At 41.4% G+C, this 144,179-nt stretch overlaps 3 protein-coding genes and 1 long non-coding RNA gene across 20 annotated transcripts; 2 read left to right on the plus strand and 2 right to left on the minus strand.

Annotated features, from left to right (window-relative positions):
- Positions 1–563: 563 nt before the first annotated feature.
- On the minus strand, positions 564–57,410 carry snap91a (synaptosome associated protein 91a). 13 transcript variants are annotated; one of them, XM_037784945.1, is made up of 29 exons: positions 56,562–57,406; positions 34,529–34,671; positions 30,446–30,521; positions 28,459–28,561; positions 27,893–27,986; positions 27,340–27,451; positions 25,812–25,918; positions 25,683–25,724; positions 20,909–20,970; positions 20,480–20,488; positions 19,811–19,823; positions 19,331–19,530; positions 19,106–19,200; positions 17,197–17,211; positions 16,745–16,960; positions 14,179–14,235; positions 11,971–12,255; positions 10,415–10,498; positions 10,050–10,118; positions 9,569–9,730; positions 7,859–7,930; positions 5,770–6,000; positions 3,662–3,844; positions 3,544–3,562; positions 2,841–2,931; positions 2,623–2,703; positions 2,340–2,471; positions 1,589–1,677; positions 564–762 (listed from the first exon to the last, which is right to left on the minus strand). In XM_037784945.1, exons 1-28 carry the CDS (start codon positions 56,689–56,691, stop codon positions 1,597–1,599), a joined length of 2,964 nt encoding a protein of 987 aa, XP_037640873.1. In that variant the 5' UTR covers positions 56,692–57,406; the 3' UTR covers positions 564–762; positions 1,589–1,596. The 13 variants fall into 13 exon arrangements, with proteins under 13 accessions (XP_037640873.1, XP_037640872.1, XP_037640871.1 ...); XM_037784944.1 differs by having other exon boundaries at positions 9,569–9,712; positions 14,179–14,256; XM_037784943.1 differs by having other exon boundaries at positions 3,662–3,829; positions 14,179–14,256.
- On the plus strand, positions 12,282–14,479 carry LOC119497099. Its single transcript, XR_005208870.1, has 2 exons — positions 12,282–13,537; positions 14,182–14,479. It is a non-coding gene; the product is annotated as an uncharacterized LOC119497099 (long non-coding RNA).
- Positions 57,411–59,582: 2,172 nt separating the features above from the next.
- On the minus strand, positions 59,583–93,429 carry dop1a (DOP1 leucine zipper like protein A). Of its 4 annotated transcripts, none has more exons than XM_037784778.1 (38): positions 93,013–93,426; positions 90,983–91,178; positions 90,190–90,371; positions 89,926–90,096; positions 87,849–88,038; positions 86,580–86,678; positions 86,032–86,131; positions 84,733–84,842; positions 82,429–82,543; positions 82,168–82,288; positions 81,535–81,654; positions 81,071–81,188; positions 79,889–79,918; positions 78,546–78,812; positions 75,463–75,970; positions 74,959–75,242; positions 74,035–74,187; positions 73,821–73,921; positions 73,465–73,730; positions 71,210–73,325; positions 70,836–70,947; positions 70,435–70,617; positions 68,658–68,783; positions 68,220–68,354; positions 67,778–67,833; positions 67,526–67,630; positions 67,243–67,309; positions 66,941–67,085; positions 66,102–66,181; positions 64,851–64,960; positions 64,509–64,658; positions 63,615–63,676; positions 63,086–63,238; positions 61,940–62,076; positions 61,740–61,795; positions 61,485–61,649; positions 61,063–61,192; positions 59,583–60,198 (listed from the first exon to the last, which is right to left on the minus strand). In XM_037784778.1, exons 2-38 carry the CDS (start codon positions 91,118–91,120, stop codon positions 59,890–59,892), a joined length of 7,470 nt encoding a protein of 2,489 aa, XP_037640706.1. In that variant the 5' UTR covers positions 91,121–91,178; positions 93,013–93,426; the 3' UTR covers positions 59,583–59,889. The 4 variants fall into 4 exon arrangements, 3 of the variants coding, with proteins under 3 accessions (XP_037640706.1, XP_037640708.1, XP_037640709.1); XM_037784780.1 differs by having other exon boundaries at positions 59,890–60,198; positions 84,733–84,815; XM_037784781.1 differs by lacking the exon at positions 79,889–79,918 and having other exon boundaries at positions 59,890–60,198.
- A 783-nt stretch (positions 93,430–94,212) lies between these two features.
- On the plus strand, positions 94,213–118,433 carry ube3d (ubiquitin protein ligase E3D). Of its 2 annotated transcripts, none has more exons than XR_005208928.1 (10): positions 94,213–94,517; positions 98,191–98,402; positions 98,904–98,994; positions 100,878–101,103; positions 101,710–101,782; positions 101,870–101,948; positions 102,394–102,502; positions 104,681–104,847; positions 104,941–105,418; positions 108,179–108,300. XR_005208928.1 is itself a non-coding variant. In XM_037785595.1 (10 exons), exons 1-10 carry the CDS (start codon positions 94,423–94,425, stop codon positions 116,945–116,947), a joined length of 1,212 nt encoding a protein of 403 aa, XP_037641523.1. In that variant the 5' UTR covers positions 94,213–94,422; the 3' UTR covers positions 116,948–118,433. The 2 variants fall into 2 exon arrangements, 1 of the variants encoding a protein (XP_037641523.1); XM_037785595.1 differs by lacking the exon at positions 104,941–105,418 and adding an exon at positions 116,927–118,433 and having other exon boundaries at positions 108,179–108,317.
- The last annotated feature ends 25,746 nt before the right edge of the window (positions 118,434–144,179 follow it).

The raw sequence follows: 144,179 nt of genomic DNA on the forward strand, positions 1-144,179 counted from the left end.
AGAAAGAAACAACAAGGATCACTTGCTGGTCTGGTATGATTCAGAAGCCCATGGAAGTTCTTAATATACAGTATATTAATCATATCGCGGTGTTCATATTTGTTTCCAAATACTTTCAAAAGATGACGGGAAATAGAAGGATACTCACACGACTTCTTACGACTTCATGTCAGATTCACATTTATATTTCTCTTCAACAGACATACAGAGTAGAGACGTAATCCTCGCCAGAGAAATCTATGTACATCAACGAGGACCTTTCTGTAAACAACACACAACATGTTTCTCTGAAAAATGTACCGGGGCTTCGTTTACCACTCTCATCCAATCGGAGTGGGACAAAGAAGAGCTCCTCCCCCTTTGCAAGGAGGCGGGGGACACATATGGCGTTGTGGGCGGGACTTAGGACACTAAAGCACATCCATCATTCAACACTAGAGAGAAAATCTAAACACATACGCCTTCACGCTCTTTCACTTACTGTTGTGGACTTTTTTTGTCAGGGTTTTGAGTGATTTTGTTTAGACAAAAGATTAGTACATCTACATAAGCACACGCTTGTATTTTTTTTCTTCTCATATATATTTATATATATAATCCACTATGGGTCACTTTCACAGTTTGTGCTACGACATCACGCAGGAGAAGGGCGGGGTGTTGATGGGCGGAGATAAGAGGCTCTTATAGTAGTTGAACATCCTGAGATGTTGACAGACACCAGGTAAAAGGTGAGAAGGGCCCTGCTCCAGAAGAAGAAAGCAGCTGGAAGACAGGAAATAGAGAATATTTCAACATAAGAGTCATGTAAGCTGACAGACAGTAAAGTCATTTTTGGTCTGGTTTTCCATGAATACCGATGCTGTTTTTTGTGTTTTCAAGCACTCCATGCACACGCAGTATGGTCCATTAAATAGCACTGATGAGCAGCTAATGATCCATTAAAATCTAAATATCTCTAAGACTATCCATTATAAATATTCCACTTAAATGCAAAGTGTGTAATAAAGTGCACTCCGTAAAAATCATTTAACTTATTTTTTTGTGTAATTGAAAAGGAAGCCAGTTGGAACAGCTGGATCCAACCAAGATTTTATTTTAAAGAGGACATTCAGAAGTAAGGAGCTCATCCCTCATGTTATTCGAAAGGGGAGCACAGATGGTATAAAATTCCTAACTAGAAAAAGTTGGAAACATGGACGGACAGCTTCATCTTTGGTAGCAGAGAAGGCATGATGGAGTGACAGGTATTAAAAGAGGTTACCAATGTCTTCCAACACTAAAAAAACACCTACATTTCCTCCACAGAGGCATTATTATATTAAGAAATATTGAATAATTTAAATAAATAAGTCAATTCTCAACTCTGCAAACAAATCCTTAGGATTCGGAAACAAGTCTATATCTTAAATTGAAATATTGTAAATAAAGCCATTTGAACCTTCTGTCCACTAAATCTATTATATTTCAGCTCCCTCGTAGCAGCTAGTGATGTAACAACCATCACAAAGTGAATCTCTCAAAGTCTTCCAGGAGTAATTACATACTGTACCATGTATATATACTGTTATGTACTGTTCTGAGCTCTCACCTGGGGCGTTATAAGAAGTCTTTGAGGTCAAGTTCTGCCAAAGGGTCCTTGGGCTTCTTGGGGCTCTGGCTTGCAGGTCCTGGAGAAATCTGAGAAAATAGGAAAAACAATTGATGCATCTTTTTCAGAATAACAAAATTAAAGTTAGAGTGAAGATACTGGTATCATACAAAACTAGAAAAACCTAAGAAATCCATTGGTACCAACCATGTCATACTAGCTTGTCAGGAAGGAGGTTAAATAACGCTCCAAACCTACGCTAAATTTTGGCGAGGAAAAACTGCCATGGTCATTTTCCAAGGGGTCCCTTGACCTCTGACCTCCAGATATATGAATGAAAATGGGTTCTATGGGTACCCAGGAGTCTCCCCTCTACAGACATGCCCACTTTATGATAATCACATGCAGTTTGTGGCAAATCATAGTCAAGTCAGCACACTGACACACTGACAGCTGGTGTTGCCTGTTGGGCTGCAGTTTGCCATGTTGTGATTTGAGCATATTTTTTATGCTAAATGTGTAAATGACAATATCTGTCATTGTTTTGTATTGTTAATTGATTTCCAATAATAAATATATACATACATTTGCAGAAAGCAGCATGTTTGCCCACTCCCATGTTGATAACAGTATTAAATACTTAATATTAAATCTCCCTTTAATGTACATTTTGAACAGATGAAAAATGTGCGATTTAAATGTGATTAACTATGGACAATCATTGACGGCTTTCCTATGTGTGGTTTGTTACCGGTGCTCCTGGTGCAGCGGCTCCGGGTGCAGCTCCAGCCACCCCAGTGTAGGCAGGTCTCATCATGGGCTGTCCCATCATAGGCTGCCCCATCATGGGCATCATGGGGGCTCCAGGCCCTCCTGCAGGAGGCTGGTAACAGAGATACACAGCAGACTGAGACTTTTAAGGGCTGTACAGATGAATTATAATCTGCCTTCAAAATGATCTGGATGGTATATAATTGTAAGCCGTGCAAAGGTTTACCCTTGCCTGAATTTTCTATGCATGAAATAGAGCTCACCATGCCAAAGCCAGGCTGTTTGCTCATTGGTGGCACCATGGCTGCTACCGGTGCCCCAGGAGCTCCAGGGGCGGCACCAGACTAGAGAGATTGGAAGAAGAGGGTACATCAGCAAAACCACAGCTCGTGTGATTTCTAAAATTTAAACGGTTGCAGTAGTGAACATAACATTTTTTTTCCTTTAGTCATGTTCCAGTGTGATCTCATGCTGTTCTTACCATGGGGGCTCCTGGTGTAGCCCAGCTTGTGGGAGCTACATGTGGCATCCAGTTGGCACCTCCTGTCAGCTTCTTCTCAGTCTGTGGGTCCCTGAAGGAGATCAAACACAGGATACACCTCAGGCTCCACTCTGCTACTGTATGTGTCCCATTATACTGCTAATGCTTGGTGTAATGACCGCAGAACATCTGTTGTAGGTTAACAGGACACCAGTTTCCCAGACTCACTTATCATTCAATTTTCAACTCCAATTCCTGGACTTTTACTGACATTTGCAAAAATAAGACTTTAACTAAATACTAAAGAAATCAAACTACTGCTGTAACATTCATCACAGAGTATTCTTCTCAAGTTCCCATCCTAGGCTGAAAAAACATCCAGATTGCTGAGAAAAACTTGGCTATGATTAAACGAAACTGACCCCAATGAGCTCAAAAACAACATCCAGGTTAGATGCAAACTAAAAGTAAACAGCTCATATGATGAAATCTGGTGCAACAAACCTGAAAATGAATAAAAAAATGGAAGGCATGATGTTCTTGAGACCTTGATCAGCCTTGAGAGTGTTGCACCCCTTCATATCATAAGATTAAATAATGAAATGACTTTGAAGACTTTCTTTTATTTTTAAAAAGACTTTTCACAATCCACAAACATTACAGCTGAACTATGCATACATCGAATTTACATCTATTAACTTACTTTTTCTTTACTCCGAGATCTGAATGAAGAAAGAAGAAAGAAAGAAGTTTAATTTCTATTTAAATATTTATAAGAAACAGAAATGATGGAGCTCCAGACAAGAAAAGCTGCAGTCTACCTCCAATCAGGTTGGCCAGTGACGTGTCCAGGTCCCCTCCGACAGTTTTGGTAGTGGAAGCGGCTGAAATGCCTCCCGCTGCGACGGGAGTTCCCATGCTTCCTGCTGTGCTTCCAGCAGTGCTTCCCCCGGTGCTCTGAGGCGTTATGGCGGGCATCAGCAAGTCGCCTAATCCATCAAACACTTGTGGAGAGGGTGGGAATGACGGGACATCAGAGAAAACAACGAGGATTACAAACCTGCAAATCCTTAATCTAGCTACAACACGGGCAGAGGGCAGAGGGCAGATGTGAGGCCAGGCAGTACAGTGACGGGGGACAATCCAGCTGTGACAGTAGTCAGCGGTGCATCACATGCACAACAATGTAGGACTGTAGGCTACTGTAGATTATTTGAGAATTCAAAGGGACATCATTACAGCAACTGCACTCACTTGGCAAGTTGCTCAGCCAGTTTACATAGTCCCATCTCAGGGACTTAAACATCGGCTGATTTTGGAATGAAGCGTTGGTTTTGAACCAGGTGTCATCAAGACCAAAGAGTTTACAGGTTTTCATTCCAACGAACCTCTACAGATCTACAGAAGGATTGTATTGTTAAAAGCTGGTTGATTCACTGAGGCCGAGGCCCCAAACCTTGTCTGACGTTCCCCCACAGACCTGTCAGATGAACTCACGTAACCCTTCATCAACACTACCTGTCATCTTCCAAATAGGTTCTTTTGAATTGATTTTAAACTGGATGTTATTTAAGACGATTAATAATATAAAACAACAGGGTTTTAATAGTGTTTTGTGTGAATACAGTACAACTGAACTGTCAGTGTTTAGGTTGGATTGGTCAAGTTTGTATTTAGTAGTACTACTACTACTGGGATTTATCCATTTTATTCATACAGTATACCCTTTTAGCTAAATATTTACATGGTTTGATACTTTAAGCTAACAATTTCAACCAGATACATTTAGCTAAATATTTCAACTATTTATCCATTAATTTTAGTAATATTTCTATGTACCATCTGGGTACCAACTGCAAGTACAAGTACCCCTGGTGTGATAATAGTAAATCTATTTTAATAATTTTAGAGGATTCACCGGGCCTAATTAACAAGCTTCCTCCACTAAAAGTTCTTGCCAAACTCTAACTACAGACATCAGCAGGACTTTCAGCCTCTAACTAACACTTACAGTAAAGCTTTCATGCTCTATAAACTCATTTAAAGTAAATCTTTTGTGTTTCTGACCTCTGAAGTAACCAAAGACATGTGTTTTCACTACAATGTGTTTAACGGGCCACTTCTGCAGACTCTGGCCTTGATGAAATGTGGTTACTTTAAGAGCCACTGCTCTAAAAGACCAAGGACAAATAATCAACAATACATTAAAGTCTTGTCTCATGCAGGAGACAATCAGGGGTCATATTGCAACATGCAAAGACGCAGAAGGGAGGACTTGTCCAAACTGCACATGCTGCGATTCACTGCCGGGTGGAACTCACCAATTACAGATTAGAAGAAGCAAGCAATGACCCAGCAGAGAGGAAGGGGTGTGGATAGGGATGAAGAGGGAAATTAAATGAAGCAGAAGATTAAAAAGGCGTGTAACAGAAAGAAAGAAAGAAAGAAAGAAAGAAAGAAAGAAAGAAAGAAAGGAAGAAAGAAAGAAAGAAAAAAAGAAAGTTTGAAGAGAGGGGGTGGGGTGAGCAGGAGGTGGAGAAAGCACAGCATTTGTGAAAGTGTATTAAAGTACAAGAGAAAAGATTGAGAGAAATAATAAAGAAGAATCATTGCGAGAGAGGCAGCAGTGCTGAGGAGTTAAGCAGAAACAACCATCGGACGTAAAGGAGGAAAGTGACTGCAGCTCATGTCAATGTGTCATTCATGCAGTACTCAAGCTCTCAGCAGGAAGAGATAACTAGGTCATGTTTAAGGTAGCTCAGATTTAATGAACCAGAGCAGATTAAAGTGTATCAAGCGGATGACCTGTGCAAATATGAATTAAATACTCTTTGGAATTCTCTAATATTTCAGAAGGCACGACAATGAGACAGATTACTAAAATGAAACACATAAAGGAAAAGCAATCTTTTACAAAATATCCACTTACTTGAAGCATCAAAGCCACCAGAGGGCGCCGGCGTGATGGTTACAGGATCTAGTACAGCTGGTACTATTGGTGCTGCAGCATGTACAGTCGGTGGCGGAGAGGTAAGGGAGCCCAGAGCGTCAAAGCCCGAGTCCAGGAGGTCGTTCTGCACCGGAGCCACGGCCGGAGCCGGAGCCAAGGCTGGAGCTAGAGCCAGGGCTGCAGTGGGAGCCAGGGTGGGGGACATCAGGCCTGAGAGAGGGGGGGGGAGGGGTTGAGATAGCAGACAGGATTGTAACTGTGATATCACATGTAGTACTGTTGTCTGACTCACCCTAATTCCACGAGGAACACACATTTAATATTATTACCGTCACAAACACATGGCACACGAGACATCTCTAAAGCAAAATTAAATTTGGGTTATCCCTTTGGGGAAAGTCGATCAGTGCAGCAGCGACTGGTATCAGTACACTGTACAGAGAATTACACTATAATACAGCACATTACTCAACCTGTTACAACACTAGATCTTATTAAAAACAATGAGCAGGACTCTGTAAAGTATATTAAGACAAGAACATGGATGAAAAATCTATGTGACATGCCAAATGTTCAATGGAATATTCAATATCAGAGATACAAAATAATGAAACAAATCAAGACAACGGTACAATAACAAATGAGAAAAATATTAGAATATAAAGAGCATGCATCCCTATCAGTGATGGAAAGTAACTCAAATACTTTACTTCAATTGGTTCTTTAATTGAGTATGTCCATTGTGTGCTACTTTACACTTCTACTCCACTATATTAAATTACTTATGAAGATGTTGTACTTTTGTCAACATTGTTAAAGGCTTGTGACCTCTTATGCGAAAGCAGTAGTAGTAGTTGGGTATCTTTGGCACATTTCAGATGTCTTTGAGTTGTTAGCAGTTCCACCAAAGAATGATTTCCCCTCCAAACTTCTTGGATGATTTCATTTAAATAATATTATGAGGGTCAAAAGGGTCAAATTATCCAATATTTCACAAAGAAAGTGAAAAAATAATGAAACTTTCTGTAGCAGGACTTTGTCTTTCTGTCTTTTCCACCTCATTAGCCATCCCATGACACCTCAGATTTATCTTGTGAGCCTATATAAAGCTCCATCTCCACCAGATGCAACAATAAAATACTGCTTATGCATTGATGCATCAGTCTTAACAACCTAATACTGTCATATATATTGATATATCAGTCACACACATTTTCATTTTTCTGATAGTACTTTACCTTATCTTAAGTAGGATTTTGAATGCAGGACTTTAACTTGTAATGTACTTTGAGATTAGTGTTATGGTACTTTTACATAGGTAAAGGATCTGAATACTTTCACCACCACAGATACAGATACAGTACTCAGTTCGCAAAGTGTTCATTGTTTCTTTTACAGTAACAAGTACACAGACAGAGACATACAAGTATGCAAAGTGTGCTGAGTGCACGTTACACACAATAGCGTACTGTCCAATACATTCAGATTTTCAACGTAGAGTACAACTGCAAGGTGATACTGAAGCTTCAAAGAGTGACTCATCATGACTAACGAGTTAGCTGCACATTCACATTTTGCATACTGAAAGTTTATTCACAAATGCCACCATGAAAGCAGGATGTCTGTCTGCATGCATGAAAATGTCGTATTCTTTAACGTACAAAGATGAAAACAAAAAGACAAGAGCAAAGACACTTGCGTGATACTCTTATTCATGAACTATTGGCCGCAGAACAGTGACAGAAATGAGATGGGCGAGGCATTGGCTATGACATCACTAGGAGGTCGTGGTGGAGAGACATTTTGCAGACATTTCCAAATGATCCACTTTGGAACTGCTGTGTTATCACATTGAACCAGTCCTGCCAAGTCTGCGTCATTATTAAGTTGACAAATGCATCTCCATCATTACCTCCCGCATAATTTCTTAATCAGCGTAAAACATTCCTGTCAGTCGTTTGCCAAAAAGAAAACTTTTTGCAAGACTGAGGCCAACTTATCAAAATTTGCCGTTCCCTTCAGCCTTTCTAATCCAACCATAACTCCATAAGAATACTTAAAGACTCACCTCCCAGCAGATCGTCTCCAGGCCCTCCGGGAGCAGAGCTCTGAGTCTCCTCCACAGGACTGCTGAAGGTGTCTGCAGGGCCGTTCAGTTATCCACAATGCAGCATGGAGGGCAGAAAGGGGTGAGAGGTCAGCCCTGGACCACACACTGGGACACAATGGGGGGGTAGGAGACAGGATTATCTTCGTAACGCAAAACTAGAACTGAAATAAAAAATGAAAAGTGAACAAAACGTCTAATGAAATGAAGTAAATAAGAAATGTTAGTGTGGATAGAGAGAGATTTACGGTCATGATGGGACCCTTTTCTGCCATGTTGAAGTCATATTGTATGTTCAGTTCTATTTTCACAACATAGTATAATAACTTGAGTGGGATTTGGTATAAAAGGTGCAGGAGTGATACACAGAAACAAAACCAGAGTCTCCAGCCATGCTAGCAGCTCCGTGAGGCTGTAAATGAGGCTGTAAATGAGGCTGTAAATGAGGGTGTAAATGCTTTCTAACACACTCACAATATCAATGCTAGCATGCTGGTGTTTAGCAGGTATGATGTTTACCATGTTCACCATCTTAATTTTAGTGTGCTAACATGCTAACATTTGCTAACCTCAACCTCCAAAAATGAATTTTCATAAAGAAAAATGAGACTGATTAAGAATCAGTGCATCTACTGCAGTGTGTTTTTACTGACCACTGCTGATTGCTGTGCCATGCACGTACTGTAAGGTGTGAGGTACTGGTGCTGAGGAGAATCTCCCTCATGGCCGCGAAAAGTCGATTTGCTAAGGGTGCTTATTATTATTCATTCATCATATATCATTACTGTGGCGTTACACCCCACTCTCCTGGTCAACATCCTTTGTTTAAATTAATGAGAGCAGCGCAAGCTTTCCAGACGGTGTGCTATAGTATTTCCTATAATAATCACATCATAAAGATATTCTGAATCCTACATAAAGATCATAATGCAAAAGGTGCAGCAGAAGAAAATCACAATATTTCTATTAATTCCCACTGTTTTTAAAAAAAAGGTTAGATGCCTGGTCTAGAAGTTTCCTCTGGATATCTTTAGCAAATTTCACTGTGATCCCATGGTTGTCAAGATATTTCACTAAAAACCAAAGATGCAGACCTCATGATGGATTCAAGGATTCATCCCCTGGGAACCATGAATGTCTGTACTGTAGAGTTTGCGCCACTTCATCCAGTAGATGTTGAGATATTACGGTGGTGGACCGACTGACCGTCAGACAGACCGGCATTGCAGTACTGAGAGCTGTGCCATGCTAAAATCCTCACAAAAGATTAATACCTCTTTTTTTTAAACTCAATATCCTAAATTTTCAGCACGACATAAAGTTGACTTGAAAATTAAAACTACATTTCGTAGAAAAAAAAATCCCCTAGACAGAGACGCACACAAACACACAGTCTAATAATTATTAAGGAATGTAACTGGTGGCTACTGTCTGTTCTATATACTGTATATATGATCTGTCTGCAGTTTAATCCAGAAGCTGCTGAATTTACAATAGTTATGCACAAACACCTCGAGTGTATCACTGGTAAAAACATTCACTCAACAACTTCCTGTAACAACTGAGGATGATAGAAAATACCCAGAAGAGAAAAGTAAAATTATAAAATGTTCAACAATTTACATGCAGCACATGTTGTTGTGAAGAGATGTGTGTTCTGAGGTACAGTACCGAGCAGGTCAATGACAGGTGCTGGCTCAGCTTTGGGTGGAGAGGAGGCTTCTGGGGCGGGAGCTGCAGCAGCAGGAGCAGCAGCGACCGGAGCAGCAGCAGCAGCAGGAGCAACAACCGGAGCAGCAGCAGCAGCAGCAGGAGCTGGAGATGCAAATGAGTCTGAGACAGAAGCAGTGAGGGATTAAATTACTCTCAAATCTAGACGACGACATTCGTCGGTGACAGCTTCATTTCTAAGGGGAGAGAATGCTTTGCTCATGCACCACTATGCCTGTTCTAGCACACATGCAGAGAAGAAGCACGCATCCCTGCATCTTAACTGTGTATCCACATCCTTGAAGCGTGCACCAGAACCGATGTGCATGTGCATGCAGACACACGCAAAAGCACTTCATGGTAAATTGAGGCTGGCTGCACTCTTCACGAAAACAAGGACGGGAAAACAGTGATGCAGTCAAGATAAAGCAGCTTAACTCACCGATCACGATGTCTCCAACCGGAGCCGGCTCGGGCAAAGGAGAGGGCCCGCGTGAGACAGCAGGAAGGTCTAATTTACCAGCGCAAGCGAGAGGCAGAATACGAGAAAGAAGAAAAACAACGGAAGTCCGAGAGCAAAGAAAAGTGTTAGCGTGGCAGGTAGAAAGACAGCGTAGATAGAAAGCAGCCACAAGGACAATCCAAGACGAGTGGATTACATGCACAGATCTCATAGCACTATGGGGGACAAACCAAGACGTGTGTGGAGGGGAAAATAAAACAGTTGACAGAGGAGGAGTGGACGCATGGAAACCAGAAGAGATGAAGAGGTTCCACACACAGAGAAATGGATATCAGCTCCTGTACCTGCACCAAAAAGGTCTACGCTAGGAGTGGTAGCAGCTTTGGATTCTGTGGTAGGGCTTTGCTCAGGCATAGAATCAAACATATCTAAGAACAAGGACACACAATCAAATGTACATTCAGATTTCAAGTCCAGTGCATACATGAATGATGAGTTAAGAAGAGAGATGAGGGAAAGCAGAGAGAGAGCAGCAGATTAATAAACGGGGTAAGTTGCAGTGTATCAGTTCAGTGCAATGCAAAAGGAAAACAGTGCAAAAGTTAAAAGGGTATATCGCCAAATTTCAGCATGAAGACTATTTGCAGAGCGCTCGTTTTTTCCAATCTCCAACGTATTTAGTTATCAAGGCTAATGGGCCTTTCACACAGATCACAGTTTGAGCCTCAAGTTCAACCAGTTTGAACTTTGGGCGCAGGTGCACGCTTTGCTCGGCGCAGCAAAAAGCCATTGTTGTGCCGTTCAAGCCATTAGAAATAATGGGTTTCAGACCGCAGCGGTGCCGTTGCTGCATTCTGTGTGAAAGGCCCATTAGAGTCTACAGCCATGCTAGCGGCTCCGTGAGGCTGCACTTCTAGGCACAGCGGTGATTTGAGCTAAATGTTAACCATAGCATGCTAACATTCTCACAATGATTGAGCTAAAATGCTGATGCTAACAAAGTACTGATGGGAATGTCTTAAGTGTTGGAAGTATTTGGTCCAAAAACAAAGTTTGAGATACTTCAGTCTAGACCAAAGTGTTGGACTGACTGATATTGCTATCTCTTAGGCCATGCAACTAGCGTGGCTAGAAACTTCACAAGTTGTGCATAGTTATTTTTCGGCTCATGGGAATAGCATATATCAATCCCTCTATTATCTATGCACACATATTCTGTGCAGGGTCACAGTGGGCTGGATCCCATCCCAGCTCACACTGGTCAGCTTTAAATGGACGATTTGGAGTCACTAATCCACCTAACCTGCATGTCGTCTGGACTGTGACATGTACGAATTGAAATTGAGCAATATTCCCTTTTAACTAAAGTGCATAAGCTACAATAAAGCATTCTCAGCTGTCAGTATCTAAAACATTGGTCACAAACAGGAGAAGAAAACTGTTTTCTTCGCTCTGAGTTCAGTTTGTTAGTATTAGGTTAATAATCAAAACAAGTTGAGCAACCTCTGTTCATAAAAAGAGATAAACGTCAATTTTTGTTCTTAGAGATTAAATTAACACTGATATTTTGGTCCCCAACAATGAATAATTAATGGATTCACTTTTAAAATGGCATACACAGTTTACCTCGTTGTGTATTTTATTTTATATCTTTCAGTTTTACAGAGGAGGTCAAGATGCTTGATTAACTTGATTAAATGATCTGTATCTACAGGAAAGGCATCATGGAAAATAGAAAAACAAATCTGAAATGTAGGGACTGGGCAGGATCATTGCCACTACTGTCGTCATCATCACTAGCAAGAGCAACATCATTACCAAAACCTATATCATCATCATCACCATCATCATAATGCAGGGCAATGCAGTGAGAGGCATAATGAGAGCGAGAGGACTTTACCACCAAAGATATCTAGAGTCGGAGCGGCTGCAGACTCTGTGGTGGTGGTGTCGGTGGTGGTTGTGGTGGTGGTGGTAGTGGTGGTGGTGGAAGAAGGGGTGGGGGCAGCGGGGGCAGCGATGGGGGCGACGATGGGGGCGACGATGGGGGCGACGATGGTCGGCGCCTCACTAGAGGTGGGAGGGTTGGCGGTGGCGGCGGCGGCCCCCGTGTCGGTGGGCATCATAGCGAACAGGTCCAGCCCTGGAGCCATGTCCCCACTCCCCTCCGTCGTAGCGAAGGGGTCTTCAGGGAGGAGCAGCAGGGGGGTGGTGGTGTTGATGGGTTAGGGGGGGGGGTTATGATTAGAGAAGAAGGGAAGGGGGATGGTGGGTGGATGAGGAAGGGGAAGGGGGGAGGATTGAGGGTTTGTTAAAGCAACAAACACTGTAAAAAGCATATTTGTGAGGCAAGATGCCTCTGAAGCTCCAAATCAGGGTTAGATACAAAGAAAGTAAACCAGGCACACGATCACAAGCTACAACAGACAGGATGAAACAATTCTTCACTAATAACAACGGACTGGACAACTTCTGGTTGACTGGCTGATTAGTTTTTTTAACTTACGAGAACACCCAAATCATCCATGTGTCCCTGGTACATTGTTGGCTATGTGATAATAATACCAACATGTTGGCTTACAAGATGTTTAGTGATACTGGGCCGCTAAGATTGTATAAAAATGACAAAACTATCACATGCTTTTAAGAGTGAGGACGTTGCACCTAATAAAAGTGATCGAAGGTGCTGGATGCAAGATTGGTCGGCCCCGCTATGTCAACAAATCACAGAGAAGCTCTGATTATGACACACACAGAGGGAGAGTGACTTCTTTCTCTGCTCAGGTAGACATTACTCCTCTATATCTTTACATAGAAAATCTGCTGTTTACTGCTATATTAATGCTCTGAATATCATATAGTGCATGTTTAAAGAAACTGCTTTCTATTCAACTGCTCACAGACTGAGACCTACAGTGACTCGTCTTTCTCTGTGAGAAGCGTACTCGTCATTATTCCTTCATTCATGCTATTAAAAATAGCTAAAGTAATTAAACAAATTTTACCAAAGAGTTTGACTATGTAGCAAATCTCTTTACACTTCAAGTGAATAATAGAAAACAAGACTGTGAGGCTGTTCTTAGGCACAGCAGTGCTTTGAGCTAAATGCTAACATGATCACATTTACTATGCTAACATGCTGATGTTTAAATTCACCATCTTAATTTAGCCTGTTAGCATGCTAACATGGCTAATTATCACAAAATACAGCTGAGGCTGATGGGACTGTCATTAGTTTTGCAAGTGTTTGATCACAAATCAAAGTATTGTTCAAATTCATATTTTGACCTGATGGCGGCTCTACATGAAAAGTCAGGGACTCACCTAAGTCAGTGAGATTCATCCTCTGGTAACCATGGTAACCATGGATGTATGTACAAATATGTTTGCCAGAGATAACATGAAGCACTGGAGCTGTAGGGGACACATGGATAATTTCCTACGTGTATATTCTCATCACTGAAAAGGTAAGTTGACCAATAGGACAAGTTTTTCTGGTGTGTCCTTTCTACACCGATTAATACAGGAGGTCAAGTGTGGGCGCAGAATAGAGTTAATGGCGAAGCATGTTTCTGTTGCTGCTGTGGTTAGTATGCACAAACTAGGTGTACCGTAAAGGATTACATGTCATATATTTTAAAAAGTGAGGAAAACATTATATGGACATTTCATGAATTGCTCCAGTCGTTGTCCTGCTATATATATAAAGTCAAAGAGAGACACTAAATGGAGTTATTATAAAAAGAAAAGAAAAAAGGCTTGACAATGATTAATATAATCATCATCAGGTAATATCGGGGGTATCAAATCATATAGTGTTCATTCTTGAGCGACAGTGTAGTTAATAGCTGCTCTGTGCTTTTTACTGCAGTATTCACTGGGTGAATATTAGGAAGGAGAAGAGTAGTCAAGATGAGGGAGGAGAGGGTTCATGACTGGGGCATTAGAGCAGGATTTGGGCTGAGACAGTAGGCCCTGAGGGCACATGTTTGTTCTACTGTCTCCTATGGAAGCAGAAGCAGCTTTGATATAATAAAAGCAATAGCTTTCACATCCACACACACACAAATCCACACACACTTGCACAAAAAGCTGTTTTGTCACCCACCAGATCCACCAAACGCGTCAGCAGCGGGGCCCGCGGCCGCGGCAGCAGGACCGTCTCCTGGGGAAGGTGCAAACGCATCTAGGGTATTGCAGACGAAAACAGCCGGAACGCAAAACGCAAAAAACATAACACCCGACAGACAACATGGATGTAAAGGACAAAAGATGAGTAAACAGATGGAATGGACAGGACACAAAAATGAGAGGTCAGCATCAGGGAAAAAAAAGCAGAGAATACAAGAAATATGCAGCCCGGTTTACTGCAGTGAATGATCTGATCGTAGCATCAGTCACGTGTGGAGTTTCGAAGGGCTGCATAATGCTGCATTCAGTGAGTGCACCACCTGTGCAGGTCTGTGAAATGAGGCAAGTTGTCACAAGTTACTTGTACTTTGTGACAAGAGGGAAGATGTCAAGTTCAGGGATGGACGAGGCAAAGTCTCTCTTTGACTAAGAAACTCAATTTCAGCAGAAACTTCTCGTTGAGGTTATTACTGTTTCATAAAGCCAAAATATAATGAAATAAAATCCAGCTACTCATCATCTTGACATATTTATGAAACTGTTAGTAAGCCATTAAGGGGAAAACCATTAAGGGTGATGAACAAAAAAAAGCAAAAAGCAACAAATCCCCCAAATATCAGTCATAATAGCAGATTAATTACATTGCACTGGGTTTATTGAGGCGCACATGATTATGACAAAACACGTCAATGTCAAAACTCATTAGTGTTTTTTTGCAATTGTGCAGTCTTAAATAAACCAAGAGAAATGCAAGTAATCCACCATACTGGCTCATATTTTTTTGGAGGAGGTGCCACAAATGATAAACGGTTTGCTCTGTGCTCAACGCAACACAGAGCGTGTACATGGTTGCAACAAAGCAGGATGATAAAACATTAGAAAACGGTGAACCATTACGTTTGAGTCACAGCAATAACCATCTGATTTTCTGAAAAATAAATAGGCTACCTAGCTATCTTTGAAAAGCCCAGAGTTTCATTCAAAAATGCTTACCGCTGTTCTGATATTTCCAGAATCCTCCAAGACTTTACTAACCACATGAAAAAGTATTCCACTGCCTAATAAAAAAGGTGCACCTCTTTTGGTGCAGTATAGCCTAAGATGTTTCTTTCAAATATGTTATATTTTCATTAAGGCTGTCAAAGTTAACGTGATAATAATGTGTTAACGCAAATTAATTTTAACGCCACTAATTTCTTTAACACATTTTCGCAACTTGCGATTTTTAGGTTGCAGCGGGCTCAGTTTTAAAGCTAGAGTGAAGATACTGTTATCATATGAAACTAGAAAACCTGATGAATCTATTGGCACCAACCATGTCATAGCTTGTTGCGAAGGAGGCCAAATAACGCTCCAAACTTATGCAATTATGGCGAGGAAAAACTGACCCATTTTCAAAGGGGTCCCTTGACCTCTGACCTCCAGATATGTGAATGAAAATGGGTTCTATGGGTACCCACGAGTCTCCCTTTTACAGACATGCCCACTTTATGATAATCACATGCAGTTTGGGGGCAAGTCATAGTCAAGTCAGCACACTGACACACTGACAGCTGTTGTTGCCTGTTGGGCTGCAGTTTGACATGTTATGATTTGAGCATATTTTTTATGCTAAATGCAGTACCTGTAAGGGTTTCTGGACAATATTTGTCATTAATTTGTGTTGTAAAATTGATTTCCAACAATAAATATATACATACATTTGCATAAAGCAAGCATACTCCCCATGTTGATTAGTAGAGTATTAAATACTTGACAAATCACCCTTTAAGGTACATTTTGAACTGATAAAAATTTTTTTCGATTAATTACGATTAATTGATTGACAGCCCTAATTTTCCTTCAATATAAAGTGTTATATTTTATCTTGTGTTTTGCAAAAAGAGCAAGGACATATGTCACGTATTGTATGGCTACGTGGAAATGTTGTTGCAACTTGGGAAACACATTAAAAATCTTTTTTATCGTGCAGCAGACAAAATTCAGAAGAGTCTTTAAGGTTTCTGAAAATACCTTCAGAAAGTAGTATATGTTGTTAAACAGCCGTCTGAGTTTTTCAAAGATTGTAATTGTTCTTTTTGAAAATTGGACATTTAGCTCTGTGGCGCAAATATAATAGTAATACATGTGAGGCACAAACTGGAGCTATGGTGTCATCTGCTTACTGAAATGTCATAATGTGAAAATAATGTGTTACATTCTTGTTTCTAGCAGGTTTTTCAGGTTTTCTACTATTCTTTCATGTTGCATTAGAAAATGCAAGATTATCCTCAATCTAATAATTGTATATATCTAAAGAACTTGTAATCTGATGGGACAAAAGCCTGCAGACTTTTTGTGGTTTTATGATGCAGCAATATATTAGTGGTTGCAATGCAAGGTTTAGGGAGTGATAATCTAATCCCAATCCTCTATATGACAACTTTATACAAAAGGAAACCTGTCAGTAAACTACTAAATGATGAAGGGGCTCCTTATAGACAAGCAGGCAGGCTGCCTTGCTGTGTATCCTCGTCTACATTCTATCCTCGGACCAGACTGACCTCCGAAAAGGTCCATGTCTGCGGCTGAGGCAGGAGCTTTGACGGGCAGCGAGGCGGGCATTGGAGCGGCTGCAGCAACAGTGGTGGTAGCAGTAGCGGCAGCAGCTTTGGGCGCGGGAGCTGCAGGGGCGGCAGCCGCTGCTGCATCATCAGCGGCATCAGACTCTCCCTCCGCTAGGAGAGCTTCAGAGGCTTCATCAGTGGCAGCCGGAGTTGCTATGTAGATAAACCCCATAATCCAAATGCCACGACCCAGTCACAACCCCCCAAAAGAGAGGAACAGGAGAACAGAGAAGATGGGGAGAAAGAGGGCAGTGTCAAAGAGACTGAAAAGTGAAAAAAGTCAGGCTTTGGAGGCGCTAAAGCTGAAAGTAGCTGGACACAAAGACATTGAGAAGTTCAAGTAGAAAGCCAAGTGGAGAAAAGGCAGGAGCTGTCAACAGAGTACTCACCCTCAGCCAAGAGATCTGCACAATAGACAGAGAGAGAGAGACACACAGGTGAGAGAAAATTAATGACTTTTGGAGATGATCTGATGAAATTCAGAAATCTTTAATTTGCAAGCTGCCAACATTAAAGAGAACAAGCCAGAAAAGAAGCAGACATGGGCTGATGGTAAAGCCCAATAGAGCTAAAAGCTCCTTAATGTAATTTAAAGTACAGTTGGACTGAGGCCATCTTCAGTGGAGATGTAGGGATAAACAGAGGGCATGCCAGAGAGCGACAGCAGCTCTATAATGGAAATGTTCTGAAATTTAAACCACAATGTGCAATAAAAAGCATCAACGATGTTACCACTTCTTTATTCTACCATACGGAGTCATTCAGGACCACAGTTAGTTTGTTTCAGCTCATTTACTACAAGTTGTACTTGATATTACTGCCATTTTCCAAAGCATACAATAGGTTTTTAAATTGATTTCCTTCTCCCTGCCTCTTCTAAGCAGCAATTGGGTTCCATTAATTTTATTGTGATGTTAAAATCACTCTGCAGGGACCTGAACTCACTGTATGCTTTGGAAAATGGTCCTAATGTAAAGTAAAAAGGTTTGTAGTTAATGGGATGAAACAACAATTTGCATTTCATGGGATTTAAGTCTATTAAATATGCTCCGTTATTTACTGATATTTTAATACATGCAAGTTTAGGCCAATCAATATCTATTTTCGGCTTCAAAACAAATGATAAACTGTATGTTAATCAGCTCTGACAGAAGTTGCAATCATTAGCATGTCCGGCTAACTAGCTTAGTACCTACTGTAGCGTTACTTCTGAAGCCAAGCAGCATATTATTAGCTTAATACATTATTATGTAGGGTGACACGTTACGCTAGAAAATATAATTCCCGTTCACAATTACCACATCTACCGTGTAGTAATGTTATTTCCTCACTGTGTGGTCCTGGATGTTAAAAGCATTTTCTCTTGTAACGTTAAAAGTGAAAGTTTGAAATTACAAACAAGTATGTAAAAGAAACATCACAAAGTCATCTGAAGACAGTGTTTTCAACCAACTCGTGGAGTTGACGTTAGCTTAATTAGCTACATAGAGCTGATTGAATCAGCTAGCAACAGTCGTCAGTTCAGAGGCAAAATCGCCGGTTGACGGCTAGAAATGAGAAGCTATCTTTTGTGTGAAATCAAAGACCCATTGTTTAAAAAATTACTAAGAATTTCAAGGGGTAACTCTACCACTGCTATCATTATAAACTGCATTATGTGCATAGCAACAGTAACTAAGGGGAGAGGGGCTTTGAGAACAATCCGTTACTGACATAGATTGTATATAGGAAGTGGACGAAGTCACCATGACGTTACCAATTGGGTTTGTGGACTGCCATTTTGAAGCCTCGAGTTCAGCCGAAAAAAGCGCTGAATAAGACATTTACAGGCGACCAAAAAGGTTATAATAAACTTAAATTAACTTAAAACACACTGTGGAAGGGTTAAAGTTCTAAGACGAAAACGCGGACAACTCCCAGACCGGACAACACCGTGGTAGCAACCTGTCAATCACAAGGTAGCCACGCCCCGAAAGCATCCCCTGCTTTATGGTCTGTGTGACTCTAAATGGGACCATCATTTACTTAATGAACATCATGCCGTATTGAAGAAGACTTGAAACTAGCAATTGTGGCCATAAACTCATGTTTACAATGTTTACTGAGGAAAACAAATCGAGTGAGAAGTAGGCTCATTTTCTCATAGACTTCTATATAACCAGACTTCTTTTTGCAACCAGAGGAGTCGCCCCCTGCTGGCTGTTAGAAAGAATGCAGGTTTAAGGCACTTCAGCATTGGCTTCACTTGTCAGACCCGGAGGTAGCCCACTGGTTAGTGACGGAGCACAAAGTTCTCACCTCCCCATCCAGTCATGGAGGAAATCGCTGCAGTGCCCTTTGCTGATGAGGAGGCCATCGGGTCCAGATCCAACAAGAACCCGTCATCAAGAGCACTAAACACAAAGAGAGAGAGAGAGAGAGAGAGAGAAAGATGGCGTGTTGACAGAGGGAATCCATTTCTAATGTAATATTGATGCTCGGGTATTGACGCAGCTCTTTGTAATATTGTTGAGTGACTCTTACTTGCTGGCAGCGGCGGGGGCCGGTGCGGTGGGGGTGATAGTGGGCGGAGGAGGTTTGGCAGGTGGCCCGGGGCGAGCAGGGGGCCCACCAGGAGTGGGAGGCGCACGCCTGGCCGGAGCAACAGCAGGAGCAGGAGCAGGAGCAGGAGCAGCAGCAGCAGCAGCAGCAGCAGCCGGCGAGCTGTTGTTGGCTGTCGCATCCTGCCGCAGAGAAAAGACCCTGTTAACATGGTGCCCAACTCGGTTATGTAAGCTGATGTGATTCAACAGCTTTTTAACACATGACTTCACAATGAATCACTACCTGTCTGTAGCACACACTGTTAAGGGTGAAGTAAAAAGTTGATTTACAGTTTTTACTTTTTCATATGCTGCTCTGTAAAGATCTCAATAACTGTGCTTTGACATTGAAAAGTGCTACATATAATAAAGACTCATGATTATTAGCACTACATTATGATTATCATGAAACATAGCTTACCTTAGTGGGCGACCTGCGAAAACAACGATAGCACATGAGTTTGAGAGTTCAATGATGGACATGCAGAAACATAATGGCTGTTACTGAGATGGGAGGCAAAGTGACAGCTTAAGCATCACTTTGGTGGGTTTTTTTCAGGTGGGCGGCATTTCAAAGCAATTCCATTTAGTACACATCTGCAATTAATGGACCCACGCTGCACTGCTGAGTAATATCGTCTTGGCCTTTTCTCCGCTTCAACAAAGCTTTGCTTTTCAACATTACAGACGGAGAGTATAAGAGCTGAATGTATCTGAATGGCATGCCGTCTAAAGCTTTGTTAAAGTCAGAGACAATTGTGCAGCGAGATCATAACAAAGATGTTAGTAATGAGCTAAAAGGCAAGACTTGTTGTCATTGTACTGTATGTCAATGACAACAATGACGCAAATTATGATCACAGATCAGATATGAACATAATGTAAAATAAAAAGTGTGTTTTCTATAGAAGTGCATCTTGAACCAAATTATAATACACAACAAAATAAATGTGAGTTGCTTTTTCAGATGTCATTTCTATAGAATCACTGAAAACTGTAACCTAAACAGTACAAAAAAAAAGTCTATTTATCAAAACATATGATGGTAAAATAATATTGAATCTTTTTCGCATTGACAGAGAATACTTACTTATCCTCTCTGAGTCGAGTAAAGACAGAGGAAATAACATGTTAGAGAAGCAGCAGGGAATTGAAGCTAATCGTGCAACTCTCCTACACAGTTCTGACAAAATCCATTAACATGAATTAATTAATTTGATTGGTTCTGGAGATTCAACTCCCCCATCTCTGTTTAAAATGCTCTATAAAACAAGTGTCATACATCATCAACAAGCCACACAGAAAGAGCTTAATCACTACAATAGCACCAAACAAACCCAGGTGCATGCTGGACTGCCGAGCTATCCTGAGCCCAAATCACTACAGACGTGGCTTTCAGCACGGAAACGAGTATTAAACTGTATAATTACAGGATTATTGAAGTTTTTCGGCTCTGGTGTTGCTGCTGGTATAAACGATTAAAAAAGGAAACAGCTCGCAGATATATTGAACTACTCACGGCTTCTTCCCCTCCAGTGTGTTGAGGTGGGTCTCCAGGGACTCCAGAAGACTTTCTGGGGCCTGTAGAGTAAAAAAAGAGCTTTAAGTGGGTGATAAAACAGGGACTTATGCTGCTGTCAACACATTAGTAATGTTAGGTATCATCAGGGAGGGCTGAGAATATACTGATTATACTTCACAACAGAACACAGTGGACCACGCAGTTAGATAGAAACGCTGAAGAACTGTGTAACATTTGAGCTGAGTGACGATGCCTCCACTTGGAATCAGAGTTTTTAAAAGTTTGCATATTAACCACATGTAAGCTATGCTGCACCTTCACCAAACAGACATCTCATGTGATGTCTGCTCAGGTTGATTTACCTCAGAATTACCTAGCATCTTGGAAGATGACAGATGTCACCCAAATGATGTAGGTGTCGTTATTTTGCCTGGCTGGCTTCATACTGTCGGCACGCAGGGTGCTTAATATACTGAGATTATGTGTTCTTCTCCTGGTGCACTGATAATCATCTTCCTTGTGCAGTTTTTCAGAATAATCTAATCAACATCGACTTTGACAGCACAGACTCACAGAGCACTTCGCTCTATTCTCCGATTCATTCATCCCTGAACTTCAGTCCATCACTGGGTTCAGGGCTAGACGTTTTGCTATTTTCGGTGTGCATGCTACCCCTTGGTGAAGGTGACTTTAACTTCTATCCAGATGGGACTCAAATCTACACGCCAAAGGTAGAGTAACAACGCTTGCTTGCAAATTCCAAAACTTGATGCACGACTGTCACAGTAAAAAACTGATGCTTTCCAAAATGCTAGTTTAATTTGGGCTTTAAATTTCCAAAGTTGAAAACCCTGAAATGTCTTTCAACTTGTATTCTTCACTACCTGTGAACATTTATCTTGTTGAGCTGTTTGGTTCATGTCACTACATGTCTCGTCTTTACAAATTCGTAAAGGCTCCTGTGATGAACGGCAACATAAATAAACCTTCAGAAGTCCAGACCAGGGCTGCTGGGTACCAACCAAATATGTCCGTAGTATTAACTATGTTTACATGCACATTATTTACATATTTATATATCCCACTATTATTCAGAATATGACAATATTGTGAATTTAATACGGGCCATGTAAACAGCATATTGTGTTTGAGTATTCTGAATTAGGCCTTATTCCGAATGGAGTATTTTCCGATTAAGACATGTGGGATATGCTGATATTATTCAGGTTTTAGGAGCATTCTTTAGACATGTATACAGCGCATTAAGAATATACATCAAACCAACTAGCCAACAGCTGCAGGGATGCATGCCCAAAAGAAAAGAAGGAGAAACACACCTAATTCTAAACATTATAAAAGACTTGGATATCAACAGGTTTTTGGATATGCACAAACGCCGACCTTTTCAAAAAGGTGGTTGAAGGAATGAAAAAGGGAGGCTGTGTTCACATGTTCGAACAAGTCTGCCACCGGTTATGTTAATCAGAGTGCGCACGGCGGCATGTAAACAGGAATATTAGTGGAATATTCATTTCCATTAGCCATGTAAAGAACTTAGTAGGAATATTGTCTTTCTTGGAATAAGGGCAAAAACTGAGCATTTTCTGCATGTAAACATAATCATTGAGTTTCCAAAAGTCAAGTGAACTATATACAATAAAACAGCAACAGAAAAGAAAACAGAAAAAAGGTGTAATCTCAATGCTAATAGAGAGAACAATGTTCCAGCCAGCCACAATGCAAAGCTGCATGCTCAACCACCAGGCTAAATGAGACATTATCACCTCCCGACATGCAGTAAAAAAAGGATATCCAGTCGGCCTATTAAGAGAGGTCAAAGCTAATTCAGCCAACAAAATAAGTCACTAATTCACTTTCCTTAATTCCCTGCTCCATTTCCTGGATCTATCCTTTTAAAGCTGTCTAGCCTCTTATCCCTAAAGACCAACAAGGCAGAGAGGATGATCATTTTTTTGTCTTGGCATTGAGAGGTACTGGTAGACCATTTATCATTCAGACACTTTAAAGTGTCTGTCCTCACAACCAAGAACAAATAAGGCTGTTCTGCAGACAAAGGACAGATATAACAGCTCTATTACTGAAGACACATATAGGAGAAGTTCTGCCAGTATAAAAGTTGCTGAATCATCTCGGCGTGGGCGTAACAGCAACAGGCCTTCAGGCAGATGTTTGGAATATGATCTGATATGACGGACTCCGCCATCATTTGCAGAGTGTGTCCTAAATCCATTCACTGCTCTAAAAAATAGCACACAAGTGTACATGACATAACACTTTTACAAAGTCAGTCGGACGGTAATACTATTCTGTCTTGTTTGTGCTGATGTAATTCCTCCCGGGAGGGATAAGTGCAGAAATTGTTGGCTGAGAGACTGAGATTAATCCACTATAGTTTGAGGGATCGGGGAGATTGATAGAGTTTGCTCTCCTGGACACATTAATCAAACTTTAGCTCCTATACAGTGTCTCATTTTTAAATACGGGCCTCTAACATATGTAGGTTGGGCTGTGAAGATTAATGATGTTATCCTGCTAATTTATGACAGATTACTACTTGAAACACTGGTGCACAATGGCTGAAAAGGGTGGCATCATTCAAATAGGTTCACTGACCTATATTAATTATTTATGTTTCATTTTATCAGGCTAGCACAGAGACATTTTGCTGCTGTTAATCCCAAACACCACAAACATTGCTCAGCTTCATGCTAAAATCCAACCAGCATTCACACGCCTTTCTAGCGAAAGAGATATAAGGGAGACATTTTCCTATTAACAGTGTCAGAAACCGCTGCAGGACTGTGAGAAGAAGAAACATCAAGGGTATTTTTAGCTAAATATGTTATAAGACGAAAATTCAAACAGACATCCATCACTAAAGAGGCAGATATTACTAAATGTCTAGACACAGGCAGAGCATCAGAATTTAATGTGGCTGCAGCAAGACATTAAAATGTAATAAGACTTTTCAAGAAAAAACTCTTTTGCAATCTTTCTGATCACTTACAACTGAAACTGAATGCAACAAGTGTAAATGCCATCTGTGGGAGTTGTAGTATCTGTTGTGTGTATGCTATCAAGAATTTTGTTGAAGGAGGGACTGAGGTAGAAGAACAAATGATAGCTTGAGGGGTTATGTCTAGATGGTAACGCGCAATATTACAAAATCTGGCAAAAACTTGTGAGATTCGCTGCCCAATGACCTATCCTAACCTTAACTACTCAAGGTCAACGCCTTACCTTACCCATTCAAGGTCAATGCCTAACCTTAACAATCTCATGAGAGTCTACCAACTCGGGGGTTACCTTCTAGACACAATCTAGCTTGAGGGAAAGTGGATATATCGCTAGCAAATTCATATTATATTACATATGTATTACATTACACTTGATCAGCAGTAAAATCGCTCTGCGCTGGCTGTGCCATTGTTTTGGTATGGGGAGAGCGGTGCCGCCCGACTACACAGAAGGGCTACCCTTGGCGTGGCGCACCGCTCGAAATTGCCACAGACAATTTAAAGTTCAAATTATTTCAACTTTGAAAGAGAGGTATCAATCTTCTCAGCTAACTCTTGGCAAAAAAGCAAATATGCATATTTACCAAAATGTCAAACCATATCTATATTTGGGACACAAATCCAGTCTACAGGCGGTTAGCTTTGATTCAAACTAATCTTGCAACTTTCCAAGAACGTCTCCAAGGCATTTATAAAATACATTGACATGAATTAATGAATTTGGTCAGTTCTTGAGATCCAACACCCCGTCTCTAGTTCAAATACTCTACAATACAAGTGCCATACATTACAGTATGTTCGTTCTGTACCATTAGCTCATTGTGGCCTATCAAATCTGAGTTTAATCACACAGCCTTACAGCATGCTTTTCATGCAAGTCATCCATACTGCCATGTCTCAAAGGATACCTTTCAATAGACTAGAGTTTCCACAACAGACCACAGTGTAAACTGGGATCAATTCAGGAACCAACAAGAGAAATATGGTTTCTCATCCTGGGATACACTTATTCAGCGATTCAAATAGGAATCAATAAGGCAAAAACAATCTTTAAGTGACTCTATAGCTGTTATGGAAACTCTTAAACACAATATCAGGATAACTTCTGTGCCTTTATACCTACAAAGTAAACTATGTTTAGCTCAGAGTTTTAGCAGCGATAAAACAGCCGCCTTGTCAGCAGCTTTGCTCAGCACATCAAAGCTTATCCAATCGGTTCCTCCGGTCACATCATCCCACTTCATCAGAGCGCCTGATGTCTGTCTGCTGCTGGATCTGCATTCGCTGCGCAGTATGCTTCAATACAGTGCACTCAAACAGAGTTCAAATGTTGGCCTTCCCTAAGCTGCTTGCTCTACAAAGCTAGCTGTGTGCTCACTACTCACACTCTCAGCCTGAATGATCAATCTGCATCTCTGGAAGTGAAAAGAGAAGGATTGCACACAGTGGGGCCATCAATCACCAAACAACCACAGCTCATTGGCTGCATGGAGGATGGAAGTGTAGCGGGATATGTCTCCTTTTTTACAGCATAGTGTGGCTGTCTGTGAATGTCTCATTATCATCAAAGAGGAGCAAGAATGGTGGAAACTTAGACATTCACACGACGTGCAGTACAGTTAGAAAACAACACTGACATGCTCTGTTAGTATGTAGCATAAAAAAACTAAAGGGATCCAGTCATAAAAATTGAAGATAAATAAAGGTAAGGAATAAAGGTTAGTCAATCTTACCTGAGTGAGTTCAGGTATGTCATTCTTGTCTATTCCCACTTGCTGTAAAAGAAGACAGTGACATTTCAATCCAACAGTTACCAAGCAGCACAACATTTAGCTGTTTTTCAGTGATATAATGCAGGCTACCTCAGCAATTTTGAAGAATTCTGAAACCCGAGTCATTCGTGTCAGGAATCTTTTGTAGATCTCCAGCCCGTCTTTACACTGGCTCCTCTTCATCTGGAAAAACTTTTCTGGATAACAGAGATTGTGAAATATGAGTCTTTATCCCCATTAAGTTAAAGACCAAATCTGGTGCTATTCTATGTTTTTCTTCTTTTAAACAAATCCCATGAAAAGACCAAAACCAACAATGAATTCCTTCTAACACATTTAACATTGTCTGTGTAACCAAAGCCTGATATATCTTATTCCTCTGTGCCATAGAGCTCCTTTGTTGTCCAAAAACTATTAAAAACACATAAGTGAGCCAAACCATTACACTGGGTGACGTGTCCCTTCAATACCATGAACCTAAGAACTGCAGTTTATTTAGAGTTGATTCCACGTACAGTGTTTTGCTGCTGTAAATACTCACTAGAGCACCAGGTCTGCAGCTAAAGAGAGTCCCCAACAAATGCAGCATTTACTCCTGTTTGAATAACTTTTGCTAGAAAGTACAGCGCTTAGCTTAGCCTTTATTTAAAAATAGATCAATGTATTTGTGACCCATTTTTAAAGGTTTCTTTTGCCAGTACTGTAAAAAATAAATAGCAGGAGTGCTACAGACAGGGTAGGGAAGTTGAAAAGTATTGAGAGTAGGGCTGTCAAAGTTAACACGCAAATTTGTGTTAATGCCACTAATTTAACACATTAACACAACTTGCAATTTTAAGGTTATAGTGGGCTCAGTTTTAAAGCTAGAGTGACGATCTGGCATTATATGAAACTACAAAACCTAATGAATCCATTAGTACCAACCAGGTCATACTAGCTTGTCGTCAAGGAGGTTAAATAACGCTCCAAACTTACACTAAATTTTGGTGAGGAAAAACTGGCATGGCCATTTTCAAAGGGGTCCCTTGACCTCTGACCTCCAGATATGTGAATGAAAATGGGTTCTATGGGTACCCACGAGTCTCCCCTTTACAGACACGCCCACTTTATGATAATCACATGCAGTTTTGGGGCAAGTCATAGTCAAGTCAGCACACTGACACACTGACAGCTGTTGTTGCCTGTTGGGCTGCAGTTTGCCATGTTATGATTTGAGCATATCTTTTATGCTAAATGCAGTACCTGTGAGGGTTTCTGGACAATATCTGTCATTGTTTTCTGTTGTTAATTGATTTCCAATAATAAATATATAGGTACATTTGCATAAAGCAGCATATTTGCCCACTCCCATGCTGAGAAGAGTATTCATTCTTGACAAATCTCCTTTAAGGTGCATTTCTAACAGATAAAAAAAGTGTGTGATAAATCGTGATTGACTATGGTCCATCATGCGATCAATCGTGCTTAAATATCTGAATCAATTGACAGCCCTAATTGAGAGACGTACTAATACATCGATAGTTTCATTTTTTTCGTGGCCATCCTTTAAGGGTACTTAACTTTTGTTCATTAATTATCTAATGACCCCAGTGATAAAGCGAAAGGAGTGATTCTTTACCTAGCAGGTTAATGATGCCGTCATTGTAGCAGGCGTATAACTTGATGAGATCTCTGAAGAGCAGGAGGAAGCAGGCATTTATCACCCCATTGTTCAGTTCCTGTGCATGCACCTACGGACAGAAATAAAAGCCAGGAGGGAACAGGGGGGTTAGGATTTTGAAAGAAAAAAAACAAAAAACAACAGCATTTCACCAAAGGCGGATAATGATATAGGTTAATATACTGTTGTAATGTATAAGTACAGTTAGTCTCCGTGGTATATATATTTTTCTAACCCTTCTATTTAAGGAAATTTGATATTACACAGTGAGGAATAATAAAGTTGAAATCTACACCATTGATTTACATGTTTTGTTTCAACTATAGAAGACATAATGAAATTCAACTCCCTGAGAATGGCCCTGCATGTGACAGGCGCTGTAATTGACGTGTCTTTATAGATACGCTTTGTTAAATCCAGTTGGCAGCTTTTTTCTCGACTCTGATTATCCCTCAGCAGATTCAGTAACCTTGTAAAGTGACTTTGTTCCCTGATGGCGAGTGTCACTCACTTCAAAATCCAGCAGTGCGTCGATCTGGCTCTGCAGGGTGGGCATCCCTTTCAGCAGCTTCTCTACTGACATGGTCCTCATCACTCCCTCGGCTCTGAGACAGAAGGAGAGAGAAAATGTGAGAATTAAGCAGCAGCTCTCAGACAAGAAGACTCAGATGCTGTCTGTTTGTCAACACCCAGATACCTGTCTGTACCTGCCACATGTGTCTGATCTCTATTCTGTTATATTTTTCAGTGCCAGGTTATGTAGCCAGGGGGACCTTGTGTCTGCCAGCTAAACAGAGCCGTCCACTCTATAAGCATGAGTAATAACCCACTCTGTATTCATCTCTGCACTCAGTACACGCAGTATAAAGCCGTGCACTTGGCCCAACGCCGGGCTGGAGTCCATCGACACGCACAAACGGGACCCCAGTGGGATGTCGTGTGTTATTCTGATGGATATGGAGGGCAGGTAAGAGGGGGGCATGTTCTGGTCTCGGGCTAAACTAACAAAGTTAAAAACCAATAACAATGCTGAAATAGTCATGCATGGCAGCGTCGTGAGAAATGAGAAACGGTTACCCTTTCTTCACTCGGCCAAAGTCGAAAGCCATCTGTCTGTAGGCGAAGGCCTTCTCGTTGAGATAGCGGCTGTAGCGCCTGATGAACGTAGACATGTCATAGCCTGAGGAAGAAACACTCATACGTAAACACATGCACAGTCTCCAGTGTCAACTCAGTTCAGGGTATTAGTGGGCTCTTAAAAGGCTTATAAAAAATACCCCCAAAAAACGACGTAAAGTCAAGATGGGCTATAACAAAGATTCAAAATGTCTTAAATGCAACTGTAAAGAGTCTTTGCACCTTACCTGTGATAAATATATGGGTGATAAAATGTGATTAGTGGATTAATCTCAGTCTTTAAAAGAAGAGGTCAACATTTTGGGAAATCTGCTTAGTTATTTTCTTACTGAGAGTTACATGAGAAGATTGACACCACTCCCTACACTCCCTTCTCTGTACGCCAAGTATGGATCTAAAGCTAGGAGCAGATTAGTTTAGCATAAAGACTATAAGCAGGGGGAAACAGTTAACTTGGCTCTGTCAAAATGTAAAAAAATGAATCTACTAGCATCTCTAAAACTTACTAATGAACATGTTATATCGTTTGCTTAGCCGTACCAGAACCACAACACCAACCAACAGTGTTCCGTACACTTTTTGCCCTTCAGCGCCACGCCAGGGAGCACTCCTCTGTTGTTAAGAACCAGACAATCATGTTTGTGTGTTCATTCTCCGTGGGGAATATCCATTAGACAGTTTACACTTTGATTGATGTCTTTTGGACCAAAAGTTTTGGTCCGTCTGTGTACGAATCATTAAGCTTAACGGTGTTCCATACAGAGCGCATAAGATGATTTCAACGGCGATTAATGAAGATTTTTTCTCGATTGATGTAATAAACGTTTTCTTTATTGACCGTTTATTAAATAACACTGCTGTAACATCAATATTGTACGCAGCATTACCTGCAAAAAGCGTCTGTGTTGACAGACTTGCTGCTGCAGGGCCTGTTAAAAATGCCCATTTCAAAGCATTTATTCAACAAAGGGTAATATATTTAACAACTTGTGATAGCATAATAATCATTTCACACAGACTACATTACTGGGAGAAGCATAAATTAAGTTGAAATGTAAAATTTCGCTGCTTCATCTCCCCTTTCAAACTGAAGTCAAGACTGGAGCTTCCCCTCTGGGTTGCTGTGGGCGCACTGAGCAAACTTCCTGAAATCTCACAGGAACAAATGGCGTGGAGGTGTCTTGCTTGGTCGGGAATGAAAGAGGGGGAACAGAAGATGACACACATCAATTTTATGCACGACTTGGAAGTATTTATTCAGCTATCGGCTAAAAAATGTCATCTGTACGGAGCATCGTTAATGTACTGCTTCCAGTCTTCATGCTAAACTAAGCTAATCGCCTGGCTGTGGGTTAATATTTAACAGACAGATATGAGAGTGGTATCAGTCTTTAACTCTCTTGTCTGTTTGCTAAATATGAAGCCAGAGCCAGCAAGGCTCTGTTGAAAGGCAAAAACATCTAAAGCTTTCTTAGCACTCTAAACCCATGCTTCGATTACTGAAGTGTTAAATTTAATCCTGACTATGTGCTCTTTAAAATGTCTTAAAAAAGGACAGTTCGGCTCTCTAAACTCTGCAGATACTCCAGTCACACTAGATAGAAGATTAAATGTCCATGACACCAGCGTGTGAACTGGTGTTTATCACCATGGAGATGGGTTTAATTGAGGGATTAGAGGAGCTGGAACTGAGGGATGGATAGAGGAATGATTAGGTTGGTTGTAACATTCAAGCGTATTCTGCTGTTGCACGAACTGTAGCTGCTTAAAAACATGTGTTAAATGTCTTCAATGTAAGTGTTAGAGGGAGAGTGGAACACACAAATAAAAGGGTGAATGAACTGGCAACGGAAAGGTCAGAATAAAGGCATGAAAATGATGGAGGGCTGGTTGAGTCAAAGATAGGAAGGAAAGAAACAGCACTCACCATGGGAGCCAGTTTTGTCCAGGAAGTTGCTGAGGTTGAACAAGGTGTTTCTAGATGCCAGGAACTGCACAAATCTCTGCAGGAGAGAACACACATACACACACACAGGCTTTAGTTCTCTGCCAGGTCCTAAATGACAAATAGTGAAATGGCTCCAATTTTAGCCAAGGCTAAAATAGCTTAAAGGGATAGTTCAGGTGTTTTGAAGAGGGGTTGTATGAGGTACTTCTCCACAGCAGGTGTATTACTTACAGTAGATGGCGGTCAGCACGCCACCAGTTTGCACAAATGGACATGAGTACTGACATGGTAGCAAAGTAATGTAGTGCTGTGGATGGGGGACAGCAGAAAACGTATTTTAGCCACCTAAAAGAAAGGCTCACCTAAAAAAATGGATATCCATTTACGCTATATTTAGAATATTTTCTGACAGCAAACTGAACTGAAAGTGAAACCTATCTACACTGTTTTTGTCATCTGAGCCTGAGATAAGTTTCACTTTCAGTTCGGTTCCCTGTCAGAAAGGAGAAGGAAAGGGCTGTCTGATGGCAAGATGAAGCAGTGAAAATATTCTAAATATAATGTACACATAAACTGATATGGATTTTTCTAGTTGAGCCTTTCTTTTAGGTTGCTAAAACATGTTTTTCTGCCATCCCCGTCCACAGTTTTGTATTGCTTTGCTCAAGTGTCGGTACTCCTGCCGACCGTCATCTACTGTAAGTAATACACCTACTATGGATAAGTACCTCACACAACCCCACTTCAAAACACCTGAACTATCCCTTAAAATTGCATGGATAATACATATCAACAAATTAATGAAAAAAAAAGTTTTTCATTAATTGAAAACTAACCATAGATTACACCTCACAGTTATGAATGAACACATTATATTATACCAGCAGTCATGGCTTGTTTTATATTTCCATGATCCTTTTCAAACAGATGGCTCAATCTTAAATATAAGAAAGGAAGGTTTGTTTGATGTTCACAGCTACTGTATCTCGAAGGGGGCTGTTCAGCGCTTTCAGCACTCACAAACCTGTGAAACGGCCTGCAGCAGAAAGTGGAATTAATAAAATAGGTGTGATTCTATACTGGTCTTTTTCCCTTTAGTGATTAGAGAGAAATACAGCATTAAAGGAGCAACGCTGCAGCCGTCGTGAGTGGGAGGGTGTGAATATGAATTAGACACACGGAGGGGACCAGGGAATAGGCTTTCTCTTCTGCAGCCCTGCAAGAACAAGCTTACTACAGTCAGTGACACACATGGACACACGTGGACACACGTGGACACACGTGGACACACACACACACACACACACACACACGCACACACACACACACACACACACACACACACACACACACACACACACACTGCTGATTCTTATTCAGTGGCTGCATTTACACAAAACGGAGCGTACTAACATGAGGGAAGGTTAACAATGAAAAAGACTCCCTGGGGGAATAGTGAGCTACACATTACCTCCCCTCCTCCTCCCGTTTTAGTCTCATTTTCATTCTCTCTCTGTTCAGTCAGCGCTCACTCTATCATCATCAGAGACACTATAACAGCAAAGCTCTGGCTAAAAACAAACAGGGCTCAGGAGACAGACACATAATGTGGACATATATTGCCTTGTCAAAACATAATTTCATGGCTCACACACATTTATGACACCGTCCCTTTGAGGATTTGTGTCCATATCGCACATTATTCACACACAAACTGAGCTTATTTGTGAAATGTGTGTGTGTGTGCACATTAGGGCTGGGATGATACACCTATCTACCGATTTGACACCATCACGATACTTGGGTACTGATTCTACAAGTATTGCGATTCGATATTACAATTTATTGTGATTTTTGTTAACTTTTTTAACACTAGACCATGGGAAAATGTTGAATCATACACTTCTAGGGACATTTTCTTTGGAAAATATCTAAATTGATACGGTAAAAATGTTTGATTTTCAGCATGTACGTAGTCAGAGATGTCCTGAAGTCAAATATATCAGTCATTGTCAGGCATTATCAAAGAATAAAGACATTTCCCTCACAAATTAGTGGTATTTTCTTTTTAATTTATAAGGGACATGTAATGTTTTATACTTCTGGTGAATATAATCCAATCAATCTTATTTCCATTGATGTATTTTGTATATACAGTTCCCTTTGTTAACACCTTATTTTGAAAAACGTAGTCACATGTGTATACTTCCGCTAACTTCGCCAATTCTGTCTCTAGCTCTACCGTCAGCTCCGTTCTCTTTATCCATCCATGGTCAGCTCCATTTGACTGTATCTAAAGGGACTCTATGTAAGAATCAGAATTTGCTTGTTAACAGCGACACCTGTGGCTGTTAAGTCAACGAAAGTCAGCGTCCTGTTGCTCGCGCTCACACTTGTGCTCGCTCTACATAGACATGAACGAGCATTGATCAAAACAGTGAGGCGACACACGTCAGCTAAAACCACAATATCACATTTCACCTGCTTGGCAGTAATGTAGCTGACCAGACGAAGGTCTCTCCATACATCAATGCTGATACTGTGTTTCCTGCTTCTGTGTAGTTTCTGTTGGAATAGCGTAGCCACACGCGAGCGTGCATAGGAAACACGGACCCACAATGATTTATAAGAGTGTAAGTGTAAGAAGTTACAAACAGTCCCTCTAACATAAATGTCAGTATATGGGTGCTCTACAGTTGTAGCGTCGGCCCATTTGACCATGGAGATGATAGTGACGGCCGGCTCGACCGCACGTTACCGCGAAACGATAACGTTTCCTGTCCATGACAGAGTTAGCATGCAGCTTTAGCCTTGATGTCTAGCTCTGCTTTTCCTGCAATGTGTGAAACCCAAAGTGTTTCCATACTTTACTGGATGTGTAGTGTTTACCCCGCTGGATTTAACGTGAGGGTGCAGGTCGTATCTACTTTCTTGTTGCGGCCGGCTGTGGTTTGTTTTGGTTGACGGATACAGTCCAGATATGACGTTATGTTTCTCAGACTACAGCAACAAAAGGGGTAACTTCCTTGTACCTCCGCATAGACTCAAATGAAGCAAATATATCGATTCTGGTGTTAAAAAAATCTATTTCAAAATCGTAAAAAAAAAAAAAATCGTGATACATGGGTGAATCGATTTCTTTTCCCACCCCTAGTGTTTAAGGCACCACAATTTCCCCTTTCCCCCTGACACCTGCTGTATCGACTACAGAGGTTAACGCTATTATCTTCACATCACTAAATCTCTTCTGCTTTTACACCCAATGCATGCTGGGACGGCAACCCCCCACTCCATGATTTTGAATAGGGAAAAGTGTAGAAGGTAAATGAATGACTAAAATGAGCCGATGGCTTGATCTCACAGTATTTCTCTTTGTCTTCTCCTCTCCATCAACTACAGGATGTTCTCTCTCTCTTTTGAATGCTTCCTCCTTCTTTCTCTGGCATTTCTGTATCAACCTCTCTCTCTCTTTCTCTCTCTCTTTCTCTCTCTCTCTCGTGTCATCTGCAATTCAGTGGCAGCTTGGGCTCTTTGATGGGCAATAAAACAGCATCTGTTTATCTCTCTGAGTTATCCCTTGTTGCCCATTCATAGTGTCGTCCTTTTCTTCAGCTGTCAGGACATAAATTGGGTCAAAGGGTCAGGACCAGGATGCAGAAGGCCGGTCCCTTTGCTAATTCCATGACTGCTGTTGAGGCCAAAATTTACAACTATGAAGCACGTCAAAATTTAAACCCTGTGGTGAAGCAATGCCAGTTGCTCATAGAATCCAGTTTCCCCTTTTAATACACATTAAAGTAGCTTTAAACCGGCATTAATTGATATTTGGTTGCTTGAGGGCAGCGCGACAAGCTGTAAACACAACATTGACATATAACGTCACCAATGTGACAATGTGTAATGTCCATTGACCACCATGGTCAGTGGATCAGCTAGAAGTAAAGTCCCATGCTCAAGAGGAATACTTACTCACTTCCCCTGACTGCAATTTTATGAGACATTAAAACCAGCAATCAACATAAGTATGTACTCAGGGTGTGTGTGTGTAAACAGTAGCCTCACCTCGTTGCCAGACACCATGAGGTGCTGCGTGGTGATCAGGGCTTTGAAAACCACCACCCAGCTGGCGTTGCCGGCCCTCTCCATCAGCGTGTCGGCCATCTGGGGGATGTTCACATTGGTCTCCTGGGTGGCCTGGATCAGGACTGAGAAGCATCAAGGAGAGGAGGAACAGGAGGTCAGATGGTGGATATAATTAGCAGGGGAGAGATTCAGCACAGGTACAGTGTGTGCTGGAAGCCTTTTATTCAAGTAATGACAACAGATGGGTGAGATATGATGAACAGGAGTGTGCTAGAGTCGATGCGGTGGTACTGGGTCTTTGCTGCATTTCACAGCCGCACTCTCTCGCATCCTAATCTCCACTTTAATTCATCATATGCATCTCCCTGAGCAGCGTTTCCTCAAATATGCAAAACATGTGCAAATGGAATGAGATATTTCCACTTGTTATTCAGTGTTAATACCAATTCATTGGGCGCTGGCTTGAGTCAAAAGTACATTTAACTAAAACTGGAGGTTATGTGTCGGTCTTAGAATAGCTAATTTGACCTCAGACACCAATTTAGTGAGTAGAATACTTATTGCAAGCACGAGGAGCTAGTTTTTGTCAACAGATTTGCCTCTCGAGGCTGCCATTTTCCATCTTATTGAAAAGTATTTAGATAAGTGCTTCACATTATGCCACCATTGCCTGGTGTGAGTCACACATAGCTACTGCTTTGTTCCTTTCTGCAGTCAGTCATTAATAGGAGCGCAGGCAGAGAGAGAGTGGAATATTCCACAGCAGAGAGATACTGTAGAGAGGAACCCGAAGAGAAGAAGGGATCGCAGTGAGACTATCAGCCCTACGGATCAGAATCAGACAGAGAGACGGTGCTAAAGGAACATGGACGATATAGTGGTGCAGAGATAAGACCTGATGCAATACAGATTATTGATTGTATAAATCCATGTTGTTAATTCTACGATGATGAATGAAAAATGATCACTTTCCTAAAGTAGGGCTGTCAATCGATTCAAACATTTAATCACGATTAATGACATGATTGTCCATAGTTAATCGCAAATTAATCGCACATTTTTTATCTGTTCAAAATTCACCTTAGAGGGAGATTATTGTAAATCAATTAACAACACAAAACAATGACAAATATTGTCCAGAAACCCTCACAGGTACTGCATTTAGCATAAAAAATATGCCCCAATAATAACATGGCAAACTGCAGCCCAACAGGCAACAACAGCTGTCAGTGTGTCAGTGTGTTGATTTGACTATGACTTGCCCCAAACTGCATGTGATTATCATAAAGTGGGCATGTCTGTAAAGGGGAGACTCGTGGGTACCCATAGAACCCATTTTCATTCACATATCTGGAGGTCAGAGGTCAAGGGAACCCTTTGAAAATGACCATGTCAGTTTTTCCTCGCCAAAATTTAGCATAAGTTTGGAGCGTTATTTAACCACCTTAGCGACATTCATATGATATCAGTATCTACACTATATTTAAAACTGATCCCGCTACAACCTAAAAATCGCAAGTTGCGTTAATGCGTTTAAGAAATTAGTGGCGTTAAAATGAAAAGCGTTATTATCGCATTTACTTTGAAAATAAAGGTAATATTGCTTATGCAACAATCTGTACGGCTAAAGTCATGTATTCCAGATTGTCATAATATAAGCGTCCTGTTAAATAATATTTTTTAAAAGTTACTTAAGCACTCTGCTATGTATTTCACTTTATGGGGAAAATACACTGACAAACACATCAGTGGCCGAAGTACAGTAGAGTATGATCATTCTAAGTCACAACATTTTATTAAAAGCTGCACTAATCAATATTTTTTTAATATGTGTAATGTAAACGGGTCACGACCCTACAGAAAATCTCATCAGCGTCATTTCCAAATCACATAATGCAGGCTGTTTTCAGTGAAAAAAAACTCTGATAAACCCACCAAACAACAGACGGACAAAGTTAGCGACTAGCTGGTGAACACAGTGGAGCATTTAGCAGCCAAAGAGACAGATATTTCCCTCAGGAGCTGGTGGAAACAGCTAAAAAAGGAGAGTAAATATTGTTCTTACATTTGTTGGGAGGCCAGAAACACGACTCTGAATCCGTGCTAATGCTGCTCCATATCTGCTGGATGTGTTTTTTTAACATATTAGGTGATAGGTTATTAGGTAATAATACATTTTATACAGCTTGTTCTGCAGCCCACAACTGGCAGAATATGTATGTGAATTAATGCTGCTTTCATTTTAAAATGTTCAGGTTATATTATGAAAACAGCTAATTTCCATTACTAAAACCACCTTTAAACTAACTATGTTATTGTTTATGCTTATTAAGCACTGATGAGAACAATGTGGCCACTGTGATACATATAACCATATAGCACTTAGTAATTTAACAGGTAAGTTAACCAAGAGGACAATCTACCAAAAGCTTACTAATAACTAATAAATGAGATCAATCTGTAGTTGTGTTTCCTTCCCTCTGTTTATCAGCTTCTGTCAGAAAACAGTAAAGCCTGAAGAGAAGAATATCTATTCACAGCTGTCCTCCATGGCAAACCTCGGGGCATGTCTTCAGAGACAGTATGAGGAATGAGATAAGCAGGTGTGTAGTGATGGACAGAAAGGGACAGGAAACATGACCGCCGTCATTTTAACAGCCTTGATTCAGCAGAGCAGAGCAGACGCAGAGCAACTTCTATTAAGTCCTGTGATTCATTACTAGTGTCATATTATCCATCCTGCATATTTACTGCCAGCAGAGCTGAGAGGTGTCTATTCGATCTTCTTCCCCGGCTTAATATAGACTAAATGGCTGTACACCTCGCACCTAGTATACCTCACACATGGAGGGAGCAGTCTGTCACTACCTAGAATGACATGCAGTAATGAGCAATGGGAAGTTTGTGAAGTAAACACTTTTACTTTAAATTTGAATTAGAATAAAATTGAAAACATGTTTCTAACGACTATTATAAAAGACAATTGACAGCTTTTTATAGTGTTGATATATAAACATGCTAAAACTGTAATGACACGTCAAAAGAAAAAATGACAATTTGCAGTTTTACAGGAGGTTGTGTTGGGTCCATACTATTTCTTGGCCCAGGACGGGAGCAGTGACTTCCTGAAGTCAAAAAGCAAAGACTCTGTTCAGACCTGGTATTAACATGCGTCCTGAGTGAGCCGAACACAAGTGGACACCTTTAAGTACGTCTGTTCACAGAATGCGTCTCCACATGCGTCTCCGGTGACCACTTGTGATCCGATCTCATTTCCCCGCCCCATATACAAATAAACACGTAGTAAACACACGGCTAATACAGCAGCCGTTGTGACGTAATATTACATGAATGTCAGTAGTAATATCCTACATATTTGTGAATTTGGGTACATTTTATAAACATAAAAATATAAGGTTATTGTTTTGCCAGGCAACAGCAGCATACAAAGCTTCAGAGAGCCAGGGATGAGAGAGAGTGAGTGAGCGAGCGAGCGGGTGGGTGGAACAAAAACACAGACACATCACTGAAAGTAAGATAATAATGCACTTTGCGTGCCTAGTCTGATGGTCTGTACATATGTAGCCTATAGATGACATATATTTTAATAAAATACAGTTGTATCGATAGAATACAGTAGAGCACAGAAGCCGGTTTCATGCTGCGAGCAGACAAGCGCTCACGTCTGCCTGTCTATTCACCTGAGGAGCGCAGAGACCCGCGGATCCCAGCGCAACCCAGCGGGACGTCAGTTGAGTAGGCGGTCCTTAATGTGGCCAGGACGCATTTGCGTACACACTGCTAAAAGAATATGGCCATATGTGGCCCAGACCACCTCTGAATGTGGTACTTAGAGCTGTTCTACTTGTGATCTGATCACTCAGGACGCATGTTAGGTCTGAACAGGGCCTGAATGGCTTGTTGAATCACATGTTTTCTGATCCAGGCAGCTCACAAAAACCTGACTGGCTTGTCTTATTTCACAGTTTGTGGGTTGGTAGGCACTCCAGATAAACAAATGTATGTGTACAAGCACTGAAAAAGTGAATTTTCATTCTATGTCCCCTTTAAAATCATGCCAAATACAGTAGCTGCAAAGACAAACAGATACTGACAGAGAGGGATATGACGAATTAAGCAGTGGTCATTTAGATGCTTCAAATTGCCAATAAATTATTATTTTCTGTTATATAATGCATGCTTCTATTTCCATGAATAAATCAAGTCCAATAGCCCACAGTAGCTTGAAACGGACTGCATGAATAGTCATGCAAAAATGCATTCAAGGTCACTTTGCTTTGACAGTCATGCTACAAGTCTGCCCGCTTTTTTGCTTCCTCCATCATGCTTTCATCATGCGGTAATAATTGCTGTGCATGTCCTCAGTAGTAAGGCAGCGCACACATACACACACACACACACGCATAAAGTGAGAGGGATAATCCCTACAGGGCGGATGAGTCAGCAGCCTGCATCATCCTACGCTTTTCATCTCTCCGTCTCAGTCTGTCGGTCTGTCTGTCTGTCTGTCTCACTCTCTGCCCGTCTCTCTCTCTCTGTTTCCCACAGAGAGGGTCAGCACTTTTGCCCGACTGTGAGGCAATCTGCATATAATATCTACATAAATAGTTGCCTTAAATCTACTGTAAATAACGTCCTAACAAGAGTATAATGAGGAAATGAATGTACAAGAGATTCAAGAGAAACATTTTCATTATTTGTCGCTAAAACGTTTCTTTTCTTTGTCTGTTCAGCTATTGTTGCTCATGATAAACGCTGCACACAGGAGGATCTTTTGAGTGTTATTGATAAAACCTCACTATTCAACGAATCACTCCTAACAGTGAACTGACATTAGTGTATTTGAGGTGCTGGAGGATAAAGTCTTGGGAAATATTTAAACATGCAGTAGAATATCTAATCCTAATCCTGTAGAGAGAGAGAAACAGAGAAACAGGCAGAGAGTCTCTGCTCTGATTGAGATGCTGAACAACGTTTCAGCAGGATCTCCTGACTCACCGTCTCTCCCCACCTTCCCTCTCAATTATTCATAAGTGTGAGTGTGAGTACGAAAAAGAGACAGCGAGAGGCAGCTCGGTCCTTCTCGAGCGCTAGCACACACAGATAGTCACGCTGACTAACAATTACTTGCATGTTTGGATCCATATCCTGTATGTTACAGCATATAGCAGATTGAATCGCAAATATTGTATTGCCTGTCACTCATCGTTGTTTTTATATAAACTAGGGCTGTCAAAGTTAACGCCACTAATTTCTTTAACTCATTAATGCAACTTGCAATATTTAGGTTGAAGTGGGTTCAGTTTTAGAACTACAGTGAAGATATAATATGAAACTATAAACCTAATGAATCTATTGGTCCAACCATGTCATACTAGCATGTTGGGAAGGAGGTTAAATAATGCTCCAAAGTCATCTTTCCAGCTGTGAGACATTAATAAGATTACTGAAACATAGTCGGGAAGATTAACAGCAAACTATTGGCCTCTACGCTGCATTTTATAATGTTAGAGATTCATGGGTGTTTAGCATAGTACCTGCAGCATCGTGTAAAGGATATGTAACATTATAAAAATCTATTCTGGCTCAAAGATGTTGTAGCAGCCAAACATGAGGCGGTCTCTTGTACTGTGGTCCTAGTGTGACATTTCAGTCCCTCAGTGACAGCATACAGAACATGTCCTTCATTTAAAGCCTGGGGAGTTTTAGCTGTTACACAAGGTTATTCGTGACATGAGGATTACAAGGGCCAATACACGTTTATTATATTATTATTGTGCAGCGCGGCGAGCAAAGACAGGAGAACCATTGGTCTGACATCCTCTACAGTGTGGGTGTGTGGTTGTAAAATGAGAGGATGGGGAAACGAGAGAAAAAGACACCTGTCTGAATGTAAGGCACTCGTTAACAGGTAATACATCTACACAAACTCTGCGACGCTTCAGAATGCAACCACGTATGAGTCAGCGCTCTGTTTGACAAAAGCAAAATGTATGCACACTATGCAGCCTCATCCGATATGCATGAAATGTCTGTTTCCCAAACTGAAATTGTACCGAGCTACAAACTGACACCGTGGGGAGAATCCATGTCTCAAAAACCAGCAGCAGTGAATACATTCATGAAAATATATTTCCTGTGTAGCCACTGCTTGTTGTAGCATAGCTTTATCTTCCACAGCAGAGCACTGTTGTTGTCTAAAAACACATAAGAGAGTTGCATTCAAGTGACATATTCATTCATAACAATAAACATGGCCAGTGGGACTTGGATCTCGGCTGCTGTCACTGAGCATGCTCAGGGATTACGGCTCCTTGTTTATTGTGCTTTCTCTTGTTGCTGAGCTGCAATGAATACAACACATTGGTTATGTTTATTGTAATGAAGGTATATGTCGGCTGGTGCAACAGTTCGGCTCTTTTATGTGTTTTTAATTGCTTTTAGATTAGGTCTAGTGGAGAGGTAGAGCATGAGCAGTCTCAGACTGCAGCTACACAGACAGCGCTTCTTAGTGAGACAGATTCATCCCTGGCTTTTGGTCATTTTATGGGATTTACTGATAATAATAAAAAAGATAAAATAATGCTGGATTTAGACTTGGATCCTTCTGGACTTTCCCTTGCCTATGTAATGTGTGTAAATACACCATACAGCCATCCCTCTGATCACAGTACTGTATATGATGACCAAAGTACTATGATAAAAAGTAAAAAATGTTTTATGCTAAATGCAGTACCTGTGAGGGTTTCTGGACATTGTTGTGTGTTGTTAATTGATTTCCAATAATAAATATATACATAAATTTGCATAAAGCAGCACATTTGCCCACTCCCATGTTGATAAGAATATTAAATACTTGACAAATCTCCCTTTAAGGTACATTTCGAACAGATAAAAATGTGCGATTCATTTGCAATTAATCACAATTAAATATTTGAATCGATTGACAGCCCTACTAAAAACACATAAATGAGCAATACTATCGCACAAGGGCCACTTGTTTCTTCGCTGAACGTGGGAATTGTAGTTTATTTTGAGTCCATCCCACATGCATCGCCTTAACCGGCTATGTTCTGCACTGCGCTAGCCAATAATAGTCCACAACAAACGCACTATTTACTGCTGTTTGATTTGATTTGACATTTGCTAACAACTACAGCTGTTTTAGAAAATTATTTGGGTTCTTTTAAAACTATATACTTGTGACCTGCTTTTAAAAATATCTTCAGTAGGAAACAATGAGCTTGAGACAAGGTAGGGAAAGCGGATACATGCAATGCATTGTTGGTTTTGGTTATTTTCTGGCATAATTTGACAATAAGAAAATAATTGATTGATGCCAGACGTATCCTGTAAAGGTGTCCCTTCAGCAGGTGACCCAGCGGGCTTGCACTGATCAAATTCTTCTACTCTCAGACTTTGTATTTCTGTGCTCTATTGACCTACAGAGTGTCAGATAACTGTCACTGAATACCACCATCAGGATGCCCTGCAGCGTCTACCACACCCAACGCACACAACTGACAGGATTTCAAACAGCATCCTTTAGCATGTCAATAACTGTAAATGATATCAAAGCTGCTGTGAGTGAGTAAAACTGGAGGCAAACTGGAGAGCACGCGTGCACCGCAGGACACACGTGAGCATTTACGCAAGTCTGCACGACACACATGCAACATCCTCCTCATATTTTTTCATAGATGGATTTTTACAAATGTACCAATAAGCACCAAAGGGGACATGCCAAGGTGGTTACCTTGGCAACAGGCTCTCATATTTGCAGTGGCATCAAGGATGCAGTAAAATTCTTTTGAAATCATATTCAGCAGCAAACTGATGGGGGTCATCCAGTCAAAGCCAGGTGTATGTGAGTCATACCAACCTTAACACAGCATTGAATTCATACGAGCATTTATGTTATATTTTCTATATCTATTCTTATATTTCATAAAGATTGTAGAATAGGTGACTCGTAAACATGAGGATTGGTGTGTTCAGTAAGCGCTTTATCTATGTAGCACAGAGTGCAATGCCAAGCTGCATGAGTGACGCCTTGCTGAGCTACACATGAACGGACCATGAAAGCACAGAGTTTATTTATAGCTCCTCTCCCCCTCAAGCAACATACAGGGGGAAGGGAAAAAAACACCCAGAATGCACTCTGCGTAGCAGAACGTAGCATAGCACCAATGTGGTGTGGCAGCCAAACAAAGAGGAAGGCATTGGGATCCAGACACTGTGGAGGATGGAAGTGACATCTGAGGGAAAAAGCTGGCATCCCACACAATGCTGCCGCTACTGCTGGTGGACGCAGATAGCAGCGCCGTCTTCGTATAGACGACATTACACTCGGCTAATGGTGGAGTTTTGGTTGGTTTGCTATGATGCAGCGCATGGGTAGAAAACACCACGTTCATTCAGTTTGTAGTAAGATGTGGAAAGGTGTGTTGCGTCCGATGTGAAATAAAAATGAGAGATTTCATAACATTTAAAGTAGATATCAGGGAAATCTTTTTCTTTTCATTTTTACTGGATGAAAACATTAATAAATGTAACTGATATCAAAGCTATGTGCATGAGTACATGCATGCACCGCAGGACACTTTAGCATATACACAAGCCTGCACAACACACACTCATTTATTCTTGATTTTCTAGCGCTGAATACAGTTGTTTTTTGTCTGGTGTACCTTGTGTGAATTACAATAACAAAACCATATCTAGCATTTCATGAACACTCAAAAAGCATCAGTAAGCATCAAATGATTGTCCATAGTTAATCTCTAATAATTGCAAATTAATCGCGCATTTTTGTGGACAAATCTGCTTGCTTTATGCAAATGTATGTATATATTTAGTACTTGAAATCAATCAGAGTGCTGACTTGACTATGACTATGCCAACAGTAGCCTCAGTAAACTTTCAGGCCATCTCCCTCCAGCCTGCCGTCACCTTATTTAGGTGTTTGTAGTGAAATGAGGAGGTATGGTATCAGATAACTCCTCATTTCAACTTCAAGAATCAGCCGTTCCTCGTCCGTTGCGGCGCTTTCAAAACGAGCGACAGGAATAAATAGAAACAGGGCGTCTGACAAAAGTTCAGCTCAGGTAGGACATTCTAATAGAAAACAATGCAATAAACTGATTTGCTTGCTCACGTCGCGTCCGGTTTGGAGGGTGTAATATATAGCCTAAACGCATCCCAATACATTAGACCTCTCTGCATTGTACACATTACCCACAACCTTAAAGTTTAAACTGCGCCTGTGCTGTCAGCATGTAGGATCTGACAGTGTTACTGGAATAAACTCCTGCTGAAAAGGTTAAAAACTCTCGAAAGAAATCCCAAAACAAATTCCTAGAGCTGCAGATTCAGGTGCACAAATGAAGAAAGCGAGAGCTGAGAAATCCCCAGGAGTGTCCTCGTGTTTGCATGAGTGAGTAATCAAGTAATCTAAGACAAAAAAAAGCACTTGGCTGTGCTGCAGGTCAACATCTGGGGGGCTGCAACAATCTCTCTCGTTGACAACAGGCACTGTTCATGACTGCTACTATCACATTAACACTGTGGGGAATGGGCACCATGCAGAGAACAAGTGCTGTGTGGGAAACACATGGATAAGTATCTGGAGTTCTTCAGAAAGCTCCTTGGCTAAACGAAAACTGAAATAATAACCCGATTGACGGTTCACTTAATATCTACCCCCAAACAGTGAACGTCCAATCATAGTCTTGCTCAGAGAGCCTGTCACATAACTTTTAAAACTATTCCAAACTTTGTAAAACCACCTCCAGTAAACGTCCCCACAGGGCTCCCTGTATCTGGTGATTCAGTCATTGGAGGAACACGTTCTTGTGACATTTCTTTTAATGCAAAGTCGGGACCCGAGGCAGAACTCGGCAGTCAGACGGAGTCATAAAAACAGCAGGAAACCCGAGCCTCCCTGCATTATTGATATGCAGCCATGGTGTAGACATGGCCCTTTAATGTTTGAGCCGCTGGAAAGGCTGCTCCGCTGTTTACCTGCATACCAGGACACACAACTGTTTATACCTACATGGGATTCTGGGTACGGCAAGCCTCGGCGTGTGGAATCTGCCCGTTTAAGTGCAATAAATCCCCCCAGAGACGCAACCCTGCTGTAATATTAATGCTTTTTATCCTCAGACTAGCACTCTCAAGGGCATAGCGACCTCTGAAGAACATCAGAAAAAGGACTGAGAGGCACGGCAAGAGGTGGGAGGTGTTCAGAAAGGAGAAATCTATTAGAATCGGCTGCTCGGATTCAGAGTAGATAGCGGTCTGATGGCAGCTGTACGGGGGATCCTGGTCCCAGCTCATTAATCTGGACACACACTGTTGGTAGGAGAGTCCACCTCCCACACACTGTTTAACATTAGAGAGACATTCGAGTGGCTTTCATGGATACCCGCTGTGAGATCAGCACTGCAGCATTCACGCTGAGCCCTCTTATAACCAACCTCCTTTCACATTCCTCCGTTTACTGCAACTCGCCGTTAGGCAAGCGCCACACGGCATCATTATAAAGAAGTGAGGAAGAGTGGGAGTGGTGGTGAAAAGATAGAGTGGGTAAAGCAGAAAAAGGAAACATATGAGGACCAATTGAAGGAACAGAAACGCTGGAGGAAGATGAACGTTTCTCCTCTGCGTTTATACTGACTCATACTTAAACTGTGTCTCCTTTGTTGCAGAGCAGTTGCGGCAGATTCTTAAGATTTTGTGATTTATTTTTGGATATATGGATACAGAAGACACATGTTGCTTCTCATTGATGTTGTAATTCAGACTTTTAGCTCTAAATTTACTGAAAATAGGTTTTATTAGGGCTGTTTCGAATACTGTTTTTTGGGCTTCGAAGCGTCGGTGACGAATATTCAAAGCTATACAAAGCTTCGGGACAGCGACGCTGCCACACTACTGTCCACACACGCACCTCTACACATAAAAAAACAGTAATATCCGTCTGAGTATAAGTGGGCATGTCTGTAAAGGGGAGACTCGTGGGTACCCATAGAACCCATTTTCATTCTTGAGGTCAGAGGACAAGGGACCGCTTTGAAAATGGCCTTGACAGTTTTTCCTCGGCAAAATTTAGCGCAAGTTTGGAGCCTTATTTATCCTCCTTGGCGACATTCATATGATGCCAGTATCTTCATTTTAGCTTTAAAAGTGAGCCCGCTACAACCTAAAAATTGCGTTAAAGAAATTAGTGGCATTAAAACAAACTTGCGTTAACGCGTTATTATCGTGTTAACTTTGACAGTTTTTACACAAGACAAAATGGTACTAAAATGAGATGCTCCAAGTCGATCTACAACATCTGTATCTTAGCCAGTCAAAGCACATTTTACTGATCTGTGTCATCTATATAACCCCAGCGAGCTGTCACAAAGGTGTCCCACTGCTGCCTGTTAAAACACTGGAAACTAGTCCTAACACACAGGATTTTAAGCAGCATGAAAGAATAACTAGCAGCAGATTCAATGAATATATCCGCACTGACAGCGCTGGGTCAACAAATGTGGAGGTGCTTGAAAAAATGTTACTCTGCGTCAGTTTTACTGAGATTTTTCAGGCAGGCAAATAAAAAAAAAATAAATTAAAAACTGTTTTTAACTTGAATATTTTGTTCATGCTGGGAGTGAAGACAGGCTGTCGAAATCCTGTTGAAGCTTTTCTGCCACAGTATTTCCAGGCTGACGATGTCTTCAGCTACTGTTGCCAGGAGACATGAAATCCTTTCTACACATCTGGCTGGTTAACACCTGAAGCAAAAACACAACCTCGAAGCAAATTCATGAGAAAAAGAAATGCTAAGAAGAACCTTAATATTTCTAGACTGCTATAGCAGATGTTTTCTAGTTGATATATTTCCAATGGCTTAGTTTCTTGCAGAAAGTTAGATATGAAGATTGATACCACCAGATTAAACAAATGAGATATAACGTGTTAAATAGTAAGGGTGGGAATCACATATCAACTCACGATATACATTGCCCACGATAACGATGTTACTGTATCAGGAGACAGCGATTCAGCGATACATTGTAAAACAATCATTTATGATACATCATGATATTTGTGTAAGTGAAAAACAAAAAAAATATCTTTAAAGAGGCAAAAGGCAGTTTTCATTAATTTTTTTGCCCCTGGTTGAGTATTTCTTTCTCTTAGTTCTCTCCATTTCTCTCTCCTTCTCTCACTCACTTCAGTTCCTTTCAGACACAACGCCACAACGCCACCACTGCGTTCTGAAACCTGTTATTTTCAACGGCTTGCACCACGCCACAACAGCTTTTTGCTGCATCGAGCAAAGCCCAACTTTGGGTGCAGCGTGCACCGACGGCGCCATGCGCAGCTTAAACCGTGAGCATCTCACAGGTTGAGATAATGAAAAGGGGAAAAAATGTCTGAACATCTGTCACAAATCAGGAGAAATACGGGAGAAGTGTGACCCCCGGAGGAAACCGGGAGAGGGCTATTAAAAACGGGAGTCTCCCGGGAAAATCGGGAGGGTTGGCAAGTATGGTATTTTGTCCCACTCTGATTTATTAGTGAGCTTTAAGGTTCTGGTAGGTGGATTTTGTTGGCGTGGACAGAGCCAGGCTAGCTGTTTCCCTCTATTTCCAGTCTTTATGCTAAGCTAAGCTACCCGCCTGCTGGTTGTAGCTTCATATTTACCGTGCAGACATGAGAGTGGCATCAATCTGCTCATCTAAGAGAGCTTAATGTCAAACTATTAAACCCTCCAGAAAAATGTGAACCTATATAATATTATATGATATTGCCGTAACTGGATTGGCTTTACTAATTTCAAAGCATTTGAAGTGCAAAGTGTGCAGGTGTAGGCTATTAATGACTTGAACACTTAACATGTGCGTTAACACACAGGAGACTTTAAAGACCCCCACGCCCCCACCCACCCTCTCCTCCCTTCCTCCCCTCCTCCCCTCCTCCCCCATTTCAGGGAGACAGTCTGCCGCTCAAATATGGCAACACAATGCTGGTGACTCATGTTGTGGTAACAACACCTTATCAGCCAAAGGGAAGTCAACACGCTGTTTATGTTTCTCACCGCTTACCCTGCTGCCTCCCCCCCCCCATCACCAAACACACACACACACACACACACACACACACACACACACACACACACATGCCCAGCAGGTCATGTATCCTGCGTTTGCTCTGAGCTGAGTATAATCGCATCTCTGTGTTAAAAAACCTGTTAATTGGAGTGACTAGATTTAGAGCGGCAGTAGAGCTGCTGATAAATATTACAGCAATGAATCTCAGCCACAACGGCTAATCAGAAACAAGGTCATTATGATAAACATTGTCTGGGAGTAAACGTTATGTGAATTTAAAAAAGAGAGAGAAAGAGAGAGAATGATGGCATACATTTTCTAAACCATAACCTTCCAGCTATAAAGCTGTCCTAACTCTCTTAACAGCTGGAGGATTAAGAGGTTAAGGCTACATGAGTCACAGTAGATAGAGATGGAGGCTATTAGGAGGAGGAGAAGTGGTGGAGGCTGTCTCTGGAAACAGAGCCATCTTCATTTGGCAGACATTCAAACCCTGTTACTCTAGTTCTCTAGCTGTGTGAGTCCCTCTGGGCTGCAGATATCCTGCATGTCCTCTGATCCAGGCTCTGGGCCTCTGAATTCACACGGAGAAGCAGCTCTCACTCGTTATCCCGGCCAAACCAGAAAAATGCTGCCTTCAACGATTCATTGTAAACCCCCCTATTTCTGAGTCAGGGAAAAAAAGTGCTTGTCGCATATTCAGTTGCCTCATAACAAAATGGGCCCTTTGAAGAAAGTAATCATTTGGCAGCTGCTGTTTTAGGTTAGAATAGGAAGCGGCGTAGAGATTCATGGTCCTGCAGCAGCAGAATGAAGTGGAAAGAGTGTGCACCAGGGTTGTAATTGACAGCTTTATTGATGCATTTGCCAGATGTTGTGTAATCTTCCTAGTCTATAATCAATCCAAATAGACAGAACCACTGCAGTGTTCTATACAGCCCTGATGGAGAGTGTGTGGCAGGTAAGTGGGTTAAGAAGCCTAGTATAAAATATGGTGCCACGATGAAGCATCGCACTCTCTGTCTCCAGAATAATATGCATAAGGCTGTCAAAGTTAACAAAATAATAACGTGTTAACGCAAATTCATTTTAACACCACTAATTTCTTTAACGCATTAACACAAATTGCAATTTTTAGGTTGTCTTGTCAAGAAGAAGACTAAATAACGCTCCAAACTCACACTAAATTTTGGTGAGGAAAAACTGGCATGTCCATTTTCAAAGGAGTCCCTTGACCTCTGACCTCCAGATATGTGAATGAAAATGGGTTCTGTGGGTACCCACGAGTCTCCCCTTTACAGACATGCCCACTTTATGATAATCACATGCCGTTTGGGGCAAGTCATAGTCAAGTCAGCACACTGACACACTGACAGCTGTTGTTGCCTGTTGGGCTGCAGTTTGCCATGTTATGATTTGAGCATATTTTCTATGCTAAATGCAGTACCTGTGAGGGTTTCTGGACAATATCTGTCATTGTTTTGTGTTGTTAATTGATTTCCAATAATAAACATATACATACATTTGCAAAAAGCAGCATATTTGTCCACTTCCATGTTGATAAGAGTATTAAATACTTGACAAATCTCATTTTAAGGTACATTTAGAACAGATAAAAAATGTGCGTTTAATTTGCGATCAGCTATTTTAATCGAATGACAGCCCATAGCATTTAGCTTTGTTAGCTTGTTCAGTGATCACTTTATATTTTACAGTTTCTAACAGTGCTGTCACACACATCCCTAAATCATATGATTAAGTATCGGTGTACATGGTTTGTGTTTCTATCTGTTGAGTTAGAAAAAGGAGAATATTTCCTGAACATCCTCAATTTAAAGGTTGCCCATGCAATTCTAATAAACATGAATACATCTTTGTAAAATTATAGCATGCCACAACCAAGACTACTTGGTTACACAAATGCTTTTACGTTATGGCACACAATAAAAAGAGTACTGTACTGTTGTTACGACACACGTTAAGCTTCCTGATTTTGTGTCACTAACAAAAACTGCCAATCTTCTTAGCGATGGTCGTCTTTGTTCACAGTAATTATCTTAAACTTCAGCCCATTCAGAGAGCTGACTCACAGCTGTACCTCCTCTTCCTCTGCCTGCTTCTATCCAAAAAAAAGACACTCATCTGCATCATCATTCACGTCCTACTGTTTTCTGGGATGCTGCCAACGGCATGTGGCATACATGTGCATCTCTGTGCATGTGAAGTTGAGCATGCACGCACACACAAACACACAAACACACACACACACGCAAACACACACACACACACACACACACACACACACACGCACGCACACACACACGTACACACACACACACACACACACACACAATGCCAGTAAGCTATCGAGAGCCTTCTGTAAGACACACTCAGGCCATGTGGGGTGTCAGGCAATCTGTGCTGCTGCCTGAGCTCTAATCTTTTAAGAGTTCAGAGGACTTCTGATCTGTATCGCTGTCATCTGTCGGGCTCTTAAAATAAACATCAAATGTGTGTTCCAGAGACGCATATACCTACTAGTGTGCTACTACTGGGATTACTTGTTTTCTTTTAGCCTTTACTTTTTACTCCATAGAGTCGGCAGTTTGTGGCCTGAAGACAGAAACCATTTGGTCACAGTCCACTAACTCTCTAACTGCTTTACGTTAGTTTTAAGAGCTGCCTGCAAAACTGCATAAGAGATATGAAGCCTTGAGACATTCCCCACACATTAGAAAACATGTTTATACCTGCATAACAGACGTTTCTAATGATTTTCTACTTATGGTGGCTTTGGAAGCTGTTGGACCTAAATCATTCTCTCTGATTTGCTCAGGTTTTCTCTGTCTCTGTCTGAGGTTTAGGGGTCACAGCATGATTCGTTTACTGCCCTGCTGCTCTCTGGATGAACTAAATCAGCTGAGCAACAGTCCAATAAACATTTGACCATCAGTGGAACAATCCATAAGAGATTATTTTTAAACCATGGACACGTATCTGACGAGACCCGCCCGGGTTTGGGACTAAGATAATAGAACAAATGAATCCTCTGATTATTGTAATGTTTGTAAATGTTGTAGTTCGGTTTATGGACGTCATGATATTGCTTTGATAACGCCGGTCAGATTGACAGACTACATTATTTACTAGATGTCTCAACCGATCGGCGGAGCTCACTTGGAGACAAGAGAGAAGATAAGAGCTGTCTTTCAGCCATCTTAACTGATCTGTTTCTGTCACATTTTTGCCGCCCGAATGTAAGGAGCAGCTCTCTTCAGATTACAGCCAGAAAATATAGAATAAAACAAGGATTTAATAAGTAAGAAGGCAATCAATAATATCTTTCTAATATAATTAGAATATGTAAATCTAAGATGTCCAGGAGCCAAACACACTAAATACATGTGACTGTGTGGTCGATGTATATGTGTAAACATAGTTGTGACAGACCACTACAGCATGATGGGAACATCTCTGAAGTGGAATAAGAGGTTCATTATCAAGATGACAGTCAGTGGATTGGTTAATTAAGGAAAATATGATGATTTGTAGTGCAGTTTTATCAATATGGATACTGTGGGGGTTATACAGGTTTGGTGAAGACAGTGATGTTTGTTGAAAGTGTGGATGTTCAACAGGTTTCACTGATGTGTAGTTGAATATTTCTGTTAGTGGTTACAGACAAAAAGACCTGGACGTCAGTTGCCCCCGAGCAGCACATTGGCTAAATGTCAACTGTGGTTGAAATTGAATATAATCAGACAATATCCCCGAGGCGGATCCTCCAATGCGACGTAAATTCACCTTTCACATATTTCAACAAGCCCTTTACTTATGAAGCGGTTCATTAAAGGAACCAAAAAAATTCTACTCTACTTAAACTGAAGGACTTTCCATTTAAATGAATCCAACATGTCCATGTATTTTTGGCTTAACTACACTGAGCTCTAACATCTCGCATCTAACTATAAGGCAAGGGATCTCTGCATGTGTGTGATTTGATTAGATTAGATTAGATGAATTAAAAATACAGTAAAAATTCGTCAGGTTATCACGATAAAGTCACATGACTTATTTCAACTGCAGCCTTGTGCGGTGTGTGAATGTGTGTGTGTATGTCCTCTGCGTATCTTGAGAACCGTTCATCCAGTCTACTTCACACTTGACGGGTGTATTGCTGGGGACCCACGGACGCGCAGTATTGAAATAGGGGCAATTTGGACACATTCAGTATTTATAAACTTTTAATAACTTTGATAGCGTCTGTGCAGCAGCGGGGGCGGAGCTTCAGGTCTCTGTGGCATGTCGTCAGCAGCAAGCCTTTACAGGCCGCCACTCATTCACTGTTCAGTTCCAATTTGCTGCTGGATAAACTTACGTTACAACTGAACTCAACACTCTCAACGAGTCATGAGCGGTTCTTGAGAACGCTGCAAATGGCACTTCCGGTGGCCAAGCAATCGGCACACTCCAAACGGGCACTGCACTAGTAAAAACTAAAACGTGACCAAAAAATACTGAAGTCTTACAATTTACTACATACATGGTACAGTAATTTGGATCAAAAGATGGTAAACAGGCAATAATAGTTTTACTTTGGAGTTTTCATCTCCGCATTTAGCTTTATAACAAGATTGTAAAGACACAATTTGCCTTCATTAGATTATCTTAAGGCAGTTGCTTTAAAGACATATTCATGTATATTTGTGACATGTTTAAAAGTCAACAAACTGACTTGTTAATGTCAATTACACAGCCGTCGATTTTAAAGTTAGATAACTTTAGCCAACATTAGCCACCATAAGCTATTGGTCATACCAGATCAAATAACGTTTTAGAAGCAAAACCTCTGAAAGGAAGTAAATGAGCCAGTTTGTGTCTTTTTGCTCATAGATTCAACATTTCATCAGTAAGAGGAAGTTGGTGATATTTCTCCATTTTAAAGTTACATATTCTCACTTTACGTATACTACACAAAGTGCAACACAATGCGTGAAAGAATCCTTTTTTGTAGGTGACTGAGGGAGCGATCTCTGGAGGGCGGTGCTTCCTCTGCACTCACCGCAACAAAGTGCTGACACAAACTTTGGCAGGTGGGCGAGCTCTCCACTCTGTTGCACTACGATTTAACGCAGTTCATCATTCCCTTTTATTTTTTTTAGTCTGAACACGTACAGACAGGCGGATTGATTTCTCCCGCTGGGTTTGAATTTGCCAGCTTGAACTCGCTGCCCTTTCTTCAGATTTTCTGCTGAAGTAATGACGAAGGTATGCATGACACCAGGAAGGCTCTCATCATGTGGTGCAACAGTACATGTCTGGTGTAACCGAGTCATCTGTAACCTGTTGTTAATATAATTACACTAAATCTGTCAAATATAGTTACCCGACTGTGTAGGCTATGTGTGCACTGTGTATCTGTAAGGATCAAGTTCAAAGTTCCTCCGTCTTCATTTCTTTTTCTCTGGTCTCCACTAGAGCTCTTAGTCGATAAGTCGATTAGTCGACTAAGATTTCTTTACTCGATTCGTCATTTTTTTAAAGCTTTTTTTTCACATTGAATGACTTATTTCCAAAAAACTTCTGAGCACATCTCTGGTAAAAACAAGATTTAAAGTGGTGCTTCTGTGTGATTCTTTGTGGAGGAACTCAGTTTTACAGATCTGACGATTAAATCAACTAATCGATTAGTCGACGAAATCGTATGAGTGTTAGTCGGCTAGAGAACAGCCTTAGTCTCCACCATAAATTCCTTTCGCCCACTTCACCACTACCCTTTTGTTCTACTCTCCTGAGTGTTATCATCCAAACCAATCCTATTGTTTCTCATTCTTTATTATGTTTTCCACAATATCATGTTTGTTTTCACTTGTGTCGATATAACGTTGTCAGAAGCGCTAGAATCTAAACGCTGCTAACTTAAAAATTACCATAAACACTTCCATTTTTTAAGGTTGAGGGCTACTCATTAGCTTCCTTTAGCCTGATTTTCACATATTGACTTCCAAAGGTCCTTGAACGAACGTAAAGTATATTCTGCAAAAATACAAATCAACATCAGAGTGATAAGGTGGTCACTGAGTGTATGGGGCCGATGAAAAGCCTGGAACATAATTAAAATATTCACGGACAGGTAGCCTACGCAAACACAAAAGAGCTAATATAAAATCTAAACCCCAGATACAGAACCATTTGGTGAAATGCTGCCTTCATGAGCATCTAGAGCAAAACCTTCTAGTACCCAGACACTGTGTTCACCTTCCTAAACATCACTTCCCTTATGTTCACTGCCATATTATTTGTGGGTTTGTGAATCATTCCTTTCCCATTTGAATCAACTCTATGTATGGATGTCACGGGGGATAATGAAATATGAAATTGCATCTATCAGTAGCTAGACAAATGCTCAGGCTCATGTCTGCATTAGGCCCTTTTCCAAAAGCTTTATAGGCCGTCTCCACATTTCTTTTCAGCGTTTGAAATTGAATTGGCACCCTACCTCCATCCTTTCCCTCCCTTGTTTGTACAAATGCCAACAAATCAACAAATCGCACCGAGAAAAAAGTCAGTGATATATGCTGCAGTGCCACACACCTTTTTGTGCTATCACAAGGGGACAGAGCCCAGGCAAAGGTCTGTGTGCTTAGTGAGTAATAACACCACTTTTCATTGATGCATTTATCAGCGCTGGAGCACCATGGGGGTAGGGGGAGGGGGGTCTCCAGTCAGAGGGGCTTAAGGCTTTGTGGCTTCCTTCTGGTTCGACACTGGAGCTCATCTGCCGGCACAATGAGAGAAGAAGCCCTGCTGTAATCAGGTAATAGGTTTGTTGTTCAATTAAAGTCTAAATTAAAGTAGTGGATGCCTCAAGCATAATGTGTGTGTATGGGTATAAATGTGAGCACATACTGTGGCTGATGACCCCCCCAAGCACATTAAGTTTTTTCTCAATCGCTTTGGTTAATTTTTTTGAAACAGTCTTAACTTTCTCTAAGCTGTACAGTAAGTGCAACTTTTTGATGGGACATCACGACTCTATTTCATGTCTGCAAAAGGTAGTAACTCACCCAAAACACTTCATTCATGCTTCAAAAGCTAGTTATTGTGTCAGTAAATTGGCCAATGGCACCAAAATGAAAAGTTGTTTTGTCATCCAGGCAGTCAACCCTGGAAATGTTTCTTATATAAATCTCTGTTTTGTTCTACTTGTGGTTGACACTGACTGCTTACAGGCTGAATGCTGTTGTGTATCACACTGAGCTTTTTAGATTCCGACTTCAACAGTAGGTCAAAGTTTACTGGGAAATGTCAATACTGTACAATAGTGTAGTACACAGAAACAGGATATGTACATGTGTGTTTATATAGTAAATGTATATGTGTAGCAATGTCTTACATGTATTATAAATAGAAAATTCACCTTTAATCTTTCATATAAAGTCATGTACAGTGAAAAGAAAATTTGAAAAAAAACATTTCAAAACCTTGATCAGCAAGACATGTACAAGTGGTTATTGTACTGACTCTTTTGCACATGTGCCAAAACACGTGCGAACAACAAACTAATTTTTTAGAGACTCAAGCTTATTGTTTTGAAAAAAATAATTCTCATTCAAGAATTGTGCCAAAGCGAATGAGAAAAACTGTGACTCATCCAAAACATTTCATTCAAGCTTCAAAACCCAGTTATTGTGTCAATAAATTGGCCAATGGTACCAAAATGAAAAGTTGTTTTGTCATCATGTGAGCCGTACTGGTCAAAATGTTTAGATCACCTTTGAGCTTTCACGTAAAGTCATGTACAGTGAACAGAAAATTGCCACGAAATAACATCATGCCAAAAAACAAACCCTGCAACAATGAAAGAAATCTGCTGTAGGTCAGTGGAAAAAAAACAAATAATTGTACCTCCCACAGTACATAACACCATAGTCATAGATATTTATGGAATATACATGTATGACTGATAGACTTTGATAATTGAATGGATCATTTTGCAGGTGATGGCTCATCAGTTTTGATCAGTAAGACATGTGCATTGGTCATTGTGCAAATTGTAGACAATAGTTCTGGCTCTTTTGCACATGTGCCAAAACATGTGCAATTTGCTTCATGAATGAGAAAATCCTAATCTGTTGTGAGCAACTAACTACTTGTTTTGAGATTTGATCTTATTTTTTGGAAAAAAAAAATCAATTGTGCCAAAACCAATGAGAAAAACTGTAACACACACACTGGAGGAAGGGATGGGGGGGAGGCAACCATCATGGGTTTGGTGTGTGGCCTAGTTGTACACGAGGAGGATGGATGGAGGGTCGAAAGGACACATGTAGAGATGTAGAGATGTATAGATAGATAGATAGATAGATAGATAGATAGATAGATGTATAGATGTATATATGTATAAATAGATAGATAGATACATAGATAGATAGATAGATAGATAAATAGATAGATACATAGATAGATAGATAGATAGATAGATAGATGTATAGAAAGACAGATAGATGTATAGATAGATAGAAAGATAGATATAGATGTATAGATGTATAGATAGCTAGATGTATAGATGTATAGATAGATAGATAGATGTATAGATGTATAGATAGCTAGATGTATAGATGTATAGATGTATAGATGTATAGATAGCTAGATGTATAGATGTATAGATGTATAGATGTATAAATAGATAGATAGATGTATAGATAGATAGAAAGATAGATATAGATATAGATGTATAGATGTATAGATAGCTAGATGTATAGATGTATAGATAGCTAGATGTATAGATGTATAGATGTATAAATAGATAGATAGATGTATAGATAGATAGAAAGATAGATATAGATATAGATGTATAGATGTATAGATAGATGACTCACATTCCAGGTGTTTCTTCTTCGGAGCCGTCTGTTCATGTGTGGTGGCTTTACAGACTACCCGGGCCACCTCCGATCCCGTCAGGCTGTACTGCGCCGCGGCGATGCGGTCCGTCAGCGTCTGACCCGACATCTTCTCTCCAAGGAGTCAGACCAAGACTAGCAGGCGTCCACTATGGTCCTACCCCCCCACCCCACACACACACCGGAACCAACGAGCGGGCCTCAGTAATCCCAGCTGCCCTCGAAAGCAGCACAGAAACACAGCACAGAACGGAGATGGTGGGACACTTCCTACAGACAAATGATTGGGAATCAGCCAGTCTTGTTATGCAACTCCAGTCACTGATGGATCTGCAGGCGTTTCTGGAACTGACTTCCTTCCCTGTAGACCAGCATCCTTTAAAAATAGAGCTGAATAAACAAAAAATATCCAACTGCAAACTCCCACTCCAGGTTTTAATTTGGCTCTTTTCTTCTCTGTTCTTACTGTTCCTCGTTGTGAGTCGGTCCTCTCTGTGTCCGGATGAAGCTTGTCTCTGCCTCCCCCTCCCTGTCTCCCAGCCTCCCGGATAATCCTCACCACCACCAGTCCGACAGTCCCTGTGTATCAGCGGGGCGTGCAGGGGAACATCAGGTCCTGGATAGCATCATCATCCTCATCATCCTCCAGCATCCAGTGCTCCAGCAGTTCCCCCTCTTCCTCTCCTCCTCCAGAGCTGATCCTCTGTGCTGCGGCCCACCGTCAGCCTGCGAGCCCCGGCGATGCAAGCTTCAGCCCGGCTCGTTGGATGCTGATGGTGTCGGTGATGGTGGTGCTCCTAGTGGATGTACATCCTCTTGCTTATTTCATTATTAATTTATTTAAATGTCTCACCCCCCCTTCTCTGGGTCAGGTGACGCAGTATTACCCAACCCTGCTGCCGCCTCTGTCATCGCGAGAGTTGGGAGGAGACGAGAGCTAGATGGAGGTTGTGGATGGGGAGAGGACCAATGAAGGGGTTAATAAAGCTACTCTACAGCCGAGCTTGATTCATGGCATGCTGCTGCTACCACACTATGAAGGTCATACTGTATGAAGCGTGCTGCCTCAGTTCACACGGTTTGCTTTCATCATGTATGCACAAAACAATCATGTACAGTAAAGCTGCAGCCAGTCAGCATGGAGCTGCCTCTGTCGCTGTCCATGGTGCTGAAGATATGTACAGTATATATGCTGGAGTAGTCTTAATGGTTAGACACAAGCCTGTCACTCACTGGTTTGCTAGTAGTGGATGTTCTCAGATCATTGTAAAAAATAAATTGAAAGAATTATCAGCAAAATGTACCTCAGTGTCAAACATACAATTATGCAGAAAAATTGCCCCTGTGAGTGATACTATATATTATTTATATACACTCCAAAAAAATGATCTTGAAGTTGAATCAACACCTCTCAGAAAGTTTCAACAAAAACTGAACATTCTAACCTTCATTAACCCTCTGAGATCCACAATATAGCCAGTTTAGTCTTTTTTAGGGGGGTCCAGTACAGAGGGTCTTTAGGGGGAGACAGCAGGTCAACAGTAGATGTCACATAGAAGTGGTGGACATCATCTGAAAGCTGAAGATTAATTTGAGATGCAGCTCAGCACTGGGTGTCAAGTTCTATTCATAAATCAGAAAAAAACATGAATTAATTAATTATTCATTCAACTCATAAGTTGTTGCAGCAATTTTTGGTTTGATACTATTTGTTACACAGATTTGGTGCTAAATTTAACAATTTTTTTTAACACTTGAGAATTGATTAAAAATGATCAAAAATCTTTCCCAAATACCACATTAAGACACCGAGACCTTGAGGAACACCATAGAAAAGCAAAGTGAGCACTTCTGTTATGTAAACTAAAGGGGAGACTCGTGGGTACCCAGAGAACCCATTTTCATCCACATATCTTGAGGTCAGAGGTCAAGGGACTCGACAACATTTAGCCTAATTTTGGAGTGTTATTTTAACCTCCTTACCGACATGCTAGAATGACATGGTCTACTTTATATAGTTTTCTAACATAGTCCAGTGATTCCTCCAAACTGTCAAGAAATAAATCTGAGGGGTTGTGAGATCATTAATCGGGTTGGAAAGAAGAAAAAAACAAAAACAAAGTTCTGCTCCACAAATTTGTATTCATTTTTAACTTTTCTTTAATCTTTGCCTTTTTGTGAAACACTGGATACTTGACACCATCTGCTTACAACTTCTACTACTACTCTTTTTGAAAGGGGTAACAAACAAAAAAGGCTGGGAACCACTGGTTTAATCTTTAACTATGTATTGTATTTTGTAAGCTCATCAGATGTTCTTTTTATGTAAAATAGTGATCTGAAAAATATAACTGTAACACTAGAAGATTACCCTCCCTCTTGTGTGAAATAGATATACTCAAGTAAACAAACAAAACTGTACTTACAGTAAGAACAATGTACTTACCACCACTGCCACTGAGAGATTCCTCCATACCACCTTGTGCAAAATAAATCTGATGCAAAGCAGATCAGTACCATGGATAGCACCAACACCTGAGACTCAATAGGTCTTTATCACAGAGGACACAACATGTCACCGTAGGAAGAACAATGATGGATGAATTCTATTTAGCTGCTCCAGTTTCAGGCTCCTGGTATTGTGCATGCAGGCTCACTGTCATGACTTGCTGGGACACCTGAATAGAACAGAGCCATAGTAACATTTGAGCTTTTCCTACTATGACAAGTCAAAATGTCCGCTGTGAAAAAGGCCTATTGAACGTGTTACTTACCAGTTATATATTTATTTATGTGCACACACACACAATACCTGTAAACCCCAACACAAGAAGAAGTTCCATCAATATGAACCAATGAGATCCCGGTCTGATAATCGGACTGAATCGCATTTTTTGCTTCATTTCATTGCGCAAAGCATAGAAGTGGAAGAAAAAATTAGCTCAGGGACATAGTGTAGATGCATTTTTAAACGTCATGATGACAGTGACAGAGCGCGTGTAATCCTCCCATTAGAAATCTTTATTAAGTCACATCGATATGGAATGGCACAGCATCTTCACTTTGTCCAAAAGGACTCGCATGAAATGTTAAAAGTCAGTCATCAAAGCTGCTCCATATATACAAATAATTAAAATGAAATACAATAGCTTTTGAAAAGTAAAATAATCATTATAAATACAAAAAAATGTACAAACTATTTGTCCCCCACTTGTATTCCCCTTTGTTCTTTAATGTACAAGTTGAGGTTTTTCACTAGTGTTGATCAGTTGTGTGTTAGTCCTCCTCCCTCCCCCTCGCTGTGCTCTCACGTCTTGATGAGGCCCTCTAGAAAGTCCTTTTCCACCATCTCCTCGATGTTCTGTCGAGCTCGACTCCAGAACACTTTCTGGCTCTCCAGTTTGTGGCCCTCCTTGTGGCCGGGGAAGGAGGCGTCTGCGGGGTTGTGGGAGAAGGCGGGACCCGTTCGGCTGCTGGCCTTGCTGTTGAACACCTGGCTGAGCAGGTTGAAGAAGGGCAGCAGCTGCTCCATGCTGCGGATCACGTAGAGGGTCAGCATCAGGTGACCGGGCTCCCAGGACAGGGTTCTTGTGGAGCAGTCCTCCTCTGGGTTTTTCTATGGGAGGGGGAAATAGATAAGAAAAATATCTCAAGTATTTTATATCTGTTCAAAATGTACCTTAAAAGGAGATTTGTCAAATATGAAATACTCTTATCAACATGGGAGTGGGCAAATATGCTGCTTTATGCAAATGTATGTATATATTTATTATTGGAAACCAATTAACAACAGAAAACAATGACAAATGAAACCCTCACAGGTACTGCATTTAGCATAAAAAAATATGCTCAAATCATAACATGGCAAACTGCAGCCCAACAGCCAACAACAGCTGTCAGTGTGTCAGTGTGCTGACTTGACTATGACTTGCCCCAAACTGCATGTGATTATCATAAAGTGGTATGTATGTAAAGGGGAGACTCGTGGGTACCCAGAGAACCCATTTTCATTCACATATCTTGAGGTCAGAGGTCGAGGGATTCCTTTGAAAATGACAAATTGTCAAAATTTAGCGCAAATTTGGAGCGTTATTTAACCTCCTTCATGACAAGCTAGTATGACACGATCGGTACCAATGGATTCATTAGGTTTTTCTAGTTTCCTATGATGTCAGTATCTTCACTCTAGCCTTAAAACTGAGCCCGCTACAACCTCCGAAAGATTGATTACGCTAATGCATTAAAGAAATTAGTGGCGTTAAAATGCTTTTGCGTTAACACGTTATTGTCGCGTTAACTTTGACAGCCCCAGGAAAAATCCATGTGCCGCATCCTGCAGGCGCAGGGACAACGCAGCCTGAATGAAATGAGTTACAACTTGCAAAAAAAGGGGCCTTTAATGAGCGTCTCCCTGCACATACTCTCAAAGTAATTTGTCTCCATTTGTCTACCGTGTGTAGACAGAGGGAGCGTGACATACCTTGGCTCGTTTCCTCAGCAGCTTGGCCAGTCGGACCACGTACGGTTTAAACTCTCTCTGGTGAGTCCCCTGGCGTCTCACTTCCAATCCTGAATCGTCTGAAGCCTCTGGGATGAATGCCCAGCGGTACCTGTAATGAGGCAGGACTCGCTCAGAAATAACACAATTTTCATCTATTTAACAAGTCACCAGAGCTTTAAAAAGGAGCGATATCAGAATATCTTATTCACAAGTCCATTCATATTCTATCCACATACTAAGACTGGGCAATTCCTCCATTTAAAATAGTCCTTGCAAAGGATCCCTGCTGTATTCATCCATTCCAAACAGTGAGAGACGTGCACTTTTAACTGATTATCTCTGCAACTGATTCCCTAACCCAATCACAGAGCATATTATGACCCAGGCTTGTCTGTACTGACATCTGGAACTGAGGCAGGCTCTCAGGAGGCAGGGCCAAAGCCAGGTCCAGGAGCTTGCAGGCAGACAGGTAGAGGTTGAGCCAGCGCTGGCTGTTGTAGGAGGTGGAGAAGCCGTTCCCGCCAGAATAGGTGGTCTCCAGCCCGGCCACGGACGGCCCCGACGTCCTGGAGATGGACAGTAGAGGATAAATCATCGAGGGAACACAGGGAGAAGCCATTCATGATGTTTAATATCATTATCAACAGTTAATGTACCTTGATATGTCTTCATCTGCTGTTAGCTCCTGTTCCATCAGCAGGAACACCTGAACCTGCAGGGAAACACATGTACAACGTGTGAATGAGTGTGTGTGAGTAGCAAGCAAAAACACATAAAGACAGATAGACAGTAAGTGAGCGAAAGAGAGAAAGAAAGAGAGGGAAACAGTCTGCAGTCAGAGAGGTCTAGTTCTCACCAGTTCAGTGATCATGGTGGGCCACAGTGAGGTGAGGTGTTGAGGTGACATGCGCAGCAGCAGCACTCTGAAGAACAGGAACACCTGAGCATGAAGGATGGGCACCTGAGGCAGACGCAGGCTCTCCACCAGACGCTCTGAACAAACACACACACACAAACTTTAAAGTATCTGCTCAGTGGTAAAACATGTTGGTTAATAAAACCAGATGTAGACCCCTCTGCAGTTGATGGCCATTTCAGAGGGCTACTATCTGTTTACTTTGCAGAAACAAGAGTTCATGTAAAAATCAAGTTTATTTGGAAGGCTGTAGGAGGCCTGCGTAGTTTTACACATTGTTTTCCACAAGTCCTTGTTTCCCTGAAATTCTACAATGGTAGTGGCGAGTGCATAGACTCACAATGGACACATTTATGGGAAACACGCCAGGTTGAAATATACCGTAATTTTCCTGTAACACAGCTTTAAGCTTCAGGTGTAAGCCTGAGGGAAGATCATGCATCTGGTCATGTGTGTGCATGTGTGTATCTGTCTCTCCACGGCTAATCTAGCATACTATTGGACCCCTTATCCTAATGTGTTCATTTAAGACTGAATGTGGTGACTCACAATTTTTGAAAAAACTATTTATTGACTGTTTTATATCTTCTTTGACAGCTGACTTATCACTCTTAACCGGCCGATAGAGGTCGCAAGTGATCAACAACTGCTTCAGTAACAAAAGGCATTCAGCGAGGCCAAAAACAAGCTATACCTAGTCTGTTGCAGGCCACATTCTGGACTTTGTTGTGGCTCAAAAACTGACATCCATCAAAAAGTTTAGTCTCATTTTAAATCGGAGCTTGCGGATTAATTCCATACTTGATATGTTATGTTAGGCAAGATACGAGATGAATAAATCCCCGTTTTTGTTATCTTCACCGCCATCTTGACTGTAAGGGAGCTGGGAGGGACAATTTAGTGAGATTTAACTCTTCTTTGTTTGGAAGGGGAGAAGGAGACTCTACAGAGTGCACTTTTCTAGTTTTCATGCTGTTTGTTGAAGGCAAATGGTCTTTAAAAGTGAGAGCGTTACCCGCTGCTGCATACAGCGTCTGTATACAACATTAATACATGTACAGTATTCTGTGTGTGTGTATTGTTTACCTTGTATGTCTGGCAGGTATTTCTGGTACTGGTCCACTTCACTGCTGTAGATGGTGAAGGCCAGGCGTTTGAGCAGCATGGCTCTTTGCTCCAGCTCAGCGTCTCTATTGGTGAACAGACTCAGAGAGCTGCTCTGGGCTACGGCCACCCGGGCTGAAGGGAAACACACACACAGTCATCATCAGTCTCTCTGCCAGTCTTTAACCTGTTAACAGGCTTTAACTAAACAGGAGTTTACAGCCCAAATTTGTGATTTTGGGCTGTAAAAATATAAATAAAACACGTCAGCATCATTTCTGCAGCTGAGTGGGACTACAGACTTTCATAGGGGTGGAAATGTAAGTGCGTGTTTTGATCAAGACACTTAATTAATTCTGCCTGAGATGAGTCATGAAAAGGGCAAAACACTCAGTGCCCTGCAAATGTCAGACAGAAAAAGATGATCTGCTAAATGGTCTGTAGTCACACCCAGCGGTAACATCTACACTTATTTATAAATTAAAGTCGACTAAAGAATCGTAAAGCTTACTCATGAGGTCTCTGAATGTGGTCTTGTCATGCGTCATCAGGTGGTCAATGATGGCTCTCCAGCTGAAAAATGAAGGAAATGATGTTGATGTTATTTATATTCCAGAAACATTCAGACCAAATTAACAAACACAACCCCCCCCCTTACATCCGGTAATAACGTATACCATTCCAAAGTTATGTTGATAGAATATATTAGGGGAAACACATTTTTTATTTTGTATTTTCAACAAAGGGCAGACGGCTAAGACAGTCCTCTATTAACATACAGTACTGTATGTCCCTAACAAACTGACAGGAAACACACGGTCATGCTCCCTCCCCTGTGCACATATGCAATTATACATTTTGAACAAATTGGTCAATATCCAAGCTTTTCTTTTGATAGCACTTTGTGGTTGGGTTTTGTAGGTGAAAATGTATTTCTATGTACATAATCTATGTGGTGATATATGACATTAAACCATTATTCACCTAAGAAAAATATAGTTGATAAATGAAGATAAATACCTGACTTTTTACTTTACTAAACACTCTGATACTCAAGCTGTTGGAAGAAATCTAATGGACATAATATTTTGTATATATATGATATTATAAGTTCCACAAATATGGCCCAAAAAAAAGCCACGGGAACTATATCTCTGTGTGTTTCCCAGCAACATACCTGGAGTTTCAACCAAATTATATCACATTTCATTTTGGGGTATACGACTCCTTTAAGATGATATTTCTACTTCCATTTCAGGTGTTAGGATCTTAAGAGCATCTTGTACATCTTGAGTTAATGTTTTTTTTCTCTCTCTCGCTCTCATTGCAATGATTTAAGCTACATGTTTAACAGCAGCTGTAACAGTGGTCACCCACACACTGTCAGATTTCCTCTCCTACTCACTGGGTGACGCAGGAAGAGTCCATCTGGAAGAAGGTGTGGTCCATGAAGAGGTCAAAGGCCTCCTTCTTCCAGGCACGGCGGGTGTACTGGTACCCACTTAGGCTGCTCAACAGTTGGATGCAGGCCCGGTAGCTGGGGGCGTTGTGAGCACTGCCAGGAGGATAACATTGATATGTCATGTGTTGCACCGTCATACCTCATTATTTTATAATGTAGAAAAGTGAATAGCCCTTCCACATTTAAGATGTGAATTTAAGATGTTAACTTCTACATTTTTTGCCTGAAATTTAGAGGGAATCTTGTTGACATCAAAATACAAAGAGGTAAGAAGCTCATCCCCACCTGTGGTTGCGGAGGTAAGGCACTACGTAGTGCATGATATTAACCAGCAGTGGGATCACCCTCTCCTTCTCGTCACTGTAGAACACCATGTCCAACAGATGAGCCAGCACCTGGCAAATAAATTCAGCATTCAGTCATGTCAGTCTTACATACAGTACAGCATGCTTTCAGAGTGACGTTCTTCCAAAATACTGGTGCCTTCAAATGGGGTCGTATTTACCGTGTTCACGAGAACAGTTCATATGAACGCCCACGTCTTGTCGTATTCACGACCTCGTAAGTGGAAAGTTTCTGAAAACTCCGAGTTCACTAGTTGTGACGTGTTTGTTGACGTTGTCAGAAATGGTGGAGGCCATGGAAGTTCATGTTGCACTACATATTAAGTTAATATATTGTAATTTTAGTCGTATATTGTTATTCTTCGTAATTGTATAATATTATGTCTGAGGAAAATGTTGATATTCCCAACCACCTCATCTTTCTCCTCTGTCATTATGCCTTTGCATTTCCTGCATTACGTTACCCGCTTGCTAGTTTGCTAAATTGTTAGCCTCTGTGGCTTCTAGACGTCCGTCAGTAACGTTAATATCGCCAAGCATATCGCGTACACGACTTCCCATGTTGTAAACAACACAAGCTCACGAGTTTCATTTGAAGGCACCATAACAGTAGGAAGTAGGCATTCATCTCAAAATATTGAGCTTTGATTCCTTGGCTGGAAAAGTATACACAGTAGATGTAGTATATTACTGCACCAACCAACAGTATGACAAACTGCACTGCAGCATTTTAGTTGATATATTGCTTTGAATAAAGTCATTAATCTATAAGCTGCGAACAGCAGTGAAGCACAGGCAGAATCTGCATAATTAGTTCCACATTGAGCTAAAACAGCCAATACGGAGGAAGTTGGCCAGTGATTTCAATTGTCCAGCTCAGCTCATTCACAGCCCCACTATAAGTCCAGCAGATTGATTCACTGGTCCACTAATAATAATTGAAGTAAAGGTGGGAAGGTGGTCGTAAATCAGCTCTAAGGAGCTCAGGTGGAGTGTTAGTGGAGTTAGTGGACTGTAGGGCCGCGCCTGAGAGCAACAGGCTTAAACATTGCTGGTAAATGGGAGCGAGAGCAGTTTTAGACATCATCAAGATGAACAATGGAAATAACTGGCAGGGCCACTGACTGATGGCCTGAGAGAACAGTTGTGCAGGAGGGGTTTTGCTGAATCACAGAGACGTTGAGTGTTTTACCTCGGCCAACAGCGTGAGGGCGTGAACGCTGTACACTGATGGAGTGAAGCTGGAGGCCTCCATCACTGTGAGCATTAAATCTATAAAACACACAGACCAAACATTAGCAGCAGCTACGTAGCGGAAAAAAATATGTTAATACTGCCGTGCTGAAGCATGCAGACTATCCGTAATGACACGTGCTTTTTGTAGTGAACAGAAGCATCCAAGTGCTCCGTTTTGACCCATCTCACATTCAGATTATGTTTTACACTTGATTTAGCTGGATTACATTAATCCCTGACATTAAAATACATCTCTGGTATAAACACAGAAATGATCTTTCCCTTGCCAAAATACAGATTGCCCTGAACACAAAAAGAACAGTATAGAAGCTGCCTGCCTAACCAACTACTACTTCATAATCAACTGATATGGAGCAAGTCTTGAATTAACTAATCGTACGTCAGGAGAGAGACTCGCTGGCAACTCAACAACAGTGAAACTATCTCAACCTATTGATTGGAGCTGGATGTAAAATGCATTTGAGCTATACTTTTGAAGGGCTCACATCCACAGCTGACCAAGGTGATATGAGGTATATTTCAACTTGAATTTCATGGTTGTGCTTTATCTGATTACACCCAGAAAACTGTTAATGTGACACGTTGATACAATGTGAAAATGGTTGAAGAACAAGACATAAATTCAACTTATTTTATCACATTCACATTAGACGTAGTGCCTAAAACATTAGTTTAGTTTAGTGTGAAACTAGCTGTTATATACTGTAGCAATATCCAATGATAAAGATATGGTCATTGTGGTTATAAGCAGCAGCAGCAGCAGCAGCAGCACACCTTCTACATCAGCTTCCAGGTTGGCTCCATCCACCACTATCTGAGGAGAGGCCTTCACCTCCAGGTTTCTCCTCAGCCACGTGGTTTGCTCCAGAGAGGAGCCGGCAATCGTCCCGATGGCCTCCACCACCTTATGGGTCACATCCTTTACAGATGATGTAAAAAAAAAAATTATAAAAAATACAGTGATGCTGTTATACTGTGATGTTATTGAAGTAAAAGGGAAGAAATATGATGTAATTACAAAGCATGATGGGAACAATTGAGAGTTGAATAGTAGGCAAGGTGGCTCCAGTAATTACCTGCAGCTCCCGTTGGTCCTTCTTGCTCTCCAGATTGGGATTCTTCAGAATGAACTCATTCAGAACTCTAGAGAAAACAAAGAGAAAGAGAAAGCAATGTTGAATGACTTAAGATTATAATGTGGAAGTGGAGAAGGTGTAGTCTCTACAGACTGATTCATTCAGATGTGAGCAGCCCATTAACATCAACAAAACTGGTAATTGTATGAGTAATTCCCAGATGTTGTGAGTAAATAGGGACACCTGTACCACAATTAAAAGAAGAGAAGGAAGAGAAACCAACCCCAGTATAAGAAACTGTCCAGGAGCAGGAAGGCCCAACGGTACAGAGTCCTTCAGCAGTGCCAGCAGAGACGGCCAGCTGTCAACTAAACTGGACACAGGGATCCTGGGACACAAACATGAATACAAAGTAAAAAGGTTTTAGAGGTTAGAAGGCTATGCACAAATGGGGCCTTTATAAAAAAGCAATAAAGGCATCCTTTACATTAAATAGAAATAGATATATACTTATGTTGGGAAGCAATGGACTCACCTCTGGACATAGGCGTAGAAGAACTGCAGCATGCAGACCTCCAAAGAGAGATGCTTCTGTGGGGGACAGTGAAGAAATAATATTAATTAAAAGACAAGAGTCAAAATCCTTGTGAAAACCCAACCGCCCCCCCCAAAAAATGAGGATGCCTTTATTGCATAAAAGCATGACAAAAATGCATAACATATATTTCAGGTAATAAGCCTCATTGTCACCTTTCCCCTGTTTTTTTTAATAAATACAAATATTTTTAATACATTTTCTCATTTCAATTAAAAATCAAAAACTCAATTAAATTAAACTACTTAAATTTGTGATGGTATTGTTCTCAGAAACTCTTACAGCCCTGCACTGTCTAATAGCTTTATACTGAGGGATAAGAAAATGGGTTTGAAACCATTTAAGTTGATGGAGTTCAGCAACAAAATCCTAAAACACCAACCTTGTCCTTTGCAATGGCAGGCGGCTGCTTCAGGACCTCTTTGACCGTCTGCATGACCGTCTCAGTGCGCATGGCGCTCACTGAACGAACCAGCTCAACCAGCAGCAGCTGTTCCTCGCTGGCTAAAGGAATCACCTGAAAGACATGATGTAAATATGATGATTTAAAAGACTGACTCAAACAGAGACATGCTGGAGTCTGGGCATCTCTATTGAGAACAATGCTAGTGAAAGCAAATAATAGCTTGGTGTTAAATTCACTCTTCAAAAACATTTTACTTTAAGGAGTAAACAGAAATAAATACACTCTGCTGCTTACTACAGTGACCAGAAAGTAAATTAAGACTGATGTAAATGGTTTTCAAAGCAGGTCTGGAGGCAATGCAACCTAAAGGATGGGCGTACTTTTTTTTAACCCACTGTTTTTCAGACCACCCACCTTATTTCTGACTGGAGTCTTCACCTGTTTCCTCTCATTCCAAACGTAGGCAATGGCCGCCATGAAGTGAGCACCGTGGTTCATGGAGATTGGACCTAGCAGCTCCAGGATTTGCTGCCGGAGGTTCTGTAGAACAAATGTAAGCGAGGATATTAAGGTTAGTCCTAAACAACCGATAACTTACTCTGCTAACAATTTCAGTTACAATCTCACTAGTAACATCCTGTGAATATCTTTCAGTGTATCTTGCAGTATATTGTGTACTGAACTGAACACAAGAAAGAAATCAAACACAGTATTTCCTCAAATTACCGTTTTAAGATATGTGTCGTGCTACATTCCAAATTTATCCTGTTTACTGACACAACATACTGTATATTTCCAAACAACATTATCTGCATTGAAGTTGAGCTGCTGTTGAGTTTGTGCAGTCCAACCAATGTGAAATGCCTAAACTGGAAATAGAGTTAGTTGCAGAAGTAAGCAGGTTTTTAAGCCATTAATTATTCCTCCTGCAGGGACACAGGCCATGTAATGATTCCACATTATGTTCTGTACAGGATAAAAATCACCATATTATCTCAGTGAAAATTACATTAACAACCCACCTCCGGAGAAAAATAATATCATCTGGACAAGGCTAATAACTACTTACAGTAAAATAGAGAGTTGTAATTACTGGGAAAAAACGTCCTTTGGTGCCAGTAATGAGATTCAGTTCTTACCGTTGAGACCAGTAATCCAAGTACAGTACTATGTACGGAGTTATAATACTTTCTCTGTAGAACATTTTAGGCCAGGCCGCCCACATCGCACCTCTGGGACTGACTTTCACTTTGCTGCACGCAGTTTCCTGTTTTATACCTGACCTCCGTTAAGTGCTGCGGGAGACATTTCAGGTTATCTGAAATATATGTGAGCTATCTGCATTTATTCTACTCAGGCAAGGCTTAAAGGTATATTATGTAACTTTTCTGCATTAAAGTGTCTAAAAACGACTAAATCTATGTTATATATTTTATTGAGTTGTGTACTTTCATTTGGTCGCCTGTCAAAGGTGTCATGTCCCCTTTGTGCATGTGTCAGCATTGGTTGTCTGCCAGAAGCTGCATAAATTGACTTTTTATCCAGTTTTATGCCATGTTTTTAAGATACACTTTTTAGATCTTGGTCTTTTAACTATGTATTTTAACCGGATAAAGGATTTTAGTCATCGGACGTCTGGATCTTAAGTTATCAGAGAAACAAGCTGAGTTAGCGGCAGCTTGGCACGCAGCCCCTCCAGGACGTCCTGTGTTTGACAAACAGCGACGGGAGAAACACTGTTTTTTAACGTGAAACTGCTTTAATGTTTCAATCACCAGGTTCATTTGTTTTGGAGAGGAGGAGACCTCTACGGATAATTCGGCTCCCGGTAAAAAAAAAAACGAACATTGAACACTGAAGGAATCCTGACCGGGAGAAGCTTTTTTGTTATTGTTTTGATTAAGAGACCACCAAATGGCAGACAAGTACTTATTGTGTGTTTAAGACAACACAAGTGAAATAGTGAAATATATTAGTGTGATACTACATTCATCATTTTTGCCATTTCATCGCTTTGAGGTGGATCATTTTAGACAAATTATCTCAGATTATCCTCAAATGTTGCCCTTTTTTCTACACTCAAGACCTGTGTTCGTTTATGACAAGGCAAAGACTAGGTATCACCTTGCTAAACTGGCCAAGAAGCTGCATTAAAATGTTTTATTGTTATTATAGATGTTGTCTGTTGTACCTTAGTGGAGCCCAGGTTGATGTTGGACGTGGAGGCAGCGGAGGCAGCAGCTGGCTTGTCGGAGTTGTCGGCCTGGTGGAGGACGCTCCACAGCAGGGTGACTGAAGACATGATGGTGTGGAGTATGGATAGGATGCCTGAACGAGCCTCAGCCAGGTGCTTCTGGTCAACGCTCACTTGTAACTGAGAGGCAGAATAATGCGACAAGACAGTCAGCGCTGATGGTACCATACCATTATGCAAAGAAATAAGAAAATGTCAAGAATATCTTAATATAAATCATACTCATGATGAATGGAACTGCATTCAGACTTGCTTTATATTCACAAGTGTGTGCAGAGATTGTAAACATTCACTGACAAATGAAAAAGCTATTTGTAATGACATGTTGGCGCCCTCACCTGGTGGTACTGGGAAGTGGGATCCAGCAGGCAGTAATGGATGATGGCTGTCACCCCCTCCAGCACCGTCAGAATCAGGTCAGGAGGGATGCAGAGAGCCATCCACTGGGGTCTAAAGGGAGAATATGTACTTTAATCAACACATGTTTTTGAATTAATATATTTCTAAGCAAAACTGTCAAGCATTTTCATCACAACTGGTACATCAGAAAGATGGATGATGGATTATGGATGATGATATAAGAGAGCTATTGCATCTTGTGGTTAAGAGTGCCATCTGGTGACATTTTATTGCATTGTATGATATACCTAGATGTAGAATGGCTTATCATAATAGCATAGCTCATCAGTACGATCCATGGAGATGTTAATACCTGGTGTCAGTTATTCCAGTCTCATAGCGGTACTGCTGAAGAAGATTGTCCAGGTTCCTGCACAGCTGCAGAGTGACCGAAGCCACCACCCTCCTCAGCACCCTCCCCATGTACGGCAGGGTGGCTGTGATGAGTCCTATCCACTGGGGATGCATCTTACACGCATGGTGCTGATGCAGCGCCCTGATCACGGCGCACAGGAACATACCCTGCGCCGTGATAGGCTGCCCGTGGAGGTACTGCAGCGATGTCATTGGCTGCTGAGGGTTGACGTGTTCCACTTCCCCGCCCAGGATCTCGAACCCGGCCCCGGCACCGCCTCCCGTTCCTCCGCCTCCTGCGCCTCCTCCCACAGGTCCTCCTTCTCCTCCCTCGTCGGCCGGCACCAGGACTCTGTGCTCCAGTACGACGAGGCTCTGCAGCAGCCTGAGTAGCTGAGACTGGACGGCGCTGCAGCTGTCTATCTGGTCCTCTGACAGGTTGATGACGCTGTCCTCTGACAGACCTTCCTCCACCGTGGCCACGTTCACCCCCGCCACCCGCTGCTCGTGCCACTTCTGGGCGCTGAATATGGAGGAGAGCAGGCAATGGAGAACCACTTTCTGAACTTTGCACTTGGAGAGGACGTCGCTGATGAAACTAGCGAAGCCCTTAGCCGAGCCACCTGTGACTTTGACTAGCTCGCTGAAAAGGAGGGTTAAGACCTCCACACTGGTCAGCTGCATGGCCCGGTTCCCTGCCAAGTCCTGAGGGCCTGATGCCAGGTGGGCAGAGTAATAGCTTCTCAGGAAGTAGAGGCAGAGTGAGATGATGATCTCCAGGTACATGGCGCTGCGGAATGAGTGGGAGTGTGAGTCCTGGGGGATGGGGCAGTAGAAGTCTTTGCCCATGACGGAGACCCTGTGACGGGCTAGGAGGTTTTGGAGCAAAGACAGCTGTGGAGTGTAGGTGTTGTTGATGCTGGTCGTGGAGATGGCACTTACAAACCCTGAGGGAGCGGATCTCAGCATGGCTGCGATGGCTGACAGGGCGTGGAGGGCCCGGGAGGAGTCGTACAGCTGGAGGTAGAGCAGAACATGCTGGTAGAGAGGATGGATGTTAAAACGAGGCGGGGCAGAGGAGGACCTGCGTCCCGTGACGCTGACCCCACCGACAGTCCCACCGGAGCCGCCGCTGGGTGAGCCGGTGTCACTTTCGATCTCTGACACCTCACCTTCCCCACAGCTGTACCAATTCTCTAGATCCAGGCTGTCCCCGAAGAAAATGCTGGGTGGCAGCAGTTTTTCAGATTGACTCGCCAATTTTCTCAGCCTCTCCTCCTCTTTCCTCTTGGCCTTCTTGATCTTGGGCTTGGCCCCCGGGGATTTGTCCGACAGCCTCTCCATGATCTTCCCTTTAAGGCTGAGCTGGGTGCTGCTATGGCTGCGTTTACGGGCCTGAGAGTCGTCCACCTGCAGGTGGTGGTCCGGGGTGACGGGGTCGGAGCTATCTGGCAACGTGACGATGGAGGGCGATGAACTGTGACGGGTGATGCCCTCTCTTTGCTCCTCCTCTGCAGATATATCAGCCCGTGTCACAGAGAGGAACTCCAGCGTGCCTCCAGCCAGCATCTCGGGCAGAGTCTGGTGGTTGGAGCCTGGAGGAAGGCCAGAGTCAAGACGGTGACCGGTGGAGGTATCTGAGGAAGTGCTGTCTGTGTCTGTCTGGGGCCAGTTTTCAGGCTGAGATGAGACTTCAAAAGATCCCTCATCTACTAAACTCAAAACCCTGTCTATCAGCTCTTTTACAACAGAGGACACAGCCTCCTCTATAGAGTCCTCGGTGTCATATGAGGAACCAGGCTGTTGGTCTGAACCATTGACAGCCTCTGGTTCCTCAAAGCTGCCATTTTCCACCGTGGATGAATGCGACCCACTGGACTCAGAGCTCTGGAGCTCCCCCTGTTGGTCAGCGGGCTGATATTCACCAGCTAGATGCAAGTTCTCACTGCTCAGGCTCAGTAAGGACAGGCTGTCACTCAAGGGGTTGACCGTCAGACAGAAAGGCTCCATGTCACCCATCAACAGGCCTCGGAGCTCCTCTTGTGCCAGCCTGTCCCCTTGGATCTGACCGAAGTCTAATGAAAGATAGAGGAGAAAAGAAATGCTTCAAGACGTGTTTATCACAAACAGTTAATGTGGAAACAAATTGGATATAAAATGACGCAGTAACTGCCAGTAAAACTAAAAAAAGCTGTTTTACTGGCCATTGCTTACTGTCTGAGAAGCCAGAGTCTCTGGCGTAAAGGGGTTCTGATGGGTCCTGCTCAGGCGGTTCAGGGAAGACTCTGGCCCAGTGGCGCTGGGCCTGTACCCTCTGAATGGATACTCGGTGGGTCTTTGGGTGGAGCAGAACGAGTAGGAGAGGCTCTAAAACCCGAGCAATGTCATGTCTCTGAAGGACCTGATTCAGCCAAGCCCGACCAACGGCGCTAGTACACGGGTCCCAATAACTCAGACTGTCGAGCATGATGAAAAGAGATCTGAAAAGGAAAAGGAAATCACAGGTGAAACAAAATACAACTGTATTAATGGAAAACCCCTTCAAATAAATGTCTATGTGGCCAACATACCTGTCAAATGTGCGATTAAAAGGAGAGGATTTGGTGATGTTCAAATCTCGCGTCAGATGCCACAGTACAGAGAACTTCACGTGGGCCTCCAGCCGGATTCTCTGAAAGCAAAAGGTGCTTCAGCATGGACTTCATGGACAGATTGTGTGTGTGTCTGTGCGTGAAGTTATTCTTATGTGTCTTTCCTGGGAAGCAAAGTGCCTGCTGTACTAACCTTATCTCTGTGCATGAGCTGCTGGCTGATGACGTCCTCACAGATGCTGGAGGAAGGCACCAGGTTGTGGAGCTGGTAGAAGAGCTCTACGCTGCGTTGATGGTGCTGAGGTGTTCCTTCACTCAACTGGTCCCACAGGATCAGAGCCACACTCTGGGAACAAAGATTAGAGATTAAACAGGGTCAAGACTAGGGATGTACCCAATGTCATTTTTTTTACATTTGAGGTTTTCGAATGAAGCTTTGAATGTCTGTCGTCATATTTTAGGACGTCATCATCCAAAAAAAAAGTCTTCCATTTGAATAAAGTGATTAATCAGATTAAGCAAGTCTTTTTTTATTAAATCAACTTTCTTTAATGAATATAACTCGCCGGTGCATGCCTGCCGTTGTGTGCAGCAAGCGGTAGAGCAAACAGTTTTTTGACCACAGTGAAAATGTTGTTTTTGAAAGGCTAAACTGCAACAAATATGGATTGAAGCAGAAGATTTCATTTAATAAAAACATGTTGTGAATTTTGGAAATCATTACATTTATCTTTTTTCAATAAATTTTGACTTTGTGACTTTACAACACACTGTAGTTATTGGAAATGTTGGATCACACAAGTCAGAAACAATCCTACGCAGCCACCACTGGAATCTATTCTACAAATAGTATAATAGTATTCACTACCGAGTCTGTTTGTAACCGGTACCGACAACGTTATCTTCGCTTCGCCTGTCTCTCCTCTGCTGCGCTCTGTGTGGAGAGGCTAAGCCCCGTGCTCTGATACACGAGAGCAGAGGATATTAATGAGCGCTGCTGCAGAATGAATGTAGGGGAAACACTGATTAGTGTAGCCTACAGTAATCTTTATCTGCAACTGTGCAGAAATACCAGGTTTAAATGAAAAAAAAAAAAAAACTCAAACCAGAACTCTACCTTGAAGAAGTTTGTCTTGTCAGCGATGTACTTTAGGATTCCCTGAGTGAGTGGTGGCCTGATGACGACAGCTACTCGACCCTGGCTGGGGCTCATGGGCTGGGCGGACTCGGAGCTGCCGCCGGATGCTGCGCTCTCGGCGGTCACCATAGCAACCGACTGGGTAAGTCCCACGAGGTCCATGAGCAGGGAGATGGCCACGCCCTGCAGGCTGAAGTCACTGGCCAGGCAGCAGGCGTCCATCAGGGTCTGCAGCCACACTGGCAGACGGACCTGCTCGCTGTCTGCATTGAAGCAGGGAGGATAGAAAGTATTCAAATGTAGTAAATCAAACAGCTCTAGATCTTAGCACTCTGTTACTCTCCGTAACACTGGAATTTGTGAATCGAGGCAGAATCTTAGAAGATAAGAATCTCGATTCTTATATGAATCGATTCCCCCCTCCACCCCCATTTGCATACCTTAAGTACTGACTAAAAAGAATAGGGGCTTCCTGTCACTTACCAAACTGCTCTTCCTGTGTGGGCGAGGGCTTGAGGTTGCCCTCTGCGATGTAGACGGGGAAACTGGAGCATTCCAGGAAGAGCTGGCAGGCAGCAGTGAAGGCAGCAACACGCTCCCTCTGGACCAACCCGGATTCTGAGCATGACTCCATATGATCGCTGTGCTGGGAGCACTCTGAAACCAGGGGCCCCGACTGCATGGCCTCGCCTCGGTCCCCCTCAGCTCTGTCCCCCTGCCCAGGGGTGATATACAAGGTGATGAGTCTGGAGAGAAACTGCTGGAAGTGTTCCAGGCAGCACTGCATGACCGGTTTGTCCAGAGGCTTGGTCTGAGATGGGCCTGAGGAACGACGGCCTGTTTTGACCGCTGGGTAGGGGTGAGAGGTTCGGTCTGTCTCCTCCGGGCCATCTCCCTGGTACTGGACGAAGTCTGTGAAGCCACTTTCTGAGGAGCGACTGCCGGGAGGGTTTTCCCCGTCGTCAAAGACCTCCCCACTGCCAGGTAAAGCCTGCAGGAGGACAGAGAAGGATACGTGATGAAGAGTGATGGAAACAAAGAAAGAGAAAAGGTGTGTGTTGATCAGTACACTGAAAACACAGCAAGCTAGGACAAGTTGCAGTGCAGATTCTGTTTATTCCCACAGAGCATTTGTGACCATGACACTCTCTTTATTTTGTAAATAATTTTATGGTTGTGATCTTTTTTCTAGCTGTCTGGAGATAAGTGTTCACTCACTCATCATCTCACTCATCTTCAACCGCTTATCCGCGGTCGGGTCGCGGGGACAACAGCTCCAGCAGGGGACCCCAAACTTCCCTTTCACACATTAACATTAACCAGCTCTGACTGGGGGATCCCGAGGCGTTCCCAGGCCAGTGTGGAGATATGATCTCTCCACCTAGTCCTGGGTCTTCCCCGTGGTCTCCTCCCAGCTGGTCGTGCCTGGAACACCTCCCAAGGGAGGCGCCCAGGGGGCATCCTCACTAGATGCCCGAACCACCTCAACTGGCTCCTTTTGATGCAAAGGAGTAGCGGCTCTACTCCGAGTCCCTCACGGATGACTGAGCTTCTCACCCTATCTCTAAGGGAGACGCCAGCCAACCTCCTGAGGAAACCCATTTCGGCCGCTTGTACCCGCGATCTTGTTCTTTTGGTCATGACCCAGCCATCATGACCAGAGGTGAGAGTAGGAACGAAGATCGACCGGTAGATCGAGAGCTTTCCCTTCCGGCTCAGATAAGTGTTATGTTAGATAAATCTTTCCCTGTTCTGCATGATTTAATGTTTGGTTTCCTTAACCCTCATCCAACCGACCGGGGTCCCAACAGACCCCAGAGGTCTACTTTTTGTCACATCGCACAGGTACTTTATTCTATCATTCCATTTTTTCTTGACTTTGTCACCCAATTTGTTCCTAATGACTTCATAACCTTTTTTGTTTCTGTTTTAATTTGTTTTTTTTAACAAGAACAATGTATTAGGGGACCCCAGTTAAAAACACCCAATTGCAGCCTATGCAGATGAAATATATAAAATAGAATAGATGGATAAAATGTTTGCCATGGGTTATAATTTAAAATATCACACACTATCAGGGGGATAGGGGCACTTTGTCAGTCATTATGAAGGAGACAGACACAGATTTCCTCATGTGCTCTGTCTATTTTCATATTGTACAATATGCAAATTAACTGAACCTTTTCAAAAATAATAAGTTCCCTTTTTTTTCAAATGACAATAATAACATAACTAATAATGTTTTGAGAAGAAATAACTTAACATTTTGCTAGGATGATGGTTGTTTCTTACAGTAGTTTATTCTTGGGGATACCGTGATACCGTGATAGAAGACTTAATCCATATCTCATATCGGTAATTTATTTAGTCAAAATGTGTAATATATTCAGTAAATGCATGTCTAACTATTAGTTTTAAAAGTGGAGGTCTCTGTTGTATGTTCTGTACACTGGTCATTACATAGTGAGGCTGTATACACAGCTGTTGGGTTGGACCTGAGGGACTTGTGTAGACTGAGCTGTACACCAGGCTGGCATCCTGCTGCAGACAGACTGAGAGACGCACGTTCTTACAATTGTCTGTAACAGTCAGCCTTTGGGAGCCGGGGGGCATGCTGGGATGCATTTTGATTGAGGCAGCGTGCACATTCTGGAGCCTGGACTCAGATGGCACGTTAGATAGCACGTTCTCTATACGTCCCTCAGGGTGGTGTTGGGGGGGGCTGTTAAAGGATTCAGTGGATGTATGTGGAATGCTTTCCACTCTGATGGATATGGCTCCCCCAGGAGGCATCGTAAGCTCGTCTACGCCTCTTCTTCCTCAGAGAGAAAAGGCAAGCTGGGCTCAGCTGTCGGTTAACCATCTTCTGTCTTTCTACTTCTGCCCCTCATGGGCCTTACCTCAATCTATCTCACCTCAATCTATCTCGCCGCTATCCATCTCCAGGCATGGGACTGATTGAACTTTGAATCACGCCTCACTGAGCTCTCAAACACTTAAACAACCAGGTTTCTGGACAGGGACCGGGAGCAACAGGATAGCCAAACGAAGCCTTTGCTGTGAACAAGTCTTCAAATGCGTTAGTGTCGAGGGAGAGTGGGACGGCAGGGCCGGTCGTGGGACCACCCAGCCAACTGCAGCACAGGGCAGGAGAATGGCAGGAGCCAACTAGAGCCGGAAGGGGGCCCCTGTTCAGGGACCAGGGCACACCATCAGAGCCTGAACGGAGGGATTTTTGGGCAGTAACTTGAAGGGGATGTGGGTCAAGTGGGTCAAATTGGGATTTGCTCTGACTGGGGCAGCAACAGGGTCTATGCTTTTATCAAAAGATTTGAAAGGATCAGAGAGCTGGCAGGGTTTTTCAAAGTCAGAGATTGGAATAGCAGCGGCATCACTTTTGTTTTGGTGCTTGTGAACAATTTTAATTGGTAACTGACCACTCAAGCGAACAGATACTCTGATCTTTTCATGATTAAAGTGGCTGGGAAAATGTGAAATTTGCTTCTGACAGAGAAGAGCATTTTTCTTTCAATTTCATAGAACTTTTAAAAAAAACTTTTCCTCACCCGTTTGTCCTCTCTGTCTCTGCTCTTATCCCCCGCTGCGTTTGAGCGATTGCCGGTGGAGTTGGAGCGGCCCTGAGCCTGGGGGCCCGACGGCAGGGCCAGAGGGGACACCAGAGGCGGCTGCACTTTGCTGAGGATCTTGGAGCAGAGACGAAGGCAGTGGGTGAGCTCCCCGAGGCCAAGGGCCTGCAGGTGGCAGGTCAGAGCCGCCACCATGCGCAGAAGCAGCTGAGGAAGATGCTCCGTCTGGATCTCTATGTAGGTCTCCTGGAAGTGTCGGAGACAAACAGAAGTGGAGTGAGGTCTTGATACTGGTACTGATACTGGGTATCTGGAAGGAATTGAGCCTGATATAATGTCATTAAGGCTGACGCTGGACTTTCATTGAAGTCTTCAAAATGATTGAAGTAATAAAGCCTGCTTGGTTAAACGTTATTAAATACACATTAATATCTTGAATGATCTTCTTATCTCTTTTCCTTCTTAAAGTCTTAACCCTCTAATTTAGAGACACTGAATTATCAGAACAAAATACTATCAGTTACTGTTAAAAATATTAATATTTAAATTAAAAAAGCCAAAGATACAGTAGTTAGGGTGCAAAATGTCTGCTGTTAATATGATGTGAGACCATTTATCCAAAGACATCTCTCCCATTCTTCTGTTTTGTCTTTGTATGTTGGCAGTTTCTTATTTAATTTTAGTAAAAAAATAAAATATTATCTTGTTTTTCCTTGAGAAAAAAAAGAAGACTCTGCACACTTAAATCCAATTCAAGCATTTAATGAAGTCTTTATCATTAAATATATTGGACCTAAATGTACAGACCCTTCTTTTCACCTCAGTGTTGTGTCATGAGTGTGGTGATCTTCTTATGAGTATTTTGACTCAACAAGCAAAACACATTTTTATGAAAGAAAAAAAAAGAGCAAAAAATGAACAACCAAATCATAAAATGGGCATTTTATGAAGTAATTTAGTCATATTTCTTACAAATATGTGAGCAGTGCAATAGCATATAATTGCATGCATGCTTAACAGAAAGCACGTACACACTGGGCGGAGATGTCATTTTCACAAGATCCACACCAAGCAGCCAAAAGGTAAGTTTTCACCACATGTAATGATGTTAATGATGGTTAGAATCACACTTCTTCCTCTGGATCATTTTTTGTATTTTATTAAAATATGACAGTCAGTCAGTCATTCTGAAATGATCACTCAAAGCAGGGCGGGCAGGAACAAAGATGGCCTGAGGGATGTTGGCGGGACGTTGCGGAAATGTTATCGTAGCCTCAGTGAAGCAGAGTGAGGTGAAAAAGCAGGAAAGAGCAGTACTTTACCTGGCAGATTACCCTCATGCTTCTAGTAGGCTTCAAGGAGAAAGAGCAGATAGTTTGAACAGACAGGAGCAAGCAGAGCACACGCCACACAACACTTGGTTTGCAGAAACACACACGCACACGCACACGCACACACACACACCGTACATTTTCCCTTTCTGGCTCACAAACTCACAGAACACAAGGTTCTCTCTTTCTCTCGCTCTTTCAAACACACACAAACAAGCATTTAGACAGGGTAATAAAAGAGTGAGGGATTTCCAAACTATTCAGATTGGAAATACTGTATAGACAAGCATATTTCTCTAAGGATGCAAACAATATTTTGGCAGGGGAAACTAAACACAGGCATTTCAGCCTGTGTAGAGATTTCACACATACACACACAGACACAGAGGGAAGAGGAGGTGCAGACACACACCTCCTATAACATCCCAGAACTGGATTTACAAAAGGAGGTGTGTGAGCCAAGAGGGAGTGAGAAACAGAGAGTGAGATGGAGAGCCCACGCAGGGGCAGGAGACAAGGGACTGTAGAAGAGGGAGGTGAAAGGATGTAGCGGAGACAGACAAAAAATAAAGAAGAACATTTTGAGGAAACAGAAATCTATAAAAGAACGGTAATGAAAACATGAAAGGATAAAGAGAGAGACTGAATAATGACAAAGACAGAAATGAAAAATTGAGCAAAAACAGAAACAGCAAGAAAGTGTGAAGGGAAAAACAATGAAAGAAAGAAAGTTATAGTGGAGTAAAAGCAAAGAGAGAAAGTGGAAGAAAGAGAAAATGACAGATAGACAAAAAAAGACAAAGAAAGAGAGAGTGAAAGAAAGATGGACAGAGAGAAAAAAAGACAGAGAAAGAGCAAAAGAGAAAGAAAGACAGAGAGAAAGAACAAAAGAGAAAGAAAAACAAAGAAGGAAAGAGAAAGAAAGAGAAAAAGAAAGAAAGACAGTAAGAAAGAAAGAAAGATGCAAGAAAGAAAGAAAGAAAGTAAGAAAGAAAGAAAGAAAGACGGTAAGAAAGAAAAATGCAAGAAAGAAAGAAAGAAAGAAAGACAGAGAGAAAGAAAGACGTAAGAAAGAAAGACATAAGAGAGGAAGAAAGAAAGAAAGAAAGAAAGAAAGACAGAGAGAAAGACAGAAAGACAGAAAGAAAGAAAGAAAGAAAGAAAGAGTCTCACCAAGGAAACAATATCCAGCAGGAAGTCGACCAGCTGACAGAACTCCACCAATGAGAGTTCCGGAGGATCTGAGCTCCCAGCATGCCGTGGTGCACTTGTGCTGCTGTTCACTGTCCTCCTGCAACATAGAGACATATTTGAGATTATCTTATGATGGAGAGCAGTTAACTTCCGTGATGCTGATGATGTAAATCTGTGTAGGTGTAATGGTAATAGCATCTTGGCACACATTCGGCTCCTGGTAGCAGCTGAACAACGTACTGAAACTAGAGTAGCAGACCAGCGGCATCCCTTTCACTCTTTCTAAAGATGAATAATGGATCTCTTTTCAACACGGCTCCAGAAACATGACAGCCACTTTAGTTTTCCACAGATTTCACCCTCTGCTATTTAGACCTTAACTCTGTCTGATACTAGCTGGGTGCCTCATAAAGTGCAGACTTGATGAGTTTTAACACACAAACCTGCAGCACTCCTCAAACCAGCGAGCGATGTAGTCCCACATGTAGTACGGCTCAAACGAGTTGAACAGCAGATTGGCTGTTTTAATCAGCTCTGCCGTCTTCTTGTTCTCTCGTAGTTTACTAAGAAAGAAGGAAAATTAGCATCATGCTATTCACAAAAACATCCATTATAATGATAGCCATGATTTAGGTTATATATTGTGTAAAAATATCAAATGTAATTTGCAATTTACAAGGCAACATTTACAACAATAGAATGTCAAATACAACAATTTGAATCACAAAAATTCGGACTGTTGGCCATTTCTCATTATTCTGACAACGTTTTTTTCTTTTTACATTGCATATATTTTCACTTCTTTGTTGCAATTTGACTTATTTTCCACACACTTTTTTTCAGTAAGTTTTAAAGCTGTCATTTTTGCATGTCATTGCAAGTATTACTTAAAATGTTTTAATGTTGTAATTATTAGATGTTATTTGCTTTAATATATCCCAGTTGTTCTATTCTACCTTTTTTTTTTTTTCCCGATGGTGATTCAACAACCAAACTTTCATCATGGGGTTCATTTAAGTTTTATCAGATGTATTGTTTGAAAGCCAAAAGATGGGAAAGTGGTGTACTGGACTGACCTGCTGAGGTGTGTATGGTCTTTACTGAAAGGACTCTGGTTTTGGAGGTCCAGCTCTGTTCGGCACTGTGTGTGTAAGGTCCGAAACACCTCGATCAGAACATCCTCTAGGATTGCTGGTCCTGGAGGGGGACGAATACAGATACGCGAGATGATATACACAGTGGAAATATTACTTTCAGTTTATGTGACATGCATCATTATTTACGCAGTTACAACACTATCTAAACTGTTGGTGTCTACGTATTGACAGACTGGTTACCAAGTTCCGGTTTGTCCAGCAGACTGATGAGGATGCGAAATGGCTTGAGGTCGTGCATGAGGATGCTCTCTTCTTCCCCGCCTCGGGCCTTGCCCTGCAAGATCCCCACCATGGCCTGAAAACACACAAAACACATACAGATACCTCTATTACAGTAAAATATCAGAAGATATCTCTAAACTCCAGAGCCACTTTTGACACAGCAGGGGGGCACATTTATTTTTATTTTTTTATTTTTGCCTCTGATATTTGGCAGAAACAATTTCATATTTGCATTGAACACCCCTTTCATTTTTTTTGTGTGTGTTTCACGCTTCGTCTGTCACATAATGGTGTGAAGCCAGGAACAGACGGTCTCTGTAGTACCAACCTTCTCCCAATGGAGGGAGCTCCGATAACTATCTCAGAGCAGATGGCAGAAGAGCAAACAACAAATAAAACAAAAAAAACACTTTCAAAAACAAAACTTCCCCTCCTGGTCGCTCTATTCCAACCCCTGGAGTACCTGAGCTCATCACACGCCAGGAGGGCAAAGGCTGTTTTGAGCGTGACAGGACAGATCACACAAGTGTGTCTCTGTGAGTGTGTGTAAAAGACTTTGGGAGAACTGGGAACTGTCTTCAAAGGACAGGCTACTGGGAATAGGAGAGGAGAACAGGACGTATATGCAAACCCCAGAGAGGATGTGGGAGGTGTGGGAGGAGAAGGATTAAAGGGAATGGATAAACTGTGTAGCAGACAAAAGAGGGCCAGATCTGCCAAATTGAAGACGAACCCCAACCGATACGCACACTCTTCCCCACCCCACATATACACACGTCTCACATCTCTGGAGTCATCTGATTTGGGGATTATTTTAGAAGCTAATTTTACACATATGAAACCATTTTTCATTGGTGACCTTTTTGCAATTAGCTTGAAACTGTAGACTGTTTATAACAAGTGGACGTAGTCACCGTGACGTCACCCATTGGTTTGTGGACTGCCGTTTAGAAGCCTTGAGTTCGGCATTTTGGCCGTCACCACCTTGGTTCTTTGCAACCAGAAGGGACACGAGAGGGTGGAGCTGAATTTGCCGAATTCACACCAGGCAGCGGCGAAGCGCGGCTCACCACAATAATTAAAGTTGTCTGCGGCCGGGAGGCGTATTTATGTGTTTCAGGTGGGAAGAAATGATTTTGTAAAATAGGTCAACATGTCACAGCAGTCACAGGATCAGTTTACTGACTGATTGTTCACTGTCCTCTCTGGCTGCACTAAAAGCTTAACTCTTCCCATCTTTTGTTTGGCCGTACTCCGCCACAGAATCAACCGGCCGCAGCTCGCTGAGCTTGGGAGCAGCCGCCACAGCTTTTCATAGACATTGCGTGGCAGTTCGTCGCAGGATACACTTTGCTGCTGCTCTGGTGAATTTGGCATTAGGCGGCAAAAATGTTACAATTAACTTTCATGAACTGAAAACCCATTGTGAAAGGGTTAAAGTACTAAAACGAAAACACGGACAACTACCAGACCGGACAATTCCGTGGTAGTGACCTGTCAATCACAAGGTAGCCACGCCCTAAAGCATCCCCTGCTTTATGGTCTATTTGACTCTAAATTGGACCATAATTTACTAAATGAACATCATGCTGTATTGAAGAAGACTTGAAACTAGTGATTGAGACCTGTCAAGTAATTATGAGATCCCTCGTCCCCTATATGTAAACCCTCGCCCCTGGAACGGGCAGCCTCGGGCCCAAACAGAGGGCCCTAGGCGGCGTCGAGACAAATGGGAGAAAAACAGAGTACGCGCTCGGGGGCATTGCCAGCCTTACCCTTACCCTCGTCAAGCCGCTAGAGGGAGGCCGTTCCAACGCAAGTAAATAACAAAAAATGGACATTTGTGACACAGAATATGTAACCACTAATCAATTTAACAATAACTAATGTTAGTAAAAAGAAAGTGTTAAGATTTATTCCTGATTGAATAAGGAAATATACATGAAAATCAAGTATTTAGTAGTTATTACCTGGGTGAACCCAGTGTAGCCAAGAACCGGACCCTTTAAACGGAGAACTGGTTCAAGTATATGCCTCCTGTGATAGGGGTGAGGAGTAACTTGAGGGATCTAACAGACCATAAACTCATGTTTACAATGTTTACTGAGGTAATAAATCAAGTGAGAAGTAGGCTCATTTTCTCATAGACTTCTATACAATCAGACTTCCCCTGCTGGCTGTTAGAAAGAATGCAGGTTTAAGGTACTTCCACATTGGCTTCACTCTTCAGACCCCGGAGTTGGCCACTGCTTGAAACCTCACCTGGACTAGCATGTCTTTAGAGAAGGTGTTGAAGTAGTGGCTGGCGTGCTCCTCTGGGTTGCTCTGACGAGTGCTGCGGGGGCCTAATTTCACCCCGTTGTTGTCAAAGCCTTCAAGAAACAGAGACACGCAGTTGAAATAGCACAAACACTCAGATGTGCATCCAGCATATTCAAGCATGAGGCAAGAAGCAAAGCCCTTATCCAAAGTGGAGCAAATGTTGATTTCATTTCTATCGAGATAATCTATCTGTATCTTCCTGTATATCCTCTTCTTCTTTGTAACGTCCTAATCGCCGTTAGGGATGGGCGGATCAATACTGCGGAATCGATACTTCACAAGCTACTCATTTGGTATAAAAAATATTGATAATAAAATTATATGAATACAAGCATGGTAGGCTGCATCACTTCAAAACGTTTTCACCACATTTGTATAATGATTACAGCGGCACATTGTCGCACACTTCCACATTAAACATGTGAGAGAACAGCAGAAAGGAAATGTAGTGTGGTGTCGTGCTACATTTCACCTGCAGATAAAAATACATCAAGATGCACTATTACTGACAAAGTGCCACACACAGCAACACGAGTAACCTCTTGAAACATTTAAAGGCAACACACCCTAAAAGTTATAAGGAGGCTTATTATTTAATCATAATATTTCTGTAAATACTGGAATATTTTTTTATACTTAATGGCACAAACAATTTTATTTAATTGTACTCATATTTGCTTTTGCAATAAATTTGGTATTAATGGCCGGTATGTGTCATGTGATTTGCCTTTGAGTGTAATGATCTTTTTTTTCTAAAAATGACCATTATTTTGAAAAATCACATACCCATTTAGGAAATGATCAGTATCTGTATCGTTAAATCGGTATCATATCGAGTCTGAAAAGTTTGGTATCGCCCATCCCTAATGGCTGCTGCCAACATCACTCAGATTTCAGCTATGGTATAATAAAGTACATCTTGGACTGCTTCACGCTATAGAAGCTTTGACAGATTCAGAGTGGTAGGACTTGAACATTCATTCATTCATTCTCCATCTTTATCCATGCAGACACTTACCAGCATGTCCATCCACAGTGAGTTGCAAACAAGAGAAAACAAAGTAAGATAATGACCGCAGCACATACATCCACACATTCCTGTAAAGAGTTACCTGATATTCTTGGACTTCCACAAATGAAAATCCTATTATTCTCTAAAGTATCTCTCTAAAGTAAATGATGGGAGGGAACCCTGCTACATGTGAATGTCAGTACTGTGTCTGTGTGTGAATTTCGCACCCAGCAGCCAGGCGTAGAGTCTGCGGTTGAGGGACATGTCTCTTCTCAAAACCACATGCAAAGCTGCTGACAGGATCCGGATCATGTCAGGGCGAGTCGCCTGAACACAACAGAACAGACCAGAACATTTGTGACTGTTTCTCTCTCCATTTCACACATATACATACAAACACACACACTGCAGATGTCAGTTAAGAGCTGTGTCCCGGCTCTGACATGTCTAGAAATGTTCTGAGGTCAAGGATTTAACAAGCAGCCAGCATGAGTCACCACTGTGGCGCTCTGTCATCAGGCATCGCTCTCATCATGATCACACACATGCAGATGCAATAAGAACAAAATGCACATATCTGAAATAACAGAACAACAATGTCAATACTAATACTAATATTAGCCAATATATAAACAGCTTGATATATCAATATAAGTATCGATACATATGGATACTTTGATCTAATAACTGTAAGACAGACACACACAACATGACCACACTGCAGTTAACACACAGGCCTGTACATTTAGCCAGACCTCAGTCCCACAGTCCTTACCTGGCTCATATGGAAGGGGAAGCAGAAGAGGATCAGGTCCAGGGTGCTCCTCTGCACCAACACACTTGAGTCCTGGACTGAGGTACTGACCGCCTCCACCTGGTGAGAATAGAGACACACTATTATTCACCTTCATATGTATATTAAAACAATGTAGAACATTGTACAACATTAAACCATTTGAATCGACAAAGTGATTCAAGTTAAACCTGCGATGGTAATCCATCTGAATGTCATTCGACCTGGCTTATTATCCTGGGTTAAGGATGTGTCAGACACTACTTGGCTTTGTTAATCATTATTAATCATTTTTATGTTACTGATATTTAAACATTTCATCTGATGAAATACTAAACAAAATACATGCTCAACACAATGTTAATAAAAAATACGCTGTGTGCAAATTAAGGTTTTAATATAATACCCTTTAGGGCTGTACCAAATGCCTTTTTTTTTTTACATTCAAAGTTTCTATTCAGGTTTTTGAATGAAGCTTCAAATGTCTGTTGTCATATTTTATGACATCATCATCGTAAAACAATTAATAAATAAATCCTCAAACAAAATCCTCAATTTTAATTAAGTGATTCATCGGTTAAATAACTTTTTTTTTATTAAATCAACTTTCTTTAATGACTATTACTCGCTAACATAAATACATGTAGGTGCGCCACGACGTTCGCTGTGTGTGTGTGTGTGTTTTTTAGAGGGAGTGACAGAGAGAGGCGAAGGCAAGGTGGAAGGTGGACTACTGCACGCAACGTTTCTGTAAATTATTAATAACTTACTCGGAACGCTACTTTTTCACCCGCCCAACCGAATTGTGATATTTTCTGGTAAGCTTACACAAACCCGCACGACCCGCACGTTGTGGGTTGACTCGTGCGTCACTACTCGCAACCATCACTGGAATCTAATTCTACAAATAGTATAATACTAATAATATTAGTGTAGCCTGATCTTTCTCTGAACCTCTGCATAAATGCCAGGTTTAAACATAATGAATACACATGCAAAAAAAAGCTGTGTTAAGAATGAAGCTTTGAACTATTCGATACAGCCCTAATACCCTTCTATTCCAAATTTGCATTTGGACACATACTGTATATGATGACACCTGATGAAAACATTGAAGTGATGCTAAACAATCCATATCACTGAAACATCAGCTTCACTAAACTGCAATTTTGGAGGATTGTGGTGTAAATGTCATCCCTCAGAGCCATGCGTGGAACTATCAGGTGTGCTACTTAGTGTACTGCCATGTACCATGAGCTCAATGTCACTGCCCATGACATAGAGCTGGTCTTCCATGGAGAGCTTGCGATTGAGGTGCAGCAGAACAAAGGACACCCCGGGGAGACGCACGGCAGGGCTGGTCAGAATGCTGCCCCACAAGGCACAGTAGAAGGCCGTCTGCTCCACCGCTGCAGCCACCTTCTCCAACAGGGTGTTGGTTCTGAGGAAACACAGAGAGGACACAGTGGACATGCTTATTACAGTACGTACACACCAGCACTGACCTCCGACCACACTAGCACTGCACAGCGATACAGTCTACAAAGCAATGCTGGCACTCAGAAGTAAAAATACTTGTTTACTTGTTTTCACATGTTGTTGGCAGACTAACAGTGTTTCTGCCCTGCCCAGAGGGAGGAAGTCACTACGTAGGGTATTTTTACAGGATGTTCCTGCTTGTTGAGCACAATAACACGTTTATAATATTTAATGAGTAGCATTAGCTGCACAGGTTTTATGCTCCTTGTTTTACGTAACATCACACAGCACAATTATCATTAGTACTGTAAGTAAACAAAAGATATCACAAGCACCAGAGAGAGACATCATTCAGTGCTGGTGAGCTTTCTCTGAACAGACCACTCCACACTGCTGTTTATGAGACCATTTGGATCTCCCTGTGAAGCTTTAATTTGCCATTTACACTATCTGAGTAGTTTATCTTGCCAGTATCCATGCATAATACTACATTTAAATTGGGCAAACCAGGTGAATCTGTGAAATCTCAGTTACAACAGACGGGACACTATTGTGTGATTTAGGCTAATAAGACGGGGGATTTTTTTGTTTTTGCAATCCGGGTGCAGCTTTAAGACATTAAGAAACTCCTCTGTGTGGAAAGTGAATTATTGAAACAGTAACAGGAAATGGCATCACGAGGTAGGAAAAATAATGCAACCTCCTATTAACCTCTGCAGTTCAACATAAGCAAAATAAACTCAAAGGAAGGATGCAAAACACTGCATATCTGATATAAAAGTATTAAAACAATAACATATAAAGAGTAAATTTAAATGGAAAACAATATGACAGTATACACGTTGACCCCTACAAATTGTTTGTTTTTTTAACAGCTGATATTTTAACAACACGCCAGGAAAAGGACAGGTGTTACTGATAACATTAATTACGTCTGCCATCAGTCACACCTGTGCTTTTCCTGCTATAACAAGTTCAAAGGTCCACCATGAAAAGGTCCTACTGTATGATGTAGTCCCCCTCTACGCCAATTATGTCATTGTGGTTTAAGATGAAACTGCAGCGCCCTCTAAGGTCTGTGAGAGTAATTATAGTAGCACTGATGAGATCAATCGTTTCCCTGCTTTTTAATATCTGTAGAGCTGCAACAGTTAATCGATTAATTGATTAGTTGTCGGATATTAAATTAATTGGCAATTATTTTGATAATCAGTTTGAGTCATTTTTTTAAGAAAAAAGTCAAAATTCTCTGATTCCAGCTCTTTAAATGTGAATATATTCTGGTTTCTTTACTCCTCTATGACAGTAAACTGAATGTCTTTGAGTTGTGGACAAAACAAGACATTTGAGGACGTCATCTTGGACTTTGAAAAACACTGCGCGACATTTTTCACCACTATCTGACATTTTATAGACCAAACAACTAATAGATTAATCAAGAAAATAATCAACAGATTAATTGACAATGAACATAATCCTTCCTTGAAGCCCTAAATATCTGAGATATCATTCACAACTATATGAACAAATAATAATGTGAATACATTTAATGATTAAATCAATATATGATAACTAAAAAATAGAAAGTGTTAGATATATATTAAGAAAATACTGTAATTTCTTGAGATAGTAAATGTAAACATAGTAGACACAAATCTGCAGGTCATTCCTGGTATCAAACAATAACCACGTTTTGAACTGGGAAGTCTCTCAAACATTAATCTTGCAATGACTCATACATCTCATTTATCATTCATACAATCTGAAATCAATTCTCTTCCACATCATGCTATAAAAATGCTTTCTCCTAATGGCCTGTTGTTTTACTTTCCACTGCTGCTCTTCTCACCTGTCGTAATACTCAGAGCCCTCCTCCAGACCGGGCAGCACCCCGGTCAGTAGTCCCTGTAGGCCTGGTTTCAGAGTCTTTCCCAGAGGCAGGTAGTAGGTCTCATAGAGCCCCAGCAGCACCGGCTTCACAGACATAGCGGCGTTGGAGAGTAAAGGGAAGAGCCCGGAGCTGCAGGGGATGAGAAACATATCAAGGTTCTGATACTAGCTGGAAACTTGATATCCAGCTGGCCACTGTGAGTGGTACTACAGTTGGTATTACCTGTAAAGGAAGAGGTCTTTGGCCAGCCTCTTGGGTCCAATGATCTTGAAGATGATCTCATACGTCTCCAAGGCCTTGCGGTGGACCCCGCTGGGCAGGGCGGGGTGGAGGCATTGGGCCAGCCGTTTGCCTATCGTCAGCTTCTTGGGAACCACCTGGTATTTCGCATTGTTCTGCAAAACCTGAGGCAGGATGTAAAGAAATGGAAGATAAGAGGCACGCACAGACAACAATGTAACAACCAGAATATGTATCTGTGTACTTCACACAAGAGCAGGTTATGTGTTAATATGTGTTTCAGATAATTTTATATTTCTTGTCATGATATATGATGGCTTACTAAAACAAAATACTTGTTTTTTTATGTATATTCAACCCATTTGGCATAAGCAGTAATGAAAACTTAACATCTTTACTTTACAACTCATGCAATAACAGTAGCCTGAATTCCAACAAAGTGTCAAACTGAGGCTCACCTGCTACACTGATTCATAATTGTGAACCCAGTCTGTATATACATATGTGTTTGTATCATAGACTGTATATAAAGATGGACAACATGACAGCTCCCCAAAAGTGAAGCCTCTGAATCTGGCTGCAAATTACGTCAAAATCTCAAGATGGCAGCTTCCGTGTCCGGGATATTTTGGCTTCACTTTTGTACAGTGGGAGGAAGTGGAGACGCGTCGTCCATCTATATATAAACTCTATGGTTTTTGTATGTCTTTGCCTTCTGTACAACTTGTAATCTAGTGGAGTGTATGTCAAACAGTGTCCTGACTGAGATCGTTACCTTGTTGAGTTTGCCCAGTGCAGAGATGAGGTCTGCCCACTCACTGGAGTACTCAAAGTTCTTGAGGGCTTTGTCCACTGCTGCCACATAGTTCCTGTACTTGGAGTCACTGAGCAGCTCCACTTCCTCTGCATTCATCCTCCTGGGTGGTTATTACGCTAATGTAAAACACCAGGCACACATATATACATCACACCTGCAATGACAAACAAAAAGAGAAGAGAAGATGAGAATAAGAAGATCAACAATACACACTCACTGATTAGGAGTTCAAGTTTAGTCATCTACATGCTTGACCGTGGAGAAAAAAGCCTGAGGCTATCAATCAGTACATGGTGTGGCTGGGGACATTTTTAAAGATGGAGTCATAATATAAATTACATCAGGGGGAGCAAAGTCTGACAGGAGCAGCCACTACAATCTTTGTTTTATGTGTTTGAAAACAAGAACTACGACCGACGTGCTGAATCATAGGATGACCTTGAAAAAAACAAAGTTTAGAGAGGACGAGAAGTCATCAACTTTCACACAATGTTGCCACTTCAAGAATGCAATCTTTCAGGAACACACTTATGTTGAAAGGAATGACGCTACAGGCAACATATTTATGCAGCTGGTGAACAGGAGAGGGATGAGTCTGACTGGTATTTCACATCACAAGGCAGGCGGTGTAGAAGTGTAGTTTTCTCTCAGAACACTTGAATTACAATATGCTGAAAGGTTATTATGGAATTTTTGCCCAATGATGCCAAAAAACATTCTGCCTACTGCAGGTTTAAGTTAAATTATGTTAAGTTTATGCTACACAGCGTCATCCTGGCTGACAAGCTACCATTAAAAACATAAATACTGTTATGACAAAAGCTACATTTACTTCTCTTTTATATGGAGTCTTAAATGTATGGTTATCAAATATAAATTTGACTTGTCACAGCAGTAAAGGCGGAACTAATAACATTAATGAGTAGCAATAAGTGTCCCAGGTAGTCATATCAGTGAGCCATCAGACACACCTCAGCTAGGTTATTACTACAGTAATTAATGTTATTAATCAAACCTGTCCAAATGTCTGCCGGGAAAAGTGTCATTAGCAGACAGAGAAGTCAACAGTCTGACATGTTTTTCAGAACATTTGAGAAGTATACTATATACCAAGCCAACATTTGTATGTGGGGCCCATGTGAGTAGGAAATGGGCTGAAAAATGGGCCCTATATGGGATTGTCCGTGGGTTCTATAATGGCCCCGTGCCAATTGCCCTTGTGGGTTTCATGCAGGAGTACACTGGGTGTTATATGGGCCCAATCTGGGCAACATAAACCAAAACCCATCTCGGCCCCAGGTTTAAGTTCTATGTGGGAACTACATGGGGACTATGCACTAATTCACCAGTAGTGACCCACCTAGAACCCACTTGAGTAGCCCACATGGGGAGCCCATGTAGGACCTACTTAGTTGATCCAAGTCCCAGATAAGATGCCCATTTTGGGCCCATACCCACTTGGTACCCAGGTACCCCCAGCATAACCCATGGTGGGCCCACATAACCATGTTGGCTGGTAGTTATTATATAGTTATTCAACAACAGAGTGACTGAGGCAGTGTTGTAGATGAGAAATCAGGGAAATACAACGTTGAGTAAGAGACTATAGTTTGTGGCAGCTGGTAGTTTAGCTCTCACTGAGCTGACAATTCTGACTATGGCTGTAAAAGTGTCAACAACATGCTAGTTACACTGGAGCAGGTACAGGACGCACCTGTCCTACAAGCTCCAGCAGCTGGAGCTTAGAGCTATAGGATAACATCCTTTGGTGGGAAATACATACAAATTAATATAAACGCACCTTTTGCTAAGGAATAATAGAAACACCTTCATAAAGTGCCTTTATAATGTGAGTGAGAGAGAGAGGGACTGTTACAGTAAGGCTACAGCTAACAGCTACCTGCTCACTAGCTACATGTAGGTGAGGTGATGTCACTTAGCTAACACGTACAAGTGTTAACATATAAAGCTGATATATCAAAGCTTACCGTTATAAGATACAGGCCAGCAGCTGTCATTCAATCATGAGCCCGGTTCACCGAGTAGAACCGGCTGACAACGTCAACAATATGACTAGCAGGCTAGCTGCCGTCCCCGTCAGTAGCAGGTTGTTTAATGATAGAGATGCAGCAGGGCCCGGCTCCGATCTGTCACCGGATGTTCATAGAAGTCAGGTCCTCTGACAAGAACGCTTTGGAAGCAGACAATAGGTTATTATATTCTACATATTCTTATTCCTCTTGTGTATATAAACAGTGATGACCGCATCAGTAGCTTCCAGTGGCAGAGATACAAAGCGGACCGATGTACAGCTCCCAGACTGCACTGCAGACCTGCAGACGAGCTGTACATCCAACCAGAGACCAGAGCGGCCGACGGAGCAGCTCTGCTTCCGCATGGACGACTTCCGCCTCTCGGCCCAGTCAAGTTAACTGAGTTACTCAAAGTCACACAAAGGAGACTCGGAAGTGATGGGCTTTTTCATCAGAATAAAAGGTGATTATTTTCCACACTTCATTTATATAGTATGTTAGTGTTATTTTATGTTTATATATATTTTTTAAGTTAGTTGTAGTATATCTATAGTGTATTCTAATATATTATTTATATTGTGTGTATACTATAGATATTTATCTATAGTGTTGATATGCATATTTACTGTGTATTTACTTTTCATAAGATAAGATAAGATAAGATAAGATATTCCGTTATTAGTTCCACAGTGGGTGAATTTGCAGTGTATAGCAGCAAAGGGGATAGTGCAGAAACAAGAAGCATCAGTAAAAAACTAAAATCAAGATACAACACAGTGCAAAAAGCAAAACAAAAGTAGATAGACATATAAAATATGAACAATTTAAATAGAAGGAATATAAAAAATAGGAACAATATAAACAAGGGGAATATTAAAAATTGGAACAATATATACAGTATTGACAATCAAATTGACAATTGCACAGGTGGAAATATGATATTGCACAGTGAATGCAGTGAGTGCATTGCCTGGCAGCAGGTAACTGTTTTCCAATTTGGAATCAATAAAGTGAATCTAACACAAAAAAAAAAGCCTCAAACACAAAACATTTATCAGATAATTTCAAATGATTTAACTGTACAATGTCAAAAAAGGATTGTTTGGTTTAACCCTTTTTATTTTGAAATGTCAGACCGGATGCTCTTCTGTTACTATGGTGACCTTGACATCAGCGGTATTGTCACGCTGCAGACAGACATGCACCATCCTCTGGAGTCTACTAACACTAGCTAGATCAGATAGATGTGCGTTTATGTTAGTCTTTCTGTGGATGTTACAGTATGTTGCAGAGTCCACCAGACACACTGAGTTTTGATTAGTGTGTGATTTATTTAGTGTTATTTCTGAGTATTGCGCTGCCTGCATGGCAGACCTGGAGATGCCAGACACAACACATGTTGGAGCTGGAGTCTTCTTGGAGCTGAGAAAAAGGCTTCAGACTGGACTGCTTATTGTCGGGTAACTATTGTTGATACAAAGCTAACGAGCTACAGCATTACAGTTAGCGTTCTTCTATTTCTTGTGAGGTTTACAATGCAAGCTAGGCTAGCTGAGAGCATCAGCTAACGTTAGCCCAATGAATGTGAAGTGATGCTGCAGCTTCTCTGCAGCGCTGAGATTAGTAACGCTAGTTCAATGTTATGTGTTGGTTGTTTCAGTGACATATCCGCAACAATAACGACAGATAACTGTTTGAATGTCTCTGTGTCATGCCACTTTTGTTGGACACTTTGTAGAAGTAAGCAATAACAAAGATGTGTTACAAAATGAGTCACCCTTACAAAAAAGTATCTTGACACTATAAAAGTAGTCCCTCTGTTAAGTAAAGTTTTGAACTGGGTCTCCTTGAAATGTAGAAAAGAAGCAAATTCCACTATGTTAAGAGGTACTTATAACTACTTTTGGTTTATGTGTACTTTATACTTCTACTTCAAAGGGAAATATTGTAATTTACTCCACTATATTATATATTTATCCCTTATTGACAGCCATAGTTACAGATGAGAATTAGCCTAACTCTGGCATATTTTCTGAAATGTTATTAATATGCACTGTCCCTGTCAAATCAAGTACTAAACTAAACTAGTTACTTTCTAGATTAAGGTTTTACATTCAAAACTTTAGATCAATTTATCAAATATGATGCATTATTATAGATTAAGCTACAGAAGAGTATATGTAGTTGTTAAATTTCCTCCACCTTAAAATCAAAATACACCTCCATACAGTATATAATAATGATCGTATGATATAACACTGACATGGGCAATTCTGCGTAATGAGTATTTTTGATACATAAGGTACATTATGTTGCTGATACTTTTGCTTAAAATTTTGAAAGCATTATTTTGTTACTTGTAACTGGGTATTTTTATAGTGTGATATTGCTACTTTCACTTACTTAGATGATTTGAATGCTTCTTTTCGAGTTATGAGTTCGTACTCATAATGTATATTTTCTGTTTGTAAAGCACTTTATAAACTTGAAAAGTGCTATATAAAGAATATGTCAAATTATTTTAATTATTATTACCAATTGATTAGCTATAAATGTATAATATATAGCAGCAAAGATCAGAGCCAGAGGGATTTGTCTTCTTAGACAATCTTTGATAAAGGTTGCTGCTTGTCTAAAGTGGATGTAGTACACCTACAACACCACTAGATGGGATTAATGAGATTTGACAGTCCGTAAGATCAGCCCTGGTCCTCTCCTCTCTCCTAAACCACTGAATCTACAGTGGAGAAGTGACTCTGTACATGACTGCACAGTCTTACTACATATAACTACATTTTGTACACTAATGTAGTGCTGAAAGTTAGGTGAAGACTAGGAGAGGTAAAGTTAAACATTTCTCACCAAAGGAGATGAAATAAAAGCCACCAACTACTCAGAGAAGGACTGCACACTGCCAATGTTTCCAATGATGAAAGAAAATAAGTATTAAAACTTAATACCCTATAGCCAGAGGAACTGCTCAGCCTGCATCCACTTTATTTCAGGTAAAAAAGTGCTTCTCTCAGCTAGTGGTCTTCATGAACTCAGTCATTATTCAGTACTTCCTTTAGCTGAGACAGCAGCACCCCGCAGGGGGTCGAGGTGGTATTTCTGATTGTAGTCATATTTATAATAGTTTCTTTACTTTAGTAGGCCAGGTTCTGCAGAGAACATTGGAACACCTATCGGATTCTTATATTCATATTATATATCTCCACTAAGGCCGTGGATTGGCAAGAATCTGGTGATACAATAAGTGTCATGATACAGGAGTTACGATTCAATATATTGCAATACTGTAAGTAGTGATATATTGCGATTATTTTTTTTAATTAAATTTGAGGAAAACTGTCATAGTATAAAGAACACACCACCATATGCTTAAAATCTGAATAAAAAAAAATATTGGGATCTGCATTTGCATTTATAACAGTCCCTGTAACATCCAACATCATAGCATTACTTTGAGAGGGCAGATACACTGAGAGGGCATATGTCTTTGCCAATGAAATAAACTATTGACTGAGTTAATCTTTGCATGTAAACTATGAATTAAAAATGTATAGTGTTTTTGAGAATCAATATAGTATCACAAAACATGATATCACAACATTTGATTTGATTTGATATTTTCTTACACCCTTAATCTCCACTCAAAGTGCTTGACAGAGAAAACAACTTATTTTGTTCTGCACCATAGACTGTGTATTGAAAAATTGTCTTCGGTTCACCAAACACAAGAAACAACAATGTAAAAAGCATATATTACCAATTAAAACAGTTCATGTCAATGTTTGTGGCTTAAATCTACTCGGTCACTTTGTTGAGTTAAGAATATTGATGACATGGCACTTGGGATGAAGGACTTCTTCTTCTTAAATCCATTTTTCGTTGCCAGTAGGACTCTATAGCGCCTCCCCTGAAGAGAGGATGGGAGTTATCTGCCGCGATGCTCCTGTATTTTTTCCTCGTCCTTTCTTTAAAAAAGTTGATTCAAGGGCTTTTGGGGTTTGCCAACTATCTAGCTTGCCATATATTATGATATATTATCATATTTATATACAGTTTATGCTCATCTATGCACTGAAAGCTGACTCATTAATCAACGTATTGAGACCTTCATTAATTACAGATCCTCCTGAATCCATATGTGTATGATTTGATGTTGCCAAGTTTTGGGGATATTGGCTTGTTGTTCACTTATTATTTATTAAGTATCAAGAACCGAGACTATGAAATGATCCAGCCTCCTCGGTTGAGAGGTTTTAATACTTTGATACTAACACTAGCGAGATCTCCTGAAGTGTTAAAAGAATATTTCGATATTTCAGAAAATCTGCTTATTCTGTTTTCTTCCGAGAGTTAGAAGATCGATATTACTCTCATGTCTTTTTTCCATATGAAGCTACAGCCAGCAGCCAGTTAGCTTAGCTTAAAGGTGACCTATTATGCTTTTGTGCTTTTCCCCTTTCCTTGAATGTGTTATATAGTGTTTTTTTGCATGTAAAAGATCTGCAAAGTTACAAAACCCAAAGTCCACGCCAAACAGAGTTACTCTCCCCAACAGAAACACTGCTCCTGAACTGCCTGAAACGCCTTGCTTGAAGTCCTGCCTTTTCTTCCGTAACTTGGTGATGTCACCAAGTAATGTATTTGCATAATACCTGCCTAGCGGCTAGTTTGGGACGCCCTCAAACAAAGGCAGTTAGAGCAGAGCCTGGCTCTGTTTGAAGATTACAAAATTGGCCTACTAGCACCTATAAAGCTCACACATTGACACGTTATATCTCATTTGTTTAATCCCTACAAAAACCAAAGCCTATATGCGATAAGTTGTGGTTTTGCAGGGGTTCTGTGTGGGACTATTTCTTGCCTGGGAGCAGTGACTTACAGTGGAGAGGTGGCTCAGTCTCTGGAGTCTCATGGTGACAATAAGACTACGTGAGCCAGGCTAGGTGTTTCCCCCTGCTTCCAGCTTTTATGCTAAGCTAAATGTCTCTAGTTTCACATTTACCGTGCAGATGTGAGAGGTATTGATCTTCTTATCTAACTCTTGACAAGGAAATGAATAAAACCTGAATGTTCTTTGTAAACCATGTGTGTGTAAAGCGTCTGCTCGTGTCTGCTCTCCAGGAAAGACGTGGCCACAGGTCCTGCAGATGTGGTCGTGACAGGTGGAGATTCTTCCCTCCACATCCGGACTCCCAGAGGCGAGCTGAGCCTGACTTTGCCAGCAGGGGTCGCCTTCGAGCAGGGATCCTGCGTTCCGACGCCTGCGGGAGAATCGCGCGGAGAGGAGCTGCATTTCAGACTGCGCATCAGTGTCACAAGAAGCACCGACGAAGGTAACGTCCAGGAGAACTATGGAAACGCATCCAGACACGTGCAATCCTCCCTACTGCTTTGCTGGACTCCTCTCTGCCAAGGCGAGAACAAAGTCTTTTGGTAGCTATTTAGAGCTTCTGAATTAATTGGATTGAGTCACTTGGTCATCGGAGACATTGAAGGTGTAAATTTTGCTCTCAAGTTCCCTAACGGCCCACTAGCGACTGATCATCAGAGTCATGAGAATACTCCCTTTAAGTTTTGGTTTGATCTCGTATCATCCCCAGAGTCATTGCATAATATCCCCAAACTCCCATCTTTTGGCGTTTAATGTTGCTCCCGGCGCAAGAAGAAGTTATAGCTAAGGACAGTCATTGACTAATCCATTCGATATCAGATTGATTGCCCGCTTCCTGTACGAGCCACCTTCGCCACCCAGTATTTCATCAACTCTGTGCTCTGTAGTACAAGGTTACCACCCTTTCTCCAAATGTGGCTCATTTATTTCTTTGCCTTCGCAGAGGCTTCTGACAGCGTGATGGAGACACTTCGGGCGAAAGAGACTTATTGCTTCCACTGCCAGGGCTGCATGACCAGGCTGCTGGAGGACAGGTGAGGAGCAGACGGACGGAGGATGAGCATCAGTGGAAATGGGTTTTTATTTACACCCTCCTCCTCCGCAGGAAGAGGAGCAGGTGTTTATTGATGGTGTGACCCCAGCGGTTGAAACGATAGTCTGGGAGAGAAAAATTGATGGATGTAGCTTGAGCGGAGTCCACCCAGTCAACCTGACCGGGTTAGAGTTATAGAGTCGGTGTGACGTAAAGGTCCGCACTACCCATTAAAAAAAACAATTGTGTTTGTTACCTTGAGGCGGTTCAGCCGGACTGTGGTATTGTTCTTATGGCCCCTCAGCTTGTAGCTTTCTCCGGTCAGCGATGTGACATGCCGAAAATTGCAATAGCTGCATTAAAGAGACCCTTGGCTTCTGGCGATGTTTCTCAGCAATAACCCAATAAAAGTTGCCAAAAACTTATTTTTTTGCTCTCAACAAGGGCTGGGGAAAGTAGAAATGTCAGGAGAAGTGCTTGGAGCAGGGTAACGGTTATAATTTCTACAGTATTATGCCTCATTATGCTTTGTAGCAATATGTTCCATTATATGGCTGATCAGAGGTATTAATGCCACCATTGACCGCAACCACCACAAAGTACCTTCTGAAAGTTTTCTTTGTACTGTATAGCCTAAAGCAGTTCATACAAGGGCTTTACTGGAATGAACAAAACATCTATATTAAAGCTGCGCTACTCAATATTTGTATATTAACAATGGGTCGAATGACTACATGTAGTGAGAAAGGGGACGCTAGTCGTGACGATTCCACAGACAATTATTACCCAACTCTGCAGTTCCCCTCAGCTTTACTGAGCTTTTTAGCATCTTTCAGCTCATTGTTTTGGTTTTAGGACCCAAAATGTAATTTTTTTGGTTCAGTCTTGTGGCTCTCATCAACCTCATGCAGCCGTTTTCAGATTTAAAAAAAAAAACTTGAATAAACCCTCTGTACTAATCTACTAATCCTGCTCAGCACCAAACAGCAACACCAAACATATTTAAGGACTAGCTGGTGAACATAGTGGAACATTTAGCAGCTAAAGAGACAGATATTTCCCACTGTAAGTGGCCCAAAAAATCATTGAATTTTGCTTTAAATATATTATTAGGAGATTAAAAAAATAATCACAACAATATAATCATATTATTAGATATTGTGAATATTTTACGTGCATTCCTAAAAAAAATCATCCAATGCAAGGACTCTGTTATAAGAGTGTATATATTCTGGGAAAAAACTTTAAAAATTACCAAATTAAAGTCATAAATGAGCGAGAAAAGAACTCAAATCAGTGTTATGTTGTTTTCTTCTGAATGGGCCCAATTCACGGCAACGTCTCTTCAAGGTCCAGGTGCTCATGATAATATTGTGATTCTGGGCAAAAATCATGACTATTTCTTTATTGCTAAATCAGATTGCAAAGTATAATTTGATTAGGTCATCCACTGCAGGCATAACACAGCAAGCCGCAGCATCTGTGTGGTGTGATGAGGTTGATCCAACCTTGCAAAGTGAAACGACGTGGTTCCTCACAAAAAAAAACTATTTATTCTTGTAAATTCGTGACTTTAATCTTTTAGAATTTCTGAGTTTTTTCTCGCAAATTTATAACTTTATAATGTCTGAGAATATTCAAGTTTTTTTTCTCGTCAATTTATGATTTTTTTTTCTCGTAAATTTACCAACTTTAATCTGGAAAATTAATTTTTTTCTCAGAAAATGACTCCCCTGACTGCGTAATGTTATTTGTTTTACTCATAATTAAGAGAAAACAGCTCTCCCTGCAGCAAGAACCAAATAATATGATTTCCAAATATCACTGCACAATGATGGAAGGAAAACCTGTAATTGCTTTTTTTTTTTTTTTTTCCTTTTTCAGAGTGTTTAAGCGAGTTCTTCCTCTCCCTAATGGCAACTGGAACGCCATCGTGGACGACTGGTGTTGCCACCCTGATCCGTTCGCTAACAACAACAAGCTGCTGCCCCGAGCAGAGGACTGTTTACTGGGTGACACCTTCCTCCTCCTGGCCAGAGACGGCGGCTGTGAACAGACTCTCACTGTGGAAGTGAGCCCTGTTAGTTCAGAGGACAGTCAAGATTCAAAGGTGAGTGACGTGCAGAGGAAAACAACCAGAGAAGGAAGACAAAGCCTGCAAAGGAATTCCTAGAAAACTTTTGAGAGGTGTTTGTTTTTGACAAATAAGTCTGGATGAAAGAAAGATTACTATAGTTGGTCATCAGATTCTAAGAATTATATCAATATGAAAACTAGCTCTCTAGCTGCTGTGAGGGAGAAAGCACTAAATGGTCAATACCAGATTTATTTTGATAAAAGGCAAAGATTGGATTCATATTCGTATCATACAGTATACTCTCCCCCTTCAATCCCCCACACACACACACACACACACACACACACACACACACACTCCTCAGACGGCTGCATCAGTGAAGTCAAACTCTAGCACTGTGCAGACGAGGATTGATCTCCCTACTCTTTTATTAGTCATTCTCTGCACGAGCAGCACTCTTTGCATGACTGAAAGTGAGAAAAATAGATAGAGAGGCAGATAGGAAAGAGCCGGAGAACAAATGACAATCTCTCTCTGTCTCTGCTCCTCTTCTGCCTTCCATCCTGGTTATAGTGGTTATTGATTATGGATGTATATTTTCATGAATGATTTTCAGTTTTTTACCTGTGTTACGCACAGAAAACCTGCCGCCGCCTGAAACTCGTCTCCTGCAAGAGCTGTTCCTCAGAGCTGGGAGAGGCTGTGGCACCAGGTATACACTACTATACTGTATCGCTCTATAGATTATAATCATAATTTCCAACTGTGTTTATGAGCCTGTCTCTATTGTGTCTTCCAGAGACCCTGAAACTGTACATCACACAAGTGGTGGTGGAGCTCGCTGTGGGAGACAGAGAGCCTGAAGCTTCACTTAACAGGCGGGTTTTTATCCAAACTTCTAGTGGCGACAATTAGGAAACTGTGCGTACTTTCACAGGGAAATGAAATGAAAAGTGGCTGTTGCATATCAGCGCTGTGTTCAGGCTTTTTCAATTCAGGCTTCTGAATTAAACATTTTAATAATCCCACAGTGCAAGTTTGAATATTTTATGGATTACGTACAAACATCAGAGGGTTTTTTTCACCGTCTTTTGAAAAACATTTTGCTTTTTAAAGCTACTGTACATTAACTTAATGGTTATAATACCTTTTTCAAAATTAGTACTGCGCATACGCATGACCATTAAATGTAGCATATTTTTCCATAACTATATCCGTGTCATCTAGCCAAAAGCCATCGATACCTTCATTCAGACCAAGAAAGTGAATATGCTCTATAAAGACTAAATATGTAAATGAATGATCATTGTCTCTTTCGGACAGATCGCTCTTCCTGGAGAAGACGGTAGCAGCCAGACTGTTGGGGCTGTCCACCTCGATGAGCACCTTCCACTTCTCTGTCCAGACTCCTGATGGAAAAGCCTTCTTACTGGTAAGAACAAGCAGGCGTAATCAGAGAAGCACATGAGATTAGAGTAAAAATAGACTCCTCAGTAATTTGATAAATAGGAGAGGGTGGTATGGCTGGTTCTTCAAGCGATATGAAAAACTGATTGATTGTTTTGTTTTTTTGTAGCTTTTAGCTCTTTAAAATTAGCGACAAGTGGATTATTACAAGTGGCTCTAGCGTTTGTATTCCAATAAAGATTTTATTTTAACTGATGCTTGCAGGTGATATTTGTTTGCAAAGCTCACCATTTGCATAAAATGTCCCACTTATTCAACAAATTGTGTCCTTGTCAGACTTTAAACTGTAGGACATTAAAACTCCTCACTGAAAAAGGGTAGCAATAAGAATATAACTCATCCTGTGTGAAATGACTGACTTTTGAATTCTTTAATGAATGTAAAATTAAAAAAGTAATCTGCATCATATTGGAGGTGCATGACATGCTGTTTAACCATAGACTGTATAGAAGAAGTGGACGTAGTCACTGTGACGTCACCCATTGGTTTGTGGACTACAGTTTTGAATTCTCAAATTCGGCATTTTGGTCGTTGCCATCTTGTTTTTTTGTAACCAAAAGTGACACGAGAGGCTCAAACAAATGCTAAGATAAGACATTTTTAGTTGACCAAAATGGTGTACTTAACTTTCATGAACTGAAAACACACAGTGAAAGGGTTAAAGTTCGTAGACGAAAGCACGGACAACTCCCAGACCGGACAACGCCGTAGTAGCGACCTGTCAATCACAAAGTAGCCACGCCATCACCATTTTTTTCAAATATGTTTCTTGTCTTCTGACCATAATAATATAATGATATGTATGAGCTGAAATTCCGAGCTGTTTTAACAGAAATGAGCATAAAGCATTGTTATTGCACCAAATATGTTGTGGGTTATTCATGAACAAATATATATTTCTTTTGCTTATCAAGAAGTCGTTCGCAAAGACATGTTATGCTACATAGTGAAGTTACAGAAATCAAAACAGAAACTTGCTGTATATCCATGTTTCCAGGGCTTTTAATCTCTCCACAACTCTACAATCATTTAAATGTGCTCATCTGAAGGCAGCAATTTTACTCTCACCTCGTCAGTCTGTTTGAGCTCTCGGCTCCGTCTGTGTGAGCAGCCACCAGCAGACTCCACAGCTCAGAAACACTAGTGAGAGGAAAAATCAAACAGTTGGGAGTCATGACTAGACCCCATTGATTTCTTCAACACTGTTAGAAAAGAAATGATGGCTAAGAAACAGCACTGTGTGTGTGCTGGTTAACCTTCCCAGTGCAGGAGCAAAGAAGTTTGAAAAATAAATATTAGTTTAAAGGTGAGAGGGAACAGCTGAGGAGAGAGGGGACTCCGCAACATTAACAGCACTAAAACATGACGATGAAACATCATGTGTCATCATCAGTTTTTAAAATGAAATGGTGAAGTAAAAATGTTGTTTTGCTGAAAGTTAGAATCAATATGACCTGTATAAGTAGGCGTATAAGTAAATAAGTAAATAATCCAGTGGCTGGGAGCAGTAGCCCCCGAGGGAAAGCGTTCGTCCAATCAGGTGCCTCCTGTCTATTGTCTAGTGGCAGCCCATTAAGCATCCAGTGCTGGGAAGCGAGGCGATCCCTCACGATAAAAAACACCCTGTGAACACGTACCATGAGGCTACTGATACTTCAGAGCCATGGTCGGGCCATAGATTCTAACCATAGATTGTATATAAGAAGTGGACGTAGTCACCATGACGTCACCCCTTGGTTTGTGGACTGCTGTTTTGAAGCCTCGAGTTGGGCATGTTTTTTCTCATAGACTTCTATACAATCAGACTTCTTTTTTGCAACCAGAAGAGTCACCCGCTGCTGGCTACTAGAAAGAATGCAAGTTTAAGGCACTTCAGCATTGGCTTCACTTTTCACATCTGGAGGTTTGTCCGCTAAACTTGCACAAACCTCAGATAAAGAACTCAGGCAGACTAAACTGACATTAAACTAAACAACCCCTCTGCTGCCCCTACTCTCTCTAATACCTGTATCCTATCACATGATATAAGACCCCTTGTTTATAAGACACTCTAAACCGGTGTGCATGAGTGGATGCACAGAGTTTATGTGACATTCAGCATGTGTGTCTCAAGTGTTAAGTGACCTGTCTGCTCCTCCTGCAGCTCTGGCTGCTGAACAGCGACTCCATCACAGCGTCGGTCCCAGAGACGTGTGTCGAGGGTGAGAGGTCTATCAGCTCCCCCGCTCTTCACAGTCCATCACCCAGAGCTGCCAGAGTCCTGAAACTCCTCTACACCGCCTGCTCCGACACAGGCGCCCAGCAGAGAGAGTAAGCGAGTACTTCATCCTCCACCCTCCACCCTCCACCCTCCACTCCAATCTTTGTTTTCCTCTTCTTAATCTTATCCTTTCATCTTTCCAGCGCAAGCTCTCAATCACCACCTGCCTCGGCTCACTGCGAGGGGATGAAACACTGCTTTGTTGGTGAACAGATCTTCGGTCTTAGAACCCGTTGCGCTAAGGGTCCCTGCTCAGACATAATTGTCTATTATTTTGCGAATGAGATTGCCTCACTGTTGTCAGTTGCTCATGTTTGTTGCACATACAGGGGATGTTGTTTTGACTGGAGCGAGGCTCTGTGTACCTTGCTGTGATGCATTAGAGAGGTGTAGGTGGATGTGCTGCATGCGATTCTCCATGTTCAGTACAGCAGCACCCCACTGGAAGAGCCTTCCACCCTCATTATTTTCAACTGAATCAGCACTCAGCGTTTTTCCCCTTCCTCCTCCTCCTCCTCCTCCTCCTCCTTCTCCCTGCAGCTGCGTCGAGTGAAGGCAGAACAGAGAGGTTTTGTTGTTCCTACCACTTTGACAAGCCCACTGGCTGGCTGACGAGAAAGGGTAATTATAAGTAAAACTCGCATGAAATGAGAAAGGCTTGTCTTCACAGTCAAAGCAGTAAGAGTGCATTTAAATGACATGATGAACTGTAGGAGCTGAGTGATGCACGGGAAACTGTTCCACGCAAAGGTGCATGCTGGGTACCAAGAGAGACGTCATCCTGGTAAAACAAGTCGTGACAGGAACTTTTGACTGGAGCGCTGCTGTTTTTTGTCAAGCCAGAATAGGAAAGAACACCTCTGAATTTCTGCTTTTCACTTTATTTCATGGCGCAAAGGTCATTTCAACCCCTACCAGAGATGAAATAATAACATCTGTCCTTCCACCGTCTAATTTCCAGACTTTAAAGCTGTTTGTGGTTACAGCCCGACTTTTTAGAGCAATACGGAACTGATGTTTGAGTATTACAAAAATCGTTCCCAAGATATGTAATGAGAAGAACATTTTACACATGCAAAATGAACTTGTCAGTGCTCTCTGGTGGACAAACTATGTAATAGGGACACTGTTAGACACTCTAAATTACCTCAGACACAACAATTAATTGATTAGTTGTCAACTATTAAATTAATCGCCAACTATTTTGATAATCGATTAATCGGTTTAAGTAATTTTTTAAGAAAACAAAAGTCTAAATTCTCAGCTTCCTAAATGTGAATATTTTCTGGTCTCTTTACTCCTCTATGACAGTAAACTGAATATCTTTGAGTTGTGGACAAAACAAGACATTTGAGGGCGACATCTTGGGCTTTTTTTACATTTTATAGACCAAACAACTAATTGATTTATCAAGAAAATAATGGACAGCTGCTAGTTGCAGCCCGTACATTTCTGTGCTGCAATTTCTTGTAATTTATCAGGCGACACATGCTGATATCAATACAGTTGCTACGCGCTAATATCAGCGATCTACTTATGTTCATTATTCTAGTTTTAAAGGTGCTAAATTCAAATCCAGAGCATTAACAGAGCAGCAAACAAGTATTTGCTATATAAAGATATAGAGGAGTAATGTCTACCTGAGCAGAGAATGAAGTCGCTCTCCCTCTGTCCGTGTTGTAATCTGAACTTCCCTGTTCTTTGTTTACATAGCCGGGCTGGCCGCACGTGCTTTCAGTGCATGCGAGTCTCTTTATGCGTTCCCCACTGGCAAGCTAATCACCGCCTCTCTGCACGCTCATGTGGCGGTTACCGCTGATAACGCCGTCCCGACCAGTGGGTCACTCCGTGGTCTGAAAAGTGAAGCCAATGCTGAAGTTCCCTGAACCTGCATTCTTTCTATCTAACAGCCAGCAGGGGGCGACTCCTCTGGTTGCTAAAAGAAGTCAGATTGTATAGAAGTCTGTGAGAAAATGAGCCTACTTCTCACTTGATTTATTACCTCAGTAAACATTGTAAACATGAGTTTATGGTCTCAATCGCTAGTTTCAAGTCTTCTTCAATACAGCATGTTGTTCATTTAGTAAATTATGGTCCCATAGAGTCAAATAGACCATAAAGCAGGGGATGCTTTGGTGTGTGGCTACCTTGTGATTGACAGGTTGCTACCACGGTGTTGTCCGGTCTGGGAGTTGACCCTTTCACAGTGTTTACTAGCCACCAGCACATCCATCGCCATGTTGAGAGCTGTGTGGAGGCAATCCCTCAATCATTGATATGCTCTTAATTTGATACTTAGCACCTTTAAAGTGCTTCACATTTGAGCAACTGCTTTTTTTTCACCTATTTTTGACATTTCTCTGAAGTCTTGCAAAGCTAAATGCTGGTATTACTCTCACTTCCATTTCCCCCTACATAATTTACCATTCATCCTCCATCACTCATCTCTGACATTTTTAAATTAAATGTTATGCCCGGGGAGCTGAATTCCCTGGATGATGGCCCTTTTATTCCGGATACAGTCGGTTACAGTCGACTGCTGCAGCTAGAGGTTGCAGGGTGTGTTGTTAAAACTGCCAATAATTGGCTGGAGAATCGGCGAGCCGGTGCCTAAGTGGATTACGCTTGTCACTAATGGCGGTGACTTGATTATGAGTTGAGTGAAAGTCGCAGGCACCATCACAGTCCAGTGCAATGTGAATGAGGTCTCATGGATATGGAAATGGAGTCTAATGGAAATTGTATGGGTGACTCCTTATAGAATTCATTCTGATATGTGAGTAATCAAACTTTAATGTAGATAACATTACATTTCCATGCTCAATGAATTATGATGTTTACTGGTTTAGTTAATCTGTATACAGCGTAACTTGATTCGATGTGCTGTGTAAACAAACCCTAATAACACACTCGTTTTTGAGTTGCTAATAGCACGTTTCCTATACATGTAATCATAGCTATAGCAGTAGATTTTCTTCAGCGTGTTGTCTTAAGTAGAGCTGCTAAAACTTGAGAAGACTTTTCCCTCTCAGGAACTGCACAGATGGCTAAATGTCACCCAAACAAACTGGATGAGTAGCACACACCGACAGAGCATCAGTCTTTCTACTCTCAATCACTCTTCCTCTTCTCCTCTCAGTCCTCTCTTCTTTTCGTCTCACACACAAACATATATCGATGCCACGCACACACACTCGCCATCAATCCTCTTTTATGTATCCCCTAGTTATCCAGTTCAGTTTACACTTAAAAACTGCTTAATTGAAGCGTCGGGGTGAATGCTTCAACGTGGGATTTACTGCAGCTATTCTGGGCATCATCTTGGTTGTATAATGCCGTGGCAGTCACTATAAATCACTTCTGCTCTGTGTGTGTTTTCAGCATTGTAGCGAGTTGGGAGGCTAACGCTATAGGACATCCTGTGGTGCTGCCGCTGAAGGTGTGTGAGGAGCTGCAGCAAGTGATGGATGACAGCAACTCTACGCTTCCTGGCTCCATGCGTAGCATGAGATCCTATGAGGTGAGACATTTACTATGTACTGTATATTTTTTTTGTGAAATGCTTACGCTGATACTATTATATATAAGCAGAGAGACGCTGAGAGACTTTTAATTTATCTTCATCTTTTGTAAAAAAACAGCAGGGACTCTTTAAGCTGACAGCGATCACTTATTTCACTTACTTCTTGCTTACAGCGCCTTGTTTATCCGTTATTCAGCAGTGCTTGACTTGTGCCTTTATTAATTTCATGATTCAGAGCTTTCAGTTAACAGCTTCGCTTTAGGGATTATGTGGGTCAAATGTAAGGTTTCGCTTTTGTCAGCCTTATTCCGGCTTCTATACACCTGTAATTGTGCAAAATGTGTATATTTAGCTCGAGTTGCTGTGGAAAACTCCTTTGACTAGAAAATGGGAGTTGTTAACTTTGCTGACAACTCTATTCTCCTAGCCCTTTTAAACATAGCGACGGGTATAATTAGCACCATTATCCTCCACCTCCTGCTCAGAAAGTTTAGGAAGTGACTCCCACCACTTAAACAAGTTTTCCATCGGCTAAAAAAGTAAGAGAGCTGGAATGATATACGGCGAGCAAACCTTTGAGAAGGACGTCTGTTGTTGGACGTCATGTGAAGCTGCTTTCTTTGTAAGCGGGAGGCAGGGGGTAGCCTTCAAGTGGAGTGATGCGTTGAAGAAGGAGTACTTCCTTGCAATTGAAAAAATAACCTATTAAATCATATTTCTTTGTGTAAAGACTTCACATTTATAACTAAAGAAAAGATAGAACCATCCTGTCTGCAAGAGGGAGCAAAAACCTGAAAGGAAATATGGTTTTAATTTTGATGGACACCTTCACTACACCTTCCTTATCATACTTAAAAAGTTAATATGAGAACAACTCGTTCTGCACTCTAAGAATAAAAATCCTTCTATATTTCTGTATTCTACATGGATCATCAGCGAGGGTGCTGTTTTTTTGCGTGGGACAGCCTTAGCCTCAGTCTTTCAGCCTGATGGTCTGTATTAAGGTTTGGCGATATGTTAAAATTTTCCAAACGCCCATCGTCAGCCCAACAACCGACGATTGCCGATGTATATTCACGCAGGTGTGTGCCTCCCCTCCTCCACTGCCGTAGTTTCCATTGGACAATCAACAGTTCTTGCAGCGGAGCATCATAAAACACACTTCATTCAAACTCCGCCGAAACAAAATAAAACTCCCCAAAACCATCTTGGTTCCAACAATCGCAAACTCTGGTTTGGTCAAAATAAACCTGTATGTCACCGAGTTTGATTAGTCAGCTCGCTTCAGCTAATAAAATCTGCCCGCAACGGTTGCCATTGCAGGCGGCAAAATCAACGGTTGTCAGCTAGAAATGAGAAGTTTCTTTTGTCTACCTGTCTGAAATCAAGTTTCAAATTTCAAGTGGTAAATCTGCCACTCTCATCACTGTAAACTGCATAATGTGCTGTGAGAATAGAAAGCTTAAGGTAGCAGCAGTAACTTAGGGGGCTGGAGGTTAATGAATGGTCAGTAATACCAAGGTTCTGCATTTGGTTTGATAATAATGTGTTGATCTTTCAAATGGCTGCACACAGCACCTGTTACTTTAGTGTACATACTGCAGAGGGATCATTGTTTAGCGTGCCAGCATGCAGCTAAAACATGCTACACCACCAGGCCTGTGCGAAGGGGGCGATGTGTTTGCCATACGGCTAAGGAAACTCCATTCTCTGCTTATGACTAAAGAACAAAAGATTTTGGTTTACTCTAACAACAAAGAATGAGAAGCATCATTTTTGACCTCGTCAACCTGAGCTCAGTGAGACAGAACAAGTATTTTACTATCAATCTGTGATCTGTCTTGTTGGAATAACACAATAGCAAAGCTGAAACTCAGCAGTATGTCACCTTAGAAAAAGTGGGCTCACTTACACCAGGTTCTAATTAGTTCACCTACAGTAGGCTCCTCTCTTGTCATAAAGGTATTGTGCCTCACACATTAAAATGCTTACTCACACCACAAGCCCCGAGGATGACAGGCTCTTCTTTGTCTTCCACATTGTGGTACAATGATAAACCGTATTGTTGTTTTCTGAGGCAACATCATGACAGGGGTGGGTGGGGAAGGGGGGGCAGAATTAGGCTCTGCTGGAATGGAGAAGGCGACCCAGACATAGGACACAGTATCTGTCTGGTGGTGGAAGCTGTTACAGCGGTACAGAGAGTGTGATAAATCGACACACTTGAACACTTCCTGATAGTAGAAGCTTGTTCTATAGGCGGCGGAGGACAGGAAAGTAATGTGATCACAGGGCCATCTAGAGTTACCGGAGATGGTCTGAGAGTGTCTGAGAGTCCCTGTTTAAAAGACTATTTGAAAAAAAAAAGAGGAGGACCAGCCTGCAGTGGGACAGCAGTCTGGAAGCTGCTGATGATGGCTGTATAAGCTCTGGTGTAATTAATAATAATTGTATTCCATTTAGATGAGCCACTTCCAGCGCTCACTGGCAGGGCTTACTGGGACCCTTGAAGGTTCTGAGCCATCATTAAAGTCATTAGTAACACCTGTGGTTTTCATGCTATGACAAGTCAAGATGTCTGCTGTGAATTAGAATAGGTGAGCCAGGGAACCGAGCACAAACTGTGTACAGTTCAGAGCAGAGGTCTAATCAGGCAAAAGTGAAAACACCTGTGTGGACCACATGGCTGTGTAGGGCCTTCACAATGATCACTCAACTCTCACTTATGAATGTAAAGTTTTATTTCACAAAGCTACGGGTTCAGCTGCGACTTACTGCTGCTTGACATCTAAAAATGCAATGAAATAATTGACCCTTTACCCTTACGTGGCTTAGGGTTTAAACTTTAAACCCTAAGCCACGTTTAAAGGGCAACACCACCTAAACTAAGACTTCCAATATGTTATTTCCATGGCCTAGGGAAGTTCAATCAATTGGTGCCTTCAAATGAAACTGGTGAGCTTGTGTTTACGATATAGGAAGTCGTGTACACGATATGCTTGGCGTTCAAGAGGTTAAGTCGTGAGAACATCGCTGCTAAGCAACGGCAATATTAACGTTACTGTCGACATCTAGAAGGCTAACAATTTAGGAAGTAGCAAGTGGGTAACATAATGCAGGAAATGCAAAGACATAATGACAGAGAGAAAAGATGAGGCCGTTGGGAATATCAACATTTTCCCTCAGACATACAAAGAAAAAACAAGTAACAAGGCCTTTTCACTGCAGACATTTTGACGTATCATATTTGGAAAAGCACAGGTTTTACATTGATTAATGATGGCTGAATTCTATTCAGCTGCTCCCGTTTGAGGCTCCTGGTATTGTGCATGCTGGCTCACTGTCACACTGTCATGTCTTACATGGACACTTGAATAGAACAGAGCCCTTGTTAGTGTTATTAGTAACACCTGTGCTTTTCATACTGTGACAAGTCAAAATGTGTGAAGACCTGATTGTACCAGGACCCTGGAACTGGCTCACCTAAATGGAATGCAGTCGTTATTCTTAATAATTACACCTGTGCTTTTTCCTGCTATGATGTCAGAATGTGTGCTGTTAAAAAGATAACTACAACTTTAACAAATGCAATATAATTTGTATGTGGTGCCTTCAAATGAAACTCGTGAGCTTGTGTTTACAACATGGGAAGTCGTGTACACAATATGCTTGGCGTTCAAGTGGTTAAGTCGTGAGAACACCGCTGCTAAGCAACGGCAATATTAACGTTACTGTCGGTGTCTAGAAGCCACAGAGGCGAACAGTTTAGCAAGCTAGCATGCGGGTAACATAATGCAGGAAATGCAACGGCATAATGACAGAGAAGAAAGATGAGGCCGTTGGGAATATCAACATTTTCCTCAGACATATAAAATTACGAAGAATTACAATAAACGACTAAAATTACAATATATTCTCTTATTATGCACCGAAAAATTAACTTCCATGTCCTTCCTAAAACGTCAACAAACACGTCACAAGTCGTGAACTCTGAGCTTTCAGAAACTTTCCACTTACAAGGTCGTGAATACCACAAGAGGGGGGCGTTCATATGGACTCTTCTCATGAACACGGTGAACACGACCCCATTTGAAGGAACCAAATGATGTCTGAATGTGTGCCGTAAAAAAGGCTGTTAAAAAGATTACTACAACTTTAACGGATGCCACATATATAACCCCTACAGGCTGGAGAGACAACGTCCAATTCAGTGATAAAGTATATTTAAAAAGAAATCCAAAATTGCATTCATGCATACTTGATTCTACATTAAATATGTAACCAAACTGCTTCATATCCATTAGATTAAAGGTGGATCTCACTGAGCACTGATCAGCACAATATATGAGCACCAACCCCAACAGCCCAACCCGTCTATAACAGCACTAACCCAAAGTTTGCAGGTAACTGTTTTGAAGTGGGTGTGTGCGTATGTGTGTGTGTTTTTTTGGGGGGATAATTTGCTCCCTGCGAGTGCATCAAAGCGTGCAGCATAACCCAGCCTGTTATTATTCTGCATGTGGAATGTCTACTGTTGTCTGGGCTGCTGTGTTCCCCGCCCTCCATCCCCGGGCCCGCCAGTGTAATGGGGTGTAAAGTGGCTCAAGCTCAGAGTGTCACTCTCTAGCCTGGGAACAGACAACACCTCCCTCCTCCCCGCACCTCATTAATCTCCTCCTCACTCCCACAGAGAGACGGCATGTAGGTTAGACAGAAACCGATCCAAAAAAACTGCTCCGACGTTTTACAATGAAGAGATGTATCGATCATACATCGCCTCGGTCTTTCTGCAGTCCACACGGCTTCCCACCAGGAGCGGCTGCTCTTTGTCGAAATAAATGACTTCCCCCCCAAGACGCACACGTCTCGATTCATTGCACGTGGGCCAGTGGATGAGAGGGGGAATTAATAAACAGAGCAGGGGGGGTTTGTGACGCTGTTCTTATTCAGTGTTTACAGGATATCTCCGCTTGACAACATCAGTGAGGCTGATAATTTCAAAAATGATGCAATGGTGAGTCAGTGTTGTTTACCTAGAGTGGGATGGAAATTATGTTTGTTGAATTAGATCTTTAATATATGATGGATTAATACTGCATTGGTGCCCTGAGCCTAAGGTTGCTGTGACATTTGTACAAGACATATATTAATGTCTAAAGCAGTTACCAGCCTTTTTTTGTCTGGCATACCCACGTGTGCTAAAAAAGGCGGTTGCTAACAAGTGGATAAATGAGACTACTAAACATCATCACGCCGACTCGTCCACCTTTACAGCCTAGTTGCGTTCATGCGACCGTGGTGTAGTTTGTTTATAGTTTAACGTTAGCTTTTTGCTTCTGGCGATTGCATTCACACTTCAAAAATCATAGAAGTGGTGTTCATTGGTGAAGATTATCTTATGGAACAAAACATGTAAGTATCATAAACGTGTGTTTGTCACAGAGCTTATTTTTGGCTGCTTTACGGGTAACGGGAGGTGCAAATTCACTTCATGTTTGGTGTGAATTGCTCATTACTCCATAAGAATATGTTGTATGGCAGCTAAAAGAATGCTGCTCATTATTCATGTGTGTACTCAACAAGTCTGAAACCTCATTCAGGCTAATCATAAGTTGATGACAGCTGCATTCACTGACTGCTTGAGGTAATCTGTAGCAGGTACAAAAAGATTTGAATTCTCAAAAGGCAGTTCTTCTGTTTTAAATTTGGATCATGTCCTTAAGGTGGGGTGGAGACACACCCGTAGATCATAACAGCAATGCATCATTGTCCGTATCTGGAATCTGCTTGAACTGCAGGACTTTCCTTTGAGCGTAGTACTCTGTGCAGCAGCAGCAGCAACCTGTTTTCTTTCGTCACATTCTACTTTTCCACATCTCTTGAAGAAACATCCTCCGTGCCGCTCGCCAAGATTTAAGTGTTATGATAACAGTCCCTGGTGCCGAGCATCAAAGATGTTATTATATATCATCAAGTGTTCTGGGAAGACCTGCCGTGAGCATCGCTACCAGTTTAAAGACCTTCATGTAATTTGAACACTGAATACAAACTACCTGAGAACCTGTTTTTTTGTGGCTTCTTATAATCCAAACAGTTGATTCCTAAGCAGCAGTGAAAAGTAGTGTCTTCTGATACCTTTGCTTGTGATTCAGCTCTTCAGTCAGGCTCTCAACCAGCTGGTATGCATCTTGGACTTCACATTTCATGTTGTAGACAAACTGTAGGTACAGTGTCGTAGAGTAACCACCACTTGCTTAAAGCTGGAGTCGGCAGATTGGAGCAAATATGATGAAAAAAAGTTATTTTTATGCATGCATGTAGTGCATGAGACAGGTAATCTGAAAAAATAATGTGCCTCCAGTGTCCTCCGGTGCTCCTAATGGCATCTGCAAGATTTCACAGACTGGAGGAAAACAACCAATCAGAGCCGAGCTGGAGCCTTGCCGTCTCTGAGCAGCTGTCAATCACTCGCGAACTCTGATCAAATGGTCAAACTAGGCAGTGCTGATCAAATATGAATCGATATTCTGTTACTGTAATGCCTATTTCTCGCCTCAAATGTTTTCAGAATCATCTTGTAGTTGTGATCTAGCAGCCATGTTGAGATCAATTGAGGAAATACCAAGCACCGCCCACCAGCCGGAGCAAACTTTCTAATTTTACAGCTAAACAGTACACTACAAGATGATTCTGAACACATTTTAGGTGCCTAATAGCCATTACAGTAACAGAATATTGATTCATATTTGATCAGGGCTGCCTAGTTTGGCCGTTTGATCGGAGTTTGCGAGTGATTGACAGCTGCCTCCATTGAATGAACAGCCAATAGGAATGCTCTCTCTCTGAAATGACCTGTGATTGGTCAAAGTCTCTCGTCCCGGGATTAGATTTTTTAAGGCATGAAAACAGAGCCATGAGGAGGTGCAGAAGTCTAGTTTTCTCTCAGAACACTTGAATTACAATATGCTAAAAATATTCTGCCTACTGTCGCTTTAATATCACAAATATAGCAGCTTTAAAGGCCCTGAAACTAATTTTCTCAATCAGAAATCCTACTATTTCCCTCTGGCATTACTGCACATCTACAGTAACGGCTCACCTGGAACTCACAAACCACAAGTAATTCTGTTTTTGCTGTTGTTTTTTCACAAAGAGCCTAACGTTAGCTAGCTGTCACGTATTAGCTAACGTTAGCACTTGTTCCAGTGGACCTCTGCCAGACCAGTTTAACATCAGTTAAAAGTTAACTTTAACCAGCCCGGTTCTATATGTGAAAAACCAACGGCAGAGAGAGAAACCGACTTAACGTAATTGCGGTGTGGGAGTTCGAACTTGTGAAAGCCATTGCCGTGGGTGCGTGGTCATGCCTGAGGCTTCGGAGCAGACTATGGGTCCTTAGCATACAGATTATATGTAAATCACGCTCTCTTTGCCCCCTCCCCTCCACGCCAAAACAGGGAAAGAAAGTTAAAACTGAAAACCACCATCAGTGGGGAAAAAACTTTTAAAAAAAGAAAACTGTAACTGAAAAAAGACTGACAGAAGAAAAAAAATCTGTCATCACCGTCATCGAAAAACACATCAGAGTGCTAAAAATATAAAAACAGAATAAAATAAGCATTAATGTTTTATGTGTTTTATTTTTCTGTGGAACTTTTTTTCATGCCAGTAAAACCTTTTTTCCAATTCAAGTGTTTCAATGCCAATGTTTCCTTTTTCAGTTCAAAGCCAAATTCAATTTCCGATGCCAAAATGTACTGTCACTGTCCTGGCTCCGTAGTATTCCAGCGTCTATCTACTCGACTTTCATGCATTAACACTTAAAGGCTTTCCAGTACAGCCACAGCTCTAATGTTCGCCACTGTACAGGTCCACAGGAGGATTTGTGGGTGTTGTGCCTTGCTCAACAGCAACTCATCAAGAGGAGCAAAATACCCCCTTCCCCCAGCTTAGCAACCCTCCAATCACAAACCAGCGTCTGTCCTCCATCTAGACTCCCATTGCTCCGGTCCCTTATCATACTTTGTCTTCTTGTTTAGGGACTCAGAGTTCATCTCTGGTTGCCGTTTGTTATCATTTGTATGAATTACCATTGATGCGCTTGAGTGGTGAGCAGACATTGGCATGGGGACAGAGAAGACAGGGCCTTGAGTGAGGCAAATGCCCTCATCCATCATCCCAATATAGAGCCCTCAGTGGAGCGCAACCATTGTCTGCAGCAGGCAAACACCCAGGAATAGCAGATGGAGGCAGAGAGAGAGAGAGGGAGGAAGGGAGGGAGGAAGGGAGGGCAGGGCTGAGCTGATTAGTTTTCTGTGCTTTGTTTATCTGCATGTGTGTGTTTTTTGAAGTTGATTAAATCTCTACCACCTGTGGTGTTTTTGTTGTTTGAAGACAGTAATTGCAGATAATGTGCTTCTGTGCTGATCAGCAGACCGTAGAGATCCAGTACATCTGTGCTTTGGGGAACAAAAATCCTCATTGTACAGTACAAGCAGGAGTTTTCTAAAAAGTCAAAGTGAATGTATTTTTATTTTTATTCTCATGTGTCACAAAGTGTCTACGCAGATTTTACCCTTTACTTAACTTTTTTCCGTTGTTCTTAGGTGGCATACCTGAGACTGTGAGGTCAAACGTCTGATACCGGGAGGTCACGACTCCACTCGTCACTCTTGGAGAATTCAAGAGGACCTGCAACATCTGAGAGAGGAACTTATGTGAACATGTACTGTACGTTTGCATATGTTAAGGTGACATCCTGCACAGCTTTCCAGCAAGTATGAGAATGGAGATTACTGCAGAAGGAAATGCAGCGAGCGTGGAATACATCAGACCGGAAATACGTCAACCAGAGTAGACTCTCATGACCACGCCCCCTTTTTGGGGGGGGAAACAATCCTGTGTCCCTCATAGACGGTAACAGAGTAAAGAGAAGAAGTTCAAACATGTCTCCAAACTTCTACTTTAAACAAACCTGTAATAGTATTAACGCTATGCCGGAGAGTTGCTGTGTTGGTTGCACCAACAATAAATCCAAAAATGCTGATATTCAATTTGTTACATTGCCGTGTCCTAAAAAAGATCTAATAGAGGCCAAGGCTGCGCTCTCTTTTGGAGGAAAGAAACTCGCTGTCACATGAGAGAAAATTAGTAAAAGCTGCTGTGTAGCGGGTTTACCGAGGTTTCACACTGAGATTTGAGACACATACGATAAGTGAATATTCACTGTCAGTATGGTAAATGGCTAAGTGATGCTGGCGACAGTGACTAGCATGGTTAGCTAATGTTAGCTGTGAGTGGGAGGCTGCTGCAGTAATACAGTCACACATTAACGTTATAGCAGCATCAGACTGTCGTCTCCAACTAAATCTCAGCCTATAGATCAAACAGTTGGATATTAAGACGGTGGTTATTAACAGACAACACTTAGCCTAATGGGATTCAATCAGACATGTACTGTAGAGATGTCTGGATAAGCAATATCCGGCCACTGTGTTGGACGGGGGAAGACTGAAGGGACATGACGGCGATTAACCTTCATTTATTAAGGTATCGTGAACGCTCAGGTTCAGGCAAGGTCGCAAAATAATTATTAGACGTGTATAAAACAAACGTTTGTATAACAAGAGTTGAATTCCTATGAATTTGTCAAAATTACAATCCAAATATATGTCTGTTGCATTGAAGTCTCCGGGATCTTCGGTTTTCTTTCCCCTAAAATAGGGTGCGGCCTTGACATTTTTCGACCGGTATGTGCTGGTCTGATGTATGATGTGTTTAGTCTAGTCAAGTTGTGGTTTTATGATTTCTTCTGTCAACATGTTTGGTATCGTGTCATCACCTGCAAACAGATTCATGTTGAAACAGGTTATTGCCAGGCTGCTAAATGTTAATGCAAAACTGGAAGATAATGACTTCATCATCAAAATAGATTTTCATAGAATAGATAGTTACATCTCGTTTTTTATCATTTTTAATCCTAATGTATAATTATATCAAAATGTGTCGTAGTGGTTGAAAAGCCTGTATGTTTGTCCATTCCCAAACTTTATTTTGTATTGTTCTTACCATTCTCAACAAAAACAGATTAAACTTGTATTTTTTTTTTGAAAGAATCCCCTCTTCCTTTCTTCTCTCCATCTGCTGGAGAGCGCTGCTGGTTGATATGTGGGACATTGTTCTTGAGTTGGCTCTTGATGAAAGCTTATTATAGAGGCACTTCAGCCCCAGGGTACAGCAGCAGTCCGTCCTCCACTGGAGTGTAATTGCAGCTTGTGGAGCTAGGTGATTTTTGTCTAGTTGTGGGTTTATTTGTGTGTTTGACGGCTGTATTTATTTAACATGGGTGGTAGCGAGACTCATTGGGGAAAGTTTATGGTTAAACACTCCTCACATTTTAATGATCTTCGTGATATGGGCTGGTCAAGTAGCTCTTACAGTATGTCAAAGCACTTCTTACACATTAGTGGTGTGAATCTTGGGATGGCAATGTCTGTCTGTCATTTGGTCGGTCCAACACTCTGATTCAAACTAGAATATCTCAACAACTATTGATAGACATTCATGGTTCCCAGAAGATGAATCCTATTGACTTTGGTGATCCCCTGACTTCTCCTTTAGCGCCACCATGACGTTGACATTTTTGGTTCTGAGTGAAATGGCTCCATAACCATCAGATGAATTGCCATGAAATTTGCTAGTGTCATGGTCCTCAGAGGTTGAATTCTCTTCATTTAGATGATCCCCTGACTTTTTATTTAGTGCCAGCGTAAGTTCAAAGTTTTCACTTATCCAGGAACATATCTTAATATCTACCAGGTGCATTGGCACAACAATTTGTACAAACATGCGTGGTTCCCAGATGATGTATCAGACTGACTTTAGTGATCCTCTGACTTTTGCTCGAGTGCCGCCATGTCTCGACCACTATTGGATGGATTGCCATCACATTTACACGCATTCATATTCCCCTCAAGATAACTTTTAATATTTTTTCCCATTAGTTTATGTCCAAATATCTGCAAAACGAATGGCATTCCCATCAGCCGCAGCTGTTTAGTGCTAATTAGCAAATGTTAGCATACTGACACGCTAAACTAAGATGGTGAACATGGTCAACATTATCTGTGCGTTCTAATATCCATACTATCATACTATTTAGTATGCCAGAAAAAAGATATATGTCCCAATGCATAGTATGTAAAATGCCCAAAACACCAAGTATGTCCTACTACATCTGGTCACATTTTTGCAGTATGTAAGCCATCATGCTTTTCTGGCTTTTCTGACCCACAATCCTATGCGCAGCAGATATATGAGCAAGAGGGTCAAAGTTCAAGGCGCAATGTTATGACGAAGTAGTATGTCCCAATTGGTTGCATACTGCATGCAACAGTACGTACTTTGTAAGGGCAGCTGCAGTATGTACTAAAAGTAAGAAGAAAAAGTATGCGATTCGGAACGTACCTGCTAAACATCAGCATGTTAGCATTGTCACTGTGAGCATGTAAGCATGCTGACATTATCATTTAGCTCAAAGCACCACTGTACAGTAGAGCCTCAGAGCCGCTAGCATGGCTGTAAGATAAAGGTTTTTTCAATCGTGTAATATTTTTAAAGACATGTTTCTGGATATATTTTACGATGTGTGGATCAGTGTGACATTTGAAAGCTTTGGCTTTTCCTATAAATCAAGATGAGACCATTTTGACTGTGTTAACCAGCCTGCAGAGCTCAGTCGGTTGAGTAAAGCAAAATGATCCGTTACTGATCACTGCTGGAGCTTACGATGCCCACACCTCTACTTCATGGCTCGTGAACACAGCGTCCACCATTCTCCATAGGTGATCTCTGACCAGCATTGCAGCATGATATGTGCATGAATGTCTATTTTTACAAGCTCTTAGTAAAGACGCGGGGACTATTTTTTTCCTGCTCCCGACTGCATGCCTGGATCTGCTGAATTCTGATGCGGGCAAGTGACAATTACTTTTAAAAATACAAAGAAGTATTGTACCCACTGAAGCGGCAAAGCAGAGAGTGAATTGGCTAATTAAATACATCCAACGCTGAACCGTCAAGGGGTTCTCATTTCCTTTCTGCCCTTTCTCCACAAGTGCAAATGAAGTAGGCTCTAAATAACCCATTTGTTTCAAGCCCGCTGAGCAGAAGGAGCTCCTCCATATTACTGGCTGCTGCTGCTGCTGCTGCTGTTTTGAACACACCGACAGACGCAGTCACCCAGGAGCCTTGAGGAGTTGCAGGCACTCTTTGTCTTTCTACCCTTGATGGACGGTGGAGGTGTCAAATTAAAAGTTTTTTGGCCGGTACACCGCCTGCTGTTGACACTGTGCAGCTCATTAGCCTTTTCAGACAGTTATCTCGTGAAAAATATCAGTCTGAACAAAGGTCTTCTCCATTCAGCCTTAGTAATTACTTGTCCATGGTTGGAGGACAGGTTTTGCATGCTCTTCTTTTACCTGTGTACAGTAGATATGAGGGGAAAAAAGGGAAAGGATATACAACTGCAGCCAATTTGAATTCCGTAGACTCGCACAGTGTGGTTCATTGCTTCAGATTTACTGTGAGGGCAGCATCATTATGTGGGATGGTGCTGCATCTTTGGACAGACCTCTCTGTCACCATGAGTAAACTTTTAAACCCTGATCTCGGTGAATTTCATGTTTGTCCACATAATAGGGGAGACTGGGGTTGGTTGGCTACAGGGGTTGGTTGGCACACAGCTATTTTCTGGTCCTTTGAAGATCACAGAAATAAAAATGGGACACACAAGGTCAACCAGTTGGTGGTGCTAGAGGAAAAGTCAAGGGATCACCGAAGTCACTAGGCATCATCTTTGGGGATCATGAATGTCACCCAATTTTATGGCAATCCCCCCAATAGTTTTTGAGATATTTCAATCTGACACAAAGTGGCTGACATTGCCATGCAGCTAGCGTTGCCAAAAACCTCACAATAAAAAGATAAAAACATGTACAGCTATCAAGAATATCTTTAAGTTCTTCACCTAAAGGCAAATACTTATTGTCTTATATTTAAAGGGACTGTTTGTAACTTCTTACACGTATAAATCTACCGGGTCGGTGTCCCATGCGCGCTCGCATATGCGCGCTCGCGTGTGGCTACGCTGTTCAGACAAGACTCCAACACAAACTACACGGAAGCACCAAAACCCCAAAGTTATATCTAGTGAAGCCCGTCTTGCGAAACAGTGTTGGCGGGGGTTGTAGTACGCGGGGGAGACCGTAGCTTTGGTCTCCAGGGCCGGAGTCTCCGCTGTACTCTGCTCCTCTGCTCCGCTTCCTGCTTGCCTTCACTCACACAACGCGCTTGTTCTCTCTCCACCTCACGTTCATGCGCGCTCACTACACACTGCAGAAGAGTTAGTAGTTCTGAGAATATCTAGTGAATGTACAGTGGACGTTTGTGCAGAAATAAATGCTGCAGCTCCTCCAGACCAACAGAGGCATTCCGTGTCTTGTGAAGTGATGGGGCTCCGTAGAGAGAAACGTTATTGTCTCCGACAGGGTGCCGATGTCTCCCTCCGGCTGCCGGTGTCTCCCTCCGGCTGCGGTCGGAGACGATAACGTTTCTCTTCCTGCTTCAGCCTCCCGGGCTGAAGCAGGAAAAGACAACACTAGGATCAGCATTGATTCATGGAGAGACCTTCATCTGATCAGCTAACATTACAGCCAAGCAGGTGAAATATAGAGTGATATTGTGGTTTTAGCTGACGTGTGTCGCTTCACTGTTTTGAGCAATGCTCGTTCCTGTCTATTTAGAGCGAGCAAGCGCGAGCCCGACGCTGACTTTCGTTGACTTAACAGCCACAGGTGTCGCTGTTATCAAGCATTTCTGAAAGTTACAAACAGTCCCTTTAACTTAGCAAGGCAGGAGTAAAATCAGAGAAACAACCTTTCTATCGCCAAGTACTCAGCCTGGTACTAATCAGTGCAACTCGATGCAACTCTTCACCCAGAACTCCCTGCTTCCTCTGTGACTTCTCTCCCATTGGAGATAAATGTCCATTAAAACCACATGTGACATCACACATATGGAGTGATCAAGTCTACGAGCGCCACAGTATGAATTTCCAATTGGATTTTCCAGGCCTTTGCCTTTGCTAATGTGTTTGATATTATTTTCGGATTAAGCGACACAGCGATGTGTGAGATTACAACGGGGCCACTGTAGAAAGAAAGAGATCTTTTGGGGGAGAGGGGTCAAGCCATAAAGCTTGTCTCATCTCTGAGAGGAAATGAGGCATTAGATTGAGTTCCCGTTTTAGTCACCCAATCCTAATGGGTCATCTATCCTGAGAATCCTGGAGTCGTTCTGCGAAACAGGGATCACAGAATCTTTGCTGTTTTCCTCTTTTCCTCAGTCACTATGGAGGTGAAAAGTAAAGACAAAACATAATATTGAAGTCAACTTTGTTATATTGATAGTTTTCATAGGGTTGCACAGGGGTCAAGGTCTGTTCCTGGATTTAAGTACTGCACTATCACCTCACCCTGCTGTCTGGATTATCCAATTTGTCTATTTACTGTACCCATTTAATTTATTGCTTTAGCACTTGAGAAGCCAAATACATCCAATAAAGGACTGAATTGGGTTTCAGAATGAAAGTACTTTCCAAGATCCCTATATGACTTATTATTGTAAGACTTTATGTACAAACCATTGTTGTCAGTTTCATTCTTCAGTTGAAAGCCTTTTGTTCCACGCTGAAATATCTCAACAAGTATTGGATGGATTGCCGTGAAATTTTGCACAGATATTCATGCTCCCCAGAGGAGGAATTCTAATGACTCCACCATGAGGTTGACAATATTTGTTTTTAGTAAAATCTCTTGAAATGTCTTGCCATAAAATTTGGTAAAGATATCCATGGTGCCCAGAGGATGAATCCTATAATAATGACTTTGGTGATTCCTTGACTACACATCCAGCAATAACTCAACCTCAAATAGATGGATTGACACCAAATTTAGCACCAACATTCATGGTTCCCAAATGATGTATCCTAATGACTTTGGTGATTTCCTCAATTTTTGCTCTAATGCAGAGGTGCCCAAATTTTTTCACTTGGAGTGCCAAAACTGGAACTAAATGGTGGGCCATGGGCCAAAAGTAAACACCTATTGTATTGTATTGTTAAGATGCAAAATGGTACTAGGATCCCAAGTTCCCCCTTATTTAATGTTATTTTAGCTTTTACATAGTTAACCCTGTAAAACCCATCTGCTGATTACAATTGGCCTAATTTCTAGTCATACCCAATTTATACATTTCTAAGACTGTTAAGGGACCCCAGCATGCAGAAATATTGAAATACACCATTTTTAGAATATAGGTGAAAATAACACATTTATACTGCATTCAAAAATCTGCATGTTTTTGCCCCAAACTGCATGGGATTAGTATAAAGTGGGAATTTCTGTCCATGGGAGACTCGTGGATACCCATGGAACCCATTTTCACTCACATATCTTGAGGTCAGAGGTCAAGGGACTCCTATGAAAATGGCCATGCCAGTTGTGAAGATTTAGCGTAAGTTTGGAGCATTATTTAGCCTCCTTCCCAACAAGCTAATGGTTGGTACCAATGGATTCTTTAGGTTTTTCTAGTTTCATATAATTCCAGTAACACTACAACCAAGTCCGCTACAGCCAAAGACAGTAAAGTTGGACCTTTTAATAAAAAATCCCAAATTGAAATTGGCCAAATTGAACCTGATGGCGGGCCATCTGGGGGTCCCACTTTGGGCAGCCCTGCTCTAATGTTTGCATGCTAACACGCTAGCATGTTAGCATTGTCATTGTGAACATGTAAGTATGCTGACATTAGCATTTAACTCAAAACACTGCTGTGCCCAAGTATGTCCAGCCTCAGACATCCACTAGCATGGCTGTAGACTCTTAGTCATGTTTCACTGTTATCATAATTCCAAGTTCATACTGTCTTCCCCTATAGCTTCCACCAATTACCCCATAACTTTAACAATCACCCCACCTCCTGCACCCATATCTCAGCCACTCTCTCCCTCTGCAACTCCCACATCTTGGTTTTCTAACAAGGCCATGGGGCATATCAGTGGGGCCTTCAGGGGCTCATTAGTTCGTCCATTGGTCCCAACTAGCCTCAGTGGCAACCTTGGAGCAAACCCATGCCAAACCTTCAGGCAGGCACAGGCCGCAGAGTCAACTCGCTCCTGGGGAAGAATGACACAGCAGCCTCAGCGAGCACGAGGCAAAAAAAAACACAACAACTCAAAACAGACATCCAGAAAGCACTTTTGGAACTTATAATGCTTGTGACAGCGCAATGACAGAGAGAAAACTGCTTACTGCCATGAGTGGCTGGTCCAATGTGAGAATACAGTATGTGGGAATGAAACTTGTCAAATGCATCAGCAATATTTCTGTTGTTTAGGTTGCAGAATACACACCAGCTCTCGATTTTCACACATGATGCAGAAGCTCATTGCTAACTTTGGAAAGAAAGTGTGGTGGTGGTGGTGGTGGTAGTAGGGCAGACAGACGCGGACTGGGTTGAAAGCTCTGGTCTGACAGGCAGGAGACGTTTTGAGCTGACAGCTGACGGAGGAGATGGAAGCCCTGCTGGAAGTGGGGTGTTAGAGTGCTGTTTCTGCCGCTGCTGCAGCTTGATATCTCCTCCAGGCCGAGGGAAGATGAATCGACTGCTGCTTCTGAGTCTGGAGACGGAGGAGCTTTTGCATCACTGTCGGAGTGGGGGGCAAAATGCTTATCAGCGGTTATGTTCGGCATGTATTATGGAGAAATAAGTAGTTCCTGTAGCTGCTAATCTGCATTTCTGGGGGAGATGCATAGTGTGTGGCATTGCATTTTAGAAAACCTTGATTTGAAATGAACAAAATGCTTTTTTACAGGTAGAAGCTGAGCATAGAATCAAAAAAGATGAAAAAATTAAATATGACTTTACAAGAGGTAGCCAGTGGCTTTTGACACAATGCAATAGACCGCATCTGGTGGATTCAAGACTTTTGTTCCATAATTGAGATCTTCTAACTATTTAGATCATTCAGCTGTGTCCCATGAATGAGATGAGAGCTATATGGACCGCTGTACCGCTGCCGCTTCAGGGAGGGTCTAAATGAGGGATGGATTGAATTGGGCACAGGAAGAGACGGAGAGGGGGGATGTTAACGACAGGGCAATCTGTCAGCACTCACGGCTGAGACGAATGATCCAATCTACACCGACTCATGTCTCCTCTGCATGCCTCATGGGTGCATCCTCTGCAGCTGTGGTGTGGCTATTGCCATTTTGGACCTTCGAATGAAGAGCATAGTATATAAACAGGAATTGTGAGTGTGTTTGTGTTCAGCTCAGCCTCTGATCTCAGCCCTCCCCAGAAACTCTTGTTTTTTCTGTAATTTTACTCCAGTCTGTCTCCTCTGTACGTCTACGAAGCAGATTCATAAAGCCCCAGGATAAGCCCTAATTTTTCACTCAAATCACGCAGTCGAATCTTCGTTTCAGTTTGCGTCGCCCCGGGCAGATTCGTGCCCACTTACATCTTTCTTTTGACTTTGTATGCAATTATGCCACCTCTAGAATTTGCCTTCTGTTCTGTCTGAACCACAGACTGTATATATAGATGGACGACGTGTCTCCACTTCCTCCCGCTGCACAGAAGTGAAGCCAAAATATCCCGGATACAGAAGCTGCAATCTTGAGATTTTTGACGTCATTTGGAGCCAGAGTGATCGCGGGGGCTGGAGCCAGGGCATCGAGGTCCCGCCCACACCCAAGCCAATCACAGTTATTAAAAGTTATCCTGAGGGGGACATGAATATATGTACAAAGTATAATGACAATCCATCCTATAGTTTTTAAAATATTTCAGTCTCAGACCACTGCCCTCCACAGAGCCACGCCGCTAGCTGTGACAATACTTGGCCAATTTTTTCCCCCAATTGTAAAAAAACAGTGGATAAAATTAGAGCGTCCATCTCTCCAGCATTTCTAGATAACAAGAAAAACTGTAGCCAGGGAGAGGACGAGCGTCTAGGGCACAAAATTGCTCAGCGCATTTCTCTCCTGTCCTCCCCCACCTCTCTTTCTCCAGGAGTTCAGCTGATTGTGGCCCCCGGGATAAAGAGGCCTTCTGTTTGCGTAGCAGACCTGACCCCTAGAACCCCACAGCAACTCATCCTTCTCATGATAAACCCAAGAAAAGTAGAAAACCTGGAACTGAAGCGAATAATAGGCAGAGACATATCCCCATTGGCCAACCAGGAACGGTTTCCACGGTTTCTGTGCGTGCACGCGTGCCAGTTTCTGTGTTACCCATTGCCTCTTGCCAAAGAGAGGCCTTTTGTCTGTTCCAATATATTTCCATGAATCTATCTTTAGAAGGGATTCATCGTGATGAAACCGAGTCCAGTTTTCTGAATGGTTCCAGGACTGTGCACATTGTGAGTCTCTGAGGCATTACTGTTTTGAGGTGTCCCATTTGCTGGAGCTGCTCCTAAATTATAGCTCCCTCCACACGCAGGTCTCCCAGGCAGCTCGTTCTATTAGAGAGAAGCCTTTATTCAGTGGAGGGTTTGTCGATGAGACAGAACAAAAGCCAACCGCTATCCCACAGAGCCGACAGGTGGAAGGGAGGATGTTTTGACAAGTTGAGAGCATCATCTCATCCACTTTCTTGTCAAAGTAGCCCCTTCCCTTTTCTGCTACAATGTCCTCCTACAGCTCAGAGAGAAAAAAGAACTATTTTTTTCTTTACATGCATTTTCTTCTCTTCTTTCCGTATTACTCATGTTAATTGTTCTGCTGTGGTGGGAGCGTCGTGATGGATATTTTAAAACTAACCAAAAACTAATGAAACAGCTACTGTAGAAACCATTAGGGGTGTTTATTAATGGTTGAATACAGACATCTTCAGTCATCACACAAGAAAATTCTTGTTTCACCTCCTTCAAGTAATCCCACATTTTATGCACGAGGCATGTCTTTGCATTGTTTCTGTGTTATTTTACTAAAAGTCTAGAAACAAGGCTGTGATATTCAGGTGTTAAAACTAGGACTGTCAAAGTTAAAGCGATAATAAAGTGTTAACGCAAATTTGTTTTAACGGCACTAATTTGGTTGTAGCGTGCGCGGTTTCAAGGCTAAACGTAGCTTGTCGTAAAGGAAGTTAAATAAAGATCCAAACTTATGCTAAATTTTGGCGAGGAAAAACTGTCATTTTGTCTTTTGACTTTGACATTTTATTTATAGTGGTTTTGCATACATAATAAAACAAGGCAGACACAACATACTTAGACAAGGTAGAAAAGTACAATAATAAAAATAATAATATTAGAAAATAAGTATTTATTTATATTAATAATAATAACAAACACTGTAAATAGATAAATAATAGCTTAATTAAAATCTGAACTCTCTATCAGTAACAAGGAACAAACAAGACATATTGGCTATTTTACACTTTATTCATTTAATCCACCGTCAGGAGCCTCAGTAGCGGTGGAAGATCCATACGCAGCAACAACAGCCTGGCACCTCCTCCTCATGCTGGTCACCAACCTGGTCACACGTTGCTGTGGGATGGCATTCCATTCCTCAACCAGGATTCATTGCAGGTCAGCCAACGAGGTTGTGTTGGTCACTCTAACACGTACAGCACGCCCAACCTGATCCCACATGTTGAATTGGGTTGAGGTGTGGACTCTTGGCAGGCCGTTCCATTCTCTCTACTCCCACATTGTGGAGGTAGTCTGTGATAACCCTGGCTCTGTGGTGATGAGCGTTGTCATCTTTGAGGATGAAGTTAGGTGCCAGATTGTGGAGATATGGGATCGCCACTGGCTGCAGAATCTCATCCCGATATCTCCCTGCATTGAGATGGCCTTCAATGATGACAAGCCTTGTTTTGCCAGTGAGGAAGATGCCGTCCCACACCATGACACTGCCCCCACCAAAAGCTGTTATTCCATCGGTGCAACAATCAGCATAGCGTTCTCCGCGTCGTCTCCATACTTTGACCCTGCCGTCCAACTTTCGCAGACAGAACCTGGACTCATCACTGAACATGACATTCCCCCACATGTTCAGGTTCCATTGTCTGCGTTGTCGACAGCAGCGCAAACGGGCCTGACGGTGAAGGGCAGTCATTGCAGGCTTCCTGGTAGCCTTATGAGAATACACTGTTTAGAGCATTTTGGCAAGTTTTTTCTTGGGCGCTCCCCACATAATCAGCTGTGCTGCTCATCCCACAAATGCATGATCCTTACAAGTTGGACATCATTGCGAAGGTAAATAAACAGGCTTTCCAACGATGTAAAATACAATGCCAATTAGCATTGTAACAACAGAGAAATAATCCACCAAACACAAGTTTCCGAACTTTGTTTTTCCAGTTTATATATATAAATATATATATATATAGAGAGAGAGAGAGAGAGAGAGAGATATTAGGGCTGTCAAAGTTAACATGATAATAAGGCATACAGTATTTCACTTATTTCTTTAACGCAGTAACGATATTGATTTTCCGGAGGTTGTAGCGGGCTCAGTTTTAAAGCTCATATGTCAATAACAAATGAAACTAAAAAACCTAAGGAATCCATTGGTACCAACCATGTCATACTAGTTTGTTGAGAAGGAGGTTAAATAACACTCCAAATTTACACTAAATTTTGGTGAGGAAAATCTTTCATGGCCATTTTCAAAAGGGTCCCTTGACCTCTGACCTCAAGATCAGTGAATGAAAATGGGTTCTATGGGTACCCACGAGTCTCCCCTTTACAGACATGCCCACTTTATGATAATCACATGCAGTTTTGGGGCAAGTCAAAGTCAAGTCAGCACACTGACACACTGACAGCTGTTGTTGCCTGTTGGGCTGCAGTTTGCCATGTTATGATTTGAGCATTTTTTTTATGCTAAATGCAGTACCTGTGAGGGTTTCTGGACAATATTTGTCATTGTTCTGTGTTGTTAATTGATTTCCAATAATAAATATAAACATGCATTTGCATAAAGCAGCATATTTACCCACTCCCATGTTGATAAGAGTATTAAATACTTGACAAATCTCCCTTTAAGTTACATTTTGAACATATAAAAAATGTATGATGTGCGACAGCTCTAATTAAACCCTAAACGTTGGACCTGCTTGTCTCCACTGCTTCTCATCTATGACAGAGTCAACCCTCACGATGCCCCCGGTTGGGAACAGGCGACGCACTGTGTCGACTTTAATAGCTTCTGTAACAAAGTTAAGAAATGATTCACTTCAGTTTGCTGAAAGCTACACGTGTAGCACTGTGCTGTGTTGTATGAGGAGAATGAATCATGGTCACGATATGAAGCGTTAATGTAATTTTTGCAGAGGGAAGAGGGAGGGAGAGACAGGCAGGGTTTTTTTCCCCCTGCTTTAATTGCAGTGCATGTTATTATCTGCAGGAGTTAGCGGGGACATTTTTTTTTTTTAACCAGGGATGTCTTTTTAATTACCATACACTAGTTTTAACTGTCACTCGTAGCAGTACCATACTGTGGCTTCTGCACAAGTAAAACGATTATTTTAACACATTGACAAAAAGTAGCACACTCAGAAAGTGGGAGAAATGTGTTTCCCCTACCATAAAGACTGATGGGAAGTAGAAATCTAGTCAAACATTTCATATGGAAATAATGAAGTAAATGTTTTATTTCCCTTTGACTCTGATGACTAGGCGTCTTTTTTTACATGTCAAATTCAATTTTCTAGTTATGGGAAGTACTATTCAAACAGTTGCATAATGTCCTCTGTGGCTCAATACCCAAGATGATGTCATCAGGGTTGTTATGGTGCTGCTGAAATGTTCTAAAATGTTTTATGTCCCTTTTCACTTGTAGTTCTGCCTGCTATGCTATAGCACTAGTGTGGGACTATTGTCCCTCCCGGGTATCAGCAGAAACACAGAAATGCTATGCTACACTAACAATAAGTAGTAAGCAAATATGCTGCTTTATGCAAATGTATATTTATTATTGGAAATCAATTAACAACACCATGATTCATTCCCCACTTACAACACAGCACAGTGCAACACATGGGTTCAGCAAACTAAAGTGAATCATTTCTTAACTTTGTTAAAGTGCTATTAAAGTCGCCAGTGCGTCGCTAGATCCACAGCCAGAGGCATCGTGAGGGTTGACTCTGTCATAGATGAGAAGCAGTGGAGACAAGCAGGTCCAATGTTTAGGTTTTAACTAGGGCTGCCAATCGATTCAAATATTTAATCACAATTAATTGCGTGATTGTCCATAGTTCATCAAGATTAATCGTAAATTAAACACACATTTTTGTATCTGTTCAAAATGTATTTATCAAGTATTTAATACTCTTATCAACACGAGAGTTTTATTATTGGAAATCAATTAACAACACAAAACAATGACAGATGTTGTCCAGAAACCCTCACAGGTACTGCATTTAGCATAAAACAATATGCTCAAATCATAACATGGCAAACTGAAGCCCAACAGGCAACAACAGCTATCAGGGTGTCAGTGTGCTGACTTGACTATGACTTGCCCCAAACTGCATGTGATTATCATAAAGGTGGCATGTCTGTAAAGGGGAGACTCGTGGGTACCCAGAGAACCCATTTTCATTCACATATCTGGAGGTCAGAGGTCAAGGGACCCTTTTGAAAATGGCCATGACAGTGTTTCCTCACCAAAATTTAGCACAAGTTTGAAGCGTTATTTATCCTTCTTCGATGACATGGTTGGTACCAATGGATTCTTTATGTTTTCTAGTTTCATATGATACCAGTATCTTCACTCTAGCTTTAAAACTGAGCCCGCTACAACCTAAAAATCACAAGTTGTGTTAATGCGTTAAAAAAATGAGTGGCGTTAAAACAAATTTGCATTAACCCGTTATTATCGTGTTAATTTTCACAGCCTTAGTATATACTGTATGTTTTGATAGTAACAAAAAGACACAAAAAAAGGTTAGGGCAACATTTTTTATTAGTTTTCACTGCTTTTACGCTCATCTTGAAAAGGGTACAAGATCCTTGATGTGCTGTAAGACTGGACTCCATACTCTGAGGAACTTCTGAGGGTTTCCATCCAGCTCATATCTCAGTCTATCAACATGTAAAATGCCCACCAATCCCCTTAACCAGGTCTCAAACTGGGGAACTGTGAGTTTAGTTGCTTAACAATAACCAAAGTTGTATAAACTAAACTGTTAAAGCAACACTGTATCATGTTTGAAAGACAAAATAATATTCTTTCTCTTACAAATGAAAAGTTTAATTTCCAAGCAATAAAAAACATTCAGGAGTTTACAGCCTTCCTTGGTCTACTATGACCAGTAGTTTATGGTGGCTAATGTTAGCTAACCTTAGATAGATTTTGTTGTTAGCAGACTTTATTGTGCTTCTTTTACGGCACATTTTAAAATGAACAGTCACCCCATAATTGCCAGTTGGAGCCACAGCGGCTGCTGCTGCTCAGCAAACCTCACAAAGTCTCTTTTTAACTGCACTTTTCAAAAATATTTTGTTTATTTTTTGTGAATCAAAGTAAGTTGTACATGTAATCAGTTATTCCTGAGTTTAATTCCACAAAACCTTTCAGAGGAGCGAGCTGAAATCAAGCGTAATGTGTATCTTTTGTCTGCGAGCCGCGCAGCTCTCTGTTGTTCTCATACCACTAAATGATGCCTCTCGGGGCTGTCAGCGTCTCAAGCAGAGGATGTTATTACAGCAGCCTCTCTCCTCTGATCTTCCTCCGTCTCCACTTGTTATCCCATAGCTCCTTTATCACTTGAACAACTCCATCATCACAGTACAGAGTCGCTGCGTAAGAGAGCAGCAGGCCATGAAGCCTGGGCTTATGTCACTAATATTGTTATTGTGTGTCATGAGGTGGTGGTGGTGGTGCTTATAGGGCGCAGTATGTACACACACCTCATCAACGCTGGTGGTGAGAACGCAGCTCCCTGCTAAGAGAGGCTGACTTACTGGCCAGTAGGGACGATGATGTGATTACAGTGTGTGTGCATGCACGGCCGATCTGTCGTCATTAACATTTTACACTCCTCTTTGTAACATCAGTGTACCACAGTATTATTGCCTGTGGCCTTGGCCTGCCTGCAACCCTGCCAGCCCTGTTCAGGATCACTGCTGATGAGCCGAGGATGTTAGAAAACTCTCTTAATGGACACAATGAGGAGGAAGCGTTTCATTTTTCCACAGCAGCTGTCTGCTTGACTTTGTATACCCTCACACACACACACACACACACACACACACACACATAAACACACACACACACCTAGCTTTATAGTCTCTCCCTCACTAATTAAAGTTGCCGTTTACCTGATGTCCTTGAAGGTAAATTAGCTCGCAATCTGCAGTTTTCAAAAAGTTTTTTTATAAAGCATTTTTCAAAACAACCAGTATTGAACAAGCATTGAAACGCCATCATTTTATCATTATGCATACACATTATTCAGTCAGGTTATGTATTATTATTATTAATTGGGGGATCTATTGGCAGAAATGCAATATAATAATTTATTAATAAATATGTCTTCTTCAGTGTATAATCACCTGATAATAAGAATTGTTGTGTTTTTGTTACCTTAGAATGAGCCGTTTATATCTCTTCACGGAGTCTGCCATGTTGCACCACCATGTTTCTACAGTAGCCCAGAACGGACAAACCAAACTCTGTTAACTTTTCCTGTTTGGGCTGGAGTCAATAACGTTACTCGCTCCTGTTGCCGCTGCTCTCTCTCTCTCTCTCTTGCTTCACCACTCACTTCCCACGTACTCACACACTCTACGCACTGGCTCTGCTCCAAATGGCTCTAGAGAGGTGACATTTGCATTTTCGCGTCGGCCACCGTAGCTCTCCAACACGCTTCGCACACGGGAGAGGCTTCAGCCGGTTGCAATCTCCTCAACCTCACCGCTAGATACCACCAGATCCTACACACTGTTCCTTTAAGACATCAAGACTGGATATACTGTAATAACTTAAGAGTTTTGAACCAAAAAATCTTGTTATGCTGAGATATCAAGAAATGTTTTGCCGTCATCTGACTTTCAGATTAAAAACTAATAACACCATAAAGGAAGATCACATATACAGTCGTCTCCGGATCATGATTAAGTCAATGATTTCTGTTATAGGTCACAAGTTGTTGTGATGATGTCATTACTTGGCAGTGATGAAAGAAATATTCATATCCCTCATTATTTTTATGTAATTGTCTTTTGTATTACTTATACCTGTTTTGTACGTACTGATATTGTTTACCTGAATGTTTTGTATATTATCCTTTAGTCAATAGAAAATAAAAATCATAACCTTCACTTACATAAAAGTAAAAAAAAATTTCAACAAATTACAAATAAAAGTCCTGACTTCAAAATTCGACTCAAGTGAAATTACATAAATAATATCAACAAAATTTACTTAAATAACAAAATTGGGGCAACCTGGTGGCCTAGTGGTTTGGACGCATACTATGTATTTTTAACCTCTACTGTCGTTATTTAAGAAAGGAATCAAAATAAAAAAATAAAAAGAATTAGGTATATATTAGGGCCATCAATCAATTAAAATATTTAATCGCAATTAATAAAAAAATAAAAAAATAGTAAATAAATCTAAAAACAAGTATTATTTATGCAGCAAAATTGATCCTTTTAAAGTGTTAAATTATTACATATGTTATTGGATGATTAATATTAATATTATTGTAGTTGGTCAAGGAGGAGCTGATTTACCTAATATCTGCTATAGTAGTGGATCATATATTCTAAATGTTATAAATTAATGTTTTCTATGTAAAATCTTTTTGTCATCATATGTCGAACAGTGGAGTATAGCTATAAATTAATAATGGAAATACTCAAGTGAAATACCTCTAAACTGTACTTAAGTGTAGTTCATCAGTAAATTAACAGTTACTTTCCACCAATGCTACTAATAAGAGGAATTGACAGTCTGTGGGACAGATCAGCGATCAGCACATTAAAATTGTACTTTTCTCAAAAACAACATACGTACAACACAGATCAGATGCCTGAATACATCCTGATCTCTAAAAGACTCAATTATCTGACATTGAAAAATGCATTGATTGATGATTATTATATGGGAAGACAAGATTGGGAGAAAAGTACTGGAGGCTAACCAAGCGTCCTCGTACAATAGCTTCATGCAAATACAAAGGACAAAAAACAAAATGTCTTTTGAGATAGCCATTAGATAACTATCAGATGGCTGCAGATGTAGCGGGTCACACCGGAGGGGCGAACTAAAAGAAACCTGGCTGGAATAAAGTATAAATGAACATTAACACAGAGCTCACCTCGTTTCTTTAATTTACATAATGATTCTCCTTCAAATCAAAGAGATGTGTATGGAGTAGCTAACAATGCCCCCGAGACATCATTTCATAGGATTCATTTGAAATAAATGAATCTTTGACAAATGGTGTCTCTGAGGGAAGACAGAAGAAAATAGAAGTTGAGGAAAAAAGATAATAAGGAGGGAGAAAGTATCAGGAGAAATGGCCCATTTTTGTCTTAGAAATGCAGTATAGCTTCACCACATGCCTTTGTGGTTACGGAATTGACACCCATTTTGGCTGCCCACTCCTCTAAACCACAGGACCAGTTGTCAGATCAAGCTTTTATCCCCACATTGTTTAAGGGATTTGCGTAAGAGCGTGATAGATTAATCCTCCTTGAGCTGCACTTTTTTGTATACTCCAGTGAATTGCAAGAATTTGGTTTTATCAAAAGAAAGTGGATTTTTCAACCCAAAATTCCAAGTGACGATGACCCCATAAGAAAGGTCTTAACCCGGTGTTTGATCTGACAACGAAAATATGGAACATGTGAGCCGGTATGTAGGGAGGGCAGCACCTTACAAAAGCTAATTGAGTTTTTATCCTTCTCATCTGGGATTGGCTCATGTACAGAGGGGTAACCGGAGAGATCCTAATTGCCCAAAGCGTTGGCTTGTGGACGGTAATAGAGGTATCGTCAAGTACTATCTGATATCTACATATGAAGCTCATGTTACACAGCACTTCAAGAATATTGCATTTCATCTGTCGGGAGGCTGTCTGAGCCTGTACTCGTATCTGAAGCCTATTTCATTATTCTCCAGAGCCGCTGCCAGACTGCTTTGCTGGCATGGAGGCTCGTCTCATTTCATACAGAGAATAGAAAATGACAACATGGAGCGCAAAGGGGCGGAACGACGTAGTTGACAACTGCGGGCCGAGATTGTAACTGGAGAAATGTGAATGTAAGTATTTTCACATTCACTGAAGCTCCCGGGAGAGAGGGCTCTATTCGAGGTCTTGGATATTATGCACACATACAAGATATAGAGCCCCGTAAGTGACAAAACATTGTAAAAGGTTATCAGACAATTTCAAGTATAACGGCATACATCAATAAATAACACTGTTGGGTAAATAATTTAAATGGAGTGTAAAAATAAATAAAAAGCTTTATACTCTTTCTTTGACATCCAGTCTTTTGGAAAATAAAAATAAATAAATAAATATTATTTATTTATTTATTTAAATAAATATTATATTTAAATAATATTTTTTTATTTTTTTAATTTACCACCAATTATAGCTAATTAGTTTTTTCAACTCCTTAGTTTTCTGATTTTTGGGGGGTCTTGGTACACATTTAATAATTTATCTATGTCCTATTTTACATTTCCTCATTACATTTCTCAGTTTATCTTATTTTTTTATATGATAATGAGATGGGCGTGGCCAAGCATGTCCAGGGCAAGGATTGGTTGCCATTTCAATCCGCCATTTAATTACCTCTTTTCATAAAACTACACCAACCAGTGCACATAATGTTATTAATCACCCATATAGGCTATTACATGGCATACTATAAACTGTAGCTAAGACATACAGTATGTTAGCCTGCGTGCTACCATGAACAAAGTTAGTTAGCAGTTCACAGACCAGCGGTCTGGACACCATCTTCATAACGTTATGAAGTGCATGTCTCTCTTGTCTTCATCTACAATGGAAAGTCTTTAACTTGTTATCATCAACATTTTGTGGATTAATGTGATTTAATGTCTCCTTTCTCATGTTGTCAAACTAAATTCAAAAGTTCAAAGTGCAACAGCGAGCTAAGATTGCTGGCTAAAATACTTTAGCTAGTGTTAAAGAGTTTGCACAGTGATGCTACAGTAGTTTAAAGTATATATGGATGACGTGCACATGGTACACACAGTAGCCTGACATCAAGGAAATTGGAAATGCGGTGAGGAAAATGTTGCTAATGGAAAAAAGGAAATACATAAACATTCAAAATGTTTGACAAATCCTAAGAATAGTCCTAGGTTAAAATAAGGAGTCGGAAAATAGAATCAGCTAGGAAAAGAGTTAAATAAATTAAGTTTTAATTTAATTTAATAAATTATGTTTTTCATTTATTTTACCAACTAAAGAGGTAAGAGGGTAAAAAAGCTTTTTGCTTTAACTGGTAACGCTTTGTATTTCTCTTCACACTCCATGTAAACTATTTAACTTTATCATTCATTGATGGATTCAGTTATATTTTTAACAAAAGTCAAAAATATAACTGAATACATAATGCACTGTCGGGGGCCCCATAACAAGGTGGGGTTAGGTTGTTTCAATAGTGCTCCTCCTGAACCCTCCCCCTTAAATATGTAAAATCAGCTGTAACATAGTAACGAAGAGAAGAAGAAATCGTTTTCCTAGATTAAACATGAACAAGACCAGAGAGGTGCAGGATTTCCGATCTGGCTGCCTTGTGTAAACTGCTGTGAAAAATCCGATCATTTTCGGCAACATAACAAATTCCTATTTCCTCTGTAAGTGTTGTAGCCGGAGGAGTTGAACCATGTGTCCACTTTAGCACCTCTTGTACCAACAGATTAATGGCAGGAACACAGCCTTCATATCCTGCGTGGACCACGTTACACCATTTCTCCAAGGCCTGCTGAGCGCTCTAATTTAGAAGGAGGAAAAACCTGGATGTTTTTAAATAGGAGTTTTGCACCACATGACCTTGTAAAAGCGTTGCAGGATGGCGTGATGGAGCTTCTCCTGGCTGCCTTGCTGCTGCGTTGCTGAGGTCATTACTCACTGTGACACCCTCCGCTGATCTACATCATATTACCAAGCGTTTAATGTTGTTCCCTGCTGTCCGTAAGGCCGCACAAAAACAACCACCAAGAGAGGACTACCAGGCTGCACTAAATGCATCATCCCGACTGAAGTGCTTCCCTCAGCAAATCCCTCACGCTGCTGTACTTCTACTGGAAAACTTTTTAATTTTTGCTTTGCAATGTTGACATTCAGGTTGATTAGTTATTGATCACCTTCTCTCTAAAGTAGCCTTTAATTTGAAAATGCAAACTATGTAAGCAACCTTTTTATATTTTACCTCCTGAGGTGTAAAGTGCTCAGAACTCAGTGTCACAAACAATTTCATAGTCTTCAATTATTACTTCAATTACTACAAATAGATTGGATAGAAAGTGCACACAAAGAACAGAAAGCAACCAAGATGTCTCTCCGTATAGACCTGAGGCTACTGTGGTCTATTTCCTGCAGTTTTATATCTTCTCTAAATCTTATTCATTTCTCTCTCTGAGATACACTACCACACTCCTCTTTCTTCACCAAATGGCAACAATCTGTCACTAAGCTGTCAAAAATCAACACTTTCTCTTAGTGCTCTTAGTGGTGGCTCCTTCTTAAATGCTTAGAAAGCAGAGAAGAAATGTAGCCTATACAGACACACCAACACCTCAAGTGGCGCTTAGGTTGGAGTGTGTCCACATGGACATCTTTAGAGTGGAACAAGGCCTACTGAAAGAGGCTGGGACACGGGTCTTGTGGTATGAGGTATAACACATGCGCAGTGTAACTGGAGCTGCGGTCGTGTGTTGCGATTGGCTCAATTATGGCGAGTGCAGACCAGGTTTTACTGTGTTGTACCCCAAAGATATGACGTGTTGATGACACGTAACATCTCCTCTTTCCACCCTCCTTGGAGTGGAAGTGCTGTTGCAGAGAGGATTTACCAAAAGAAGCAATGTTAGCCAGTGGATTCTTCTGTAAAGGGAGACATGGTGAAGAGAGCATCATAAACATGAGAGCAACAATTTGAAATTTTAGGGGAATATGTTTTTTTGCTATCTTGACATAATGAGAAGATCGATGCCACTCAATTATGTCTCTAAATAGAAAGCTACAGCTCGGAGACCGTTAGCTTGGCTATTAGCATAAAGACTGGAAACGGCTGGAAACAGCTAGCCTGGCTGTAAAAAATAATCCAGCTCATTAGTGAACATGTTATGTCTTTAAGCTGCACAAAAACAGAAGTGTAAAGATGACACGCTGTGGGTTTTACAGGGAGTTGTGTAAAAACTTCCTGTGTGATTTCCAGTGACTTCCTGGAGTCTCACCGACGCAGTGAGCTTGCCAGTCAACCAGCAGATTGATCTTCTTATTTAACTATCGAACTATTCTTCTAAGAATCAAACGAACAACATACAACTGTGTACCAACACACAGGTCAACCCGATAGCTGAGTGTTTAGGATGCATCAAGGCTTATCACATGGGCACAAATGCTCTGAGCAGCCAGAGAGTCCCTGGTTAGATTCCCGGCTGGCAGGACTGTTTCCTGCATGTCATCTTCTTTCCCCACATTTCCTGTTTCTCTCCACTATCACTATAAAAAAATAGAATTACTGCCTCACGGTTGTATGCCTTCGCCAATCACTCAAGTTGCAGTTTATCCATGTCGTTCTAAACTGTCATCATTTTTTATCCTGTTAGACATTTGTGTGAAATTGTTATAATTAGCTTATGAATCCTTGAGTTATGACCAAAACATTTTTTTGTAAAGTCACAGTGACCTTTGATTGGAAGTAAACATTCTAATCAGTTCATCCTGGAGTCCAAGTAGACGTTTGTGCCAAATTTGAAGAAATTCCCTCCAGGCGTTCCTGAGATCTCACAAGAATGGACCAGATGTGAGGTCACAGTGGCCTTTGACCTTTGACCTTTGACCACCAAAATCAAATCAGTTCATCCTTAAGTCGAGATGGATGTTTGTGCATTTGAAGATTGAAGAAATTCCCTCCAAGTGTTCCTGAGATATCATGTTCACGAGGATGGTACGGATGGCATAAAAAAAAAAGAATGAATGTCTCAGCAGAACCATTTAGAAGCCATTCTGGAGGTTTCGATCATGTGACATGATCTTCATCAGCAAGTGGAGTTTGCCAAGTTGTCATGGAACTGTAGATATTAAAATTACTGAGCACTATAGGACCTTCTCATCCATGTTGGCTTAACAGCTGATCATGTTATGTATATGTATATGCTATGTAGATAGATAGATAGACAGATAGAAAGAAAGAAAAATGCCTCAATAGGTCAATAATCCAATATCAAACCACAAAATTCAATACCAAATCTATTTTATTCTTCACACTAGTGACATTTATCACTTCAATCAACCTTGAAATAAACTCTTAATTTACATTTCTCAGTTAAGACATTAGAGGAAAGAAATAGCTGCCAGTACATTTAATTATATTTGTAAATACACTGTCAAACAGACATGCATACTTGTACATTCCTTTATATAACTATTCTATTGTATAATACACCCATTACTTGCTAAGATAGAGAGTCTGCAGCTGACTGAAGGGCTGTAGGCTTCACACAAAGAGTATAAAAGTGATTAAAGGTGAGTAATCTGTGTTCAGACATTGTGAATAGCTGTAACACTCAGAGCTGTGTGAATTGGACCGTGACCCAGTAGAAACACAAAGGTATGGTGTAACTGAGCAGTAGAGAAACATGCTCAGGGTTCAAGGTGTTATCTGGTCCAGATTAGGTTTCCAGACTACTGAATACAGATAGTAGATGATCTAATAATTTAAATTTAGCTTCCCATCTCTTCTACCTCGTTGTTGCCTGAGAGTCTTCTGATTTTTTATCTTATTGTTACTGAATATTTTGACATAAACCACCGAGCCAAGACAAAAAAAAAGGCAAAGCTGGGAGCATTTTGAGGTGTTGCTGTTTGTAAGATGAGTGGCTGTAAAAGCTTTAAGGCCAGCGATCTTCTCACCACATCTGTCAGGCTATCGTTAAAAACACTTCTCACCATCTCTCTGTTTAAGAGCAAACACTAGAGAGCACTTGACGGCTGAGCCCGGCATCAGATGTACATGTCCACACATTAATCAGTCTCTAGTGGTTAGTTAAAATGCAATGGAAAGACCACTCTTGTCACTCACGTTACAGACATTACTGTACAAGCAGCAGGCTGCGGGGTTTCAAGTTTGAGTTCACAGAAAAATGTATTGAAGAAAAAACAGCAGCTCCTTCTAAGACCGGCCCATTGATCAGCTGCGCTATCGAGTGCTGAGAAATCAACACAAAAATCACCCATGTGTGCCTGATGTATTCATAGCTGCAGTGCAGAGGTAACACTTCAACATTTACCATGTTGAGTGAAGACTGACTTTTAAGACGTCAAAGGTTGCGGGAGATTCGTCGTACACGTCTGACCTCTCGATTCATAAAACTGAAAAATTAAATATCATTAACTGTGTGTGCGTTTTTTGTGTGTGGTGAGTTTTAGCTGTAAACAGATGAGATCAAGTTTTAATTAATATCAGATTTTTACCAGGGCTGTCGATCTATTAAATTATTTAATCGTGATTAATCGCAAATTAATCACACATGTTTTTAACTGTTCAAAATGTACCTTAAAGGGAGATTTGTCAAGTATTTAATACTCTTATCAACATGGGAGTGGGCAAATATGCTGCTTTATGTAAATGTATGTACTGTATATATTTATTATCAGAAATCAATTTAAAACACAAATAAATATTGTCCAGAAACCCTCACAGGTACTGCATTTAGCATAAAATATATGCTCAAATCATAACATGGCAAACTGCAGCCCAACAGGCAACAACAGCTGTCAGTGTGTCAGTGTGCTGACTTGACTATGACTTGCCCCAAACTGCATGTGATTATCATAAAGCGGGCATGTCTGTAAAGAGGAGACTCGTGGGTACCCATAGAACTCATTTACATATCTGGAGGTCAGAGGTCAAAGGACCTCTTTGAAAATGGCTATGCCAGTTTTTCCTAACCAAAATTTAGCGCAAGTTTGGAGCGTTATTTAACCTCCTTCATGACAAGCTTTTCCTTAGGTTTTCTAGTTTCATATGATGCCAGTATCTTCACTCTAGCTTTAAAACTACAACTTAGAAATCGCAAGTTGCGTTAATGCATTAAAGAAATTAGATGAATATGCGCTAACATGTTATTATCGCATTAACTTTGACAGCCCTAGTTTTTACAAACTTATTTTGTTTTTATTTTGAGATTTGAGCTGCAATATGTTCTCATTCTCTCACTACAAAGATGCTTGACGTGATCAACCAGTAACACAGGAATATTTGGGTGTCAATAATTAAGATATGTTGTTCATCAGGATATATTTTTTCTTCCTCAGAGGGAAATCTTGTGTAATCTTGTAACATAAAAAGAGAAAAATTACATCTTTTTGAAATTATTAAATCTATTCTCTAAAGTCTTCCAAGAGTAAAGGTCACCCAGCAAAGGTCAGTATATTATTAACATTTTACATCCTCAGCTATCTTGTAGTTACTCAACATTCTGTAAAAACAAACTAGGAGCCTTACCTGACCCTCAGCGCCGGCAATTCTACACATAAAGGTCATTCTCGGTGTGTATTTTGACATTTTACATGCGTCACGTTGACTTCCGTCTCTGTACAAGTTCGGCAAGCACAAGCCACCAGATATCTTAGCCTGATGCTACATTCGCCTCCTTTATCTCTCTCATCCCTGCATTTCCCTGCATCTGTCCCTCAAGCACATGGCGGATGCTGCACGGCCGTGCTGGCTCGGAGAGTCCGCGGCGCTGTCAGCTCAGATCTGTCTTCGTTTGGGAGGCCGCTTGTTCATTAAGTTCAACATGGCTCAACAGGAGGCAGGCCTCCACAACACGCTCGTGTGCGGCATCATAAATCCACATTAGAGAAGCAGAGGCATCTCATGTGGAGGGAGGCAGCAGAGGTGGCAGTTGAGGGGGTTGATGACAAGTTGTCCAGGCCGTCGATGCCCGGCGTAGCACTACATCCTAAAGATCAGGAGCAATGGTGGCATATCGGAGAGATTGAGGGAACTTCTGTTGCTTTTGTTAAAAAAAATCTTTATCATGATTTCAGTCTACGAAGCGTGGCCCATATGATTGCCATTTACATAGCCTGATTTTTTTCTAAGGGAAAGGTCAGTGGCTGGGGCAACGTGCCAGGTGTTTGTGGAGCAGCAGACCAGTGCAAACATTTTTATGAGCAGGGAACAGTGTGCAGCAAGTAGTGGGCGGCACAGGGTTCGACTGATAACCAGGTTTTGAAGGCCAGTATGTTTTTCAACTGCAGGCAGGAGCGGATTACGAGACAATGGGCCCCTGGGCACAGACATGCAGAAGGCCCCAGCACCTCTCCTACTAGAGGAGCAAGACACACAGACTTTAGGGATGTTTTTCTTGTTGTTTTGTGTCTCTTTGTAGTCGTTACTCATCTCTCTGTGGTTTTGTGTCACTCTGTAATTGATCTGTTATTTTTGTAGCTATTTTTTGTCTGTGGTTGTTTTGCCCCTTTTTGTATTTGTTTTGAGTCTCTTTGTAGTTGCTTTATGTCTCTTTGTAGTCATTTTGAGTATCTTTGTAGTTACTTTTTGTCTCTTTGTAGTTGTTTTGAGTGTCTCTGTAGTTGCTTTGTGTCTTTTTGTAGTTGCATTGCCACTATTGTAGTTGTTTTGAGTCTCTTTGTGGTTGTTTTGAGTCTCTTTGTAGTTGCTTTGTGTCTCTTTGTAGTTGTTTTGAGTCTCTTTGCAGTTGCTTTGCCCCTATTGTAGTTGTTTTGAGTCTCTTTGTAGTTGCTTTGTCTTTTTGTAGTTGTTTTGAGTATTTTTGTAGTTGCTTTGTGTCTCTATGTCATTGTTTTGTGTCTTTTTGTCATTTTCTGAGTCTCTTTGTAGTCATTTTGTGTCACTTTGTAACTGTTTTGGTCTTTTTGTAGCTATTTTTTTTGTCTGTGGTTGTTTTATCCCTTTTGTATTCATTTTGCATCTGTTTGTGGTTGCTTTGTGTCTCTTTGCAGTTGTTTTGCCCCTTTTCATAGTCATTGTGAGTCTCTTTGCAGCTGTTTTGCATCTCTTTGTAGTCTTTTTGTGTCTCTTCCTACATTTTGTAGGTGAAGGCCAGGAGGGCCCCTGACATGTTGGGCCCCTGGGCCTGTGCCTGGTAGACCTGTTCAGTAATCCATCCATGACTGCAGGTGTGTGATTATTCAGTATTTTTAAATTTGACAAATTTAATCTGAAAGAGTTTCAAGCATTTTGTTTAGCTTGGAAGGGTTAGACCAATAGCCCTCTCCATTAAGAGGATAGGTTCAGATTTTTTCAAGTCTATCTAAATAGAATACCTCACTTTCCAATATCTACGTTGACAGAATTATTCGCTGTGATTTCCCCTGTTCATACTGGCCATTAAGTTATCCCTTTTTGCAGAGCGCCTCCGAAGTATGAGACCACAGCTCTTGTTCTGTGACTGTTATTGGTGTCATTGTTGCAGTTTCTTCTTTTATTACGAAGTAAAAATAAGAAGATTTTGGTGTATCTGCTTCATATATGTAGTTGTGCTAGAGTTTTAACTATACTCATCTATTTCA

Source organism: Sebastes umbrosus, chromosome 11, assembly GCF_015220745.1.
Source record: "Sebastes umbrosus isolate fSebUmb1 chromosome 11, fSebUmb1.pri, whole genome shotgun sequence".
Taxonomy (NCBI): Eukaryota; Metazoa; Chordata; class Actinopteri; order Perciformes; family Sebastidae; genus Sebastes; species Sebastes umbrosus.

Excerpts from the sequence above, each read along its gene's own strand:
- snap91a (XM_037784941.1), bottom strand. The coding sequence starts at position 56,691 with ATGTCGGGTCAGACGCTGACGGACCGCATCGCCGCGGCGCAGTACAGC. Across the intron at positions 30,522-34,528 it reads TCATGGTGTCTGGCAACGAG|AGATTTGTGCAGTTCCTGGC; the intron begins GTGAGGCTACTG and ends TCTCTCCTGCAG. Across the intron at positions 28,562-30,445 it reads GGACAAAACTGGCTCCCATG|GCTATGACATGTCTACGTTC; the intron begins GTGAGTGCTGTT and ends TTTCTTCCTCAG.
- dop1a (XM_037784778.1), bottom strand. The coding sequence starts at position 91,120 with ATGAATGCAGAGGAAGTGGAGCTGCTCAGTGACTCCAAGTACAGGAAC. Across the intron at positions 61,193-61,484 it reads AGCCTGCCTCAGTTCCAGAT|GTACCGCTGGGCATTCATCC; the intron begins GTCAGTACAGAC and ends GCCTCATTACAG. Across the intron at positions 60,199-61,062 it reads TGCTGAGGAAACGAGCCAAG|AAAAACCCAGAGGAGGACTG; the intron begins GTATGTCACGCT and ends CCCCTCCCATAG.
- ube3d (XM_037785595.1), top strand. The coding sequence starts at position 94,423 with ATGGCAGACCTGGAGATGCCAGACACAACACATGTTGGAGCTGGAGTC. Across the intron at positions 98,995-100,877 it reads ACCAGGCTGCTGGAGGACAG|AGTGTTTAAGCGAGTTCTTC; the intron begins GTGAGGAGCAGA and ends TTCCTTTTTCAG. Across the intron at positions 104,848-108,178 it reads ACAGGCGCCCAGCAGAGAGA|CATTGTAGCGAGTTGGGAGG; the intron begins GTAAGCGAGTAC and ends GTGTGTTTTCAG.